The following is a 119,712-nucleotide window of genomic DNA, read 5'->3' as shown; positions in this document are numbered from 1 at the left end:
GGTACGTGGATATTTCTGTGGGAATTTTCCCCATAGACTGGCATTAGATGCGGAAAATCCGCATGCTGAAAACGCACATGCGTTTCCACGGCAGAAACTCATGAAAAATGCATATAATCCACACTTAAAGGGATTTTCCCCATGGACAAAAGTTTATTTTAATCAATACATCTTGGAATAATAATAACTTCCACAATTGGATGTGTGTGAATAAAATGTTCCTGTGCTGAGATAATCTTATAAATGTGCCCCTGCTGTGTACTGTGTAATGGCTGTGTCTGACCGCGCAGGAACATGGTCTGATCATACCACAGCTCCTGGGCAGGGGAGGACGCAAAAGAGTATACAGACATTACAGCCGGGAATTACAGGATTTTTTCTGTGAGGTAAAACATTACACTGCCTATTTTTAACAATGTTTTACTTCAAAGAAAGGATAGCAGGGATCACAAATGATTCTATCAGTATACTCTTTTCCTTCCTCCCCTGCCCAGGAGCTGTGGTATGATCAGACCATGTCCCTGTACGGTCAGACACGGCCATAACACAGTACACAGCAGGGACACCTTTATGAGATTAAAGGGGTATTCCCATCTCCAAGATCTTATCCCAATATGTAGTAGGTGTAATAATATTAGCAAATACCTACAAATAGAAATGTATAGTATTTTTGATTCGCTATGTCTTTTCTTATGTGCAGGCATTGCAGGACCTTAGGTATCCATGGTTACGTCCACTGATAGTCAGTTAGCTAGCTGCTAGTGGTTATAACCATGAATACCTAAGGTCTTGCGATGCCTGTGTCGTGCTGCGTTGCGCACGCGGGAGCTTACCCGGAGCCGGATCTCTTGAGGGTTGTAGTCTCGTGGCGGCGACCCGGTCCGCGCCCAGGGAGTCAAACTGAGCTGCGATGTACTAGCAGTAGATGGTTGGTGACTACGCCACCCGTTGAATGCAGCTATGGAGCTGCCGCTGCAGGGCAGACCACTGAGGCCGGTGGAAGGATGGTGCAGCGTGGATGGTATAACCCCCAACGGGAGGGGTATGGCCTCAGGGCAGCCGACGTGGATGATGGGGGTAGCAGGAACCACTCAGAGACGGTGCGGTGTAGTTCAGGGTCTTTACTGGTGACAAAGATAGACCCTCCCGGAGTACTTGCTAGTGATAGGGGCCTGGTCAGTCCTTGAGCAGATGGGATCTCCCCTGGCCAGGCGGAGTTGTAGGCCTTCCCAACTAACTGTACTCTTCTGGCTACCTTGCTAGAGGCGGGAATAAGTAGCCCACGTCCCTGAGTGTACCGTGTGGTGCTCACCCGTATGGCCGGTGACTCGGGGCCTTCTAATGGCTTCCGCTCCACGATGGCGGTGCTGGTCCCACGCGTGTGACCGTGCCTTCGGGCTTCTGGGCCAGAGGACCTGAAATCCTCTGCCGGACGGTTTCTGCTGCTGGGTAGGAGTTAGTCCCCACAGCCTCGGACTCCGGGTCCGGTAAGAAATCTTCTCAGTCAGGGCGAGCTCTGTAGCTGCCAGCCCCTGACTCGTTGTAACACTGCTCCCCACAGAGCTCCTGATGTTTCTTGCTATGCTGCTTCTCTTCTCTACTCTTGTTCTGTCTTCTTTCTCCCTAACTCTGCCTCAGCCCCGGGTTTATATAGGGGAAGTCCTTCCCCTCCCAAGACTGGGCAGGAGGTGTCGCATGCACAGGATCCCTGACCAAAGGACCTCCCACCTGCTCTCAGATGTAATATCTCTATCACTGTGGCAACCAGACCCCTGGGGTGTCACATTCCCCCCTAGTGAAATTTAGTACTCTGGGACTAAACATATTTTTTTAGAAAAACATAACAAGGTATAACAATACAATAAGAAAAACACATAAGATGGTTACGGCGTGTCCGCAACCGGGTGCAGTTTTGAAAAGCAAGGTGTCCATTTCACCAAAACAGGGAGACGTAACCAGGTAGGGGCCTGTCCTGCCCCGAGTCCTTAACAGTCTTTAGTCCATCCTGGGTTACGCTCCAACTATGTACAAGGATTCCCGGTAAATCCACCAAGGACTCCTAAAAAGAACTAGAAACACAAAATTATACACAAGCAACTATAAACAAGTAAACATTATAAGATAGCTTAAACATTTAGATCCTCCAACGTGCGGGTAGCTGGCCTCTAGTGGCCCTAGTGGACCTACGGAGCTGACTGTCTGGCCCTGAACTACAGGGTGTAGGAGCTGCCAAGGGTAAACTGGGCAGCTGTCCATGGGCCCTCTGGCTCACTAGGGGTATGGCATGCTCACTATAAGCAGAGGGTTGATTTTCCTGGTCTGCTTGTGTAGAGTCTTCTGCCTCCTGGACCGGCTGTTCTTCCAGCTCTACCGGTTGCTCCGTAGGTTCTTGGGATGATGGTTGGAGGAAGGTGAGTACGGGTACCACAACTGCACCATTGACTTGAGTCCAAGACCGAGGGAAGTCCCCGAGCACGGTACTAACCATATCTTCCCTTTCCTCTACGGGTCGATGGTCTTCTTGTTCCTCTTCAGGGTTCCTCAGTTGTTCGGGACACTTCTTCAGGTGGTCCCGGGATACAATGGCTGTGGTTTCCCCTCCGTCTTTACTGATGGTACAGACCTTCGGGTTTTCGTGGCTTGAGGGCAGTACGGTGTACGGGTCCTTCTCCCACTGGTCGTCCAACTTGTGGAGCCGTCTCTTCCTCTTCAAGACCTGCTCTCCGGGTACCAGGGGAACAGCGGGAGCATACTGGTTGTAAGTTTTCTCTTGTCTTTCCCTAGCCTGACAGAGACTTCGCTCCACGCTCTCCTGTACTCTCCGGTACTGCTGCTGCCTCTCCGTGTCCCAGTCTGTTTCTGGTGAAGTGTCCTCGGGTGTCAGGACTCCCATTTCCAGGTCAACAGGTAACTTACCAGGTCTTGCCCTCATTAGGTAAGCCGGGGTACAGTTGGTGGAACCTACCGGGATGTGGTTGTATAGGTCCACCAGATCGGGCAACTTTTCAGGCCACAGACTGCGTTCTTCCAGGGGCAATGTTTTTAGAAGATCCATTACCACCTGGTTCATTTTTTCACAAAGTCCATTAGTCTGCGGATGGTAGGGTGTCGTCCTTATCTTCCGGCAGCCATACAGATTGCAGAATTCCTGGAAGACCTCCGCTTCAAAGGCAGGTCCCTGGTCCGTCAGCACTTGGTCCGGGTACCCGTGTGGACGGCAAAAGTGCTGCTGGAAGGCTCTAGCTGCTGTTTGAGCCGTTAAGTCCTTGACGGGGACGACAACCAGAAACCGGGAGTAATGATCCACGATGGTTAACGCGTAGACGTAGCCACTTCTGCTTGGGGTCAGTTTTACATGATCCAAGGCTACCAGTTCCAACGGTTGCCGGGTGACGATGGACTGCAGGGGAGTCTTCTGGCTGGCGCGGTCCTTCCTTCTCAGGTTGCACGGGCCACAGTCTCTGCACCACTTCTCAATGGTTCCCCTCATGCCTACCCAGTGGAATCGCTCGCGCAGCAGGAACTCCAGCTTCTTCCACCCGAAGTGTCCAGCTCCGTCGTGGTATGCCTCCATCACCATGGCTGCGTCTCTTCGTGGCACCACTACTTGCCAGAGTAATTCATGCGTCCGGAAGTTAACCATTCTGCGGCACAACTTCCCTTTGTAAAGGAACAGTCGACTCTTCTCTGCCCATAGTTGTTTGGCTTCCTCCGGAGCGTCTGGTTCAAGGCGAGCCTCCGGCCGAGTCAGCATCTCCTTCACCAGTCGGACGGCAGGGTCGCTGTCTTGCGTTTCCGCCCAGTTGTAGTGAGGTAAGGGGTTCAACGTAGCAGCCTGCTTACTCCTTACCCGGTGGGAATACTGGATAGTCCCATGACGGTGGAACGCAGGGAGTTCAATTTCTTCCAGTCCCTCCGGATCTTCTCCTTCGTCTGGCAGGTTGGGCATCCTGGACAGGGCGTCCGCGTTAGTATTGGAGCGCCCTGCCCGGTATTTGATTATGAACTCGTAGTTGGACAGACGGGCCATCCACCTCTGCTCCAGGGCACCGAGTCTTGCCGTGTCCAGGTGTGTCAACGGGTTGTTATCCGTGTACACGGTGAACCGGGAAGAAGCAAGGTAATGCTTAAAGCGCTCAGTGACTGCCCATACTACGGCCAGGAACTCTAGCTTAAATGAGCTATAATTCTCGGGGTTCCTTTCGGTGGGTCGCAGTTTTCGGCTGGCGTAGGCGATTACTCGTTCTTTCCCCTGCTGGATCTGGGACAGTACGGCTCCTAGCCCGATGTTACTGGCGTCGGTGTAGAGGATGAAGGGCTGGCTATAATCCGGGTACGCCAAGATTTCATCCCCCGTGAGGGCCATCTTCAGCTGGCGGAAGGACTCTTCTTCTAGCTCTTCCCATTTGAAGGGCGGCTTCTGGTTCTTGGCCTTCCGGGACTGGCCTATCAGGAGGTCCTGCATAGGCGCTGCCTTTTTGGTGAAACCGGGAATAAACCTTCGGTAGTAGCCTACCAACCCGAGGAACTGCCGCACTTCTTTTACGCTGGAGGGGCTTGGCCATCCCTTAATTGCGGTGATCTTATCGGGGTCGGGAGCCACTCCGTCAGCGCTCACCACGTGTCCCAGGTACTGCACCTTTGGTTTCAGGAGGTGACACTTGGAGGGTTTCACCTTTAGGCCGTAACTCGCCAGAGCTTCGAACACCTCCGCCAGGTGTTTCAGGTGGTCCTCATAAGTTTTGGAGTATACGATGACATCGTCCAGGTACAACAGGACCGTCTCGAAGTTTCTGTGGCCCAGACAGCACTCCATTAATCGTTGGAAGGTTCCTGGGGCGTTGCAGAGTCCGAACGGCATGCAGGTGAACTCACTAAGTCCCATCGGGGTGGTGAATGCGGTCTTCTCCCGGTCCGCCTCTGCTACAGGAACCTGCCAGTACCCGCTAGTGAGATCCAAGGTAGAGAAGAAGTTAGCAGATCTTAAAGCAGCCAATGACTCCTCTATCCTTGGTAAGGGGTACGCATCCTTGTGTGTGATACGGTTGATTTTCCGGTAATCTACACACATCCTCATGGTGTTGTCTTTCTTTTTGACTAAAACTAGCGGGGCTGCCCAGGGGCTACAGCTATCCCGGATTACCCCAGCCTCCTTCATGTCTCTAAGCATCCCCTTGGCGTGTTGGTAATGTGCAGGGGGTACGGGTCGATACCTCTCTTTTATGGGAGGATGATCTCCCGTGGGGATGCGGTGTTCTACCCCCTTGACTCGCCTGAAGTCTAACGGGTGTTTACTAAACACTCTCTCATACTCTTGAACCACCCGGTAGACTCCCTGTTTCTGGTGGGAGGGAGTGGAGTCAGTTCCCAAGTGTAGTTGCTGACACCAATCCTCCATTACTTTCTTAGAGCCGTTACCTTCCTCCGGGTGAGATGGAGGCAAGGGTTCCACAGACTGTATAGAGTTTTGGTTGATGGTATATAATTTTGCTAGCGTGGCATACCGGGGCAGGTACACTTCCCTCTCCCCGATATTGATTATGCGAACGGGCACCCTCCCATGGCGTACATTGACCACCCCCCGTGCTGTCAAAATGGTGGGCCTACTGTCTGAGTAAACTGGTTCTACCATTGCCTGGTAATCTCTACCTCTCAGACCAATAGCTGCCCGGCACCAAATCATCATTTCGCTTTTTGGGGGCATGGCAATAGGAAAAGGGTCACACATTCTTACGCTACCAATCTCACCGCCGGAGAGTTCCACCTGTTGCCGTCGCATCAGTGCCCGGATCTCTTTCTGGAGCACTCGCTGCTCGCCGGAGCTGGCGTTCTTGGCAACCTGCTGTAGAAGGAAAATCACCTCTGCAAGACAATTCTCAATTACATTAGTTCCTAGAGTTATTTTTGGGTGGCTCTCATGTTTGTCAATGTCTACAATGATCAGTCCCTGTGCTGCCAGTTCGACTCTACCGATTTTGATGGTCACCTCTTTAAATCCGATCTGTGGCACGGGCTGGCCATTGCTGGCGATGATACTCAAGTCGTCGTCAGGGTAGCGGGTAATATCCGAGTCATTCCAGTACTGCTTAAAGAGCACGTACGGGATAGTGGTGACCTGTGACCCGGTGTCCAGTAGGGCACTCATGGGAATGCCATCCAGTACCACAGGCAAGACTGGACGTCCTCCCACATATCTGTCGCGCCAGTTCGATGGGCCTGGTGATCTTTTTCCTGGGGGTTGGCCCTCTACCCCAGGTTGTGCCCGTTTAAAGAACAGTACCTTTCCATATGTCCGGGTTGATTGCAGCGGCGGCAGATGGGTCGTCCGTCCTCGCTGTATCGGTCACTGGGTCTTCCTCTGGCCGGTGGGGTCCTCCTTGGTCGACGCCACGGGATGTCCTCCGGTCCGGATGCCAGCTGGATCTTCCCTGGGGTGGAAACCTGTAAAGACTGCACAGTTCGGGTTAGCGCAGCAACGCTCTTAGCTAGCTCTTGGACCTGATGGCGTAGGTCTGGAGCCGGGTCATTGTCCAAAGCCTGCGCATCAGCTCCCACAGGCCCTGCCGACAAGGGCGCCGCCTCCTGGTGGTAAGTGATAGCTGGGCGCCTGTGGGTCACAACGCCACCCGGTGCCGGTTCTCGGAGCACCCGGATGGCTCTGTCCTTGAACTGTGCAAAGTCCAGATGGGGATCCTGTAAGGCCATTGCCCGCAACTGGGTTCGGTGGGCATTGCAATATAAACCCTCTATAAATTGTTCAGTCAACAGCCTGTCCTCGTTTCCCACCCCATCAGGGTCGGTCTGCTTTATGGCCCTCAGGGCCTCTTGTAGGTTTAGTGCATAGTCCCTTATACTCTCATGCGCTCGCTGCTTGCACCCATAGAATCTAAGCTTAATCTCGGCTGAGGTGCGGGTATCAAAGGTGTCCTTCAGCCGGGTTAGTATCCCTGCGACAGTCTTCCTCCCAGGTGGCCAGGATTTTACTTCCCTTTTGGCTGCCCCGGTTAGTTGGGCCACCAGGATGCTCACTTTTTGCTCTTCTGTGAGGGGGTACACCTGGAAGAGGCTATCCAGCTTTTCTCTAAAGTCATGCAGGGTATGTGACTCCCCTGAGTACTGGGGTAGCCAAGCTGCTCCCGGGATATAGGGCATGGTGAAGGGCATAACTGCAGCAGCGGTAGCGCTGGCGGGGGTTGAGGCAGTGAAGCTCTCCTCCGTATCCGACATCTTCCTCCCCCCTAGTGGACCGTGACCTACCTTGCGATGATCCTCTTCCGTAGGCCGCGGCTCCGCAGTGGATCGTCAGGGTTGAGGACCTTCCGTCGCGCTCCTGTGACGTCGGCGTCTGCTGGGCTCCTTCCAGGACCTTACGCAACGTCCGGACGTGAGGCGGGGCTTCAGTTCTCGCGCGCTTTCGGAGTCCACGCCCCTCTTCTTCCCGCGCGGCGTCCTCAAGATGGCGTCCAATGGCGGGAAAACTCCACGGATGGCGGGAAGAAGGCAGAAGATGGCGCCGGATGGCGGGAAACTTCACCGATGGCGGGAAGAAGGCTAAAGATGGCGCCGGATGGCGGGAATCTTCACCACAGGTAAGTTTGAAAAGTCTCTTTCAGGCACGCAGTACCCGGTGGTTGCGGGCACGAAATCCTGCCGACTACGCCAAAGTTGACGCGCCCCTGGGCCTGTGTCGCGCTGCGTTGCGCACGCGGGAGCTTACCCGGAGCCGGATCTCTTGAGGGTTGTAGTCTCGTGGCGGCGACCCGGTCCGCGCCCAGGGAGTCAAACTGAGCGGCGATGTACTAGCAGTAGATGGTTGGTGACTACGCCACCCGTTGAATGCAGCTATGGAGCTGCCGCTGCAGGGCAGACCACTGAGGCCGGTGGAAGGATGGTGCAGCGTGGATGGTATAACCCCCAACGGGAGGGGTATGGCCTCAGGGCAGCCGACGTGGATGATGGGGGTAGCAGGAACCACTCAGAAACGGTGCGGTGTAGTTCAGGGTCTTTACTGGTGACAAAGATAGACCCTCCCGGAGTACTTGCTAGTGATAGGGGCCTGGTCAGTCCTTGAGCAGATGGGATCTCCCCTGGCCAGGCGGAGTTGTAGGCCTTCCCAACTAACTGTACTCTTCTGGCTACCTTGCTAGAGGCGGGAATAAGTAGCCCACGTCCCTGAGTGTACCGTGTGGTGCTCACCCGTATGGCCGGTGACTCGGGGCCTTCTAATGGCTTCCGCTCCACGATGGCGGTGCTGGTCCCACGCGTGTGACCGTGCCTTCGGGCTTCTGGGCCAGAGGACCTGAAATCCTCTGCCGGACGGTTTCTGCTGCTGGGTAGGAGTTAGTCCCCACAGCCTCGGACTCCGGGTCCGGTAAGAAATCTTCTCAGTCAGGGCGAGCTCTGTAGCTGCCAGCCCCTGACTCCTTGTAACACTGCTCCCCACAGAGCTCCTGATGTTTCTTGCTATGCTGCTTCTCTTCTCTACTCTTGTTCTGTCTTCTTTCTCCCTAACTCTGCCTCAGCCCCGGGTTTATATAGGGGAAGTCCTTCCCCTCCCAAGACTGGGCAGGAGGTGTCGCATGCACAGGATCCCTGACCAAAGGACCTCCCACCTGCTCTCAGACGTAATATCTCTATCACTGTGGCAACCAGACCCCTGGGGTGTCACACCTGCACATAAGGAAAGAGACATAGCGAATCAGAAAAACTATACATTTCTATTTGTAGGTATTTGCTAATATTATTACACCTACTACATATTGGGATAAGATCTTGGAGATGGGAATAACCCTTTAAATAAAATGTCCCTGTGCTAAGATAAACACATCCAATTGTGGACGTTATTATACCAAGATCTATTGCTTAAACTCAACTTTTTTTTCATGGGAAAACCCCTTTAAATATCGATAAAATTGTCAAAGCCAAATACCAGGAAGATTAAAAAACAAAGCAGCTTTATTTAAATCATAGCACACCAAAAATGTGATAAACAAATGTAAAAAAAAAAATGCAATAAAAATATGCACGTAATTTAAATGATAGGTGCAGAAATTCTGCAAGATTAAAAATTTTAAAAGCACATTGTGAGACTGTAGCCTTTGGGTACTTTTACACTTCCAAATCTTCCACACAACATTCAGTCAGTCATTTGTTAGTGTGAATGTGGCCTATCAGTATTTGTTCCACTCCTGGATTTGGCTTACATATACCAGAGGTAAAATACTGACCAATCAGAGGAGAAGTATAATAGAAACACGTCGCCACTGCAGCAGTTATCACCCACTCCTGCTTTTAGCTTACAAATACTGAATGTGTGAACATGGCCTTACACAGTTGCCTTGGATTTGACCCTGTGGATTGCAAAATATAATATTGGCAGAATAATAGACATGCTCCATCTTGAAAATCCATATTGCAGGTGAATGCCAGCTGCAGACAATACCACAAGAGAATTTGTAACATTTCATCCATTTACGGCCCACAAATTCTGATGGAAAAGCCTTACAGAATCTGCCAGGTGCGGTAACATGCCTTAGAGAAACGCTCCCCATCCATTTATTTTTAAATGTTTGCTCGGATATGATGCACCGAGCGCCTGTACTGGGTTTGAACAGTCATTCCAGGCTGACAGACTCCCTTTAACTGAACGGTTCCACCTGCTGGTTTCCATCTATCTCTGTTCTTCTCTGTATCTATGAAGCCAGAGATGTCAATCAAAGAAGAGGGCAGTGGAGATAAAGGAAAAGCAAGTAGGTGGGAAGGTGCACATATATATTTGGCCCTGCCCTGATGCACCGTGCGCCTGTACTGGGTTTAAACAGTCATTCTGTGCTGACAGAGTCCCTTTACTACGTGGAGCAAAAATGTAGTCAATTAATTGTGGTTTCCGTACTACTAGTCATATCTGTATGTTTGTTAAGCAGTAAGATAAATATTTATAAATATCTATATTCATTCATTATGGAGGCTGTAAAACAAACAAACAAAAAAAAAAAATATATATATATATATATATATATATATAATTAATAGGCTATTAACAATAGCAGATGCATCACCATTCAGAACCCTTTCCTATTAGGCCTCATTTACATGGCAGTATTCTGGCCAGTATTTAAGTGGTGCGAGCTGCTGCCAGGTTCTCCCACCATTAAATGATCGCAGGGGATGGCATCAGATTAGCAGTCTAAAAAAAAAGACGAAAGTAGATAACCCCTTTAATTATATTCCTTTAGTAGATGCCAATTTGGATAAACCCTGAGGATGTAACCAGACGGCGTGGGGCCTTGGCTGCACGATCTGGGCCTACCCAATTCACTGAGAACAAGCAGAATTCCTCAAAATGGTTAAAGCTGATTGTGGTACACGGATTAAGTTTTAATTCCACAAAACTGGAAACCCCTATAAAGCAGCACTCTAGCAGGGTTTTTTTTTTTTTTTTTTTATTGCAGCACAGGAGTGGTGCTACTAGTCTAAGGTCCCTGTGTCTTATACTTACCAGCTGCTATCTTCACCTTCTATCGGCACTGCCTGCTCCCATTGGTCTTCAGCAGGATGTGACCTTCCGGATCAAGCCGGAGGTCACTTTTCAATACAAATCTATGACAGCCTCGTGGTGGCTCTCAAAGATTTGCATTGAGAGCTTGTGACCGTTACCCTCTGGTGAGTTAGAAGTTGCGATCACAAGATGGCGCCGTGGGACTGGAGCTATAGAAGGTGGGGAAGTATAAGACTATTATCAGGGACATTAATATTATTATTATTTATATAGTGCCATTGATTCCATGGTGCTGTACATAAGAAGCGGTTACATACCAAATACAGATATCACTTACAATAAATAAACTAACGATGATAGACTGGTACAGAGGGAAGAGGACCCTGCCCTTGCGGGCTTACATTCTACAGGATGTGGAGGGAGGCCGTAGGTTGGGGGGTTGCAGAGCTCCGGTGTTGTTGAGGAGGCAGCGTGGTCATGGCAGGCTGTAAGCTTGTTTGAAAAGATGGGTTTTCAGATTCCGTCTGAAGGATCCAAGTGTGGCAGATAATCGGACGTGTTGAGGCACAGAATGCCAGAGGATGGGGGATATTTGGGAGAAATCTTGGAGGCAATTGCGTGAGGAACGAATAAGTGTGGCGGAGAGAAGGAGGTTTTGGGAGGACCGGAGGTTACGTGAGGGAATACATCGGGTGATTAGTTCAGAGATGTACGGAGGAGAAAGGTTATGGATGGCTTTGTAGGTCAGTGTTAGTAGTTTGAACTGGATACGCTGGGCAATTGGGAGCCAGTGAAGGGATTTGCAAAGGGGGGAAGCAGAGGAGTAGTGAGGCGAGAGATGAACTAGTCAGGCAGCAGAGTTAAGGATGGACCTTAAATTAGAAGCACCACTCCAGCACTGAAAAAATACATGCTGGAATGGTGCTTTAATAAAAACATATCACATAGATAAGTAATGTGTGTCACTGTGGTTAGAGGGGGGAATCTTCATCCCCCAAAAATAATACTTTATTCTTATACTACATTTCCACAGAACATATTTATTGAGGACCTTCATCAGCAAAGGTCCTACAGTGTTAGGCCTCATTCAGACATCAGTTTTTCTCACATACAAGAAAAACCGACCAATTACAATATCTATCTAGATAGATTATATATATTTATATATAATCTGTGGTCCGAGTATCAACACTTTTTCTCGTATATGTGGGGGAACAAAAAAGTTTCTCCACCTTCTCTTTTCTGACAGTTTTTGAAAATCTGACCGCACTTGAATGTAATCTGACCCTTGGATTAAAATCGTATGTCTCCATGATATTCTGTGGATTGCTCGGTTCACAATAAATCATGAACATGTGAATGGCCCCATATACACTGCTCAAAAAAATAAAGGGAACACTCAAATACCACATCCTAGATCTGAATGAATGAAATATTCTCATTGAATACTTTGTTCTGTACAAAGTTGAATGTGCTGACAACAAAATCACACAAAAATCATCAATGGAAATCAAATTCATTAACCAATGGAGGCCTGGATTTGGAGTCACCCCCAAAATTAAAGTGGAAAAACACACTGCAGGCTGATCCAACTTTGATGGAATGTCCTTAAAACAAGTCAAAATGAGGCTCAGTATTGTGTGTGGCCTCCACGTGCCTGTGTAACCTCCCTACAATGCCTGGGCATGCTCCTGATGAGGTTGCGGATGGTCTCCTGTGGGGTCTCCTCCCAGACCTGGACTAAAGCATCCGCCAACTCCTGGACAGTCTGTGGTGCAACGTTGGTGGATGGAGCGAGACATGATGCCCCAGATGTGCTCAATCGGATTCAGGTCTGGGGAACGGGCGGGCCAGTCCATAGCTTCAATGCCTTCATCTTGCAGGAACTGCTGACACACTCCAGCCACATGAGGTCTGGCATTGTCCTGCATTAGGAGGAACCCAGGGCCAACTGCACCAGCATATGGTCTCACAAGGGGTCTGAGGATCTCATCTCGGTACCTAATGGCAGTCAGGCTACCTCTGGCGAGCACATGGAGGGCTGTGCGGCCCTCCAAAGAAATGCCACCCCACACCATTACTGACCCACTGCCAAACCGGTCATGCTGAAGGATGTTGCAGGCAGCAGATCGCTCTCCACGGCGTCTCCAGACTCTGCCACGTCTGTCACATGTGCTCAGTGTGAACCTGCTTTCATCTGTGAAGAGCACAGAGCGCCAGTGGCGACTTTGCCAATCCTGGTGTTCTGTGGCAAATGCCAAGCGTCCTGCACGGTGTTGGGCTGTGAGCACAACCCCCATCTGTGGACGTCGGGCCCTCATACCACCATCATGGAGTTAGTTTCTAACTGTTTGTGCAGACACGTGCACATTTGTGGCCTGCTGGAGGTCATTTTGCAGGGCTCTGGCAGTGCTCCTCCTGTTCCTCCTTGCACAAAGGCGGAGGTAGCGGTCCTGCTGCTGGGTTGTTGCCCTCCTAAGGCCCCCTCCACGTCTCCTGGTGTACTGGCCTGTCTCCTGGTAGCGCCTCCAGCCTCTGGACACTACACTGACAGACACAGCAAACCTTCTTGCCACAGCTCGCATTGATGTGCCATCCTGGATGAGCTGCACTACCTGAGCAACCTCTGTGGGTTGTAGAGTCCGTCTCATGCTACCACGAGTGTGAAAGCACAACCAACATTCAAAAGTGACCAAAACATCAGCCAGAAAGCATTGGTACTGAGATGTGGCCTGTGGTCCCCACCTGCAGAACCACTCCTTTTATTGAGTGTGTCTTGATAATTGCCAATAATTTCCATCTATTGTCTATTCCATTTGCACAACAGCATGTGGAATTGATTGTCAATCAGTGTTGCTTCCTAAGTGGACAGTTTGATTTCACAGAAGTTTGATCTATTTAGAGTTGTATTCTGTTGTTTAAGTGTTCCCTTTATTTTTTTGAGCAGTGTACTAATCACAGGATAGCACTTGTAAAGGAAAAAGGATGTGTGAACGAGGCCTTACCCACAGCAGTATTTAACGCTGTAGATATCATTGTGAATGTGTTGCACATTTCAGCATTTGCATTACAAAGGATGACATTTGCACTAACATCTGCAGCATAAATTGACGTGCTGCAGGTCTCAAATCAACAGCTCTCGGCAATTTACAAGGAGGATTTTTTTTCCACAATATGTGCACGAGATTTCAACAATCTAATGCATTGTACCTGCACTGTAAAATGCAGCGGATTTTCTGCAAGCGAATACGCAAAGGGAAAAAAAAAACACTGCATTTTCGCTAACCTTGTATTAAAGCTGCACATCTGCCAGGTGGGGGTGGGTAAAATTAGATGTACGGACTTGCATTTTGGAGCAGTTTTTAAATCAAGATCAGACACAATTTTACGAGTAAAACTGCAGTTAGTTAGCAAGACAGTCAGCACTACCAATCAATACAAACACCATGAGGTCGGTGCAGTATTTGGGCGCTCTGTGTGGTTTTGCCCTAAATAACGATACACTGAGTAATCAATAATCGTAATGTCATGTTATACTTCAATGATCTCCAATAATTCTATATATTACTCAGAAACAAGGCTTGAAGAGGCTGCCGATCCTGCAATCTGCTGCAAGCCAAATACCAGACTGAGCCCTTAAAGAAATGTAATAAAGAAAAACATTTATTGTCGAACTGATTTACACAGTATTGTCCAGAAGAATAAGTTATGTCTTCTTTTGTTTCTTCTTCTCGTTCTCTTCCTTTTCCTTTTCAATCTCTGCAACGTACCTCTCAATCTCCTCGGGGCTCAGGATCTGTCAGGAAGACAAACAGTAGAAAACTCAATACTTAGTCAATACTTTACCCATGAGCCAGGGTTTAGATACCAGAAAGAAAAAGATGATGAGCTGCAGTGCCGAGAAATGTAACTTTTTTAATACCCGTGTCATGGCCTGGGGTCCTGGAAATCTTCTACTAGGTATAAGGCAGTATCAGCCTTTCTTGAAGTGTCCTTTTTAACAGGACCTATTCTAAAGGGGAATATTTTATTTTTGTTAGTTTAGCCTATTTTTGTTTGAGCCACGGATGGGTCTTTAATCTTGTATTGAGACAGAACTGCCATTTTTTTTCATTACGTTTTATGTAGAGAGTAATGGAAATGTATCTTTTTTTTTTTCTTTATTCTTAATTTAATGGACTACACACATTTATGCCAGACAATATGCATGGTTTTCCTGTCATTGAATAAGTAAACTTTGTCCCATATACAGTACAGTACGGTGCAAAAAGGCAGGTGTAGAGGAAATAAAATGCTGCAGATTTTTAGGGTATGTTCACACGTTGCGTTTTTGCCACACAAAACCAAAATGCAGCATTTTACTGTCTCAGCAAAGAGAATGAGATTTCTGAGATCTCATGCACAGGTTGCTTATTTTTTCCTTGCATATTTGAAGCAGTTTTTCATCCATTCTAATGAATGATGGGGGAAAAAAATAAATACAAAAAGCAAAACATGCATTTTTTTTTATGCACAGTTTTTACTGCAGAAATGTCTGCAGCAAATAATATGTGCACAGACCCTAATGGTGTGAAAAGAAGAGGACTTGCACAAACTTATGTCCACAAGATCTGTGGTTAGTTCTCCAAGATGTTTTTAACAACCTCCCTGCGGAGTTCCTTCAAAAAGCTTTAAGAAACTGTATCCAAAAGAAAATATTGTGAGATTTACACTTCTATTTTGTTCATCCACTTTTTTTTAATCAATGAATAAAATGTAAACTATTAACACTTCTATTTTTGAATCTATTCTTACTTTGCAGTATTTTTTCCACATCTGCCTAAAACTTTTGCACTGTACATCACTATAAGGCCTCAGACGTTAATTTTTTTTTCCCCATACGTGAACAGAACTGACAACTTTTATCAGTATTTTGGATCACATTTTCTTCAGTGGTTCAGTTTTTACCATCAGTAATTTTGCTTTAAAAAGAAAAAAAAAATAAATAGAAAAAATTGCAAAGCTTCTCATACCCAGCAAAATGTTAAAATCGGACAACACACGTGCTGTACATGATTCCCACAGACTTTAGTAGATCGGATCAAAAACAGACATGTCTTCATTTTTTTCTATTTTCTTTAGTGCACCAAACAGTTTGCAAAAAAAAAAAAATGGACATTTTCTGTAGAACACTGATCCCACACGTACATTAAAAACGGACATCTGAATAAGGCTTCACTACAGAGATCTTTTTTTCCCAGTGCCACTCCTGCCCTTAGGTGTCATACGGTATCTGTAAATGGACACAGAGCACCCATGCCATGTACAGAAATTCTTAGGGTATGCTTACACTACGACTTTTTCCAGCGTTTCTTGGGGTAGAAAACTCCAAAAATGCTCAAAAGAATGGTCCTATTCATTTCTATGTAAAAACAGCTCACTGATCATAGAGCTTCTTTTAAATGCTTTAGGTAAGAAAAGGAAACTGGAGGAAGAAAAAGTTTGAAAAAAAATTAGGAAAAGCCCAAAAAAAAAAGTTTGTCGTTTTTGAAAACTGCAGAGAAAAGAGATCTTCGTTGAGATGGTCGTTTTTGAGCATCGGAAAAAGACACAGTGTGAACATACTCTTATTGTAGGTGTAAAAGCAGATTAGGGCAAGGTAGGGAGGAAAAAAATCCAGCGAAAGATAAAACCATATTCTGCTATATGGATGCATGAGTATTTGGTTTGATATCCATGTTAAAGATGGTCCTTGACTATGCAGGGATTGGTTGGGATGGTGTTAAAAAATAGCATGTGAATAAAAACAAATGTTAGGCTTTTATTTGTCAATTAATTTCTTTACGTTAATATTTTTTTCGCTCTGTGTGTAGGAAGCTGGGATCACCTGATCATAGTGGTTTAATGCCGGCTGTCTATTAGATCTGCTCATAGCAGATTACTGGGGAGACACAGACCTTGTCAGCATTGCACAATTCCAGGCCCGGGTGTAAAATAACATTATAACGCTTGTTTATGTCATTGTAAGGCTATGTTCACACATGTCGGGTTTTTCAGCGGTTTTTTGCTGCAGATTTTTATGCAAACGTTCAGCTTTGTCTTGCAGTACCAGCAAAGTCTATGAGAAACCAGAATTCTCTGTTCACACATCGTTAGTTTTTTTTTTGCTGAGTATTTTGTGCCTAGGTTGGGTTTTTGGAAAATAAAGCATGTCAATTGTTTCAGCGTTTTTCACCCATTGGAAGTAATGGGTAGTGGAAAAACCGCTGAAAAAAAACATGGTGTGAACACAGCCATCAGGTTTTGCTGCGTTTCTAGTGAAAATAAGCAAGTACAGCAGTATGTAAAAGTCATTTATTTTTGTGATTTTACCATCTTGTCTTGGTCACTGAGATGGTTGTTTGCATTGGGAGAGTTTAATTAAATTAGTGATGTGTAGAGTGGAAACATTAGCTGAACTATGTATGAGATTGAACAATACCTGTGGCCCAGTGAGGTGTGAAATTGAACAATACCCTGAGCAACTCAATGGCAGACCCCATAGTGTGAAAATAAATAGTGTCATACAAACTCAATGCATTGCCAGTGTCTAAACTATTCCTGAACAACTCACCTTCCCCACTATGCCAATACTAGAAGATTTTTTTTTTACTGAACTTTATGTACATGCATAAAGAGACAAAAGGACAGTTAAAAAAAAAAGCTGAAAAAAAACAAACAAACAAAAAAAAAAAGCAGCTAAACCTGCGTTTTTGACGCAGCTGCTTTCCTGCCAGAGTTGGGTTTTGCTGCAGATTTGTGACGCTGAAAAAAATCCAACGTGTGAACATAGCCTTAAACTGCAAAAGGGACAGCGATGTTTCAGCCACAATCGTCCCTTATTGAGCCAAATGACAAGACTACACTGTAGAATATACAATTTGCTTGATAACGGTTGAAACTTAGTGGTCATTTTTCAGTTCTACAATGACAAAGTCTTATTCCACTTCCAGTGCTGCGGGCTGTTGGAAACTCAGCGTTTTGATGATTGTATATGGCGTTGCACCAAGAGAACAAACAGGGATCATCAAGTCTTTAATGGCAAGACGCCGTGCGACTCAATCTGCCCAATGTATTTATCTCGTTGTAGCGACGTATATAGCCAGAATATTCAACATTAATATGCAATATTAAGGCTATGTGCCCATGATGGAGAAATGCTCCGGATTTTTTCCTGAGCGTTTCTGCATCTCCCTGGCAGAAAAAATGCATGCGGATTGTACATGCGGATTGTACATGTGGATTGTACATACGTTTTCCTGCCAGGGACAAGCGGATGTGAAGCGTTCTTCACATGCATTTCCGCATGCGGGTTGTCAAGCGCTTTCCAAGCGATTTTAGCATCACTTGGAAAGTGCTTGACAACTTGGCCACACTATATAAATCCATGCAACCAGCATGGATTTATATAGTGTGACCGTAAAAGAATGGTACCCGGGTGTGGAGGAGACTCTCCTCCGGACCCAGGTACCATAGAAACTGTAAAAAAAAAAAAAAAAAAGAATAAAATAAAAAATATACATTATTCTTACCTTCTGATGGCCCTCGGTGTCCTTAGTGATGCGTCTTGGCTTGCCGGCTACTCGTGGTGGATTAAAAGGACCTGCCATGACGTCATTTAGTCATGTGATGGGTCACGCGACCACCAACGTCAGCGGTCGCGTGACCTGTCACATGACTAAATGACGTCATGGAAGGTCCTTTTTAGACCATCGCGAGCCGCCCAACACACCGGACGCATTGCTGAGGACACCGGGGGCCATCAGAAGGTAAGTATAATGTATATTTTTTTTAATTTATTCTTTTTTTTTTTACAGGTATTATTGTACCCAGGTCTGGAGGAGAGTCTCCTCTCCTCCAAACCAGAGTACCATCCGCACATTGAAACGCATGGAATCCGCATCTGCAGATGCAGTGATGCGGATTCCATGCGTTCCAATGCAAGTCAATGGCGGTGAAAACGCCGCGATTCCGCAAAATAATTGGTAGTGCTGCGGATTTTTCCGCAATGATAATCCGCAGCGGAAATTTCCGCAGCATGTGCACAGCACATGCAGATCATCATTAGGGAACATGGCAGACCTTCTACCAAGCGTTTTTTTAAGCGTTTCTGTAGCGGAACTGCCGCTGCGGAAATGCTTAAAAAAACGCATAGTGGGCACACAGCCTAAAGGGAACCTTGATTTACCCCAAGGTGCACTTTATTAGCTTCCTATACCATTTTCAAAGATCCTTGTATTGTCCCTAAATGGCACATTTGTATGTTTAAAAAATGTCATTTCATCATCCCTAAGTGCCTGTACCCAACTAGATGTCAATCACTGCATCAGTGCACTGGTATCATGTCCACAGCGGCGTGACTGGCATCCCAGGGTGTGCAGAAAGAGCAAGATAGCACTACCTGACTAGATGTCAATCACTGCAACAGTGCGCTAGTATAATGCCCACAGCGGCGTGACTGGCATCCCAGGGTGTGCAGAAAGAGCAAGACAGCGGGAAGAAGGAGGAGAAGAAAAGGGACAATTTCTCCCAGCACACGCTGGGATGTCCGTCACCCTGCTGAGGGCACAATATGTGCACATAGCTTTTAAACACTATATTAGGAGGCTAATACAGCGCCCCTAATTCCTTCTAGGGGTAAACCCCTTTAAGTGATTATTCCTATTAAAATGACAATGGTACTGCTATGTTACACTACAATGTACCTTGGACCTATAGTGACTTTCCTGATTTATCCCATTACCTAATTATTATATCTCCTCCATCAGATAAAATCATGGTCAAATGAGGGCTCATGCCATAATACAAGCGCTGGCATCCATACCAGTCTATGGCGTCATTCTCTGCCACTGGCAGTCGGATTTGCTATGGCGGCATATTGCAACCGATGCCATATTATGGAGGCATTATCCCCTAGTATCTCAATAATCGCCTTACATACGGCCGGCCTGTGTGCATCGTCACACTTACCTTTAGAGGTTGGTCTCGTCTCATGACGGCCAGTTCTATATTTTTACCTCCAGACTGAACAACCTGGAGAGAAATAGAAGAGCAGGATTGTTATTGGATAATGGGGTAATTGGTGACAGTTCTAATAGAAGCGTCAATGTGATGGTGGTTCTTCTAGACTGGCAGGCTGAAGATCTGTAATATACAGGCCCGATGCTTACCTCCAGCAGAGCTTTGATAACCAGTTTAATGGTCAGGTCGTCTGTCTCAATGGCTTCATCAGTGTAGTGCTTCTCCAGGAACTCACGGACAGACTTGGCTCCTCTGCCGATGGCGTTTGCCTGTCAGATGATAATTAAGTCTTTACCATTTATCTTGATAGCCTTCCTCCCCAGAGACTAGCTGATGCACTTACTTTCCAAGCGTGGTAAGTCCCTGAAGGATCAGTCTGGTAGAGACGAGGAGTCCCATCAAAGTCGAATCCCACAATTAGTGCAGATATTCCAAAAGGCCGGCGGCCATTGCTCTGGGTGTAACGCTGGAGAAAACAAGTGTATACATATTTATTACACCCTATATATAGGTCTCCCAACATTAGGCCTGGCTTATGTAAGACAGACATCAGGATTACTATGATAAATCCCCAACCTGTCCCTTACCTGCTTCAGGCTGGCAATGTATCGGGTGATGTACTCGACCGTCACCGGATCCTCTACCGTCAGCCTGTGGCTCTGACACTCCACACGGGCGCGATTTATTACAATCCGAGCGTCAGCAGTGAGCCCTGCGAGAGACAAGAGGCTTGTTATCCAGCTGAATTTCAGGGGATCTGGATTTTGAACAGATTCATGTTATGTATTGTAATTCTGTACACCCTCCTGGGCACAGAGACAGCACCACCCCTGTCCACAGGTTCTGTTTGGTAACCCACACTTCTGATGCCCGCTGAAATAAAGTGCAATATGTGGTCAAGCACCAATTTTGCCACAGTCCAGAGAGAGACCAAGTATCAATATGGAGTGCTAGCCTTTGGGACCATATCACAACTGCAAATTGTGCACCACCTACGGTTCTACAGGAGCATATAGAGATCCCTAAAGAAGCCATATTCGGATTGTTTTTTATTGCGACCCTGGTAACACAATTTACCAGCAAAAGCCATGAAGACGTTCTCATCCAGAGCACAGATCTTCCGCACCGTCCTCTCATCCTGAAGTTTGGCTACAGATTTCTTCTCCACCCCTAGGACCACGATTTCCTTCCCTCGTACTCCAACCTAATGCCGAAAGAACAGAAAGTCACATTAAACTCAGGAGAACTCAAGGCAGATTTTTTCCCCAGTTTTCCTGTAGGTTTTCCAACCACTAAAAATTGTTTTTAATGGCAAGGATGATTTTAAAATTAATGCTAACTACTGTAGCCCCCATGGCCCAATGCTCCAGTGGCCTTCATCAAAACAGGAAGCAATAATGTTCAGCTCTTAGGACACCTGACCACTGCAGTCAATCATAGGCCTCAGCAGCCAGATGACTGAAGAGTGGGACATCATCCAGCACTGGGGCTACGGCTGGTGAGTCCACATCATTTTAGTGTTGTAAATCCATCCCTGTCACTGGAAAAAAATGGTTTTTTTTTTCAAAGTTGGAGAACCCCTGTAATCAGTAGATAATTAAGTCTTCTAGAACTCTGCAATATACTTTTTGTTTCAAATAATATTTTGGTGACTTTACCAAACTTTCCGTGTTTGCCCCCTCTTCTATCTAAACATGACCCCCAGCTCCACAAATCTAATCAGTGTGTGCCTCCCCAAACAGTTTAACCAATGGGTGCTCACTAATTCCACAAACCTAGCCTTAGAAAGCGCATGGGCCCCCTCCAAGCCTAGCCGTAGAAAGCGCCTGGGCCCCCTTCCATGCCTAGCCCTAGACAGCGCCTGGGCCCCCTCCATGCCTAGCCCTAGACAGCGCCTGGGCCCCCTCCATGCCTAGCCCTAGACAGCGCCTGGGCCCCCTCCATGCCTAGCCCTAGACAGCGCCTGGGCCCCCTTCATGCCTAGCCCTAGACAGCGCCTGGGCCCCCTCCATGCCTAGCCCTAGACAGCGCCTGGGCCCCCTCCATGCCTAGCCCTAGACAGCGCCTGGGCCCCCTCCATGCCTAGCCCTAGAAAGCGCCTGGGCCCCCTCCATGCCTAGCCCTAGAAAGCGCCTGGGCCCCCTCCATGCCTAGCCCTAGACAGCGCCTGGGCCCCCTCCATGCCTAGCCGTAGACAGCGCCTGGGCCCCCTCCATGCCTAGCCGTAGACAGCGCCTGGGCCCCCTCCATGCCTAGCCGTAGACAGCGCCTGGGCCCCCTCCATGCCTAGCCGTAGACAGCGCCTGGGCCCCCTCCATGCCTAGCCGTAGACAGCGCCTGGGCCCCCTCCATGCCTAGCCGTAGACAGCGCCTGGGCCCCCTCCATGCCTAGCCGTAGACAGCGCCTGGGCCCCCTCCATGCCTAGCCGTAGACAGCGCCTGGGCCCCCTCCATGCCTAGCCGTAGACAGCGCCTGGGCCCCCTCCATGCCTAGCCGTAGACAGCGCCTGGGCCCCCTCCATGCCTAGCCGTAGACAGCGCCTGGGCCCCCTCCATGCCTAGCCGTAGACAGCGCCTGGGCCCCCTCCATGCCTAGCCGTAGACAGCGCCTGGGCCCCCTCCATGCCTAGCCGTAGACAGCGCCTGGGCCCCCTCCATGCCTAGCCGTAGACAGCGCCTGGGCCCCCTCCATGCCTAGCCGTAGACAGCGCCTGGGCCCCCTCCATGCCTAGCCGTAGACAGCGCCTGGGCCCCCTCCATGCCTAGCCGTAGACAGCGCCTGGGCCCCCTCCATGCCTAGCCGTAGACAGCGCCTGGGCCCCCTCCATGCCTAGCCGTAGACAGCGCCTGGGCCCCCTCCATGCCTAGCCGTAGACAGCGCCTGGGCCCCCTCCATGCCTAGCCGTAGACAGCGCCTGGGCCCCCTCCATGCCTAGCCGTAGACAGCGCCTGGGCCCCCTCCATGCCTAGCCGTAGACAGCGCCTGGGCCCCCTCCATGCCTAGCCGTAGACAGCGCCTGGGCCCCCTCCATGCCTAGCCGTAGACAGCGCCTGGGCCCCCTCCATGCCTAGCCGTAGACAGCGCCTGGGCCCCCTCCATGCCTAGCCGTAGACAGCGCCTGGGCCCCCTCCATGCCTAGCCGTAGACAGCGCCTGGGCCCCCTCCATGCCTAGCCGTAGACAGCGCCTGGGCCCCCTCCATGCCTAGCCGTAGACAGCGCCTGGGCCCCCTCCATGCCTAGCCGTAGACAGCGCCTGGGCCCCCTCCATGCCTAGCCGTAGACAGCGCCTGGGCCCCCTCCATGCCTAGCCGTAGACAGCGCCTGGGCCCCCTCCATGCCTAGCCGTAGACAGCGCCTGGGCCCCCTCCATGCCTAGCCGTAGACAGCGCCTGGGCCCCCTCCATGCCTAGCCGTAGACAGCGCCTGGGCCCCCTCCATGCCTAGCCGTAGACAGCGCCTGGGCCCCCTCCATGCCTAGCCGTAGACAGCGCCTGGGCCCCCTCCATGCCTAGCCGTAGACAGCGCCTGGGCCCCCTCCATGCCTAGCCGTAGACAGCGCCTGGGCCCCCTCCATGCCTAGCCGTAGACAGCGCCTGGGCCCCCTCCATGCCTAGCCGTAGACAGCGCCTGGGCCCCCTCCATGCCTAGCCGTAGACAGCGCCTGGGCCCCCTCCATGCCTAGCCGTAGACAGCGCCTGGGCCCCCTCCATGCCTAGCCGTAGACAGCGCCTGGGCCCCCTCCATGCCTAGCCGTAGACAGCGCCTGGGCCCCCTCCATGCCTAGCCGTAGACAGAGCCTGGGCCCCCTCCATGCCTAGCCGTAGACAGCGCCTGGGCCCCCTCCATGCCTAGCCGTAGACAGCGCCTGGGCCCCCTCCATGCCTAGCCGTAGACAGCGCCTGGGCCCCCTCCATGCCTAGCCGTAGACAGCGCCTGGGCCCCCTCCATGCCTAGCCGTAGACAGCGCCTGGGCCCCCTCCATGCCTAGCCGTAGACAGCGCCTGGGCCCCCTCCATGCCTAGCCGTAGACAGCGCCTGGGCCCCCTCCATGCCTAGCCGTAGACAGAGCCTGGGCCCCCTCCATGCCTAGCCGTAGACAGAGCCTGGGCCCCCTCCATGCCTGGCCGTAGACAGCGCGTGGCCCCCACAACCCTGACCATGAAAAGTAAGTGCAACCCCCTCCCCCAACCAAAAAAAAAATCTTACCAGTCTGTTACCTCCCACACTCCTGAAGTGTAAGGTTCCCAATGAATGCACCTTTCCCCTGGGTGCCCCCCCACCTCTTTTTCACAGCAGTAACATATCTCAGAATGAGCACACCCCATTTTTAATGCAAACTCCAAATTCCCTGCAGGTCTCTGTGTTCCTTGTTCTGCCCATTCTGTCTCTTACAAGGGGTCCCCACAATTGCTCCCTGTTCCTGTAATACTGCACACCGCATAAATGCCGGGGTCGCCCCCAGCCCACCATACTACATATGTCTGCCGGCTAGAGGTGATCAGCGATCCTCACCGCGGTGGATCCTTTCTTCACGGCCTCCTGGGCATATTCCACCTGGAAGAGGTGCCCGTCCGGGGAGAAGACGGTGATTGCCCGGTCGTAGCTCATGTTCACAACGGGGTCTGACTGCTCACAAACTGAAACCTCCTGAAAACAGCGCACTCATCCACCTCCTATTCCAGAAACGTACTTGCGCTCCAATCTAACGTAAAACCGGTGTCACTCCGTTGCCCTACGCTACGTAAACAGCGTACCTAAACTCCACCCCCGGGAACCTACGCTACCCGGTGCTTTAGACAGGAAACACGGCTTGTGGAATGTACCACTTTTTACCAGGGGGAGTCTTACTTTAATTTTCCCCATGCCTAGTTCCTGTATAGACTAATATTGCAAATAATATTTTATTAGTATTATTAAATATAGATCTATAGAAAAAAGCAAAAAATTACTGTATATATTTTATAGAATTTAACACGGGTCATTCTATTGGTAATCGCTCTCCCCCTGTCTGCTGCATAGAATAAGAATCCTCTGGCTAGTAATAGGGTGCAGATATTAAGAATATCTGTAATAAATTATACTGCTGTCAGCAAGGATCAGGCACACACAGGGGCGCAGGGGGATCATGTCTGTGGCCTTTGCTTCTGCCAGACCCAGAGGGAAAGGAGAGGTCACCCAGCAAACTATCCAGAAGGTAAATGATCTGCAAGGGTGTCTGATGGCACCAGGCTTATTCTAAGGAGGGAGGAGGGAGGTAAATTCCTCATGTGTCATGCATAGTATGAGGATGCATGGGTGCTAACTCCCAAAATATGGCTGACAGGTGCAGTAAAAAAAAAAAAAAAAAATATATATATATATATATATATATATATATATATATATATATAATATATATTATTGCATCCAAATTGCAGGGAGATTTGGAGATTTGCAGGTGGTGCTAATCTGCTGTCCTCTAACATGTCATTTGCCTCCATGATGACAGAAGAGCAGGATGCATCCCTGAGTGCCTTCATCCTTATCTGTGGATTAGGGAGGAGGGGTGTGAAGAAGAGCCTATAAATCACCATTGTCTACCACCTCCTCACAGTTCCCTCTTGCTGCTGTGTAACCATCTGATACATGTGTTGGACATTGATGCATAGATTGGGGATGAGAAACTGCCTGCATCAGTTCTGCAGACATGAGCTGAATATATATATATATATATATATTATAATTATTGGATTAGATTTGGGAATAATTTAGGGATTTATTTTTTTACTGGTATATTGTATTTCCTGCAGGGCAAAAAAAGAATCTAAATTTATTATGATTACTGATGTAGCGCCATTAATTCCACAGTACCTTTCCTATATGACCTGTCATCTGCAACATGTGCCTCTCCTGCTTAGAACTACACTTCCAAGCGTGGAAGCGTACGCTGGGAGATGTAGTTTCAGGATGGCTGGTATAGAATAACACATTGATAAGTGAGATCACCTGTAGAAAACCTGCCGCTGATCCTGGACGAGCTGGGAGGGATCTCTCTTCCTTGGGACCATATTTCGGTCCCAGTGCTGTCCGTCAAATAATCAGGTAGCGCTCGGACCAATGTTATTCAATGGGCTAGTGCAGATGAACAGATTTTTTTTTTCACTGACTGAATCTGCATGTGCAAAAAAAAATCACAGCATTCACGATTTCCCTCCAAAAATCAAAGGAGACTCACCCATTCAAGTCTATGGGTGCAAGGAAAAAATTGGATGCCATATGGAGCAACTGTGTAGCATTTTTACAGACACGTTGCAATTCTTTAACATAGGAAACTGTATATGGTCTTGTAAATGATTAATAGCAGCGAAAAATAAATAATAAAAAATATATATATATATATAATTAGTACAGACCAAAAGTTTGGACACACCTCATTTAAAGATTTTTCTGTATTTTCATGACTTTGAAAATTGTACATTCACACTGAAGGCATCAAAACTATGAATTAACACATGTGGAATTATATACTTTACAAAAAAGTGTGAAACAACTGAAAATATGTCTTATATTCTAGGTTCTTCAAAGTAGCCACCTTTTGCTTTGATGACTGCTTTGCACAATCTTGGCATTCTCTTGATGAGCTTCAAGAGGTAGTCACCGGAAATGGTTTTCACTTCACAGGTTTGCCCTGTCAGGTTTAATAAGTGGGATTTCTTGCCTTATAAATGGGGTTGTGACCATCAGTTGTGTTGTGCAGAAGTCAGGTGGATACACAGCTGATAGTCCTACTGAATAGACCGTTAGAATTTGTATCACAGCAAGAAAAAAGCAGCTAAGTAAAGAAAAACGAGTGGCCATCATTCCTTTAAGAAATGAAGGTCAGTCAGTCCGAAAAATTGGGCAAACTTTGAAAGTGTCCCCAAGTGCAGTTACAAAAACCATCAAGCGCTACAAAGAAACTGGCTCACATGAGGACCGCCCCAGGAAAGGAAGACCAAGAGTCACCTCTGCTTCTGAGGATAAGTTTATCCGAGTCACCAGCCTCAGAAATCGCAGGTTAACAGCAGCTCAGATTAGAGACCAGGTCAATGCTACACAGAGTTCTAGCAGCAGACACATCTCTACAACAACTGTTAAGAGGAGACTTTGTGCAGCAGGCCTTCATGGTAAAATAGCTGCTAGGAAACCACTGCTAAGGACAGGCAACAAGCAGAAGAGACTTGTTTGGGCTAAAGAACACAAGGAATGGACATTAGACCAGTGGAAATCTGTGCTTTGGTCTGATGAGTCCAAATTTGAGATCTTTGGTTTTAACCACCGTGTCTTTGTGTGACAAAGAAAAGGTGAACGGATGGACTCTACATGCCTGGTTCCCACCGTGAAGCATGGAGGAGGAGGTGTGATGGTGTGGGGATGCTTTGCTGGTGACACTGTTGGGGATTTATTCAAAATTGAAGGCATACTGAACCAGCGTGGCTACCACAGCATCTTGCAGCGGCATGCTATTCCATCCGGTTTGCGTTTAGTTGGACCATCATTTATTTTTCAACAGGACAATGACCCCAAACACACCTCCAGGCTGTGTAAGGGCTATTTGACCAAGAAGGAGAGTGATGAGGTGCTACGCCAGATGACCTTGCCTCCACAGTCACCAGACCTGAACCCAATCGAGATGGTTTGGGGTGAGCTGGACCGCAGAGTGAAGGCAAAAGGGCCAACAAGTGCTAAGAATCTCTGGGAACTCCTTCAAGATTGTTGGAAGACCATTTCGGTGACTACCTCTTGAAGCTCATCAAGAGAACGGCAAGAGTGTGCAAAGCAGTCATCAAAGCAAAAGGTGGCTACTTTGAAGAACCTAGAATATAAGACATATTTTCAGTTGTTTCACACTTTTTTGTTAAGTATATAATTCCACATGTGTTAATTCATAGTTTTGATGCCTTCAGTGGGAATGTACAATTATCATAGTCATGAAAATACAGAAAAATCTTTAAATGAGGTGTGTCCAAACTTATATATATATATAAATATAGTAAAATCTGTGACCACCATTCACTGGAAATTGTTTACTCCGTTGTTACTGATTAGTTGGCTATTGCAGAATACCTATCATGTAGCAGCAAGAGTGGGGGTGCCAAAATGATGATTAAAAGGCTCAACAATTCTCAGGAGTAAGACACCCCCAAAATATATCCGCAGACTATATTGGTTAGTTGCTAAAATAGCAATCCCTTAAATAACAGGTATTATGTGTATACTGTCACTTTATGTCTTATTTATGTGGGCGAAGGATGGCGCTCTCTGAGGACTGGTTGACAGTATTTTGAGACTTCACATCCCTATATGGATACTGATTTGGCGCTATATGGGCACATTATGGAACGGTGAGGGTTCAAGGCTCCCTTCAGTCTCTCCAGTAATGACATGAGTGTTGGTGGGTAAATTCGTGTCACCCAGAGTAATGGTTGTCATATATACAACAATAACGGTTAAATAGATCATTGTCTGAAAATCACCTCTTATTTAATTAATTTTTTATGATAAACGTATTTTCAGTGATTTTTTCTTTTTCCATATCTATAGTTTAGTTTAAAAACAATAAAATAATTCAGAAATTGATTTTTATTTAGTCTGGCCAATGAGCCCCATAAAAATCTTGTTATGTGGAGATCACTTCTCAGCTCATTATCAACACGGGATGGATTACTATGACTGGTAACACCTCAATATAAATAACAGGGGATCCACCATTCAGGATTTGTTACAGCTCACTTCCTCCCCCTCCCTGTATCATGATCTCTGCACAGGTTACTTAGCATGACGAAGACCTTCTCCTACTGAACCCTATGGATATCTGCAAAATTCAGGTTCCCATGGTCCATGTCACTGCTGGAAATGCTTGAGCTCGAGATGATTGTATAGAAAACAATGAAAAAAATCCATATCCGGTCTTAAAGAGAACTTGTCGCCATGTTTTTCCATTCTAAACTGCTGCCACCAGGATGAAGAGTTTTTTTCTATGTGACTATTTTATCTTGCCAGCCTGGCGTGTCTCATAAAAGTAATGTAGGGCTGTGTTCACACTAGGCTTTTTTTTTTTTTTTTCAGCGTTTTTTATGCAAATTTTCAGCTGCGTTTTACAGTACCAGCAAAGTCTATGAGATTTCAGAAATCTCATGTACACACATTGGTTTTTGTGTCATCAGTATTTTGTACTTTTGCATTTTTTTTTTTTGCACAATACAGCATGTCACTTCTTTCAGCGTTTTTTCAAACACTGCAAAAACACAGGTGTCAGGTTTTGCTGCATTTTTTTTTTCTTTTGTGCCAAAACCTGATGAAGTTGAATAGATAATTTTTTTACTGAACTTTATCAGCATGCATGAAGAGACAAATGGACAGTGAAAAAAACACAGCAAAAAAACAAGCAAAACCTGCTTTTTGAAGGCAGAAACTTTCCTGTCAAGAGATCAGGTTTTACTGTAGAAAAAAAAAACACCTAGTGTGAACATACCCTTATAGTTGTTCTGCACATTAGCACTTAAGCAGTCCAAGGAACGGGCCTTTACCTCTGATTGATATGCATGATGTGTCCTATGTCATCCATACTGAGCTGTCACATCCAATCACCACTAAGCTGAAATCAGATAGGACAATTTATTTCACTGTCCTGAAAAGGGATGTGCAAAATGCGCATGTGCCGGATTTTTGCTTGACTGCAGTAGTGACATGTAATGCCAAAAAGTGCCCTACTTCATACATACTGTGCCTACCTAGAGACATATTGTATCATCAATAGGCAGAATTCTATACATTGCCATATTGTGCCATACGTGTGTACATTGTTATACTGCGCCCACACCGAGTACCATACGTACATTGTCTTACTGTGTCCACAATGAGTGCCATACGTGTGTACAATGTCATGTTGTGCCCACATTGTGTGCCATACATGTACATTGTGATGATATGCCGACACTCTGTGCCATACGTGTGTACCTTGTCATACTCTGTGCCATACTGTGCCCACACGCATGTACATTGTGATCATATGCCGACACTGTGTGCCATACGTGTGTACCTTGTCATACTCTGTGCCATACGTGTGTGCCTTGTCATACTCTGTGCCATACGTGTGTACCTTGTCATACTCTGTGCCATACGTGTGTACCTTGTCATACTCTGTGCCATACGTGTGTACCTTGTCATACTCTGTGCCATACGTGTGTGCCTTGTCATACTCTGTGCCATACGTGTGTACCTTGTCATACTCTGTGCCATACGTGTGTACCTTGTCATACTCTGTGCCATACGTGTGTACATTGTCATACTCTGTGCCATACGTGTGTACATTGTCATACTCTCTGCCATACGTGTGTACCTTGTCATACTCTGTGCCATACGTGTGTACCTTGTCATACTCTGTGCCATACGTGTATACCTTGTCATACTGTGCCCACACGCATGTACATTGTGATCATATGCCTACACTGTGCGCCATACGTGTGTACCTTGTCATACTCTGTGCCATACGTGTGTACTTTGTCATACTGTGCCCACACGCGTGTACATTGTGATGATATGCCCACACTGTATGTCATACTCAGAGCACACAATGCCAAAAAGTGTAGTACCTAAGAAAGTGACATCTTTTAATCCAGAGCTCTTTTAGATCACACTTGTGTATGTTAATATGGTGGTAAGAGAAACAGATTGGGGCTTTTGGTACTGCCCTCCTCTTTGGCTGCTCATACGTTATACTTATGTATTGTGTAGGGGACAGCCCAGATGTCGGGGGTTAACCTTCTCTGATACGTATTAGATTGTCTGCAGACCCCAGGGACCTTTCGGTAATGTATATGAGCAGTTAATGTGCCTGGTGGCCTTCAGTTGAAGCCCTGTATAATGGTCACTGGGGGCTGACTGCCCAACAGCCCCCATGTGAAATACTGTGGTTGTTAGGCAGTGTACCCTAGCAACCAGGCTGTCAGACATGAATCATCTGTTCCCCCTAAAACTGTACTGACAGCAGAGAATGGAGAAATCGGTCACCCGCCTCAGCCAGCGTGATCATACATTGTAATTAGGCCGTAAACCCTTTAAGAGTACCTGTCATCAGATCAAAAGTGGGTTTTATTCCCGCTGCCCCTCCCCCCGAGTATATGTATGTGTGTGTGTGTGTGTGTGTGTGTGTGTGTATGTATACAGTTATATGAAAAAGTTTGGGCACCCCTATTAATCTTAAGCTTAATGTTTTATAAAAATTGGTGTTTTTGCAACAGCTATTTCAGTTTGATATATGTAATAACTGTTGGACACAGTAATGTTTCTGCCTTGAAATGAGGTTTATTGTACTAACAGAAAATGTGCAATCTGCATTCAAATAAAATTTGACAGGTGCATAAGTATGGGCACCCTTATCATTTTCTTGTTTTAAATACTCCTACCTAGTTTTTACTGACTTACTAAAGCACTTTTTTTGGTTTTGTAACCTCATTGAGCTTTGAACTTCATAGCCAGGTGTATGCAATCATGAGAAAAGCTACTTAAAGTGGCCACTTGCAAGTTGTTCTCCTGTTTGAATCTCCTCTGAAGAGTTGCATCATGGGCTCCTCAAAACAACTGTCAAATGATCTGAAAACAAAGATTATTCAACATAGTTGTTCAGGGGAAGGATACAAAAAGCTGTCTCAGAGATTTAACCTGTCAGTTTCCACTGTGAGGAACATAGTAAGGGAATGGAAGAACACAGGGACAGTTCTTGTTAAGGCCAGAAGTGGCAGGCCAAGAAAAACATCAGAAAGGCAGAGAAGAAGAATGGTGAGATCAGTCAAGGACAATCCTCAGACCACCTCCAGAGAGCTGCAGCATCAACTTGCTGCAGATGGTGTCACTGTGCATCGGTCAACTATACAACGCACTTTGCACAAGGAGAAGCTGTATGGGAGAGTGATGCGAAAGAAGCCGTTTCTGCAAGCACGCCACAAACAGAGTAGGCTGAGGTATGCAAAGGCACACTTGGAGAAGCCAATTTCTTTTTGGAAGAAGGTCCTGTGGACTGATGAAACCAAGATTAAGTCTTTTGGTCATACAAAAAGGCGTTATGCATGGCGGCAAAAAAACACAGCATTACCAAGAAAAACACTTGCTACCCACAGTAAAATTTGGTGGAGGTTCCATCATGCTTTGGGGCTGTGTGGCAAATGCCGGCACCGGGAATCTTGTTAAAGTTGAGGGACGCATGGATTCCACTCAGTATCAGCAGATTCTTGACAATAATGTTCGAGAATCAGTGATAAAGTTGAAGTTACGCAGGGGATGGATCTTTCAGCAAGACAATGATCCAAAACACCGCTCCAAATCTACTCAGGCATTCATACAGAGGAACAATTACAATGTTCTGGAATGGCCATCCCAGTCCCCAGACCTGAATATCATTGAACATCTGTGGGATCATTTGAAGAGGGCTGTCCATGCTCGGCAACCATCAAACTTAACTGAACTGGAATTGTTTTGTAAAGAGGAATGGTCAAAAATACCTTCATCCAGGATCCAGGAACTCATTAAAAGCTACAGGAAGCGACTAGAGGCTGTTATTTTTGCAAAAGGAGGATCTACTAAATATTAATGTCACTTTTCTGGTGGGGTGCCCATACTTATGCACCTGTCAAATTTTGTTTGAATGCAGATTGCACATTTTCTGTTAGTACAATAAGGCTATGTGCCCACGTTGCATTTATGAAGCAGAAAATTTCTGCTGCATAAATGCAAGTCCTCTCCCGGAAAAACGCATGCGGAATTCCGCACGCGTTTATCGCGCGTTTATCGCGCGTTTTTCGCGCGTTTATCACGCGTTTTCCACATGCGGAATTGCCTTGCGTTTTTTATGCATTGAACAAAGGCAATTCTGCTTGCGGAAACGCAAAATTAAATGACATGCTGCGGATTTTTGAACGCAGCATAAACGCTGCGGAAAAATCCGCAGCATGTGCATAGAACTTGCGGAATCCCATTGGGGACCATGGGGTGCGTGTTACCAAGCGTTTTTCAAGCGTTTACGCTGCGGAAATTCCGCATCAAAAACGCTTGAAAAATGCTACGTGGGCACACAGCCTAAACCTCATTTCAAGGCAGAAACATTACTGTGTCCAACAGTTATTACATATATCAAACTGAAATAGCTGTTGCAAAAACACCATTTTTTATAAAACATTAAGCTTAAGATTAATAGGGGTGCCCAAACTTTTTCATATAACTGTATATATTTTTTATTTTATAAAGCTGTCATACAGCTTCAGAGATATGGGGCTTTTTATTTAGTGGTCATTTTTATGGTTTTGTTTTACAATGGAGTGTGGCTCACAGGATTATATGGGGCTAGTCTTTAGACTGCTCTGCATTATTACCCTATGAGCCACGCCCCCTTGTTGAAGATCATAAAAAGTAAGTAAAAAAAGGCCCATATCTCTAGAACCATATGGCGTATTTTAGACAAACAAAAAAAACGAATACTCAGGGGAGCAGCCAGAATAAAATAAGTGCAAAAACTAGTCATTTTTGACCGGGTGACAGAGAGACCTGATCACTGGCGGACATGGACATAAAAGGGCTCCTGTGCAAGAACAGTATATGGGCCCTTTGCAATTCAATACCTCATCATAATGCACAATTCCACATGTTTTACTGGTAAGAATGGGCCCCCTTACCTCTTGGGCCCCTGTGCTGCTTCACAGGTTGCACGAATGACATGTCCGCCCCTAGACCTGATTGGTTCCTGCAATGAATGAGGACGGGGATTGCACAAATCTATTTGTCTACTTGATGCAGAACAATTACAAACCATGATTTTGTGACTTTTTCTTAGATGCTGGATGAGAACCACCACCTGATCCAGTGTATAATGGACTATCAGAGCAAGGGGAAGACGGCAGAGTGCACACAGTGAGTACAGACGGCTCGCGGAAAGGAACACTGACTTGCATCAGTAATAAAACCGATGAAAAGTTGTTTGGATTTTCTGCAGTTACTGAAATTGGCCGTCTTTTGGAAATCTTGTAGAGACCCCAGATGGCACAGGGGCTTTGGGATTTTTATTTGTGGGGTGTTATGGTAATCTCATGAAACTTAAAGAGAAATTGTCGTTTTAATTATTTCATAAATCAATAGTACACTTGAAAATAAGCAACTTTGCAATGTATCTTATCAGAGAAATGCATGAGTAAAATCTGTAATCAATGAAGATAGATTTTCTGGTCACTGAGAATAGAGATGACAGTTGGTGCGCTTAAAATTCTATGTAGGGGGAGGAGCTAGAGGCAGAGACGGTCATTCTGCTGTAAATTCTCCTGAAACAGTTAGTTCTCCATAGAACTTTATGAGCACTAACTGGCATCTCTTATTTCAGTATTAGAAATGTCTGTATTCGCTGAAGACAGAATTTTGAAAATGAGAAGTCAATCCAAGAGGAGAAAGTGGATTTCACAGAAAATATTATATTAGAGTTTTTTATTTTCACATGTATTACTGATTTATAAAACATAAAAAAAAAACTAAGGAAACATTTTAAAGGGCGTCGAGAGGCTCTAACTTGTAGGGGCAGTGTGGCTTTCACTGTTTTGGGGGTACTCCTGCTGCCACTGCTTAGGGCCTCTTACATTTTCATTGTCATGGGGATCTGTCAGTGTATAAGAGCTGTGTCTGGCACTGATACCGGAGCGCTGTGGCTATCATTATAGAGGCACTACTATGAAGCACTGATACTGTCACAGTTCTGGAGGCATAGGGTTGTCACTCTTATGCAACTGATTGCATAATGTGGATATTCCTTATCTTGTGATGTAAGATGTGTTGAAATATAAGATTAATGATTTACTCTACTCCTTGGTCAGACCTCATCTGGAATACTGTGTCCAGTTCTAGGCACCACATTTTAAAAATGACATAGAAAAACTGGAGCAAGTTCAGAGAAGAGCGACCAGAATGGTGACCGGTCTGCAAACCATGTCCTACAAGGAATGATTAAAGCACACGTGTCAAACTACGGCCCTTGGGCCAAATCTGTCCTGCAGGGTGGTTATATTTGGCCCCCAACACCAGAATCGCCACACCTATGTGGGCCCACTATTCTGTATGGAGGACTATGTAAGGCCCAATCTACTGTATACTGGTTGGCCTGCGACTTTGTCCAAGTTTTTCGCTTTTGCCCTCTGTTTGTTAAAGTTTGACATCCCTGGGTTAAAAGATCTTAGAATGTTTAGCTTGCAAAAAAGAAGGCTAAGAGGAGACTTAATAGCTGTCTAGAAATATCTGAAGGGATGTCAGTGTAGAGGGATCATCCTTATTCTCATTTGCACATGGAAACACGAGAAGCAATGGAATGAAACTGAATGGGAGAAGATACAGATTAGATATTAGAAAAAACTTTTTGACAGTGAAGGTGATTAACAAGTGGAACAGGCTGCCACGAGAGGTGGTGAGTTCTCCTTCAATGGAAGTCTTCACACAGGCTGGACAGATATCTGTCTGAGATGGTTCAATGAATCCTGCATTGAGCAGGGGGTTGGACCAGATGACCCCGGAGGTCCCTTCCAACACTAACATTCTATGATTTCTATTGAAGTACTTATATTGAGGTTCTCCCTTCATTGGGAGCAGTTTATTAATACTGGGGTCAGTCTTAATATGAAGTTAACAGCAGTAAGATGCACGCCATCTATTAAGACGTATACACAAGCAATTGGACCAAACACCATGGTACATAGTAATCAATAAACAGGATACTCCTTAATCAAACATAGAACCTAGAGAAAATGGAGTGGGACACCCAGCAAATCAAAATATAGAACAAGAAAATGTTATATTTAAAAACACTTTTATTAAGTAGAAAAATTAAAAAAATATATATGTATAGCAATAATAGAAAAGGTCATACAGGGTAGGAAATACACAAACAGCAGATACGGCGATCTATATGTGGGTCTCCCGGGAGCAAGGTACAATAATCCCATCAAAAGATAAGTAATTCATGGAGCAATTGGAATAATATATACAAAATGTATACCATTGTAGGGCATTTGTGCAAGCTCAAAATCTAATGGCAAGGGAAAGATGGCCACTGCTCAAGATAGAGAAAAAAAATGGCCAAAATAGAAAAACAGTTCGAAGTGTGAAACTCACCCATGGGGACTGAGGTAACCACGTCGCCGTACTGCAGCCCCGACGCGCGTTTCGCGTTTGAGCTTGCACAAATGCCCTACAATGGTATACATTTTGTATATATTATTCCAATTGCTCCATGAATTACTTATCTTTTGATAGGATTATTGTACCTTGCTCCCGGGGGACCCACATATAGATCGCCGTATCTGCTGTTTGTGTATTTCCTACCCTGTATGACCTTTTCTATTATTGCTATACATATATATTTTTTTAATTTTTCTACTTAATAAAAGTGTTTTTGAATATAACATTTTCTTGTTCTATATTTTGATTTGCTGGGTGTCCCACTCCATTTTCTCTAGGTTCTAAGACTTATACACGTCTGAATAATGCATCTCCGGCTGTCTGTGCACCAGAAAGACAAATCTGCGCCAGCTCTGTGGTGGTATAGATCTGTGGGATACTATAAACTATGTAAGAAAACTGCTTTAAATTGTTTTCCTACTGTAAAGTTGCGGTTTTTCATTGAATATTTTCTGCAGTGTTCCATGTCAGATTACACCCCTTTTAGTATTCTGTATAGTGCTGCATGTAATTTCTTTGGCTATTTCTTGTAGATATCAGCAGATCCTGCACAGAAATCTGGTGTATCTGGCAACCATAGCCGACTCCAACCAGAATATGCAATCTCTGCTCCCTGCGGTGAGTATGGGTATCCTTGTCACTGGAGTGTTGAGCTTCACCCTTCCCTTTTGTGATCAATGTTCAGGAATATACTTATATTTTGTAAATATTGCCCCCTAGAGGTAAATTTATTGATGGGATATGCCATAAATGTTCAGTATTGTGTGTCCCGTTTCCTTAATACATTTGAATACCATTGGTTGGAGCCGCACCTATTAATATACTATAAATATCCCAGATAGGAACGACTCTAGGAACTATTCTCAGTTGTCTAATCCTTAAATTTAGATTTTTGCAGAGTATTGCATTTCACTGTCGCGATCGGGCTGCAGTATGACGTGCAGGTGTCTGATCCTAAGGCTTTTCTAGTGCCATACAAGTAAAATGAAATAGTTTCATGCAAAGTTTTGCCGCTTTCTAACATTCTACCCTCCCAATTCATCAATGAGTCATAAAGCTCTAAGAAATATTGCAAGATTTTGCATTTTTTGGCATTTTCATGCCAGTTCTACCAAAGCGGAGCTGGGACGTGGCAAAGCCAACCTATCAAATTCATTGTAATTTGATCCACAAAAGTCGTGTACATTGCTCTAGTTACTCCTGGATGGAGTAACATTTATGGCGAAGCCGCATTCTAGTTATAAGATGTGCCAAGTTCATTAAGAGGCCTGCTCTTCATAATGAATTTGGCGCATCTTTCTCCACTGCACCTTTTAATTAAGACTGACGGACAAAACATCCACTGTTACTGAGAAATCAGCGTTTGAACTGATATGCAAATAAGGCTGAAGAGCTATGGTAGATCTTAAGCCTCTGTCACTCCAGCTCTATTCCCTGTACAGTGCTGCTGCCGCCTCCTCCTCCTTCTTGACTGACTGCTCCTTTGCTAGAAGTCACACAGGATAGAAGCTGTCCGACAAGAAAGAGGAGGTGGTGCTGGGCAGTAGATAGAGCTGGAGTGACAGAGGCTTCAGATCTACCATAGCTCTTAAGTTTCATTTGCATATCAATTCAAACGCTGATTTCTCAGTAATGGAGGAATGGACTGGCCATGTAAAGGTATCATTGGACTTGTCTTTGGTGGAAGGCTGCTGACAGATTCCCTTTTAAAGTTGGTGTTCTTGTGATCTTTTTAAAGTATTCCTGATCAGATCAAGGGTGAGGCTTGGAATTGCCCTGAAGATAGGGATGCAAATGTTAGTAACTATGTTGTAGGTCCTAGTGTTTACTTAGTAAGTATCATATAGCAACCTGATCCAAATAATTTGTGTTTGTGCCCTCTCTCTTCTGCCTGTAGCATTTGCCTATGAAATGACATCAGTTCTTTGTTTTTTTTTTTGCAGCCACCAACACAGAGCATGAACCTGGGCCCAGGAGGGATGAGCCAAACCGGTCCCAGCCAGAGCCTTCATTCCCAAGGCAATCTGAGTGATGCCCTGGGTGCCAGCCTGCCACCCTCCTCCCTCATGCAGAGTCAGATCAGTAACGGTGAGACCTGTCTCTGATGCCTTACACTTGTGTGTGTGAGACCATGTCTGACGGATGGCTGGTGAGGATCCTGAGGACATTTTCGTACCTTTTTAATTGAATAATAACTGCCATAATGTATAAAAGATGCGTGCTTAATTATTTCCTTCACTGTTTATAATAATTTGATCCCTTGCTGTTTTTGTAAGTTTGCCCACTGACAAAGACATGAACAGTCTATACTTTTAAGGGTAGGTTAAGTTTAACATTGAGAGATAGAATATCCCCAAAAAAATCAAGAAAATCACATTGCAAAAACATTTATCTAATTTATACATTTTGCAGTGAGAAATAAGTATTTGATCCCCTACAAACCATTATGACTTCTGGCTCCTACAGACCAGTTAGACGCTCCTAATCAACTCGTTACCTGCATTAAAGACAGCTGTCTTACATAGTCACCTGTATAAAAGACTCCTGTCCACAGACTCAATTAATCAGTCAGACTCTAACCTCTACAACATGGGCAAGACCAAAGAGCTTTCTAAGGATGTCAGGGACAAGATCATAGACCTGCACAAAGCTGGAATGTGCTACAAAACCATAAATAAGACGCTGGGTGAGAAAGAGACAACTGTTGGTGCAATAGTAAGAAAATGGAAGAAATACAAAATGACTGTGAATCGACATTGATCTGGGGCACCATGCAAAATCTCACCTCGTGGGGTATACTTGATGATGAGGAAGGTGAGAGATCAGCCTAAAACTACATGGAGAGAACTTGGTAATGATCTCAAGGCAGCTGGGACCACAGTCACCAAGAAAACCATTGGTAACACATTACGCCTTAAAAGTTTAAAATCCTGCCGTGCCCACAAGGTCCCCCTGCTCAAGAAGGCACATGTGCAGGTCCATCTGAAGTTTGCCAATGAACACCTGGATGATTCTGTGAGTTATTGGGAGAAGGTGCTGTGGTGAGATGAGACAAATATTGAGCTCTTTAGCATTAACGCAACTCGCCGTGTTTGGAGGAAGAGAAATGCTGCCTATGACCCAAAGAACACCATCCCCACTGTCAAGCATGGAGGTGGAAACATTATGTTTTGAGGGTGTTTCTCTGCTAAGGGCACAGGACTACTTCACCACATCAATGAGAGAATGGATGAAGCCATGTACCGTAAAATCCTGAGTGACTACCTCCTTCCCTCTGCCAGGACATTAAAAATGGGTCGTGACTGGGTCTTCCAGCAAGACAATGACGCAAAACATACAGCCAAGGCAACAAAGGAGTGGCTCAAAAAGAAGCCCATTAAGGTCATGGAGTGGCCTAGCCAGTCTACAGACCTTAATCCCATAGAAAACTTATGGAGGGAGTTGAAGCTCCGAGTTGCCAAGCGACAGCCTCAAAATCTGAATGATTTAGAGATGATCTGCAAAGAGGAGTGGACCAAAATTCCTCCTGACATGTGCGCAACCCTCATCATCCACTACAAAAAACATCTGACTGCTGTGCTTGCCACAAGGGTTTTGCCACCAAGTATTAAGTGTTGTTAGTCAGAGGGATCAAATACTTATTTCTCACTGCAAAATGCATATAAATTTATCTAATTTCTACAATATGATTTTCTAGATTTTTTTTTTTTTTGGGGGGGGGGGGATATTCTATCTTTCAATGTTAAAATGAATCTACCTTTAAAATTATAGACTGTTCATGTCTTTGTCAATGGGCAAACTTACAAAAACAGCAATGGATCAAATACTTATTTCCTTCACTGTATATATAAATTTACACTGATCACTGGGTCCGAACATCTCCAAAACAGGAGGTATTGTATCTTATCCCCGGTATGCTGTGGTTAGTGAAAAAAAGGGGAGGAAAATATTGGCTCACTAAGAGCAGGAAAATGCCTCAATGAAGGTGCGGTGTACGGAGACTCCAGAACAGCTCCTGGGCAGTAGATGCAGCAGAATAAAGGAAAAATCCAGCATCCGCAGCGAATGGGTAAGTATATTAAACATGACTTTTATTGCGACATTTAAAATCAAAAATCAAAATGAAATGACATGAACACAAAGGGGGGGAACAAGTTTACGCATTTCAAGCTCAACCGCTCTTAGTCCTGACTGAAACTGAGTTCGAAACGCATAGACTTGTGTGTCCCCTCCCCCCCCTTATGTTAATGCCACTTTATTTTTTATTTTAAATGTCGCAATAAAAGTCATGTTTTAATATATTTGTCCATTTGCTGCGGATGCTGGATTTTTTTTTCTTTTTCTCTGATGCTGTGATTAGTACCTACCTAATGGTACCAACACCCAGTAAGCAGACAGCAGGGTAATGGGCATCCAGTGATTATTGCTGCATGTGAGGAGTGAAGACTAGTCTGGTCCGATCCTACAGAAGAACTACTATAAACTATATCACTGAAGAAGGTCCTGCTGGCTATGATGGGAAGGTGTCGGATCACATAAAACATGGCAGCTTGCTATGTAGATATAGACCAGTCAGTGGCCATACAGCCAAAATCACCTACAATGGGCACATGAGTTACATTTTCTTTTGCACCCTCTGGACAGCCAGTGGTGCCTCCTCACTTATCTGGGAAGAGGCCAGCAAGCGATGTGATGCTCGGGGCAATCGTCTGCTAGCCTACATTGGCTCCCGGCGTTCATGTGGATGTTACTCTGATATAACTCCTACATGGGTGTTTTTTTCCCATTGGCTGGACTTCTCTGTAAGACTGTTTTGAGTAACATGATCAGGGTGATGACTTGTCTCTAAATTTCCCTGGATCTCAGTCCAGTTGAGGAAACAAATCCGACCCATGGAGGCCGCACCTCACAACTTCCAGGAATGATCTGTGCAAGATGCCACAGGACACCTGCGGGGGTCGCTCTAGACTTCATTCCTAAAGGGGTCCAGATGTTTTAGCACAAAGGGAACCTGGTGCTACACAAGATTTAAGTTTTAATGTACTAGCTGAGTACTATAAAATTTATATTATTTATGTATTTCCTTTTCTGCTTACTTTATAATCCTTTTAGTCTTTTTCTGTGTAGTGATTTTTTTTTATTTTTTTTTTTAATAAACTTATCTTAATATATATATATTTTTTGGAATAGGCCCCAACCATGTAACCATGCAGCAGTCTGGTCAAACCACCATGCCTACCACTAGTATGAGCATGGCGGTCAGCTCCCATGGCACAGCCCCTGGCTATAGTCATACTGTGCCCAGCTCCCAGAATATGCCAATGCAGAGTCAAAGCAGCATCGGCAACTATGTGTCACGGACCAATATAAACATGCCCACCAACCCAGGTGAGTGGAATAATGGCTTCATATTCTAGGTTATGACCCAACGTTACATATCCAAGATTCGTTATCCCATCTGGACAACCCATGTGTATATACCCCTACACGTGGTATGGATGGTATAGAGGGGGTCCCTTGCTCGGTAAGAGACACTGGGCTATGTGTACTTATTATAACTGATCCATATCTCCACCTACCAACTTACTGAATGTCCTCTCCAATTGAGATGGATAGATAAATGAGCGCTCCTGTAGGGGAGAGATGGCCAGCTGAACAGTCGGCCAAGCCATCATTTGGCTGATAGCCATCTAGTGTGAATGGCAGCCCTTCGTTGTATAGATGCTATTAACACTATGCTTTCCTATCTGTTCTTGATTTGCTATTGTGTATTCCAGTTTCCATGATGCATCAGCAAGCTGCCAGCTCTCATTACACCACGGCACAGGGAGGAGGTCAGCATTACCAGGGACAATCTTCAATCTCCATTATGAGCCAGAGCAACCAAGGAAGCAGTATGATGGGCCAGAGACCCCTGGGACCATACCGATCATCTCAACAAGGTGAGCGGAAATGAATCACATGGTGCATTGTCCACTTCATTCCAAATATCACCACTAGGGGGTATAGGCATAGTGTTGTTTTGAATCTAGGCTATAATGTAACTAAACATTTTTAACATTTTTTTTTATTATTATTTATTTTATTTTTTTTAAATCATTTTGTCCACTATGGAAAGCTATGAAATTTTGCACGTCACTTTATTAGGGGATTTGTCTTAATTCCTGTAATAAAAATTAAAAGAAATTGCATGTAAGTGGCTTCCTGACTCTGCTTTTTCTCAGTCTATTTGCCTGCCTTCAGCTGATATCAGAATGTACTCATTTGGAGTACAGATGTTGGCAGTGATGGGTCTGTGTCTCAGTTAGGCCACGTTCAGTATTTGGTCAGTATGCCAAAACCAGGAGTGGGTGATAAATACAGAAGTGGTGATGTGTTTCTATTATACTTTTCCTCTGATTGTTCCACTCCTGGTTTTGGCTTACAAATACTGATGTAAAATACTGACCAAATACTGAACGTGTGAATGTGGCCTAACTCTGAGGATTAGCTGCTGTAGAAGATTCTTCTGAGGAGTCCAACACTCAGAGGAGAACACAGGTGCTGACCCATCACTGCCATCATCTGTGCTCCAAATGTGTACATTCTGACATCAGTGCAGCTGAAGGCAGACAAATAGACTGGGGAAAAGTTTGTTTGGAAACCACTTATATTATAATAATAATAATAATAATAATAATATTTTTTTTATAGATATGAAGACAAACTCCCTAATAAAGTGATTTTGCAAAGTTTCCGTACTTGACAAAATTATACAAAACTTAGTTACCCCGATGCCGGGAACTGCTGATCGGCAGGGGTGCTGGGTGTCGCATCCCCATTGATCAGACATTGATGACCTACCCTAAGGATAGACCATCAATGTTAAAGTCCCGGACAACTCCTTTTTAAGGAGAATATTTTATTTTACAAGCCAGTGATTTCAGTTTAAGATGTGGTTTTCATTTCATCATGTAGGTTCTGCTCAGCAGTATCTGGGTCAGGAGGAGTACTACAGCGAGCAGTACGCACACAGTCAGAGCTCCTCTGAGTCTATGAGCCAGCAGTATTACACAGACGGTATGTGTCAGATCGCTCCATAGTTACACAAGGCAGCACATGGTAATTAAATTTGGGGAGGTCCATGACTTTGCCTTTCAGTTCCATTTATCGTACAGCTGTCAGTTGCTATTACTTTATGGTATCAAGCGTTTATCCTAATGCAGGCTGCCCTATTTTCATGATTTCGTGGTGTAAATGGGTCTGATTGCTTGATTAACACTTAAAGGGGTTGTTCATTATTACAACGAAGCATCTGGATTCCCAAAAGAGTGCCCCACCTGTTCATAGGCTGCATATGGTATTACACCTGCATTCATTTCTATGTAGCAAAGCTGTGATACCAGACACAACCCATGACCAGGTGGGCTCAGTGGTCATTCTTTTGTAATTCTGGACAACCCTTATAATAGACTCCACTCTGCTACAACTCCTTTATAGAAAGCTTATCCTTTAATAGTTTTAGATCTTCGCTTCTTTTAATACCATAGATGGCGCTGTTCACCCTTTCACTGCTGTTCTCTAATCTAGGACATAGCGACTATTCGTATCAACAGTCCTCGTACGGTGAGCAGAGCTACGACAGGACGTTCGATGACTCGTCGCAGCACTACTATGAAGGAGGTCAGGAAAAAACAGCAATGCATTTAATGGCAAAGTGATGTTAGAAAATGTTTAAATTGAATTTTTAAAAAAAAATAATAATTTAGCAATGTTTTTTTTGCACATCCCAATCTAGATTGGAAATAAAAATATATAAAAACGTTCAATTTTCATACTGGTGATTAGAAGCAATTCTAAAATGTTCCTGTTGTTTCAGTGAATGCACATGTACATTAGCCACAATGAACAGACTTAGACCCTGTTGATTGTGTTGTAGCTTCTAATGAGCGTGTGCAAAGGCCATTGTGAAGGGAGGGGCAGGAGGTGAGCTGTGACTAAATCTACTGTGGATCTTGTGTTGTCAGATATTGAGTAGTTGGGTTGTCAAATCTCATTGTATGTTTATTCACATCAGTGTACACCACCAGGAAATTGTAGATAAGTGGGAAAAGGAAGAGGGAGGGAGGGTGGGGGTGATCTGTGAATAAAATATAACTTTTATTACTTTGATTAAATAACAATGATAATATATTAAAAACAATTAAATCCACATACACCCAAATAAGGATGTATATTGGGTCACTGATTAATAAGTTGTTTTGTGATTATCACAGCTGTGACCCACTGAGATCCCGATTATAGTGCTGGGATGTAGAGATATTTTTAGTATAAGTAATGAGATCCCTGACGATTATCCGTTATTAATTGAAGGACAAGTTTAAATAACCTCCATTTTTATTGTATGTTGGGTCACAGAATTCTAGAAGCACATAGGAGTTATCAGGTAGACCGTATCTGCTTGTACCAAAATTAGCTGTATAATAGTCACCAATTCGCATCCTATTGTGAGGGTTAAGATGTCTATAAGCGCTGCTTTATGTTACCAGCCAAAACAAAGCTTATATCATCCAAAGATGTCAGGTCTGTGTGCGGCTGGTGTAGGATGTATAATTGCTATGAGGCAATGGGACTCTGCTCCTGCAAACACGCCGCCGAGTGTGCGGGTAGCGTGAGAGACCACATGTAAGTATAGCAGTTGTAGGCGCGGTCTCCCTTGGTCAGTGATCCCACCGGTGTTCAGAAGAAGTTGGCGCATACTTATGGATAAACTGTCAGATTATCTGCAGCTTGTCATGCCATGCCATTGTGGTAGCACATGTTGGTATCTAAAATTCGTCATCCTTATCTCGGTTGCTTTATTCCGGACCCTATCTACTATCCAGCATATAACCGGGACATGTGTCCCTGACGCGAGTTTCGCTGGGTTACCGGCTCTTTTGAAGGGCCAGATATTGCAATCCTGCCTTCGATGATAACGAGCCTCCAGAAAACTCTTCCACATATATAATATATTACTGAATTAAAAAATATATATATACATACATAATATATTACAGAATTTAAAAATAAAATATAATTATATTATATTATATTATTATATTTTTTTTAAATTCTGTAAATCTTTCTCTCTCTCTTTCTATTTCTCTTTTCTCGCTTTCCTTTCTCTCTCAAAAAAATAAAGGGAACACTTAAACAACAGAATATAACTCCAAGTAAATCAAACTTCTGTGAAATCAAACTGTCCACTTAGGAAGCAACACTGATTGACAATCAATTTCACATGCTGTTGTGCAAATGGAATAGACAATAGATAGAAATGATTGGCAATTATCAAGACACCCTCAATAAAGGAGTGGTTCTGCAGGTGGGGACCACAGACCATATCTCAGTACCAATGCTTTCTGGCTGATGTTTTGGTTACTTTTGAATGTTGGTTGTGCTTTCACACTCATGGTAGCATGAGACGGACTCTACAACCCACAGAAGTTGCTCAGGTAGTGCAGCTCATCCAAGATGACACATCAATGCGAGCTGTGGCAAGAAGGTTTGCTGTGTCTGTCAGTGTAGTGTCCAGAGGCTGGAGGCGCTACCAGGAGACAGGACAGTACACCAGGAGACGTGGAGGGGGCCGTAGGAGGGCAACAACCCAGCAGCAGGGCCGCTACCTCCGCCTTTGTGCAAGGAGGAACAGGAAGAGCACTGCCAGAGCTCTGGAAAATGACCTCCAGCAGGCCACAAATGTGCATGTGTCTGCACAAACTGTTAGAAACCGACTCCATGAGGGTGGTATGAGGGCCCGACATCCACAGATGGGGGTTGTGCTCACAGCCCAACACCGTGCAGGATGCTTGGCATTTGCCACAGAACACCAGGATTGGCAAAGTCGCACTGGCACCCTGTGCTCTTCACAGATGAAAGCTGGTTCACACTGAGCACATGTGACAGACGTGACAGAGTCTGGAGACGCCGTGGAGAGCGATCTGCTGCCTGCAACATCCTTCAGCATCACCGGTTTGGCAGTGGGTCAGTAATGGTGTGGGGTGGCATTTCGTTGGAGGGCCGCACAGCCCTCCATGTGCTCGCCAGAGGTAGCCTGACTGCCTTTAGGTACCGAGATGAGATCCTCAGACCCCTTGTGAGACCATATGCTGGTGCGGTTGGCCCTGGGTTCCTCCTAATGCAGGACAATGCCAGACCACATGTGGCTGGAGTGTGTCAGCAGTTCCTGCAAGATGAAGGCATTGTAGCTATGAACTGGCCCGCCTGTTCCATTGACCTGAATCCGATTGAGCACATCTGGGACATCATGTCTCGCTCCATCCACCAACGTCATGTTGCACCACAGACTGTCCAGGAGTTGGCGGATGCTTTAGTCCAGGTCTGGGATGAGATCCCACAGGAGATCATCCGCAACCTCATCAGGAGCATGCCCAGGCGTTGTAGGGACGTCATACGGGCACGTGGAGGCCACACACAATACTGAACCTCATTTTGACTTGTTTTAAGGACATTACATCAAAGTTGGATCAGCCTGTAGTGTGTTTTTCCACTTTAATTTTGGGGGTGACTCCAAATCCAGACCTCCATTGGTTAATAAATTTGATTTCCATTGATGATTTTTGTGTGATTTTGTTGTCAGCACATTCAGCTTTGTACAGAACAAAGTATTCAATGAGAATATTTCATTCATTCAGATCTAGGATGTGTCATTTGAGTGTTCCCCTTATTTTTTTGAGCAGTGTATGTATATATGTAATATATATATATATATATATATATATATATATATATATATATATATATATAGATATATATATATATATAGATATATATAATTTATATCTCTCTCTCAGGATCAGTAATTTTGCAAATTACTAGGAGGCTCTTTAGCAACGAAGGCTGGATCGCAATATCTGGCCCTTCAAAAGAGCCTGTAACCCAGCGAAACTCGCGTCAGGGACACGTGTATATTTTACAAAAATACATGTATCATAAAAATCTAATTTCAACAATAGGTCATTTTCTGAGGACCCATTCTCATTTAAGGTACGTTCCCACGATGAGCTTTTGGTCAGTTTTCGACGCTTCGTATTTTTGCTGCATCAAAAACACAGAATCTTACAGTTACAGCAAAATGGATGGGATTTATAGACATCTCCTGTCCACTGTGTGGTTTTTTTTCACTCCGCCTAAACTGAGTTTTCTGTTCGTTTTTTAGTGTGTTTTCATGGTTGAGACGCATGCAATCTGCACCTAAGTATGTCAATAAAGCTTTGTCCAAGCAAAATGCTGGGAAGTGTAAAAAAACAAAGCAGCTTTATTTAATGCATTACTTACCAAAAAGACAAAAACTGCAGCGTCAAAAATGCATGTTAAAAAAAACGCACACAAAAATTCAATGAAAAACCACAAGTAACTTAATTTAAATAATAGATGCAGAAATTCTGCAGCATCAAAAATCTCATTGTTTGAATGTAGCCTAACACCACTGTGATTGACACCCGCCCATTCATTTATTGATCATTTAGCAGGAAACACCCAGTACACCCAGCAGCAGAGCGGATATCAGCAGGGAACAGGCCAGCAACAGGCGTACACCCAGCAACAGCAGTACTCCAATCAACAAAACTATCCCGGACAGCAGCAGCAGGGATATGGTAAGAGGGGCAATGCAAATAGCGATTTATTTTGGATATTTGGGCCTTCTGGAACCAGTTTATTGCCAAGCCACAACTCCCAACACCCCAAAATGGTGATAATAACCCTTGTTCCTCATTTCAGTCCCAGCACAGGGCTCATCCTCACAGTATTCAACTTTCCAGCAAGGCCAGACCCAACCGTACTCCAGCTACCGGGCCCCACAGACCGCGTCATCAGCCCAGCAACAGAGGCCCTACGGCTACGAGCAGGTAGTACACCCGTGCTGATCAATCACGCCACACACTTCCTACTTACCGAATCTTCATTTTATATCCCAGCTAACATATTTGAGGACTTTTTAAGGCACTTTCCTGAAAGAAAAAAAGTTTTCTAGAAATCTGTCAAAGGGATAAAACTTCAAGTTGTCCTAATCCTCTACATCAGAGTTTCTCAATCCCTGATTTAAAAAAAATCCCGTGCCCCCTGTATATGCAATTAATGTACGGTGCCCCATGAGTAATTAAATGAATATGGTATGCCTGGTATGACTCTGCAGCCTGAGTATAGCAATAAACTGTATGTTGTTACCCCTGAATATTAACAACATAAGTACAATGTGCCATTTTAACCCATTAACACACAATGGCATACAGGTACATAATTGTTGGGGTTCCCATGTGTGGGGGTCTCTCTCCACACCCGGTAGATTACATAGCCAGCATCTGTCAGAGCTGAGCACCAACTGCGTCATTCACCGATGCCCTCTCATACCAAGTTACGAAGCCAATAGGGCTAAGCGCCACTAAATGACCCGTCTCGAACAGGTCAATAAAACATAACTTTTATTAATAAATTAATAGCACCCCATGGTACCATCTATGTACAATGGACAAATAATGATTATATAAAACTTAAACATGCAACACATGTCCCCCTAATACGTTTCACCAATAGAATGGCGTCATCAGGGGATTGAACATAAGTGTGAACTGTCCATTATACATTGATGGTACCCCAGGGTGTTATCCTATTGTGAAGAGATAATATTCAGAAATTAGGGCAAATATGATTTCATTTGAACCTTTTTTGCTTCACTTTTAATTGATTAATAAAAGTAATATTTTAATGACCTGTTAGAGAGGGGTCATTTAGTGGGGCATTGCCCTATTGGTTTATTAAATTAGATTGTACCCTCACAGGCCACCTTATCTCCAATAGTGCCTGTGTATATCACTTGCATACCAAATTCTATCTGCCTCCTGTGACGCAATCACAGGGCACTAATGGCTTACTATGTCAGCCGGAGGTCCCCGTCACTGCCATCTTGGTACTTCTGCTCAGACATAGGCCGGGGTCACACCACCGTATTTTCTTTGATTTGAGAGAATCGGGCCAATTATGCTAATCACACTGGTCAGAGTATGATCCGATTTTTCTTGGATGAGAAGATGGGGGGGGGGGGGGGGAGGGATCTCCATCTTCTCCATTTTGTCAGTTTGTGAAAATCGGTCCACGCTCAGATGTCATCCAAGTGCAGTCCAATATTTCTGCATGTCTGGAAATATATTCTTCTCTAAGTTTCTCATAGTTGGTGGTCGTGTAGTCCTTAGGGGGAAGTCTCTTACATTCCTTAAAGGGGTTGTCCAGCACTTTTATATTGATGGCCTATCCTTGGAAGAAGTCATCTACACCAAATCGTTGGGGGTACAACACCCAATACCCATTTTCCCCCAGATCAGCTGTTGGTGGTGCCTTCGGTGGCCAGGAGTGGTCTGTTGTGGAGCAGAACACTACAGCTCTGTCAACTACATAGTGGCTGCAGAAGAGTGCTGCAGACCACACTATTCATTGGAACAGGGGCAGATGTGCAGTACCCATCCGCGGCCACTATGTAGATTGTGGAGCTGTGCTGCTTCACAACTGAGCACATCCTGTAGCAGCTTATCGGCGGGGGTATCCGGTGTCGTACCCACACCGGTCTGATATTGATGACCTATCCTAAGTATAGGCCATCAATATAAAAGCGCCAGACAGCCTTTTTAAAAAGAATTTGGAAAACATGTTGTAAGGTCACCGTGTGACGCCATGCAATTTTTATTTTTTTTTTACTTTTTTATTAGCACGAGCACCAGTTATTACAGCTAATTCCTGCTCAACCTTTAGGTTAGACCTTACCCAACCCTTACTTACAAGCTTTCTTTCTAGCCCCATGATACTAACCCTTGTGCCTATATTTCTTTCCCAACAGGGTCAGTATGGAAACTACCAACAATAAGTAAATGTTGTGACAATTGTCCCCCTGCTCTTTGGTTGGGAGAACTTTTGTATAATACCTGACTTGGCTCCTTGCCACCATTACTGATTCCACGATAGAAGATCAGCGATGGAGCTACCAAGGCTTTCTCCAAGAAGAGGATAAGACACCGAGCAAGAACCCAAGTTTTGTGACTGTCCATCTGCATCTGTGATGTCACTCAGACTTAAAGGGAAGTGTTACCAGAAAAGGACCTACTTTTTACATCAGGTTTTGTGTATACAGTACACATCATGATCTTTATTATAAAACAAAACTTTTTCCTACTGGCCACTGGGGCTATTTCAGGCTCAGACTTCCTGTATTATCAGGAAGAGTTTTCAGCAGGCTCATTATCATCCCTGGCAGAATTGCAATGACAGGTAACACCTCTATGCACAGCTGATAACACAGGATCAACCAATCACAATAGACAATGTCACAGCTAACCTGCTCCTCCTCCCTTCATAATGAGCTTTGCACATGCTCATTAGATACTTGAATACAAATGATAGGGTAGGAGTCTGTTCATTGCTGCTAATCTACCTGTGAATTCCCTGAAACAAGAAGTTAGTCTAAAAAAGCCTCAGTGACCGGTGTTAAAACTACAGGATTTCTTTTTTTTTTTTTTTTTTTAATACAGATTGTGATATGAAAAAAAAAAATATTGCCAAAAATTAAAAAAACTGATTGAAACCATAGGTCATTTTCTAATGACCCATTCCCTTTAAAAATGTATAGGTGATTGTCCAGCCTCCATATATCTTAGCATCCTAGACGAATATTTGGTTTTCTCAGACCTAAACTTTGATGGCTTGTCAATTCATAATCAGGGAGGGTCTGATCATCGGGATCCCTGCTAATCGGCAGAATGAAGAGATGCCGGCACAGCCGCTCAATATTACATGCGGATGTGCCCCCTTCAAGGGCAAGGGACTGAGCTGTAGTACCAGGCCCAGCCATACAGAGGTGCTACAACTGCTTCAGTTGTTTCATTGTTGCATCTCTTCATTATGCTGAATGATGGGAATCTTGAAGATCACCAGGAGCTATCAAGGTTTGGGTATGACAAAACCTAATAATGGTCTAGGATGCTAAGACATATGGTGCTGTTACCTGGGTCCTCACAATTGGCTACCCCATGTGACTTGGAGGGGCAGTGCCTACTCACCAAATATTTGTTTCCCTGTCTATATAGTACAAAATCTTCACTCCAGTCTTATAGAGAAGCAACCATTAAAGGGGGTGTCCTCTTCTTTCATACACTGATATAGTTATAAAATAACCAATCGGAGCATTACCTACCCACCCCAGGAACAGAGCCGCACTCTGTTTTTTGGCTGCATCGGTGATGAAATATCTGCAGCCAGTCATTGAGCTCAACGACTAGTGTTTCCTACACGAGCGGAGCTGCTAAGCTCAGTGATTGGCTGCAGCGCTGTCCACGTGACATCACTGCTGCAGCCAAACAGAGACCAGAGGAGTGGCAGAGAGCCAGCTGTAGACCTGGGGAGGGTAAGTAATCAGTTTTTCGGCTGCAGCGGTGATGTTACATCTATAGTTCTGCAGCAATTATTTAGCTCAGTGGCTGTGGCCATCTACCACTAAGCTCAGTGATTGGCTGCAGCGCTGTTAAAGTAACATCACAGTTGCAGCCGAACAACAGAGACCAGTGCAGCAGTTCTTGACCTGGGGAGGGTAAGTAATCAGTTTATTTATTTATTTATTTTCAGGATTGCCCCTTTAATGCCCTCTCTCTGGTACCGGACAGGAAGTAGTGCCGGCACATAACATGGTACGGCGCCCCCTGCAGGATAAATTATAAACATTTACCAGGTTGATGGTGCTCCATTGCAAGGCTTTGACACTGGTCTGAAGATGGGGGTGGTAAATCTATTCACAAGGGGTCTCTTGCTGGGAAATCAGATGGGAGAACGCTTTGTGTGCTTATTGGCAGAAGAGTAGGCTCATTCCTTGTCTCCACGCTGATCTTGAAGTAATGGCTGTATTTATATGAGTGACGATTCCTGGGGTACGATTGTGTAGATTTCATGTTTGGAGTATATTTTGACAGAGCACCTTTGGAGAAGCAGGATCCTTTTTCTCTTAAATGTATATTATTTAGCGTTGCTTTAAGAACTGTACAGTCCGTATGTTGTATGTTTTACTTTCTAAATGGTTGTAGAAGACAAGCAGGACAGGCCGGTAAAGCAGAGACAGCAATATATGTATATTAGACTTTATTTTGTTGTTAATTGGTTGATTATTTTATTTATTTTTTGTATTTAATACATTGAATGTTCTTCTTATACTGATCGCTCATCAGTCATGGGATATTGAAGAAAAAAATAATGGGTGGGTGAAAGAACCGCACCCCATAAACCCAATTTTTCAGTTGCATATAATGCTGATCCTGAATGAGAGCCTGCATTACACTCCAGAGCTGCACTCGCTATTCTGCTAGTGGAGTCACTGTGTACATATATTACAGTACTGATCTTGAGTTACATCCTGTATTATACTCCAGAGCTGCACTCACTATTCTGCTGGTGGAGTCACTGTGTACATACATTACATTACTTATCCTGTACTGAACCTGAGTTACATCCTGTATTATATTCCAGAGCTGCACTCACTATTCTGCTGGTGCAGTCACTCTGTACATACATTACATTACTTATCCTGTACTGAACCTGAGTTACATCCTGTATTAGACTCCAGAGCTGCACTCACTATTCTGCTGGTGCAATCACTGTGTACATACATTACTTATCCTGTACTGAACCTGAGTTACATCCTGTATTATATTCCAGAGCTGCACTCACTATTCTGCTGGTGGAGTCACTGTATACGTACATTACTTATCCTGTATTATACTCCAGAGCTGTGCTATTCTGCCAGTGGAGTCACTGTATACATTCATTACATTGTTTATCCTAAACTGATCCTGTATTATACTCCAGAGCTGTACTCACTATTCTGCTGGTGGAGTCACTGTGTGGATACATTACATTACTTATCCTGTACTGATCCTGAGTTACACCCTTTATTATACTCCAGAGCTGCACTCACTATTCCGCTGGTGGAGTCACTGTGTACATACATTACATTACTTATCATGTACTGATCCTGAGTTACATCCTGTATTATACTCCAGAGCTGCACTCACTATTCTGCTGGTGCAGTCACTGTGTACATACATTACATTACTTATCCTGTACTGATGCGGAGTTACATCCTGTATTATACTCCAGAGCTGCACTCTGCACTAATCCTGCATTGATTGTTAGTTAAAGCATGTTTTATACTCAAGAGCTGCATGTAGCTGAAATCTTGCAAGTATCCTCTGCTTGCTCAATGTCTGGGAAGTGTTGTCTGAACATAAAACTGTTATCTTTTGTAGGAAAAAACAGCTGTTCCTCCTGAAATATAGGAGTTCTGCTAAGTTTTTATGAGGGTGTCTGACGATAAGCTTGTTGACTGAGTGTAGCTCTGATGTATAATAATATTAATAATAATCTTTATTTTTATATAGCGCTAACCTATTCCGCAGCGCTTTACATACATTATCACAGCTGTCCCCATCGGGGCTCACCGTCTAAATTCCCTATGAGTATGTCTTTGGAGTAATACAATAATACAGGATATAACTCTGACCCAGAAAAAGATAAGTAATTTAATGTATTTACACATTATGCTTGTGGAGTCAGTGAGTGCAGCTTTGGAGCATAATACAAATGTAACAATAAATCCTTGCGGGATAAGTATTTACACAGTGACATCAAAGGCAGAACTCTGAATGCAGCTCTGCAGCATAATACAAGATGTAACTCTGAATCCATATGAAAGAATTAATGTGATTGTATGTATATGGTGACTCTGCCAGCAGAATACTGAGTGCTGCTCTGGCGTTAAATACAGGATGTAACTCTCAAGCAGTATAAGTAACGTCGTGTGCACAGAGTGACTCTACTTTTTATATGCATTGTATCTATAAAATGCAAAATGGTGTTTAATGATAGACAAATGCTTTAAAGGGGTTAACCCATAAAAATGTTTAACGTCTATGCATAGGTGCTCAACCTATGGGACCCCCCCACGGATCACAAAAATGTGGTCCTATATGCTGAAAGTGAATATAACATTTGTGTGCGCGTCCGACCACCTCTCCATTAACTGTCTATAGTGGTCATGTGTGCACCCTATGACTTTCATAGACCCACGGAAATTATTGGACTAATGGTCACATAGGGACACGGACACCCTGTTCTCATGATTGGACCCCATACATTTAGTGGACTGGCGATAAATGTTGTTGGTGGGATAACCCTTTTGAAGACTGTCTTAAAGGAGTATTTCACCCTTACGTATTGTATGTCTAATAACTTCTGAGTTATGGACATCTCAGACCAGACATCCGGGGTTTTAGTCCCTTTATAAAGCCCTTGGGCCCCTTCATTTAGTAGGAGTCTAAGGACACTGACTCCTATCATTGTCATTGCTTGAGTAGTCTTACTGACATGTCAGAGGGGATAAATGAAGGTGGAATACCCCTTTTACATATAATGCTATTTTATGAATACTTATATGTAGGCAATTTACAACCTTGTATATGGGCTGGGCTGGACTGGACAAACTGGGTTCATCCGAGGTTGTACTCGCGCATAAACCATGACCATCGCATTACAGCATGACTACCAAAAGTCTAAATATGGCCGGGGTAGTCATTATTGGTGGTGGATCAAGGGAAAAGGTAATTGTCCAAGCTAGACACCAATAAAATAAATAGGGTTGGGCTGCAATACCACACACAACCTGTGGACTGGTGTGGCGCAGTTTTTGAGAAGAAGCAGCTGTGTTTATTTTTGTAAAAATTGGGTGACAACCACTAAAGAGTTTACGTGTTCTCCTGTATGGCAAATCTGCCTAGTTATGGCAGCAGGGGTGCTGAGTGTTAGAGTAGCCAACAAAATAGCTTCCTTCACTGTTAAAGGGGCACTGACCATGTGTCTCTTTTTCCCATGACCTCTCATGCATCGATTCGTCGTTGTCTGCATTCGTTATAACTTTTTGCAATTGTAGTATAGCAGTGGCTCTGGGGCAGGAGGACAGATTGTAAATGTCATTCTTTTCTGTACTGCTGTAGGGTTTAAAGAATTGTCCTAAAGTTTGCTTTTTATGAAGGATATAAAAAAAATTATTTCAAAGAAATGCCGCTGTGTGTCCTGTGTCTTTATTGCAAGCAAGAGCTGGAATCCGCTGAGGCTGCATGTGGCCCCCTGATCTATGTTTTATCTATCTTTAGTCAATTTTTTCCTCTATAAATCTGGTTATCTATTACCTAATTACCTAACCTGACTATTCCATATATATTTATCTTCTATCTATTTATCTTGTAAATGCTAACATTTCTCACTCTGTTGAGGTGCTTAATGGGATTGTCTACCTTTTGGAGACTATTTTTTTATTTTTTATTTGTATGCATATTTTATGGCCTAAAACTTATTTTTTGCAATTGGGTTTCTGTTAAAAATGTTGCACCGTTTTGCATTTACAGGCTCTTTATTTCCCTGCACTTTCTAAATCAGCTGAGAGGAGCTCAGAAATAAGCAGCTACAAGAGTTACAAACTCCCAATCAGACTGTAATAGCGGGCTCACTGACAGATTCTTAGAGAACTCATTCTGCAGCAGTGTAACACAGAATCTATAGAATGCAAACAGTGCAATTTTTTTAATGAAACCATTAAAAAGATCATTTTTAACTTTGATTTATATGCACTAAAGAAACATACACAGGTTTAGCCTATAAATATTCTAATGTGAAAGTGTATATGTAGTGTAGTGTACGTGTATTAATATACTCTCCTACCGCTGACACCTCCTGGGTCCAGTGCTGCTCCGCTCCTCTTCTGGGTCACGTCACAGCTATTACAACTTGCCGGAAGTCGCTTTTAGGCCACGTTGAGTATTTGGTCAGTATTTTACCTCAGTGTTTGGAAGCCAAAACCAAGAGTGGAACAATCAGAGGAAAAGTATAATAGAAACACGTCACCACTTCTGTATTTATCACCCACTCCTGGTTTTGGCTTACAAATACTGATGTAAAAAACTGACCAAATACTGAACGTGGCCTTACAATGTAAGTCTATGGAGCATCAGAAGGAGGGTGCATCGACTTACATTGTACAAGTGACTACTGGCTCACACATGGGTGAGCCGACAAGTCAGAATAATCGACACGTGACCCAAACCAGTATCGGAGCGGCGCTGCACCCAGGAGCAGATGGCGATTGGGGAATATGTTATTACACTACTACATATACATTCACACAGCTTTAGACCATACAACATTTTAATGGCACTGTTTCTTTAAATTTTTGTAAAAAAAAAAAAAAAAAAGACCCCATAAAGCTTTTTAATGTTTGTGCACATTTATGTAGATAAGTGTATTCATTCTTTTACTAATTGATCCAATTAATAATACAATATCTTTATATCCTCTACACAATTATCTGCGCCTGCGCACACAAAACACTCAAACTACATAACATGGCATTCTGGGAAGTTCTAATGATGACGTACTTCCTGTTTACCTTGCATCCACTAGAGGTAGATTTGCTTCCACTGCTGGGCTGCGCGGCCATGTTTGCGGAGTGTAAATTTGCTCCAAGAAAATGGCGGCGGCCGCGGCGACAGGCAAGGTTGCAGATTAGTAAAGTGTGTGTGTGTGTGTGTGTGTGTGTGTGTGTGTGGTTGGGAGGGAGGGATGGGACGGGCAGGAAGGTGAGCAGCAATGGCGCAGCTGTGAGATACCATCAGTGCGTCCTTGTAATTGTCACTGGCGATGTGCTCTGTCTGGAATGCAGTCGTAATGAGATGAACAAGTCCAACATGGCTGTGTTCACCCCAGGTATACCTATGAAGCCAGTGCCTGTCCTGCTGCAGTGGTCCAGGCATGCTGGTACTTATAGTTCCCTGCAATGTTATGTGGTGCATGCATTATCTACACGTATTTAACTACCTCCTCCTGGAATATTAGTTTATTTCCCATAATTATAACAAAAAAAAAATCTCTGCTGGGAGTGAATGAGGGATTTCAACCCAGGACCCCAGCGCTGCAAAGTGACAGAGCTTACCACTGAGCCACCATACAGTGCTAACCACTGAGCCGCCATACAGTGCTAACCACTGAGCCGCCATACAGTGCTAACCACTGAGCCGCCATACAGTGCTAACCACTGAGCTGCTGTATAGTGGTAACCACTGAGCCGCCATACAGTGCTAACCACTGAGCCGCCATACAGTGCTAACCACTGAGCCGCCATACAGTGCTAACCACTGAGCTGCCGTATAGTGGTAACCACTGAGCCAGTGTGCTGCCGGAAAAGCAACAAAGGCACCAAAAGGGTTAAAGAGTAACTAAAGAGTCATTTTCTTCCAATAATGTCCATCATCAGTGCAGCTGAAGGCAGGTAAACCATGAGGGGAAATGCAGAGGTTTGGAAGCCACTTACATGCTATTTTTTTTTTTGTTACATGAATAAAGACAAATTCCCTAATAATAAAGTTTTTATTTTTGCAGAGTTTCATAACTTTCCATGCTGGTAAAATTATAAAAAAAAAAAAAAAAAAAAAAAAAAAGTTTATTCACTGTTTAAATACAAAAATAAATAGCGTTTTAACTTTTGAATACAATTTATAAATGTCATGCGCTTTTTTTTTTGAAGAAGAAGAAATATCATTGAATACCGACAAGACTGAAAAAAGAAGTGGTTAAAAGAAATGTAAATAATGAATGGGGCCCGATGTGTCTTTAAAGAAAACCTGTCATCAGGATTATGCAGGTAAAAATAAAGGTCTGGCTGTAATGGCGCTCTTATGCTGATTCGATAGATCCCTTCCGTGAAGAAATCCACGCCCTGGTTGTTGTTTAATCATCATTAGACGTTTCGGTTTCCTAAGCTTTTGGTGCATTGTGGAGGTAATGTGGGTTGGGTCTTCAGCTCAGCTCTGTTTTGAATCTCATGCCGGTGCTGTCCTAACTGTGAGCGGTGCATGCTTGGATTGATCTCGCGGCGGTCTTTAGTAAAGTGGAGGTACATGAGCAGATATAGATCTCGGCTCAGCTAGGACGGCGCTGGTGCGAAATTTAAAACAGGAATAAGATTCAGACACTAGAGGCAGCGGAGGGGCCGGGGCAGAGCCGAAGACCCTGCCCAAAGTACCACCCAGATGCACGGAGAGCTTAGGAAACTGAAACTTGGTAATGATTGAACAACAACCAGGCTGTGAATTTCTTAATTGAAAAGATCTATTAAATCAATAAAACTGCACCATTATGGCCATACCTTTTAGGATAATCCTGATTTAAGGTCTGTTTAAAAAAAATCTAAACAAAAAATATATATATATACCTATACGATGTCACTATCCCAGCTTTACTAACATCAGGACTGGTCCGGCAGCTCCACTTCCACGTTGGGTATCACACAAGAGGGAGCCTCCTTTCTGTGCCAGCACGTATCAAATAGAATATGAAGGTGGTGGGCTCAGGTCATTAGCTAAGCCAGCCCCCTTCTCTGAATTCTGACTGGTGCTTTTTGTGTCATTTTATGTTACAGGTAGCCATGCAGAACATGCAGTCATTGGCCCGATACTTGGGGCTGATTTATCCGTTACCGCTGTTCAGAGCTGTTACTTCCCATACTACATCTTCTTGCAGTTTGTTCTTGGCCTCCCTGGCGTCACATCACCGTCTTCTCTCTACTGGATCCTCCCTTTGTTCCAAGTCCCGGAACTTAGTCAGTCGCAAGAAAGATGTGTCTGAGAAGAAGCTGGTGAGTCCTCCACCCAACTCTGAAACCCAAATATCCTGACAAGTTCATATGTGGTGCATTTTCCTACATAGAACTAGTTTTTGATTTCTTTTTTTTTTTTTATTCCAGACCCGTTATTTTGTCGATCATCGTAAAGTCCGTGTGGTGGGAGGCACTGGTGGAGACGGGGCTTCCTGCTTCCACAGTGAACCAAGGAAGGAGTTTGGAGGACCAGATGGGGGAGATGGTGGAAACGGAGGACATGTGATATTTAAAGGTAACAGGCCATCAATGTTGTGGACTAATTGTAACATCAACCACAGAAAATAACTGACCAATATGTGAACTTTTGCTGCCATCATTTTTTTGTTTCAAATAAATTCAAGAAATGAAGCGCATAGTCTTGATAAAAAATCTCCTATTGTTTTGTATATACAGCTTCATAGCATACCTATAGGTCTCCATGGTAACACACTACAAACAAGCATTTTGTAGTCTGAGATGTCTGTCATGCGTGTTACCTCTATACATGAATTCATCAATTCCTATCTATTATGGGCACTAGCAGAATAGCGGTCAGTGACATTTTGTAGATTGTCACGTTGTCGCCTGTTTTTTCCCTAGTGGACCATTGTGTAAAGTCGCTCTCCTCCATTGCTGGGGTGTACCAAGGATATCAAGGGGAACGTGGGCGTAGCAAGAATTGTTTTGGAAAGAGTGGTGAGACCCTATACATTAAGGTGAGCCGGGTGGATACATACATATGAGCTGGGTATCGTGGGATTATCTGCCCTTACAAACGGCATATCTTCGCTGATTAGCGGGATGAGTTATAACTTCTTCCATAGTCATCTCGTTGTTGTCTCTGTACATTATCAGGTCCCTGTTGGCACGCTGGTGAAGGAGGATGGCGTGACCCTCGCTGATCTCTCCACACCCGGGGAGGAGTTTGTTGCTGCTTATGGAGGAGTCGGAGGCAAAGGTAACAGATTCTTCCTCAGCAATGAGAACCGAGCTCCAGTGATGGCCACACCGGGTGATCCAGGAGAAGAGCGGTGCCTGCATCTGGAATTGAAAACCATGGCTCATGCTGGCATGGTGAGGGTTAATACCGTCTGCCCAGCTTTCTTCTTTTTTCCTGTTTTCTCTGTTTAGTGTCGTAACTTGAAGTTTTCATAGCCCCAATGCAGAGTCTCCAACAGGGCCCCCAACTAACTCCGATCTCTAATAGTATTGGTCTTCTCATTTGGGCCAAAGGGATCTCTTGGGGCACCTGAGGCTCCATGGCCCTAATATGACTGCAAGCGCTGCACCCACCATAATTACACCTCTTGTATTTCTACCCAAATTGACCTCTACTGAGATCATTATATATAACAGCACAAAGTTCCAGTGTGCAGATCTATGGGTGGTCTAACGTATGGCCATTGCCATTTATATACGCACAAAATTTTTGTACAAGTTTTGCAACATTTTAGTGAAATGAGTGACTTTTGGCACTAAAAAGTCCCAAAACAGGTTGGAAACCAAAGTGAAGCGCGTTTTTTGATTTTGCGCAAAATAATGAACCTTGTGTACTATTTTGATGAATTTGGCACAAAAAAACACCTGCAAATACAAGACATGAAACGTGACTTAATTGGGTGGGCCTGATTCATCAAAGCTTTTACGCCAGTATTCTGGCCTAAAAAGCTGTGAAAAGTCACATAATTTTTGACGCAACTGTCGCCTGTGCTAAAATTATGAGACTCTTTTTGTGGTCTGACGCCATTTTTGCACACCTCTTAACAAGTGGGTGGGATGGGGGCGTGGCGACCGCCGCTCATCAAATTCATGACAAGTGGCAGCGTTCACTACACCACAAATTTTACTCCAGCAGGGACTGGAGTAGTATTTGTGGCGAGGCGAGCACAGAGGCGCACGCCACTCGTCCAGCACTACTGATTCATGAGTCAGGAGTGTCTGACTCCAGCAAATCTCCTCGCCAAGATAGGCATGAGCAACACAGTTGGTCCATACTAGAGGCAGATCCACGGCCCCCCTATAAATAGTGCAAGCCGTTGTGACTCCATAGTAGACATGTCGCCATAAGAGAGGCCACTACAGTGCCCCCCATAACAGTAACAGACATATGTGACCTTGACAAATACCAGAGACAGCCACAGTGCCCCAGTCGCTGTAACAGCAGCATTCACAGTGCCTCCATTACAAAGCTGATAAGATATATTACAAAGTTTCTTATTTTCATATGTACTAGTGATTCATGAAGTAAAAATGAAAACGACGGTTACACTTTAACTTTCCATGTCTATTGAGAGAGAACTATTTTTTGTACAAAATTTGGATGTGACCTGGTCCCTTTAATTTCTCAGCATTTCTTCCTATGAGCTAATGTCATTTTTGTTCAGTCTTATAGTAAGAAGTAAAGTTATATGTAACACATTTTTCTGCTTTTAGGTGGGATTTCCTAATGCCGGCAAGTCGTCTTTGTTACGCCTTCTTACAAATGCCCGTCCCGCTGTGGCTGCCTATCCATTCACCACCCTCAATCCTCACGTTGGGGTGATCAATTACCAAGATTATGAGCAGATAGCGGGTGAGTGACCCTAATAAAGCGCTTCATTCTTTGCTTTTAGGTTAGGAGCTCTCTGCTGATCTGTGATCATCCCTCCTTCTCTGAGATAAGTGGCGCCAGATGCTCCACTTACTGTGTACAATTTTTGCTATCAGTCCTCCCCATTTAATAAAACAAGTAGTATACATGTATAAAATGCATCAAGATTCCCGCTCCACGTAAAATATTATCAATCTATTAATTCTGACAAGTAAATTCAAACACTCCTTTTACAATGCCAAAATCAGCCACTTGGTGGCGCTGTAATTCTGTCTTTATTTTTGAGGTGTAAAGAGATAAAATTGCCCTCCTTACTAAATGTGTAACTACTCTTTCTTTCTGGCATCTTAGTGGCTGACGTTCCAGGCATCATAGAAGGAGCCCACCAGAACCGGGGTCTGGGACTTTCTTTTCTCAGGCACATTGAGAGGTGTCGGATTCTGCTGTATGTGCTGGACCTCACACACCTGGAGCCGTGGACTCAGCTGAGCTCTTTACAGTATGAACTGCGCCAATTTGACGAGAGCCTTCTACTCCGTCCCCATGTCATTGTAGCCAACAAATTGGACCTTCCTAATGCTAGAAAGACCCTGGAGGTTCTACGGCAGAAGTTAAAAGGCAGGATCGTCGCGGTGTCTGCCTTGACTGGGGAAAATACTGAAGAGCTTATACTTCACCTACGAGAGTTATATGATGGGCACAAGCCAGAAGGAAAGAGAGATGAGCCCTACAGGGACTGGTGAAGGAAACTTGTAAAAAATCTCCTAGAACCTCCAGAACAAATGTGCCTGATGTGGGCCTTGGCTACAGGTGGCCCTGGACTTTTACTTGCCTCCAGCATGGATTGGCCGTGTCTGTTCTGTCTATTCTTCATCCAGTCTAATTTACTGTGTTCTAATGGCTTAGTCCTTTTCTTCCTGTAATACAGGAGAATTTATATTTCGTGCCTGATTCAATCTGCATCTATACTGCAATATATAAATAAACCACTGTGTGGAGATGTGAGCAAAGTGAGATGCGAGCACCAGGTGAACCACTAGGTGGCGATATGTACAAAATACCGTATTTTTTGGACTATAAGATGCACCAGACCATAAGACACACCCCAAGTTTAGAGAAGAAAAATAGGGAAAAAAAAAATTTTTTAACCTATCATCAGGATCAGGCATGTCAGGGGTCACTGGTGCGTTACAATCTGAATGTAGCTTACTGGGGAGGGGGCGTCAGAGTTGGTGTGGGGCCGCAGGATCAGGGTTACACATACATCATGTGACTGCAGGAGTGGGGTGATGCTGCGAGCCCTGGGTTAGGAGGAGGGGGCGTCCCAGAGGTGCGAGTGCATGTGCCGACGGCATTTTCCTGAAGCCCACCGTGACTTCGCTTCTGCCTCACACCGCCATGACACCCCTTCTCCCAGTCCAGGGCCCACAGCATCACCCCACTCCTGCCACTGCTAGCTTCTTGCAGCGGCGACCCTGCCTCCCCCCCCCTCCCTGGTAAGCTACTTTCGGACTATACTGCTCAAAAAAATAAAGGGAACAGTCAAATACCACATCCTAGATCTGAATGAATGAAATATTCTCATTGAATACTTTGTTCTGTACAAAGTTGAATGTGCTGACAACAAAATCACACAAAAATCAACAATGGAAATCAAATTTATTAACCAATGGAGGTCTGGATTTGGAGTCACCCCCAAAATTAAAGTGGAAAAACACAATACACGCTGATCCAACTTTGATGTAATGTCCTTAAAACAAGTCAAAATGAGGCTCAGTATTGTGTGTGGCCTCCACGTGCCTGTATGACCTCCCTACAACGCCTGGGCATGCTCCTGATGAGGTTGCGGATGGTCTCCTGTGGGATCTCCTCCCAGACCTGGACTAAAGCATCCGCCAACTCCTGTGCATCCGTCCTGCTGAAGGATGTTGCAGGCAGCATATCGCTCTCCATGACGTCTCCAGACTCTGTCACGTCTGTCACATGTGCTCAGTGTGACCCTGCTTTCATCTGTGAAGAACACGGCGCCAGTGGCGACTTTGCCAATCCTGGTGTTCTGTGAGAAATGCCAAGCGTCCTGTGAGCACAACCCCCTTCTGTGGACGTCGGGCCCTCATACCACCCTCGTGGAATCGGTTTCTAACAGTTTGTGCAGACACATGCACATTTGTGGCCTGCTGGAGGTCATTTTGCAGGGCTCTGGCAGTGCTCCTCCTGTTCCTCCTTGCACAAAGGCGGAGGTAGCGGTCCTGCTGCTGGGTTGTTGCCCTCCTACGGCCCCCTCCACGTCTCCTGGTGTACTGGCCTGTCTCCTGGTAGCGCCTCCAGCCTCTGGACACTACACTGACAGACACAGCAAACCTTCTTGCCACAGCTCGCATTGATGTGCCATCCTGGATGAGCTGCACTACCTGAGCAACTTCTGTGGGTTGTAGAGTCCGTCTCATGCTACCACAAGTGTGAAAGCACAACCAACATTTAAAAGTGACCAAAACATCAGCCAGAAAGCATTGGTACTGAGATGTGGTCTGTGGTCCCCACCTGCAGAACCACTCCTTTATTGAGGGTGTCTTGATAATTGCCAATAATTTCCATCTATTGTCTATTCCATTTGCACAACAGCATGTGAAATTGATTGTCAATCAGTGTTGCTTCCTAAGTGGACAGTTTGATTTCACAGAAGTTTGATTTACTTGGAGTTATATTCTGTTGTTTAAGTGTTCCCTTTATTTTTTTGAGCAGTGTATAAGACACACTCATATTTTCCTCCCAAATTTCGGGGGGAAAAAAGTGCGTCTTTGGCCTCTTTCAGACGTCCATGTTTCGAGTACGTGTGGTGTCCATTTCCACGCATCTCGGAGACACTGACACTGGGTCTGTGCACATGTCTGTGTGTTTCCACGGACTGTGTGTCTGTGTGCAAAACACGCTGACATGTCCTTTTTTTTTTACCTGCTGCACAGGCCGCTAAACATCCCACACTGATGATACACGGATGTCATTCGTGTGACACATACCGGCGGTTCAGTTAGCAATCAGCACCAGCAGGGGACATTGTTGCTGCAGGAATCATTCTCCCCGTCGTGAGCGGTTGCATGGATTACAGCGGGGGACACTTAGGATAGGTGAGTATATGGATTTTTTTATTATATTATTTTTACAGGTGGAGACAGAGGGAAGAGAATACTACTCTCATCATGGTTCCCTGCTGATGATGATCGCAACCCAAGCAAGGGACAATGATGAGGGCAGCGTTCAGCACCCAGCGCTTGGGAACAGCCCTAACTCTACCGCTGATTCCCAAACGCTTGTACGTGTGCTGCTGATGCGACGCACGGTTGCCACACAGGGGCACACGGACACGGATATCTCCGGTATGGGTTTTTCCAGTACCGGAAATATCCGGACGTGTGAAACGCGCCTTGTAGTCCGAAAAATTTGGTACATTTAAAACAATTGTGTTATAAATGAATAACAGCGAAGCAATCCTCCTTATCTCCCCCAATATATTTTGTATTTACAGCAATTTTCACAATAGTAGCATTTTTGGAAAAACTATTTGGAGCACATAAAAGTACAACATTATGGACATTTTTGCTTTCCTTCCTGTTGAAGCATTTCTCCTCTTCCATCAAAGTTTTTATTCTCTTAATATATTGCAATCATAATATTATATAGCACCATGTACTTACAATTTTTCATTTTGCTCTTCGACCCAGGTAATTATCTTTTCCATTAGGTCCATGATATCACATGATTAAAAATGAATGGATGAATTCTTCTAAGATCTATGTTAAAACAGAAGGTCAATTTTCCCTGTATGAATAATGAGTCACTGAAAAAGTCCCTGGCAGGTGGATGGAGGGGGATGTAGAGGGTGATGACTCATGCAGGGAAGAGAGATTTCCTGTTTCTACATAGAGCAGAGAAAAGAGAAGAAATAACTGGGTAGAAAGGCAAAATGAGCAATTGTATATACATAGATTATGGGTCCCATTACTGTGCTCTGCTGCTCCTCTGGGTCATGGGGAGGCTCTTCCCCTTTCCTCACATAGTTCTCCCTGGCAGACAATCACAATGAGGGAAGTTTCTCATTGTGCAGACACTTATCCGAGCCTACACCTGTGAAATATGATCTAGTTTAGATGAGCAAAGTTGTAGTTGGTCATCAAAAATGTCTGTCTGGTGTTTCTTCATTCCATTTAAGAGCCCATAAAATTATATTCTTTTAGCCTGTAGCTAAAAACCTGTAGCTGACTAGTGAGAAAGTAGCTAGCTTCTTCTTCTATTTAAACAGACGCTATCAGAACATGATTTATTATATCAGGTTATTTTTATAGTTTAACATGTTTTTTTTTTTTTGTATATTATGATCTTTTATTAAAAAATTAATAATGTTGCAATTTTCACCCTGGCCGCGGGGGCTTTTTTAGACTAGTACTTCCTGTCCTTTGAGGAAGAGTTTTCAACAGGCTCCTTATCAGCAGAGGCAGGATTACAATGACTGATAACATCTCTATACACAGCAGATGACACAGGACACACCAATCACAATAGGCGATGTCACAGCTGATCTTGCTCCCACTCCCTTCACAATATCCTTTGCACACGCACATTAGATGCTTCATCACAAAACATAGGGTCAGGGTCTGACCATTGCAGCTAATGTATATGTATTGTTTCCTGAAACAATAGGAAGTATGAATCTAAAAAATCCTCAAATTACCAGTGTGAAAATTGCAAGTTTTTTTTTTTTTTTTATTGAGATTGTATTATGGCAAAGTACACATTCCCACCCTCCCTTGTTATTATCCCACACCTTTCCCCCGCTTCCTTTTTCTTACTTTCCCTTTCTCTTCCCAATCATTATAAAATATTGTTTCAGTCAGCAGTTTATGCTTAATAATATAAAACGTAAACTAATAAAAAGTTTGAAAAAAAGACATTTCTAAAAATTGAATAAAAAAACAAACCCCCTGTATAAATAATATAATTAGAAAATTAATTTACCCTTTAAAGGGGTTTTACAGTTGCATATTCACAGGATGCAAACCCCATATTGTGCAACCCAATCTGGATATCAGTCTTAAAATAGGGCAAAATTCAGAAGCGTTGGAGGTACATATGTGCTGCTGCTCTCCACTGAAGTCTATTTGTATTAAAGCGGTTTGCCGTTTCCTATAAGGAATAAAAATGTAAAGGGATCTGAATACTTTCCGTACTCACTGTACCCAGAAAACTTGACTGAATTGATAATAAAAAAAAAACAAGCTAAAAACATTATAAGCAAATACCCTGCAGTAAATTAATAAATAAACAGCAATAGCGCACATGAAAATAACATAGGGTCACCTTGACATGGTGGGATGGCTTTTGCATTATTTTGATCAAACTTATATTAACTAAACACCCTATATTATTTTCATGCACTGTTGTTGTTTATTCATTCAATGCAGGGTATTTGCTTATAATGTTTTTATCTTGGATGTTTGTTTGTTTAGTGGCCAGTGTGAACATGTGCTTTCATGCTGCATGCACACCAACTTGTAGGCCAGTTCATCTCTTTGGGTCTTTCTGTTTCAGTCTGTTTGCAGTCAGTGCATATAAAGGTGTGACATGCCTTTTTTTGAGCTGGACATCATATTCATGCAGTTCCCCATAGCTGCGTGTCCACTAGCCCGCTTTCAGTCCTTCTCTGCCCTTATTCACATGCATGTCACTTGACAAATGGTAAGGTTTTAATATTAGAGGTTAGGACTGTTCTGAATAGGGTCACCTTGATGTGTTGGGGTGGCTTTTGCATTTTTTTTCATCAAAATTATGTTAACTAAGTACCCTATGTTATTTTCATGCACTATTGCTATTTATTTACTGCAGGGTATTTACTTATAATGTTTTTGTCTGCTCAGAGGCCAGTGTGAACAAGCGCTTACATGCTGCATGTACACCAACTTATATTCTAGTTCATCTTTTTGGGGTTTTCTGAATTGATAATAAAGTAAAATCATCGTTATTTTCCGATGCTCCAGTGCTGCTTCTCCGCGGCTCCCTTCCAGTCTTTGTGGACATGAGTGCAGCATGTGTATATCATGTTCTGCAGCACGTGACCACTGCAGCAGATCAGTGGTCTTATGACATCAACCTGAGCATGAGCTCTGAGACCACTGATTGACTGCAGCAGTCACATACTCTAGGATGATTGTGTGCAGCACAGAAGCACTTTTTCAGTGAAAAATGAAAATGGACAACACCTTTTAGTAAGTGCACTTTATAGAGGAAGGACCCCACTCAGGACCTCAGCCAGAGTGGACTGCACCCATGTATGATATAGTGGCCTGGTGGGCAACCTGTCAAACTACATACGGTGCTATTTCAGTCACATTATGATCTTCCCCAAAAGTACATCACGCGCTCCTCTAATTTGCAGATGGGTCTTCAATCTTCCAGCACACGCAGGGTTAACCCTTTCCCTTTTCTATATTTCCAAGTAATTAACTCTCCCGGACAGCAAAATGTCTCAATTGAGACTGATGAATTAATCGTGAGCCTTCCCTTGCCGCCCCCGGCGTCTGTACCAAACAGTTAAATGGCTCAAATTGTATTTGTCAGCATTTGGAATTAAGTTCATTTCAAGAAACATTCATCATAATTAAGAAGCACAGGGCCAAGTAGAAGTCACGAATGCAAGACGGGACCTCAGCGGGAGGCTGACCCGCGTGCGGTGGCCTCTCACTGGAGCTTGCCGTGGCGGTAGACAGTTCCTGTCATTAGTGGGGTGATGTTATATGGGATTGCTTTCCTGCTTAGCGTCTTGTTTTCTAGATATGAATTGCAAGAATTTTTGTCCACATGATGATGATAAAAAAAACAAAAAAAACGCTTATTGTCTTGTGCAGTCCCTTAGTAAGAAGATGTTTTATAGCGCCACCCATCCTTTTGGCTGAACACTGGATATATATATATATATATATATATATATGTGACGTCTTTAGCAGTAGATTCCACAGTAATGAGTGTCTTAGGTCAAATCTCTGTGTATGAGGCCAGCTTTACGTGCACTATTTCCCTAGAACTTGTCCATCAGTAATTGTCAGTGTAAAATTTGATTGTCTAGCCTCAGGCAGTATAAATCAAGCGTAATGATGTCACCTGTCCCCAAATAAATTATTATAAACTGATCACATTAATTTTGGCAGCAAGCTGTAAAGCAAATTTTACCAGTCTGCAGCACAGCTGGTCCTAGTGACATCTAGTGACCAAGGTGATAAGTGCAGTTTGCATATCTAGGTTAAAAAAAAATTAACCTCTTTAGGACCATGGGTTTTTGCATTTCTGTTTTTTGCTCCCCTTCTTCCCTGTACCATAACTTTTTTATTTTTTTCGCCAATATGTCCTTATGAGGGCTTGTTTATTGCAGGACGAGTTGTACTTTTGAGTGACACCATTACTTTTGCAATACTGTGTAATGGAAAACAGGAGAAAAAATCCAAGTGCGGTGAAATTGCAAAAAAAGTTCAATTCCACAATTGTTTTTTTTTTTTTTTTTTTTCCATGTTCACTAAATGTTAAAACTGACCTGTCATTATTATTCTCCAGGTCATTACGAGTTCGTAGATACCAAACATGTATAGGTTCTTTTTTTATTTACGTGGTGAAAAAAAATCCAAAGCTTGTAAAATAGAAAAAAATGGCACGATTTTCCGAGCCCTGTAACGTCTCCATTTTTCGTGATCTGGGGCCGGGTGAGGGCTTATTTTTTGTGCGCCAAGCTAACATTTTTATTCATATCATTTTGGGATAGATACGAAGTTTTGATCGCCCTTTATTGCATTTTATTGCAGCGAACAAAAAAACGAAATTCTGGCGTTTTTGACTTTTTTTTTCCGTTCTGCCGTTTACTGATCAGATTAATTATTTTTATATATTGATATTTCCGGCGATTCTGAACGTGGTGATACCAAATATGTGTAATTTTTAATTGTTTTATTTTGAATGGGGCAAAAGGGGGGGTGATTTAAACTTTTATATTTTTTTAATTTTTAAAATATTTTTAAAAATATATATTTTTTACTTTTTACATGCTTCAATAATCTTCATGGGAGACTTGAAGCTACGATCTTCTGATCGCTTGTGTTACACATAACAAGGCTGTAGACCTGCTATGTGTAACAAAAATGCTCATCTGCTATGAACATCGACCGCTGGGCGGCGCTCATAGCAGTCCGGCAATGACAGCCACAGGGGTCTCCTGCAGACTCCGGGTTGTCATGCTAACCCATCGGCACCCCGCGTTCATGTGACAGGGACGCCGATGGGCGGAGCTAATACACTCATCCGGTTTTCGCGAGTTAAGTGCTGCTGTCAGTGATTAACTAGTTAACAGCCGATTCTGATCGCAGTCGCTGATCAGATCAGCTGTCATGTGCTGGAAAAGGTGCGGGCTCATCACCGGAGCCCGCACCAAAGAGGGGGCGGCGACCTATGACGTGTATACATGTCATTGGTCTTTAAGGGGTTGTATAAGATTAGATACACCTGGCTCCTTTCTTCCAAGAACAGCTTTAGCCCTGTGCACAGGTCGTGTGTAGTATTGCAGCTCAGTTCCTCCCACTTGTATGGCTTAGCATCTGTTCTTTTGGGTCACTGTGCAGAGACTGAACGCTGTAGAACTACCTTAGGCTCTGCTTCTATCACATTTGAGCCTTTTCCGACAGAAGACTCTGATGTATATGTGGTACCCCTGGAGTCCGGTTGCCACAGTGGCATTGCCTCCCTCACAAGAGGTGATGCCATGCCTGGAAGCAAGGAGGGGTCCCCTGATCAGGTATACTAGCATACAACACTTCCTGGCTCCAGACCAGCAAGGGGAGCTCCTCCCCTTAGCAACTGGAATCTGGAGGCGGGGTTAGTTAGAGTGAGCGGAGAGGAGTTGAAGACTGGACAGCGACAAGGAAGGACCTGGGGAAGGGAGCTGTGGACAAGCTCGCCCCAGAGGGGAGAAGCGCAGAAGAACCGGACACCGGAGTCCGAGGTTATGGGGCACTGAAGGCCCAGCAGCAGAATCCGGAGGGCAGGAGACTGCACGTCTCCTGGCCCCATCAGACGCCCGGAGGCTCAGCAGCACCACAGGGCCCAGCACCGCCACAAGGGAGCGATGCACCAGCAAGGCCCGAGCTGCCTGCCATACGGGTGAGCACAAAGGCGTTGTACTCAAGGACGAGGGCCACCGCACCGCTACAAGCAGCAGGGCCAAAGAGATTAGTGGAAAGGGAAGGCCTCCAACTTCACCTGGTGAGGTGGATTCCTTACTTGTTTCCAGGCTGCCCGGACTTCCACTTCTAGCCAGCACCCGTGTCCCGGTCTGCCTAATCACCGCAAGTAAACATAAGAGGAAACTGCCATTGAGTTGTGGACTGATTATTACCTGCGCCATCAACTGCATTACACCTCCCAGCATCATCTACTTCACTACAACATCTACACTGCCCTGGAGCTAAGCTCTACCTGTGGAGAGCCACACCAACTCTGCTGCATTAAACATCAGCTTCAGAGGACCTGCTCCGCAGCGGCGGCTATCTATAGCCGCATACCACAGGTGGCGTCACGAATTGCATACATAAAAGACTATAAAATTCCCCTTTTCACTGACCGCCCTGGGTCACGGACCGGGTCACTGTGACATCTCCCCTAGCAACGACCGGCCCGGCACCGAGTACCCCACAGCCCAGGGGGCGCGTCATATACACCTGTATGAGCCGGACAGGCTCGTGTACATGACCATAATAATCGTCATTTTGACGGCTAGCTCTCATCCCCATGTTATTTTATGGGGCCATTCATATGTCCAATTTTTTTACCTTGGAGCGATTTGGTCCCAGTAAAAAGTTGCAGCATGCATGAGTTGCCTCATAATCGGATGGCATACGGCCATTCATGTCTATGGGTCCATGGGACACATCAGAGTGCTTAAATGACATCCAAGTGTGGTCTGATTTTCACAGATACACTGCATATTGAAGATGGAAATATTTTTTTTTCTTTTTCTCCTCATCCGAGAAAATCAGATCACAAAATGATCCTACTCTCATCAGAGTGTGATTAGCATAATCGGACCAATTTTCTTAGATGAAATCGGTTGTGTGACCTTAGCCATACAGTAGGATGTGCCAGCCATACAGTGGGATGTGTCGCTCATAGGATGCAATGTTAAGGTTGAATAATGCATCGAATATTGGCCTCGGCAGAAAAATGTAAACAGAAACTTTATATAAATCTCCAGATTAGGAGGGCAACAGTAAATTTGTTATTATGCGTTATACCTTACCCTCACCTCTAGATGGCACTGTTGTCGCTGTCTATAGAACGATTCTGTCCAGAAAACTGAACATCTCCCAGATATCTTCCCAGCAATAGTAGAAATAAATGGATCACTCTATTATGTATATCTTTTTCTCCTAGGACAGCGTGATCTAGCAAACAATTTACTAGCACACAAAGTCGGTTTTTAGATCATTTGCCAAGAGAATGAAAATGAACGAGAAATTGACTTCTCTGGGTTTTACAATGGAGGCCATTAAATAATGTATTCAGGCAAAGGAAATCTTAAATCATAAGCGATTCCAGAACTTGCAAAGCATTTAACTTTGTACGACTCCGACCTCCCTCTTTATGATGAGCTTCATCTCTCTATTGCGGAGTTACAGATCCTACAAAATGTGGGTTCGGCTTCAACCAAGTAGTGTGGCCAAATACCGCACCTGTGCCACACAGTGCAAAAATACTGCCATACAGTGGCCCATTACCTGCAATATTGTGTGAAAATAAGAGTCATACGATGCTCACATTATACCTCTATAACGTGCTAAAATAATGCTACCATCATGATGCAAAACCAAAGAAATGAGCTGGAGCATAAGCTGTTATACGTGTAATGTGTAAGAGCACGTTCACATTGTGGCCATTTCACAGACAAAACCCAAGAAAAACAAAACAAAGTGAGTATATACCCTGCAGTAAGTAAACGAATAAATAGTAACAGTACATGTAAATAACATACGGTACTTGATTAACATTATTTTGATCAAAAAATCATAAAGGCCATCCCACCACAACAAGGTGTACCCCATTCGGTACAGTCCTATCCTGTCCTAACCTGGTGTCAGCCGACGTCAATGTGGATAAGGGTAGAGCATCACAGGGGCCGACAGTTCAGCCACCTATCCATAGGAAGCCATATAAATGAAATGCATAGCTCAGAAATGGGGCCCCTGTTTCTACAAAGTACAAGAAACTGCAGCAAAACCAAAGAAATGAGCCGGAGCACAAGTTGGTATATGTGCAGTGAGTAAGAGCATGTTCATTTCAACAGAAGGTACACCTTCGTGGTGGGATGGCTTTTATGCTTTTTTGTTCAAAATAATGTTAACTAAGTACCCTATATTATTTTCCTCTACTATTACTATTTACTTACTACAGGGTATATGCTCATTTTGTTTGTTTTTTCTTGGGTTTTAGCTAATGGAGCACAGATGCATTTACCCAGGAGTCTATGGAAGGACCCAGGTGAATGTTTCTGATGGATCTGATAAATGTGCAGGTTAGGAGGTCAAAAAACTGATGACTTCTGGGAAAACTAAGCTCGGCCTGTTATGCTGATTTGCAAATACAAATGTGAAGAGATGCAGGTAGGAAGTGGGACAGGACTGTTGCCCAGGCAACAGTATGATGGTCCAAGAGTCTCTTGCATGGGACTTGCTAAATACATTTTACATACAGTAAGTAGTAGTATGTCTGTATAGAAAGAATCTGGCACTTGTAGAGTTGCAGAAAAAAAATATCAGACTTATTAGCAAAGCAATCCAAAATCAGTGACATTTTGGTCTAAAAGGACCTTCTTCAGACAGATTGCATATGGTACACTGCATATAATGGCGCAGATCCTATGGGCATGAACCCCTATTCCCCACAGCACTGTTACATGCAGTGAACCATATACAATCTGTCTGAAGAAGGTCCTTTTAGACCGAAACGTCACTGTTTTTGGATTGCTTCGCTAATAAATCTGATATTATTTTTCTGCAACTCTACGAGTGCCGGATTCTTTCTTCACTGAGTTTATGAAGTGGTATCCTATCCTGGCTCTATTTTATACAAAGTGGAGTACATCCTATCTATATCGGTATGTCTGTAAAAGTGTCTGTCTCTCAATAAAAAAGGATACTTTTTTTTATAGAAATCCGATGTGCCAGTCATGAAAAATCTATATGCAAATCAGAATGGAAGTGCATTAGGGGCATGTCAGTGCACTTGGGTTGCTTCTTCCAGATGACTTTGACACGCCCCAATACAGGTTCCCTTTAAAATGAAACCCTTGCAAGACTCCTTGGGTTTGATATGGTTGTACATAATGGAAGTTTCCAAAGTGTTAGGCTTTGTTCACACTGAGTTTTTTTAAGGTGTTCAAAAACTATGAGTACTTCAAGTATTAACCCCCAGGAAAAGCACCTTTTTGGGGAAGTTTGGGGCAGATTAGATCCAGAATCTGTTTCAAAGAAGTAACATGCACTTTCTATTTTTTTCCTACCAGACGTTTTTCAAAATATATGAACAAGAAGAGTTTTTAAAATCGGTTTTGAAGTACTTTTTGAGGAGTATGTAGGAGTAGATCAGCAGCAAAATAGCAAATTTGAAGATATAATAGAGCTTTCACATTTGTGGGTATGATTCCCAGACTTAAAACCTGTTGGGATTGTGTCTGACTCATACAGATTCATAGATCAAGTGCTCCCATAACTGTTGGGCAACATCAAGCTGGGTTATTAGTTTCTGGATGGAAATAGGAGTAAGAACAGCAGGAAAATTCAGTTCACCCTTGGTGGAAGTTTGTATAAGTTTCAGATGTGGAGAAGCCTGGAGTCTCATCTCTGCCAGACGTTGGTTATGCTTGTGAAGGAAGTGAATCCAACTTCAATCCGTAAAATCAAAATTCTTTATTTCATGATTAAAATTGAACATGGTAACACTAAAATATGCCTAGGCATAACTGGGGATGAGGAGTGTAAGGAGGTGAAAGCAGACGCGTTTCCAGCAACTGCTGCATTCTTAACCTCAATCCCATTGAACACATCTGGGACGTTAGTTGCAATTGCAAAAGGAAGCTGCCAGAAGTGGATCTTGATGATTTGCCCAAGTGCATTCAAACATTTCTCAAACAACCATTAATAACCTCACTGATAGCAGCCAAGGCTTTAAGCTCGGTGATTTCTGCATGTGGAGCTCATACTTGATACTGAATAAATCGAGATGTTTTGAAAATTTTGTTTCCATTTTTTCATCATTTGCAGACCATTAACACATCTATCCATTCTGTGATTTCCATAATTTCACTACATTTCTTCTTGATGTGGTAATTTCATTGTCGAGGAGTGTATACGGTATGTTCTAAAGTTGCAGAGCTTTAATTCTTCATCGTAGTGGCGGTGGTGCGTATGCACTTATGCCCATTAGTTATGATTCAGGAGCCATCTGCTCTGATGACAGACTCCCTGTTGCATGTGTATATCATTAAGGGAGAGTGTCAGTATGTAGCAGCAATTTCCATCAACTTTGCTAAATTAATATGGTCTCCGGCTGGCGTATAGATTTGCGTTTTGGTAGGTAGGAGACAGTAACAGACCATTGATCAGGTCATGTGTGTCTCTTCGCTGGCCGCCGTCCGATGCTGTGCTTCTACCTTTGTTACTGCCAATGTCCCTTCTCATTAGCAATTACGTGCATAGTCTTCTGTGCCCAATTGTTCTAGCGGTACTGTGTGAAATTGATCCGTGCTCGCTTTTATCAGCCGGCTTTCATCTCTTTATCTTGTGTGTGTCACTTATGCTGTCACCTGCCAAGCCTGAAATAGCATCATTATATAGAGGAAAAGGGGGGTGATATACCAGACAGTCACCATCCTCTGCCCAAGTCTTTATTGAGTTATCGGTGAATGGGAAAATCCACGTCCAGCTATGTGAGTGTGTGCGAGACATGTTTAGTATCTATTATGTCACTGCAGCAGTAATGAGTAAGGATGGCTTTTGCGCATAGCATTTTTTACTCATTTTGACAACATTCGGAACCCCAACCATAAGGAGAATGGGCATGCCGTAACCCCAGTTCATTGATTTAAGCCACCAGTCTCTCCATAGAAGTTAATGAATGGAAGCATTACTTGCATGGCTATTTTCATAGCTCTAATTGACTTCGATGTGGAGGCCTGCAGCATGTTGATCTCTACAAGGAGAGTGACTGGCCGAAATCTCGGAGGCATCTGATTGATTGGTAGCAAATTTATTCTGCAGCAGGACAATGATTGACAAGACATGGTGGGACAATGACGGACAAGACATGGTGGGACAATGACGGACAAGACATGGTGGGACAATGATGGACAGGACATGGTGGGACAATGACGGACAGGACATGGTGGGGCGTCCTTGCAAATTTGGGGCTATATTTTAGCTAATGGAGTTGAAGATTTGGTCAGGAAGGCGTCTGTTTGGATCCAAACTTATTCTGCAGCAGGACAATGATGGACATGGACAGGACATGGTAGGACAATGATGCACATGGTGGGGCAATGATGGACATGATGTGACAATAATGGATATGGAGGGACAATGACAGGATGTGATGGGGCGTCCATGCACGTTTTGGGGCTCTACTTTAGCAAATACAGTTGAGGATAATAATAAATAATAACAATAATAATAAATTGGTCAGGGAGGCGTCTGATTATCTCCAAATTTATTCTGCCGTAGAACAATGACCCCAAACATACAGCCAATGTCATTAAGAACTATCTTCAGTGTAAAGAAGAACAAGGAGTCCTGGAAGTGATGATAAGGCCCCTGCAGAGCCCTCACCTCAACATCATCAAGCCTATCTGAAATTACAGTACATGAAGAGACAGAAGGATTTGCACAAGCGACATCCACAGAAGATTTGTGGTTGGTTCTCCAAGATGTTTGGGATAACTTCCGTGCCAAGATTCTTTGAAAAATGTGATCAAGTGTACCAAGAATAATTGGTGCTGTTTTGAGGATAATGGGCGGTCACACCAAATACTGATGTAATTTTAGATTTCTCTTTTTTTTATTCAGTTTGCATTTTGTTAATTGCTAAAAATAATCTATTAACATTTCTACTTTTGGAAACATTCTTACTTTGTAGCATTTTTCCACACCTGCCTACAACTTCTGCACAGCGCTGTATACCACAAGGATTCTGGGACTTCATGAAAAATATATAAATGGGCATGTCCACTTCGCACCAGTTTATGGAATGCAATTTGGAAATTATGTTCCTTCAATGAACATCTATAATTTTTTACACAGAATATTTGCAGGGATGCAATATATATGATAATGAGAACATGCTGAAAGTGATTATTATATTCAGTTAAGGCAGCAGAATAAAAGGACATTAGATGTCTTTATCACATACTGTAAGGATCAATTATTTATAATGTAGAAGTCAAATTAAATTATGATATCTCCAGATATTTGTGAAATGCATGCTATTTAACCCTTTAGACAGGTACAGAAACATGAACTTACTATAATATAATTTTAATGTATGATGTATATTCTGTTACCTACAGGTCATTTCCCCTGTCCTATGCAGAGCTGTACTCAAATATGTGCTGGTTGCCCATGGAAACTGACAGCGGTGTAGCTCCACCCCTGTCAGACATGTGATGTAACAGCTGAGCTCTATGTAACTGTTTCCTGAGCTCCCATGATGCACTGCTCTATGCTAAGAGGAAACCTTCATTTTGAATGTTTTTTAGTCAGAAGATAAGTCGGGATTTGGGTTCCATTGTAATGTTCTTTGCTTTGATGGGAAGAATGGGAATGGAAACATCACAATCCTTCCTGTCAAGTCAACAGAGGCTCTAAACTGAATCTCTGATGCAAAAGTGAGCAGATTGCATGAGTTACATCCTGTATTATACACCAGAGCTGCACTCACTATTCTGCTGGTGCAGTCACTGTGCACATACATTACATTACTTATCCTGTACTGATCCTGAGTTACATCCTGTATTATACTCCAGAGCTGCACTCACTATTCTGCTGATGCAGTCACTGTATACATACATTACATTACTTATCCTGTACTGATCCTGAGTTACATCCTGTATTATACTCCAGAGCTGCACTCACTATTCTGATGGTGGAGTCACTGTGTACATACATTACATTACTTATCCTGTACTGATCCTGAGTTACATCCTGTATTATTCTCCAGAGCTGCACTCACTATTCTGGTGGTGCAGTCACTGTGTACATACATTACATTACTTATCCTGTACTGATCCTGAGTTACATCCTGTATTATACACCAGAGCTACACTCACTATTCTGCTGGTGGAGTCACTGTGTACATACATTACATTACTTATCCTGTACTGATCCTGAGTTACATCCTGTATTATACACCAGAGCTGCACTCACTATTCTGCTGGTGGGGTCACTATGTACATACATTACATTACTTATCCTGTACTGATCCTGAGTTGCATCCTGAATTATACACCAGAGCTACACTCACTATTCTGCTGGTGGAGTCACTGTGTACATACATTACATTACTTATCCTGTACTGATCCTGAGTTACATCCTGTATTATACACCAGAGCTGTGCTCAGTATTCTGCTGGTGTACTCACTGTGTACATACATTACATTACTTATCCTGTACTGATCCTGAGTTACATCCTGTATTATACTCCAGAGCTGCACTCACTATTCTGGTGGTGTAGTCACTGTGTACATATATTACATTACTTATCCTGTACTGATCCTGAGTTACATCCTGTATTATACTCCAGAGCTACACTCACTATTCTGCTGGTGCAGTCACTGTGTACAGACATTACATTACTTATCCTGTACTGATCCTGAGTTACATCCTGTATTATACACCAGAGCTGTGCTCAGTATTCTGCTGGTGTACTCACTGTGTACATACATTACATTACTTATCCTGTACTGATCCTGAGTTACATCCTGTATTATACTCCAGAGCTGCACTCACTATTCTGGTGGTGTAGTCACTGTGTACATACATTACATTACTTATCCTGTACTGATCCTGAGTTACATCCTGTATTATACTCCAGAGCTGCACTCACTATTCTGGTGGTGTAGTCACTGTGTACATATATTACATTACTTATCCTGTACTGATCCTGAGTTACATCCTGTATTATACTCCAGAGCTACACTCACTATTCTGCTGGTGCAGTCACTGTGTACAGACATTACATTACTTATCCTGTACTGATCCTGAGTTACATCCTGTATTATACACCAGAGCTGCACTCACTATTCTGCTGGTGCAGTCACTGTGCACATACATTACATTACTTATCCTGTACTGATCCTGAGTTACATCCTGTATTATACTCCAGAGCTGCACTCACTATTCTGATGGTGGAGTCACTGTGTACATACATTACATTACTTATCCTGTACTGATCCTGAGTTACATCCTGTATTATTCTCCAGAGCTGCACTCACTATTCTGGTGGTGCAGTCACTGTGTACATACATTACATTACTTATCCTGTACTGATCCTGAGTTACATCCTGTATTATACACCAGAGCTACACTCACTATTCTGCTGGTGGAGTCACTGTGTACATACATTACATTACTTATCCTGTACTGATCCTGAGTTACATCCTGTATTATACACCAGAGCTGCACTCACTATTCTGCTGGTGGGGTCACTATGTACATACATTACATTACTTATCCTGTACTGATCCTGAGTTGCATCCTGAATTATACACCAGAGCTACACTCACTATTCTGCTGGTGGAGTCACTGTGTACATACATTACATTACTTATCCTGTACTGATCCTGAGTTACATCCTGTATTATACACCAGAGCTGTGCTCAGTATTCTGCTGGTGTACTCACTGTGTACATACATTACATTACTTATCCTGTACTGATCCTGAGTTACATCCTGTATTATACTCCAGAGCTGCACTCACTATTCTGGTGGTGTAGTCACTGTGTACATATATTACATTACTTATCCTGTACTGATCCTGAGTTACATCCTGTATTATACTCCAGAGCTACACTCACTATTCTGCTGGTGCAGTCACTGTGTACATACATTACATTACTTATCCTGTACTGATCCTGAGTTACATCCTGTATTATACTCCAGAGCTGCACTCACTATTCTGGTGGTGCAGTCACTGTGTACATATATTACATTACTTATCCTGTACTGATCCTGAGTTACATCCTGTATTATACTCCAGAGCTGCACTCACTATTCTGCTGGTGGAGTCACTGTGTACATACATTACATTACTTATCCTGTACTGATCCTGAGCTACATCCTGTATTATACTCCAGAGCTGCACTCACTATTCTGGTGATGGAGTCACTGTGTACATACATTACATTACTTATCCTGTACTGATCCTGAGTTACATCCTGTATTATACACCAGAGCTGCACTCACTATTCTGCTGGTGGAGTCACTGTGTACATACATTACATTACTTATCCTGTACTGATCCTGAGTTACATCCTGTATTATACACCAGAGCTGTGCTCAGTATTCTGCTGGTGCAGTCACTATGTACATACATTACATTACTTATCCTGTACTGATCCAGAGTTACATCCTGAATTATACACCAGAGCTACACTCACTATTCTGCTGGTGCAGTCACTATGTACATACATTACATTACTTATCCTGTACTGATCCTGAGTTACATCCTGAATTATACACCAGAGCTACACTCACTATTCTGCTGGTGGAGTCACTGTGTACATACATTACATTACTTATCCTGTACTGATCCTGAGTTACATCCTGTATTATACACCAGAGCTACACTCACTATTCTGCTGGTGGAGTCACTGTGTACATACATTACATTACTTATCCTGTACTGATCCTGAGTTACATCCTGTATTATACACCAGAGCTGTGCTCAGTATTCTGCTGGTGTACTCACTGTGTACATACATTACATTACTTATCCTGTACTGATCCTGAGTTACATCCTGTATTATACTCCAGAGCTGCACTCACTATTCTGCTGGTGGAGTCATTGTGTACATACATTACATTACTTATCCTGTACTGATCCTGAGTTACATCCTGTATTATACACCAGAGCTGTGCTCAGTATTCTGCTGGTGTACTCACTGTGTACATACATTACATTACTTATCCTGTACTGATCCTGAGTTACATCCTGTATTATACTCCAGAGCTACACTCACTATTCTGCTGGTGCAGTCACTGTGTACATACATTACATTACTTATCCTGTACTGATCCTGAGTTACATCCTGTATTATACTCCAGAGCTGCACTCACTATTCTGGTGGTGTAGTCACTGTGTACATATATTACATTACTTATCCTGTACTGATCCTGAGTTACATCCTGTATTATACTCCAGAGCTGCACTCACTATTCTGCTGGTGGAGTCACTGTGTACATACATTACATTACTTATCCTGTACTGATCCTGAGCTACATCCTGTATTATACTCCAGAGCTGCACTCACTATTCTGGTGATGGAGTCACTGTGTACATACATTACATTACTTATCCTGTACTGATCCTGAGCTACATCCTGTATTATACTCCAGAGCTGCACTCACTATCCTGCTGGTGGAGTCACTGTGTACATACATTACATTACTTATCTTGTACTGATCCTGAGTTACATCCTGTATTATACTCCAGAGCTACACTCACTATTCTGCTGGTGGAGTCACTGTGTACATACATTACATTACTTATCCTGTACTGATCCTGAGCTACATCCTGTATTATACTCCAGAGCTGCACTCACTATCCTGCTGGTGGAGTCACTGTGTACATACATTACATTACTTATCTTGTACTGATCCTGAGTTACATCCTGTATTATACTCCAGAGCTACACTCACTATTCTGCTGGTGGAGTCACTGTGTACATACATTACATTACTTATCCTGTACTGATCCTGAGTTACATCCTGCATTATACTCCAGAGCTGCACTCACTATTCTGCTGGTGCAGTCTCTGTGTACATACATTACATTACTTATCCTGTACTGATCCTGAGTTACATCCTGTATTATACTCCAGAGCTGTACTCACTATTCTGCTGGTGCAGTCACTCTGTACATACATTACATTACTTATCCTGTACTGATCCTGAGTTATATCCTGTATTATACTCCAGAGCTGCACTCACTATTCTGCTGATGGAGTCACTGTGTACATACATTACATTACTTATCCTGTACTGATCCTGAGTTACATCCTGTATTATACACCAGAGCTGCACTCACTATTCTGCTGGTGGAGTCACTGTGTACATACATTACATTACTTATCCTGTACTGATCCTGAGTTACATCCTGTATTATACTCCAGAGCTGCACTCACTATTCTGCTGGTGATATCACTGTGTACATACATTACATGTCCTGTACTGATCCTGAGTTACATCCTGTATTATATTCCAGATCTGCACTCACTATTCTGCTGGTGCAGTCACTATGTACATACATTACATTACTTATCTTGTACTGATCCTGAGTTACATCCTGTATTATACTCCAGATCTGAACTCACTATTCTGCTGGTGGAGTCACTGTGTACATACATTACATTACTTATCCTGTACTGATCCAGAGTTACATCCTGTATTATACTCCAGAGCTGCACTCACTATTCTGCTGGTGGAGTCACTGTGTACATACATTACATTACTTATCCTGTACTGATCCTGAGTTACATCCTGCATTATACTCCAGAGCTGCACTCACTATTCTGCTGGTGCAGTCTCTGTGTACATACATTACATTACTTATCCTGTACTGATCCTGAGTTACATCCTGTATTATACTCCAGAGCTGCACTCACTATTCTGCTGGTGCAGTCACTCTGTACATACATTACATTACTTATCCTGTACTGATCCTGAGTTATATCCTGTATTATACTCCAGAGCTGCACTCACTATTCTGCTGATGGAGTCACTGTGTACATACATTACATTACTTATCCTGTACTGATCCTGAGTTACACCCTGTATTATACACCAGAGCTGCACTCACTATTCTGCTGGTGCAGTCTAATAAGTATAATATAAACTGTACCTTAGGATCAGTACAGGATAAGTAATGTAATGTATGTACACAGTGACTGCACCAGCAGAATAGTGAGTGCAGCTCTGGGTATAATACAGGATGTAACTCAGGATCAGTACAGGATAAGTAATGTATGTACACAGTGACTGCACCAGCAGAATAGTGAGTGCAGCTCTGGGTATAATACAGGATGTAACTCAGGATCAGTACAGGATAAGTAATGTAATGTATGTACACAGTGACTCCACCAGCAGAATATTGAGTGCAGCTCTGCAGTATAATACAGAATGTAACTCAGGATCAGTACAGGATAAGTAATGTAATATATGTACACATTGACTCCAACAGCAGAATAGTGAGTGCAGCTCTGGGTATAATACAGGATGTAACTCAGGATCAGTACAGGATAAGTAATGTAATATATGTACACAGTGACTCCACCAGCAGAATAGTGAGTGCAGATCTGGAGTATAATATGGGATGTAACCCAGGATCAGTACAGGATAAGTAATGTAATGTATGTACACAGTGACTGCACCAGCAGAATAGTGAGTGCAGCTCTGGAGTATAATACAGGATGTAACTCAGGATCAGTACAGGATCAGTAATGTAATGTATGTACACAGTGATATCATCAGCAGAATAGTGAGTGCAGCTCTGGAGTATAATACAGGATGTAACTCAGGATCAGTACAGGATAAGTAATGCAATGTGTGTACACAGTGACTGCACCAGCAGAATAGTGAGTGCAGCTTTGGAGTATAATACAGGAAGTAACTCAGGATCAGTACAGGATCAGTAATGTAATGTATGTACACAGTGACAGCACCAGCAGAATAGTGAGTGCAGCTCTGGAGTATAATACAGGATGTAACTCAGCATCAGTACAGGATAAGTAATCTAATGTGTGTACACAGTGACTGCACCAGCAGAAGAGTGAGTGCAGCTCTGGAGTATAATACAGGATGTAACTCAGGATCAGTACAGGATCAGTAATGTAATGTATGTATACAGTGACTCCACCAGCAAAATAGTGAGTGCAGCTCTGGAGTATAATACAGGATGCAACTCAGGATCAGTACAGGATAAGTAATGTAATGTATGTACACAGTGACTGCACCAGCAGAATAGTGAGTGCAGCTCTGGAGTATAGTACAGGATGTAACTCAGGATCAGTACAGGATAAGTAATGTAATGTATAATCACAGTGACTGCACCAGCAGAATAGTGAGTGCAGCTCTGGAGTATAATACAAGATGCAACTCAGGATCAGTACAGGATAAGTAATGTAATGTGTGTACACAGTGACTCCACCAGCAGAATAGTGAGTGCAGCTCTGGAGTATAATACAGGATGTAACTCAGGATCAGTACAGGATAAGTAATATAATGTATTTAAAAAGTGACTACACTAGCAAAATAGTGAGTGCAGCTCTGGAGTATAATACAGGAGGTAACTCAGGATCAGTACAGGATAAGTAATGTAATGTATGTACACAGTGACAGCACCAGCAGAATAGTGAGGGCAGCTCTGGAGTCTAATACAGGATGTAACTCAGCATCAGTACAGGATAAGTAATCTAATGTGTGTACACAGTGACTGCACCAGCAGAATAGTGAGTGCAGCTCTGGAGTATAATACAGGATGTAACTCAGGATCAGTACAGGATCAGTAATGTAATGTATGTATACAGTGACTCCACCAGCAAAATAGTGAGTGCAGCTCTGGAGTATAATACAGGATGCAACTCAGGATCAGTACAGGACAAGTAATGTAATGTATGTACACAGTGACTGCACCAGCAGAATAGTGAGTGCAGCTCTGGAGTATAGTACAGGATGTAACTCAGGATCAGTACAGGATAAGTAATGTAATGTATGATCACAGTGACTGCACCAGCAGAATAGTGAGTGCAGCTCTGGAGTATAATACAAGATGCAACTCAGGATCAGTACAGGATAAGTAATGTAATGTGTGTACACAGTGACTCCACCAGCAGAATAGTGAGTGCAGCTCTGGAGTATAATACAGGATGTAACTCAGGATCAGTACAGGATAAGCAATATAATGTATTTAAAAAGTGACTACACTAGCAAAATAGTGAGTGCAGCTCCAGAGTATAAATCAGGATCAGTACAAGACAAGGAATGCTATGTATTTTTGTAGTTACTCCACTTTATGTGTTGATTATATTTATATGTACAGTGTTTTCTATTTTCCAGCTCTTATATTGTGCTTTATATTGGCACTGGTTGGATACATTAATGGTTTCTAGGATTAGTGAACTATTTTTCAGATATCTAAATCCAGAAAGCTTTGGAATATATAAAAGATGAGATGGAAGAGGGCAATATGCAGCAGTTTTGGCTACCTAAAACAGAAGGCCATTTTTCCAGCCCCTTTGTTACTAACAATGTGGCCCCTCTGGAGAGACGACTGCATTGTTTGTCCCTGGAGGTCTGCACAGGTTTTCCCCAGCCAGTTGCAGAGGGGATTGCCAGACAAAAAGCCCTTCCTCCAAGACCCCCATGGCCCAATTTTTTAGACACAGCAATGTGAGACAAAGGGATTTTTTTAATTATTAGGAGGCCTGGCTAATATACTCAATCGGAATAAAAACCTAATAAAAATACTGATATTTTATTTAATTAGCAGAATCTCCTGAATACTTGGAATTTGCAGATTTAAAGGTCAGGTCCTCTGGCCTTTTTAGATCCAATTTTAAACCTCTTTGTCCGGGTGGAATACTGTCATCTGATCCTGGTTGGACATTATTAGAATCACTTTTATCATAAGAAAATATCCTTTATTGTTTCAGAGACATTGAGCACAGAGACACGACACATCACATCCCGATGCCATCACATCTCACATGCAGAGAAGACGGATATGACATAAACTTCAATACGAAACACAACATTGTTAGTTTTCAAAGCTGTTTGTTTTTGGAGGTTGCGCTGAAACTGATGGATACCAGAAACAGCGGGTATGACATTGTACGAATGGGTGTAGTAAGGGGTTCTCCAATATTCTCAGTGATGTTGACCTGTTTGTGCTCTAGTGTCATACACATTGATCTACACAGTAGAAGATTAAACCAGTTGTTAAAGGGGCCCTATAAATGACTCCTAGGGATACATATATAGGAATAAGGGCACCCCTTGCTGGCGCTTGCTTATTCTATCACCCATTCCCTCCCCTCCAAAGATTCTTCCACCTTCTCATTTCTTTTGTAAATTCTGTGCTGTGTGGTGATTTTTTTAATATATCTTTATACACATAAAGTGCATATAACCACCACTACAGCGAGCATAAAAGCCAGCTGCATACTGTTCATACAATTAACTCAATAGTACCACAGTAAGCAGTGAGCTCCCTCTAGTGGCAATTCCAGATATTCAGAATTTTAGCTTTTATACAGTAACTATATGTACCCGGGGGATTAGGTGCTCTGTATTACAAAAGCAGCTCTGTTTGCAATAAACATATATTAAAAGGGTTGTCCTTTTTCAGAAAATGCTCTGTTAGAAGCTGTGATAGTCATAAAAAAAAAAAATGAGTATAACCTGCCGCCTCTCCACCATTACCCTCGTCTGTGACATCACGTTGACAGTGCTGCAGCCAATCAGTGAGCTCAACAGCTTGTGCCACCTACACGACCATAGCTGCTGAACTCAGCGATTGACTGCAGTGCTATCAACGGGACTTCAGTGGTAGAGAACCAGTGCTGGACCCAGGGATGATAAAAAAATTCTCAAAAAGTTTTCTAAAAGGACCTCCTTTTCTCATTCTGGGGCTCCTTTTCTCATTCTGGGCCTCCTTTTCTCATTCTGGGCTGCCTTTTCTCATTCTGCACCTCCCTTTCTCATGGGCATGATACTCCTTTTGCATGCAGCCTGGCTTGGTGGTTTACTTATTGGCTTTATTGCCTTGGGCCAAGGGTGTATATTTGACCAGGAGTACTATGTGCAGGGAGCTTCTCCCTGTACCCACAGGGGGGCACCATTTGCATTGTCCTCCTCCTACGCTGCAGAAACATAGTAATTGGCCAATAACTGCATAAGCAAATTGAGCACCATGAGGACAAGGACCAATGTGAGGGCATTTTCTGTACAGTGCTGCAGTATATGGTGGCACTATATAAGGAACAAATATAAAATAATCAATAGATGGAAACACAAGTATTAAATCCATGAGGTGGGAAGATACCTCCATCTGTATGATCTTTATACCAAAAGTAGACGACACGACGTCAAGCAGCTATGAAATGAGACGTTCCTCACAAGGAACAATGCCTGCTATGGTGTTGAATGGCTCCCCCTAAATGATCTCATTGCATTCAATGGATCTAATCACCTGATCCTCGATTGTCCCTGAAATCCTTTCATCTGATTGCTCAGCTTCTTCAACCTTCATCCAAACTCCATCGTGAACTGTGCCGCTTTATTTTTTCCTCTTCTGCTTGTACTTGCATCTCTCCCCATCATATGGAAACCAATCTATCGTAACCCTGAGTTCCCTCACTTCCAGCAATGGAGGAGTTTGCTACTCTGCTTGATTTTCAATTTTTGGGGGCACAAAATCTTCCTAAAAGCCCTTCTAAAGCTGTAATGGCACAAGGGATACAACATGGGGTTCACTGCTGAGTTTACCCACAGCAGCCAAAAAGAGGCTTCATACCAATACTCTGGAATACAGTGCCCCCTGCAGGCTGCCCTTATTATCATCAGTAAGGTGTAAGGAGCCCAGCATAGCCCAAATACACAGACAATAACAGCTAATGACTTTGCAATTTTTTTGTCTCTCGATAACCGAAAACGTTGGGCTATTCCTTGAGAAACCATCCTCATACGTTTCTCTAGAGATGGAGTAGAACCGGACTCTGCAAAACTTCTCCTAGTGCTTCTAGCTTTTCCAAGGACAGTCAATGAAGTCCCATTTAGAGAGCTTCTTTTAACACCTTTGACCCTTTCCAAGATCTCATCCTCAGTTGCCTTCAAAGTGGCCTTGTTGGCATCTTTAGCTTTTGACCCTTTATGGAACAGCTTCCAACATTTTAGAGAGTTGGACATGACAGGCTCAGCCATAACCTTTGGATTGTCCGTGGTGGTTTGGCTGTGAGCTTCTTGCATCAGATCCAGCCTGGCTTTTGTCCTCTTCTGAATATTTAGGTAGATACTGACATTGAAGAAAGTCACACTGATGAAAGGTGTGAAGAACTCTATAGTGGAAGCAGTGATTAGGAAGTACCAGTTGTAGAAGAATTCAGCAAAGCATTCTCCTTCGGGAATGATAGTCTTGCCTGCAATGTATTCCCACGTGATAATGGCTGGTCCATACAGTAAGAAGGCCAGGAGCCAGACCACGGACATCTTCAACACTGCATGCTTGCTGTTACTCTGCTGAGCCCTGTAGCTAACCTAAGCAGAAAAGACAAAGAATTATCCAGTGTCCAAAAATAAACATTATGTAACACCGTATCATTGTATTAAATGGATATTGTATCACAAGTGTCCAGAAACATCCTCAGCCCTTGAAAATTACCTTCTAGTGTCAAACAGAAATTGGGAAAGGAGATGAGTGGGATGGAGCTGCAGGTTTCATTTACAGTTATAGAGAAATAGCATCATGGAAAGGGGGGAAGGGGTCCAGCAGAGAGGAAACATCTGATTTGCTCAGCAACTGCTGTAGCAACTCAATTACAGCCATATTGGCAGATACTCAGCTTTCCTACTTGATACAACTGATGAAACGGCTCAATAGAATTCAGCACAGGATGACAACACAAGTACTCAATTTTGCTAACCCTATTCGTAAAATGAGCTTCCCCGTTCGGACTTTGACAACATGATGGATGAGAGTCTGCTCACTTCTTGCACTGACATCTATCATGTCAGCGATTATCAAGTTTAAGCTTATACAACAAAATTTAAATACGTTAATGTAAATAGGAGCCGGAAAACAGGAAAGTATCTGCAAACCTATTCAGCACAATGTATGGGATGATGTTCCTCCACTACTGTAAATCATAACACTATTAGACATCAGTTTAGAAACCTCATTCTCATATACCCTATTAATGGCGGGGTCCTCTGCTCAGGATCCTAATCTTGTGGCCAGAGCAGAGAGCAATTATGTAAAGCGTCTTTTGCATTCATAGAATCATAGAATGTTAGAGTTGGAAGGGATCTCCCAGGTCATCGTGTCCAACCCCCTGCAGGAGTCACTAAACCATCTCAGACAGATGTGTAGCACCCTGAGGATTCGGCTGCTACAGGGGTATTGCACCTCAACCCAGAGGTGTGATATTCCACTCCCGGGTAAGGATGGAGTGTGGAACTGAGCTCGGTAGGCTGCATGCACTACATACATCCCATTTCCGAGGAGCAGACCGACGGTACTCCCACTTAGAAATGTGCAGGTACGACCGAGTCTGTTCCTGGCTGGAGTGGGAGGGGGGTGGAACATCCCAAGTAGTGTAGGGGCAGATAGGGGGAGCAGCCTGGGTAAAGATAGGAGCTCATTGGGTGCTGGTCACCTGAGCTCACACATAGAGGGTGTATATAAGGTGGGCACCAACTAAGAACAGGGTCAGTTGCAGAGAGAAAGTCAGCGAGCGGAGGAGAAGAGAGACCCAGAGTGAGAGAGGAGAGAGAGAGACCCAGAGGGGGAACCAGAAGAAAAGGACTCCAAGAACCCAACTTAAATCCCCGGGTGAAGAGTCGGCACAGGGTACCGGAACCCAAGCTGGTGGGGGCAAAAACACTCCCCAGCCAGAGACCGGAGACCGTGGGCAGCGTTTGTCACGGTCACCCACCACATCCACCACGAAGGCATACCACGAGGAGGGTCAGGGAACCCCAGGCCAAGGGTCTCCCCACAGAAGGCCCGAGGGAGCTGGACCTGGGTGGATCAATAGTGGGGACGGCCAGAGAAAGGACAGAAGGAGAGCTCAGGGTCACGCTCCGGACTTATTTGGGAGTTGGCTGGATCCAGAACCTGGTGGACGCAGCACGGCTCGGGAGGTCACTCGAAGCTGGAGTGACCAGAACATCAGCAGTGAGTAAACATCCTAAACTGCATAACCCGACTCTGTCTCTGATTGCCGTCTACACTGCATCACCACAACTCCCATCCTCTGCACCTGATCCCCCTGAGGCTATACCCCACCCGTTGGGGGTTATACCATCACAAGCTGCACCTACACCATCAGCCTCAGCGGACCCTGCTGCAGCGGCGGCTATAGTGACCGCAACACAACGGGTGGCGTAGTCGACAATAAAGAACTTATAACATCTGTAGGACTGCCACATACAACTGAGTTTGACACCCTGGGCACGGACCGGGTCACAGCCACTCGGAAGACTACAACCCCCATCTGATCCGGCTCCGGATATTCCCACTAAAGAATATGGCCCAGGGGGCGCGTCAACTTTGGCGTAGTCGGCAGGATTACGTGCCCGCAACACCCGGGTACTGCGTGCCTGAAGAAAAGTGCAAGTTTACCTCAGGGGGAAGTCTCCTGCCGGTTCCGGGGGGTCCCCGTCGTCGGACCCCATCGCCAGTCGATTCCCGCCGGTTGTCCGCCATTGGGAGCGTTTTCCCGCCGTCTGCGGAGTTTCCCGCCGCTGGGAAGCGATTCCCGCCATTTCCAAAGGTTTCCCGCCTTGGAAGAGCGGACGCCATTATGGGCGTACCAGAGGGTGGCGAGAGGCCACCTCCCATCGTGGGCCAGGACCGAAAATGGCGCCAAAAGTGGAAACCGCCCCCACCAACAGAGACTGTGATGCTAGAGGTGTCTGTCAGCGTGAAAGAACAGCCCCTGGAGCTGACAATCACCAAGTGGCCCCGGGACCGCCCTCGAAGTGGGAGGAGACGAAAGGAGAGAGAAAAGATGGGTGTCGCTTGGAGCAGTCTGGAGCGAGCGCACCCGGAGGCAAGAAGCCTGGAGAGGAGTAGCAGAGAAGCTCACCCGGAGATGGCCAGAGAGCAGAGCAGCACCGGCCCGCTGGCCAGGAGCCTGCTGGAGACAACTGAAGAAGAGCAGAGCAGCACCGACCCGTTGGTCAGGAGCCTGCTGGAAACCACGACCCCACTAGGCCTAGTGGAGGTCCTCGCACAGCTCCCCCGAGACCGGGAGTGTGCACAGACTGCCCTGGAGGGCCTCGCACGGAGGATGGCCCGGGTACAGCGAGAGACATTGGCGGAGTGGAGCCGAGAGATGGCCCAGCAAACCAAGACCCGGAGCACGCCAGCCAAGATGAGGAGACAGACCGCCTCTGAGGATGGCGCGGGAGGACCCAAGGCCGGAGACGGCGCCGAGAAGGGAGCCGAACGCATGGAGGCAGGTAAAGGGGACGTCTATACCCCAAACCGGGACACCGCTTACCTGCCCCAGCTCCCCGTCGCAGAGCCCGAAAGTCCCCCTGCTGTGCCCGAAAACGCCATGTCACCGACGCAGACTAGGCCCCAACCGGAAGCCGCCGCCGCGACCCCTGTGACGCCATGCGCACCGACCCCGAGCGTGGCAAAACAGGAAGTAACACCAGCCTGGTCGCAGGGCCTAGAATTCCCGGGCGTCGCATCACCAACAGCGCCCCCTACCTCCGCGGAGCCTCCGGCCTGGCCGCAAGGCCAGGTAGCCCAGGGCGCCGCCGTCCTAACGGTGCCCTTCACCTTCCAGGTGCCCCAGGCCTGGCCGCAAGGCCTGGGCAACCCGGGCGCCACCACCACCGCGCCCGCACCCGTAAAACCAAGGGTGCCGCGTCTGGGAGAGGACTTGTTTGCCCAGCACACGTGGCCGGACGGGCAGCCTTTCATCTGGCCCCAGAGATATTATGAACTGGAGCACCAGAGGAGAGTTGGGGCCATGTGTGCACCCCTGATTCCGGCTCCGAAGCCCGTGATAAGGATCTCGCCCCCGCTTGAAGAGACCCAATTTGAGTGGGACCCCACCGGAGAAGACCTAATGGGGTTCACTCAAGAAACCAGGGCAGCTGCAGCGGAGCGTGCTGAGTGCTGCCGACAGCAGCTCGAGGAGTTTGCGAGGGAGCGGAGAGAGAGGCGGGTCCGGGAACAACAGGCCCAAATAAGGAGCGCCGAGCAGAAGAGCCGAACCAGGAGGGACCCCCGTGCAGCGCACAGTCCCCGCACCACCGGGACTGTAATTAAGTTCAACATGCAGCATGGGTGGGGCTTCATCAGAGACCACAACACCCCCGGCAACGTCTTTGTCACGCGCAGAGATGTGGAGTCCCATCTGCCGGAGGGGCACAGAGGTCGTGACCTTTATATCGGGGATGAGGTCACCTTTACCCGGCACAAGTGTGCCAAAGGACCTTACGCCCTCCATGTGCATCGCCTGACAGAGGAGGAGCTGCGATGTGAGGAGGAAGAGCAAGAGGATCCGGACGGGTCTGAAGCTGAGATCCCCAAAGAAGGAGCAGGAGGAAGACGTTGTTGAGTACAGCGGAGTAGGTGCTGTAAATAGTTACCCGATCGGGGTATAAAGAAACTGTTACTGCAAATATAGTCCCCGTTGGGACCAGCTGAGTGAACTGTTTACCCGTTTACCCTTAATCCCACAGGCTGAGGACTGTGAGCAGCCATTCCCTTTCCCTCCTTAACTGGCCGAGGACTGAGAGCGGCCATATCCCTGTATATAGTTGCGCGTCCTAAAGCGCCCCCTACCGGTTTTATAGGAAAACCAGTTTTCTAGAAAGACTGTCGCACTTTGCCCGGTCAACAGTTGCACAGTGACCGGAGGAGAAACAAGAGGCGACGAGAATGTTTTATGCTAATATATGTTGTTTTATATGTTTTATATGTTATGCAAAAATTTGTATGTTTTGGTGTTATGTCTTACAGCCCGAGGGCGTGCTGTGATTTACCAGGGGGGAATGTAGCACCCTGAGGATTCGGCTGCTACAGGGGTATTGCACCTCAACCCAGAGGTGTGATATTCCACTCCCGGGTAAGGATGGAGTGTGGAACTGAGCTCGGTAGGCTGCATGCACTACATACATCCCATTTCCGAGGAGCAGACCGACGGTACTCCCACTTAGAAATGTGCAGGTACGACCGAGTCTGTTCCTGGCTGGAGTGGGAGGGGGGTGGAACATCCCAAGTAGTGTAGGGGCAGATAGGGGGAGCAGCCTGGGTAAAGATAGGAGCTCATTGGGTGCTGGTCACCTGAGCTCACACATAGAGGGTGTATATAAGGTGGGCACCAACTAAGAACAGGGTCAGTTGCAGAGAGAAAGTCAGCGAGCGGAGGAGAAGAGAGACCCAGAGTGAGAGAGGAGAGAGAGAGACCCAGAGGGGGAACCAGAAGAAAAGGACTCCAAGAACCCAACTTAAATCCCCGGGTGAAGAGTCGGCACAGGGTACCGGAACCCAAGCTGGTGGGGGCAAAAACACTCCCCAGCCAGAGACCGGAGACCGTGGGCAGCGTTTGTCACGGTCACCCACCACATCCACCACGAAGGCATACCACGAGGAGGGTCAGGGAACCCCAGGCCAAGGGTCTCCCCACAGAAGGCCCGAGGGAGCTGGACCTGGGTGGATCAATAGTGGGGACGGCCAGAGAAAGGACAGAAGGAGAGCTCAGGGTCACGCTCCGGACTTATTTGGGAGTTGGCTGGATCCAGAACCTGGTGGACGCAGCACGGCTCGGGAGGTCACTCGAAGCTGGAGTGACCAGAACATCAGCAGTGAGTAAACATCCTAAACTGCATAACCCGACTCTGTCTCTGATTGCCGTCTACACTGCATCACCACAACTCCCATCCTCTGCACCTGATCCCCCTGAGGCTATACCCCACCCGTTGGGGGTTATACCATCACAAGCTGCACCTACACCATCAGCCTCAGCGGACCCTGCTGCAGCGGCGGCTATAGTGACCGCAACACAACGGGTGGCGTAGTCGACAATAAAGAACTTATAACATCTGTAGGACTGCCACATACAACTGAGTTTGACACCCTGGGCACGGACCGGGTCACAGCCACTCGGAAGACTACAACCCCCATCTGATCCGGCTCCGGATATTCCCACTAAAGAATATGGCCCAGGGGGCGCGTCAGATGTCTGTCCAGCCTCTGTTTGAAGACGTCCATTGAAGGAGAACTCACCACCTCTCGTGGCAGCCTGTTCCACTCATTCATCACCCTCACTGTCAAAAAGTTTTTTCTAATATCTAATCTGTATCTTCTCCCATTCAGTTTCATCCCATTGCTTCTAGTCTTTCTTTGTGCAAATGAGAATAAAGCTGACCCCTCTACAATGTGACAGCCCTTGAGATATTTGTAGACAGCTATTAAGTCTCCTCTCAGTCTTCTCTTTTGCAAGCTAAACATTCCCAGATCCTCTAACCGTTCCTCATAGGACATTGTTTGCAGACAGGTCACCATTCTAGTCACTCTTCTCTGAACTTGGTCCCGTTTCTTCGGACGACCCATCCTGTTCCTCGTTACACAATCATCCCATTGAGTTGAACGGGTGCTGTGTAATGCTTATTTTTTTTCCTATGGTGGCGATACAGGAAAATTGAACAATCTCTGCCAGGTTTCCCTACAGAATACAGTTGATCTCTGCAGTCTCAATAGGGGGAGATCTTGTAATGAACCCTTCAGATAAATGGGGATCAAGGAGTTCATGCAAGAGGCTGCAGACAAAGTGCTTGATACAAATCCCAAAACTCTAAAGGGACTCTGAATATTTTCCATCATTTACAGTAGGAATACAGCATTACCTATAAAACAGTGCTGCAGCTGCCACAGAACCTCTTTTTTGAAGTTTAAAGGAGAGCTGTATTTAAAGAGGAAAAAATGTGTGTATTAGCTAAGGGTCGTTTTATGATTCTCTGGAGTATCCAACATGTGTATAGTGAGGTTCTGCAGCAGCTGATGTGTGTAGTATGATAATGGTCGTTTTATGATTCTCTGGAGTATCCAACATGTGTATAGTGAGGTTCTGCAGCAGCTGATGCGTGTAGTATGATAATCTAAAGCAGCTGTGGTGTGCATAATGTCCTGCAGCGGCTGCTATTTTTTTATGAGGTTCTATAGCTGCAGAGTTGTGTATTTTGGTGTTGTCCAGCATTTTGAGGTGTTTATTGAGGTTCTGAAGCAGCTGCATAAACACAGGTTGCAGAACCTCTTTAAAGGGAATCTGTCACCAGATTTTTCCTACCCCATCTGAGTGCAGCATAATGTAGGAAAGAGACCCTGATTCTAGCGATGTAACACTTAGTTTACTGGGTGCAGCAGTTGTGACACAATCAGAATTTTTAGATGTAGCGTGTAGCAGAGCTGAAAAGCTGCCCCCACCCACACCACAGCTGACCCACCCACACCACAGCTCTCTGTGTACATTGTCTATTGACTGCTTATCAGAGGAGTGGGTGTGGTCAGACCAGGGTTCATGTGCCCTGTAGTCCAGGCAGTGATAATCTCCTGCTGATAAAACACTCATTAAATGGAAACAACAGCACATAACCTAATAAGTGAAACCTCCCTGAAATCAGTGTCCCAGCAGCGACCTCATGGTGTCCTCAAATTACATAGCAAAAACTTGTTGACAGATTCCTTTTAAACTGGAAACAGTACTACTTGTCTATCAGCAGTTGGCATAGGTGAAAGAACGTCCTACAAAGGTGATCTGTGAAAAACCTATTCTGCAGGAAGAGATAAGTTGTGCCTGTGTGCCGCTCCTCATCTCTGTATAATTGGCAGGTTGTGACATCAGAATATGATGATTATACCAATATTATATACAGGCTTATAAAGACTAATGATACTGGCGTCTGTTTTATTACTGCACATCTATATTTTACTGGTGATCATTAGTGACTGGGTTTAGCGAGGTCCTGACCTTCTGTAATGGGTCATTCTGTGTCTCGTTAACTTTTTATCTGACAGACAGTGAAGGACATTTTAAATTAAAGAGTTTTCTGTTGTGTCTGCAGGTGTAATTATTCTGGTTTGCTTGCTTTGCCAAGCATTTCATTTGATGTGCAGAAATCCATTAAGAATTCCCCAGAGTCTAAGGATTACCTGCCTCAGCACAGCCCTGATCACCGCTCTGCCCGACAGTGACCATTTCCCAGGAGGATATATAACCATCCGTGACCCATGAGACACAAGCAGAGATCTGGGACCAGAAAGACAGAGAGATCTATCACTGTGTGTATAGAGAGGGTCTCTAGAATACAGCAAAAGCATTTCAAGGAATTGTCTACTCTTATGGAAATAAAGCTTACAATGAATGTTTATCTCTAGTTGTTCCGCTGATTCTAACTGTTCTTGCATCGTTTGGAATCTACAGCTGTTAATGTACGAAATGTCTCCATGGTAACAGACTACAAACAAACTCAGCGTTGTCAGATCTCGCTTCCTATTTGCGCTTTACCTCCTGATAACCTTCTGATTGTATTAAAACAGATGGAGGAATAAATAAAAGGCGACAGATGGAGTGTGGACTGTATCATCGGGCTACCCAGGGCTTGTTTATAGTCACTATGGAGATTCATAGGTCTGCATAAGAGCTGTAGAGGGAAAAAAAGGAATTATTTCTAAATTAGTATTCTCAAACTCTCTTCATTTTTCATTTAAGATCTATTGCTTTAGAAGGTGGACCTTCCCTTTAATCACATTCTGCAACTTTCCAATATACTTTGGGGCAGATTTATTAATACTGTCCTAGATTTCGACAGCTTAGAACGAGACTAGATGCATCAGATTTATCACAGTGGCTCATGCTGGATCATAAATTTGATGTAGCTTTAACCCCTTTCTGCTGTGGGCAATTTTATTTTTTCCCTGCCTTTCAAGAGCCATAACGTTTATTTTTTCAGATGATGGCGCAACGTGAGGGTTTGGTTTTTGGCGGAACAAGCTGCAGTTTTTATTGATTGTATGGGTACTTAACTCTTTTTGATAGATTTTTTTACTTTATTTGTTTCCAGTAGTGCCGATTCATCAAGTCTGGCAAAGCGTACAATCACGCTTCACCAGTCTTGCTGTAATAAAAGGAGCCGAATTCATTAAGACGCGCACACCACATGATGAATTCGGTGTCTTTTCTAAGTGGTGTGCGCATCTGTGCGCTGCACCAAAAATATTGCTCCAGTTATGGACTAGAGTAGCATTTCTGGAATACAAAGCATCAGCATTTTTGATGAATCTGACAGGGAGTGTGGCCATGTCCTTTTCTGGCTCCACCCATTTTTGCAGACTTGGGTCAAACTGCCGAAAAATAGTCAAAAGTTGCAAACTTTTTGAACAAATTACCATTGTTCAAAAATGTTGCAACTCTTCTGGAGTAAAAGCTTTTATGAATCTGCCCCCAAATTTTGAAAATTTGTTTGGGCTTTTTCTCTGGATGTGGTGAAACTCTCGCTACCACCCTATTCCATCCCTCCCTTAAGTATCTAACCAGTTAGATGCTGCAGTCGCAATTGACAACATCATCTAAGAGGTTATAAGGAATCTGTCAATAGGATCAACCCTCCTAAGCAGTCTATATGGTCATATAGGTCATAGGAAGCTGAATAAAATGATACTTTGATATCTGCGATCCGTTGCCTTATTCCTGAGAAATCAGCATTTTTCTTTATATATGTAAATGAGCTATTAAGAGCTATAGCCGAACATAGATCTCCCTGAGAATTTGTCTACAGATCTTATTTTAAATGAAAGGCGGCATTACCAGTGTGAGACATGTACTGTAGATCAGACTGTCAGTCATTACATGTCTCACAATCGTTACACCCCCTTTCATGTAAAATAAGCTCAGGAGGTAAGACATCGAATCGCAGATATCAATGTATAATTTTATTCAGCTTCCTATGACCTACATGCACATATATCAGTCAGTGCCGGGGTGGGGTTACAGCGGCCCGACGCGCGTTTCGCCAAGGCTTTTTTTTCAATAGGACGATCATTGGTGAAGCCTCAGCGAAACGCGCATCGGGCGTTTATGGTGAAACCTATAGGTTATCTTGCACTCACTATGAGGTGATGACAATCTTGTAAACTTATGTGAGATTATTATCCTTTCTATATTACCTGTGATTGTTGTCCTATATTGAACCACATTATGTTTTTTTCTGATGCTTTCACTTATTTTGGCCTTACACTTATTTATCCAGACCTATTAAAGTTATTTGTTTACCTGACTGACACTCTGTCACGGATGTACATTATTACTATATTTGAATATTTTTTACTTTCAACACACTTAAAAAGATATATTGCTGTTTGTCATTTATACTAACGTATAATAATGTGTATTATTTTCGATTGTCATGTTACGCTGTCCTTTATTGCGTATACATCATTAGTTATATCCTGTACCTTCTTTGGACCCTTTCATGATGTTTTCACACATCACCACATACTTGTCATTCTATGGACTTTTTAATCATGGATTTTGATTTAATAAAGTTTATTTCATACTAGTACAGTCTTTTGGTGTAGGTTTATAGTTATATCCTGTATATTGGCTGTATTATATTTCCCCCCATTCCCTTTATTTGCATACATTGGTCCTTTGTCTAGTTGCCAAGTTTTGTAGGTTTTCGTATTTTTTCGTGCATGTTTGATGCGCTATTACATGCGCATTTTCCCATGCAAAAGCACTGATAGGATTGACATGCTGAAGATTTGAAAAAACACTTTGATGGTTCAAGTTGGCAAGGAAAAATGAAGCAACGTGTGCATGAGATTTCAGAAATCTCATTCACTTCGGAGGTACTGCAAACTACTGCTTTTTTCTGATGTAAAAACGCGTGGGAAAAAGACACAGCAAAAACTCAGTGTGTGAACAAGCCCTAAGGATTTATACAAGAATACTCCAATTCACTTACCAGGAGCAGGCACAATGCAAATAGTGAGGACCTAACAGTATAAAACTGGATTTCTATAAACCTGGAACTCCACTTTAATATACAGAAGTTCAGGTCTACATCTGCAGCATTGGTATCTAATGATGTTGGTGATTGCTTTCTCCTCCAGATCTCTCGGCTTCTGGCTTACGCTCAGTATCTCATGCTGCTACAATGCTCGATCAGTACATGTAACCATTAGCACTGGAAAACCTCATTTCGCCATATATACCTGTGTGTTGTGTACTGTACTGTGCAGGGAGATCCCATATCAGCAGGATACAAGCACATACTGTCTGTAAAAATAATGGTTTATCATGCTGCTGCATGTGCCCAGCGACCTCCCAATATTGGACGTGCAAAATCAGTTGTTAGTCACATGGCCTGAATTGCACACTGGGTGTCAGGGCTTCTCAGCAGTGTAAACTATGGGGGTAACAGTAGTGACCCACGCAATTATGGGGGTAGCAGCAGTGGTCCACACAGAATGCAGTGTAAGCTTTGGGGGTAACAGCAGTGATCCACGCAGAATGCAATGTAAACTATGGGGGTAACAGCAGTGACCTGAGAAAAATGCAGTGTAAACTATGGGGGTAACAGCAGTGACCTGAGCAGAATGCAGTGTAAACTATGGGGGTAACAGCAGTGACCTGAGCAGAATGCAATGTAAACTATGGGTATAACAGCAGTGACCCAGGCAGAATGCAATGTAAACTATGGGGGTAACAGCAGTGATCCACACAGAATGCAGTGTAAACTATGGGGGTACCAGCAGTGACCAACGCAGAATGCTGTGTAAACTATGGGGGCAACTACAGTGACCCATGCAGAATGCAGTGTAAACTATGGGGTAACAGCAGTGACCCGTGCAGAAAGCAGTGTAAACTATGGGGTAACAGCAGTGACCCGTGCAGAAAGCAGTGTAAACTATGGGGGTAACAGCATTGACCCACACAGAATGCAGTGTAAACTATGTGGGTAACAGCATTGACCCACGCTGACTGCAATGTAAACTATGGGGGTAACAGCAGTGACCCACGCAGAATGCAGTGTATACTATGGGGGTAACAGCAGTGACCCACGCAGAATGCAATGTAAACTATGGAGGTGACAGCACTAACCCACGCAGAATGCAGTGTAAACTATGGGGGTAACAGCAGTGACCCACGCAGAATGCAGTGTATACTATGGGGGTAACAGCGGTGACCCACGCAGAATGCAATGTAAACTATGGAGGTGACAGCACTAACCCACGCAGAATGCAGTGTAAACTATGGGGGTAACAGCAGTGACCCACGCAGAATGCAGTGTATACTATGGGGGTAACAGCGGTGACCCACACAGAATGCAGTGTAAACTATGGGGGTAACAGCAGTGACCCACGCAGAATGCAATGTAAACTATGGAGGTGACAGCACTAACCCACGCAGAATGCAGTGTAAACTATGGGGGTAACAGCGGGTGACCCACAGAGAATGGCGAGTAAACTATGGGGGTAACAGCGGTGACCCGTGTGGAATATCTATCCTGTTATATTTGTAGAGGTCAGTGCTTGGTTTTACTCCCCAGAGCAGAAATGTTAAAGATGATCTATCACCAGGTCAAAAGTTGCCTGCTTATTCTTTTATTTTACTCCCGCTGCTCCCGAGTAATCATTTTTTATATCTATAGTTATATAAATCTGCCATATGTTTCCAGAGGTTTGGGCCTTTTTCCTTTTTATGGTTGTTACCAAGGGGGTGTGGCTCACAGTAATAATGCAGAGTACAATAAAAAATAAAAAGACACAATTACACCAACCTCTGCAGATTCACAGCTTTATAAAAAAAAATAATTGTTTTTTATCGCCATTTTCCAAGACCAGTAATGATTATTTTTCCTTCTATGGAGCCCTGTGATCTCTTTGCTTAGTGAGCTGACATTTTTATGGATAACAATTTGAGGAACATATGATCTTTTGATTGCTTTTAATTGCATTTTTTTAGGGGAAATGCGGCTAAAAAAAGTGCAGTTCTGGCGTTATAATTTTTTCTCATTTTGGCATTTACTGATTTACTGTACGGTTTAATTGTATCTTTCAATGATTGTGATAGAATGGATGCAGTGATGCCGAATATATGTAATGTTTTTTTTATTTTGTTATTTTTAATGGGGGAAAAAGTGGGGTAATTTGAATTGTTAGATTTTTACAAACTTTATTTAGTTAATTTTTTTTACCTTATTCTTTTTAGTCCCCTTAGAGGACTTGAACCTGCAATTGTCCGATACCACAATAATGCAGTATTTAAGGATAAATCATGGCCTCTATGAAGCTTAGTCTGTGGCTCTGGAGAGCCAATATTGCAGTGACAAGAGCCCTCAGTGGACTTCTGGCTGCCATCATAAACCATTGACAGCCTTTGATCGTGTCACCGGTGACTACTCCTTTTAAGTGTCGTTATAAATGATTGATAGCAGCATGTAAACGGTTGACAGCAGCAAACGGAACTAAGCTCTGGCCACTGCTGTCGAAAACAAATGCGGTTGTGTAACACAGCCGGCATTTACCATTTGTGGAAAGAGCTGAGCTCCTGAGCCTGCTCCACGCCCCCAATCCATTCTGCAGAGTTTCAAATACTGAGTTTTAGGCCATGTTCACACATTCAGTATTTTTTTACCTCAGTATTTGTAAGCCAAAATAAGGATCAGAGGAAAAGTATAATAGAAACACGTCACCACTTCTGTATTTATCACCCACTCCTGGTTTTGGCTTACAAATACTGAGGTAAAAAACTGACCAAATACTGAATGTGTGAATGTGACCTTAGGCATCTTCCCGCCACTTGAGGCGAGATGCTCCACAGCAGAAGTGGCTCTGGATATGCGTGGCTTCCAACAGAAATCTAATAACAACAAGGTCAGACAATTTGGGATCACGTTTTTTTAGGGGGGGGGGGGGTGTTAGTTAATGAATCAATAAAATCTGAAAAAACAGCTTTTTCCAGAAACAGCACCATTCTTGTCTATGGTCAGTGTTTGGTGTTGTTGCTTTGCCCATTTGAGTAAATAAGGCTGGGTTGCAATACTAGACACAGCCACATGTGCAAAAGAGCGCTATTTTTGAAAAATAAAAAGTGTATACAGGGCTGTAGAATATGTTTGCGTTATTTAACTGTTATTATAAATGTCGATCTATTAACACATTATATAGTTTGGCAAACAGATTGTTTGTACAAACCAATTTTGATCTAATTGCATGTATGGTTTAAAGCTAAAGTATAAGCTTAGAAAAATTGTTCTTTTTTTTTTTCTCCAGAAACAGCGCCACCCTTCTTACTAGGCTGTGTCTGGTATCGCAGCTAGGAAAATGATAATGAGTTGCAATATTTGTCACAGCCTGTGGAAAAAAAGTGGTGCTGTTTCTAATTTTTGTGACTACCACAACTCGCTGACTAATTCTCTGAATTCATCCTAGAAATGAATGTTCTTTTCACGGCTTCTCTTCTGACTGACGCACTTTCTGAACCATCACCCTGTTGGCGCTGTCAGCTGCCAATGTGAAGTTTTTCTTAATGCTATTCATACATAGTAATTGCATATGCCCCTGTACAGATTGGTGTGAAATTCATGCTCAAGTCATTCAATCATCTCTATGGGAATATCATCTCCTCTATAACCTGAGCTGAATAGTTCCTACACATTTCCTATAATTAATATTGCGGATAATAATAATAAAAAAAAATGAACGGATCTCTGTTTCTCTCTACGTTCTGGTAGCAAAGGAGTTAAGCGCAGGCGATGTCGGACACTAGGGATACGTGCGTTCGCCTATTGCCTGTAAAATGATGGATTGTACATTATTGTCCCCTTCGCGTCATTTGCATCCAAACGCATAGATTTGCATCCAAAGCGGCGGACGCATATAATATTAACCCGTTCAGCCCCGGTCGCAGGGAGGGCGAGTTTACTTACAGCTCTGGTCACTGAAATGAACCTGTCGTAGCTGATGAGGACGATGTTGAATACCGACGAGGTGCACAGTAAGTAGTCGAGTACCAGCCACAGTTTGCAGACACTTCTGCCAAAGCTCCATCTTCCAGTCAGCACGTAGGGCACATAGAGAGGGATGCACAGAGCTCCTGTAAGAAGCAACAGATAAATCCTATTACTGCCTGATACAAGAAGATCAGCAACTGGCATGTATATTTAATGCTGAAATCTGGATCTTCCGCGCCTTACAAAACTCTTGTATTTCCCCAATGACATATATCCATTGCACAGACTTGGGTGGAATGTTGCACTGCTGTGAGTCTGAATGGCATTACCCAACAGCTCCTACTCACATGAACAGAGCAGAGGAAGAAGATGGAGAGTTGGATACTTTACCTACTAGAAAGTCAGAGATAGCCAGGTTGAGTAGGAAGTAGTTGTTCTGCGTCCTAAGACTGGAGTCCACCACAAATGCCAACATGACCAACGCATTGCCCAAAACAGTGGTCACTATCAAAATCCCCATGAGTACAGCCAAGACCACCGTCCAGACGAAGGCAAAGTTGCCTGGTAAGGCTGCGGTACCTCCATTGCTCTTCCAGGAGTCATTCAGATGCCAGGTCTGCTGGGTGCTGGCCATTTCAGCACCCACAGCGGTCCTCTAGGCTAACAGCATAGTATCCAATGGTACAGTCAGTAGATTGGGCATCTTTCTATAAAAAAGGGCGACCAATCTAATACGATATCCAGAGGCATCCATTTACCCCATAGTCCATGCAAGTCAACTTTACAATATGCAGAAACTGCATCGCCCTCCCCCAGCGCCTGCGTCTGTGCACCTAGTTATTATCTGTCTGAACCCATCTACTTCCTTCGCCACCTGAATCGCTACCCCACTTCAGTAATAAAGAAACACCACCTCCCAATATCTCTAGTGCTGGACTGCACCTCCTCCATGCCTCGCCCCATCCACCCCCAGCTAAAGAGCCTCGCACACAATTCACACACTCTACAGCCTCCCTGGCAGAGAGAGAGGAGCTCGGTTATAAATATCAGACACAATCAGCTGGAAATCAGCTTTAGAAGAAAAAAAAATCTGTTTAACCCTATCTTCTCTGGCGCCAAGGGTAGGGGTCAGACAAAAAGGGGGCAATTCTTAAACAGGAGCCAATCTTTCCTGTTAAACAAAATTGATACAATTTTGTTTATATTTTCATGTAATATTATAATATTGTCATATCCACTATTTCAATATCACCAGTGCAAATATACAATATGACTTAAACAATCCATACAATATGATTTATTGCTCATATGTCTGGTTTTATTCAATAGTATATCATGTTCTTGCATTAGACCCCATAAAGCATGGTCTATTATACCACAGCCCCCCATGCCACCTCCTGGAAACTCATTAACATAACAATTACCCTATGATTTTGCAGATCATATTTGATTTGTTTTAATGAGGCAGCAGACAGCCGGGCTCTTGTAGAAGGTCCAATCCATTCCTTGGCAGATATACATCAGCCTGCTGTTCATTAAGTCTGGGATTAGCTCCCTTGCTGTTCCTTCAAGGAACGGCGATATTGGCCAGGGCTATAGACAGACATTCATGAGTTAATAGGGACACAGAGGCCGCTGCTGGGATGTATGAACGTCTTGTATTATTTATTTATTGCATTGGCTTTATATTATCAAGGACTGTGGATGTAGAAGCACACAAGGATGTACACAACATAGAGACTGCCAAGGTGGCTGCTATGAGAGCCATGAAAAAGGGGGCATTCGTGATCAGCATAAACCTGTTGCAGATTTCATCTGTCAGCAGAATCATTCAGCACTCTGACATGGTGTCCATGTGTGCAGAGTCTCACCTGTTCATTCACTGTGTTGAGAAGATAACGATTGCTGTATGTTCCAAATAAAACAGTTCATTCTCCCATAATGTATGAGAGCTGATGATTCTGCTGAAAGCTGAAATCTGCAGCAGCATATGAGCTCAGAACCCAGAAAGAGATTAATATCATTATCATCATCCATCATCATCACCATCATCATCTCTATCATTCATCATTATTATCATCTCCATCATGCATCATCATCTCCATCATTATCTACATCATCATCTTTTCCGTTATCCATCATCCCCATCATCCATAATCATCTTCAACTCCATCTTCCATCATCATCTCCAACATCTTCATCATCTCCATCATCATCACCATCATCATCTCCATCATTCATCATCGTCCCAGGTAACAACAGGTGAGACTCTGCACACAGACACAATGAGCCCAATTCATCATTTTGCAATTTATTGAAATTACTTTTCTTTTTTTGCCTTGTGTTATTTGCTGATGTTTTTGCACGAAATTTCTCACACTCAGTTCACAAATTTGACGCAAAATTAAAGAAGCTTTTGATCCATTTTTGTGACTTTTTAAGCACCAAATCCTTTGAGAAGTTGTAAAATTGCACCAAATTGAAAACTCCTTCAAGAACCTTACTCTAGGCAGGGACTGGAGTGAGATGCAACAACAACAACAAAAAAAGCGACATATGGTAAAAGTTACATTTCAAGAATTTGTCTAAAACATCTGGATAAGCAAAGTTGTCAAAGAAAATAAAAAAAAAAAAGACGTAAAAAAGAAAGACAACTTGAAAAGTAGTACAAAATGTATAGAGAAGAAGGTACAAATACTAAAGCCACAAAGAAGAGAGCAAATTACTCCAGAAAAGTGGAGAAACAGAAATGATGAATCGGGGGAAATGTCTTTTATGAGTGTTGAATGATTCTGCTGAAAGCTGAAATCTGCAACAAGACCTACACCAGGCTCCCTCTCCACAGTGACCTCCACATTAGCAAATAAGGGAAGGAGAAAATACCACCAGACTCACTGCCAGGAGGGTGCCCAAATTCCTTCTAGCTGTAGGGAACGTGGCTCAGTTTCATCATATCACCTTGAATGATAGCAAATAGCATTATAGAAAGAAATCAGCCATCACTCTGCACCCCCTCCCCCCATAAGATATGAATTTTGACATTCTTGTCTATTGTTCCATCTAATAATACTGCATAGCCACATTACAATACCTGACATAGTATATGTACAAGGATGGCGCTGTTTCTTGAAAACCAATTTTTTTGCTGATTCTGTACAGCATCCCTATCTCAGTTATGCAAGTTTTAAGCAAGACAAGAAACTAGAAAAACCCTCTTGTACTGTAAGGTTACAGTAAAATCCAATTTGCTGTGTATGATCGCAGACATTTCAGAATCGCTTACTGACGCCAAGCTAGACTTGGGCCATTTTCCATTATAATTTGGCCATCGTCTCCAAAGATGTTAAAGAAGTTGTCCAGTACTTTATATTACCCCCCCCCCCATGTCTCCCCCCGTGGGCCCCTAAGACTTTTTGTAAATACCTTCTGTTGCAGATACTGCCTGTGAGTGGCGCTATCTTTGGCCGCTCACAGGCATCACGTGACCCTGCACTGACGTCACGATAAGTGAGGCGTGACTTAGCGCTGGGGTCCCCGCGGTGGCTGCTCGGTTGTGGGCGGGGTTACCCTGCGCGTCACACCCAGCATCCACCGCACGCTTTCCCAATGAATGGGGAGAGGCAGAGCACGCGGTGGATGCTGGGTGTGACGCGTGGGGTAACCCTGCCACAGCCTGGCATCCATCTGGTATGCGGAAGACAAAGACCCCCGGCTGCGGCCAGCACTTGTCGTGACGTCAGCGGATGTCAGAGTCGGCTGCAGCCGGGGGTCACGTGATGCCTGTGAGCGGCCAGTAATAGTGCCACTCACAGGCATTATCAGCAACGTAAGGTATTTACAAAAAGTCTTAAGGGCCCTGGGGGGATACATTGGTGGGGTAATATAAAGTAGTGTACAACCCCTTTAACATTGTCCATGCAAAGAAACTCCAACCTGTGCATCTAAGTCCACATTTACATGTTCACTATTTGGTCAGCATTGTATGTGTAAGCCAAAACCAGGGGTGGGTGATAAATACAGAAGTGGTGACATGTTTTTATTATACTTTTCCTCTGACTGTTCCGCGCCTGAATTTGGCTTACAAATACTGATGTAAAATACTGACCAAATACTGAACATGAGAACATGGCCTTAGGCTACATCCACGCTTTGTGTAATTTGTGCAGAATGATCTGCTACAAATCCACGTCAATATTCCCGAAAATGACACCCGGATTTGTACATCATTACTTAATACTTATAATGACTCCTTAGGTCACTTTACTCATTTTGTGAGTTACGTTCATGTCTGCCTGGAATCGATCGGAAATAACAGGAGCTGTTTGTGGTTGATCGCCTATTAGTTCCAGGCAGCTGCTTGCCATGGTTTCTCTGCAGGGGGAGCGGCTGCACGTTGGGAGATTGCAATGTTCTCAAGACATACTGCCCTCTTCTGAAAGGATAGGGTTTTATTTCATTTATTTTCTTTACAAAAAAAAACCTTCTGATCATGGGGACCAACTTGTGTAAGGGACGAACAGATAGCAATTTTAGCTGGCTCTCAACACCTCATTAATCTTGTCTCCCTAGTTAAAATACACAGATCATATGATATCAAGTTGTGATGCTGTAGTTTATAGACATGGTATTGACACCAGAGCAATGCAAATCATCAGGCAAAGTGGGCCAATTTTTTTTTCTAATGCCCTTTGGCTCAATCTCGAGCCATAGTGACTTGATGGATCAATGAAGTGTAGAAAGATCGATCTTTTGCAAGCCCAGATGGGTCCACTAAGGTCTTCTCCACCATTATCTTGATAGTATCAAGCCATCGAGTTGCTCATTTTCTTTCTTCACCTTGTTCCTTCTATTCTTACAACCATGATGTCCTTCTCCAGTGATTGCTCTCTTCGTATGATGTGTCAAAAGTAGGCAAGTCATAGCTTGGTGATCCTTGCTTCAAGTAACATGTCTGGCTTGATTTGTTCCAGAACTGATTTATTTGTTCTTCTTGCCATCCACCACAAATAAGGTCATATAATTAATATCATCTGTGTTCTTGCAGCACATCCACAGTCAATAAGAGCGGCACAGTCCATAGGTGTCCAAGCAATCTGCTTGGTGCAAATCACCACAATATACAGTAAAGACAACGCTCTTCCAGGACATTGCAAAAATACAAAAAATTCTTACAAGTAGATAATAACAATGCTTCGAAATAGCTGGTCTTTATCGACCTTGATAAAGACCAGCTAGGGCGAAAACCTTGATATTAGCTACTTGTATGGAGCAATAAAGATTTTTTTTCTGTATTTTTGGAATCTCCTGGAAGGTATCTCCCTCTAGAAAGCACATTGTGGTATTATGTCTATTGCGGTAATGTACTGTGGGGACACGAGGGTCAGTGGGTGCTCTCTTCCGCTGCCTTGGCTGTCTTTAGAAACATAGCATAGATCAGGACTCACCTCATTGAATGCCTACACTCCTTCCCCGTGGGCAGAATACTACTCAGACAACACAGGGTGAGGGTAACAAACTACGGCAATAATTTATTGGATCACCAACAGTCAACAACATATAGTACAGTCCCAGCAAGTACATAAGGTGGTGCAAATAACAGAGTCTCACTCTTCCGCTGGCTCACCGGGAATTAGAACATCTACATCTTTGGGGCTTTCAGGGCCATTTACCCCAACCAGTGGCTCCCCGATTTTGGTGGGGACCCACAGAGAGAAGGTAGCGGCAAGATTAGGAAGCTGACAGTACATTGAGGTATGTGACCAGGTGACCTGATTGTCCCAACCTGGGTGTCACACTGTCACAGAATACTGGAGGTAGGGGGCCTAAGCTGACCCTAAGCTGGGGCCCTGACTAATCCCTCAACCTGGAGGTACTGTTAAAGGTACAGAGGTCCAGGCCGCCAGCGTAACCCCTACCTCCTGAGGATCCCTGCACCTCAGTAATCTAGTCCTGAGAAGGACCCCGATCACAACAATTGGGAACCAGAAATAATATGCCCACACACAGTATTTAGACGAACGAGACAGTACAAGGGAAAAACCAAAACCACCTTGCATACAACTTCTACACAGCTACAACAGAGGGAACACCAACGGGAAAGGAGATAAATGATAAAGCGAGGAAAGGGAAAAAACACTTCCAAATACACTTATCTCAGCAACTCCAAACACCACGATCCGCTCTGTAAGTCTGAATGAAAAGCTTTCACCGACACCTCCCAAACAGACCTGCAGGGATATGAAGGAGTCTCACTAAAGAAGCATTGATTGCAGCTGGGCGAGGCTGGACCTCAGCTAGCCCAGAGAGAGAGAGAATTAACTCCTTCACTGCCGAAAAAACACAAAGCACCAACAAGTCAGCTGCGAGAAGTCAGGCTGTGTACTCGTGACGATCTTCGTGGCAACACACCCGTGACAGTACCCCCCCTTCTACGAGGGGCCTCCGGACCCTCAGGGCCAGGTTTATTCGGGTGAGTCGTGTGGAAGGCCCGAACTAATCGGTCTGCGTTAATATCCGACGCAGGAACCCACATCCTCTCCTCAGGACCATACCCCTTCCAATGAACCAAGTACTGAAGGGACCGGCGATTAAAGCGTGAATCAATGACCCTCGATACCTGGAACTCCAAGTTACCATTGACAACCACAGGAGGGGGAGGTAAAGGTGACGGTACCACCGGCGCCACATACCTCTTAAGCAATGATCTGTGAAACACGTTGTGAATTTTAAACGTAGGGGGGAGGTCAAGACGGAATGCCACCGGATTAATAACAGAACTGATTCTGTACGGCCCGATGAACCTGGGACCCAGTTTCCAGGAGGGAACCTTAAGTTTAATATTCCTGGTAGACAACCATACCTGATCGTTCACACTTAGGTCCGGACCAGACACTCTCCTCCTATCAGCCATACGTTTGTATCGGTTCCCCATAGTATTCAGATTCTTCAGCACCCCTCTCCATACTGAAGCGAGAGATGAGGAAAATCGTTCCTCCTCCGGAACCCCCGAAGAGCCCCCCCTACTGAAAGTACAAAACTGGGGGTGAAAACCATATGCCCCAAAAAACGGGGACTTACCAGTGGACTCGCTCCGCCTATTATTGAGAGCAAACTCTGCCAGAGGTAGGAAAGAAGCCCAGTCCTCCTGGTTCTCTGACACAAAACACCGAAGATATGTCTCCAAGCTCTGGTTCATACGTTCCGTCTGACCATTGGTCTGAGGATGAAAAGCCGACGAGAATGACAAATGCATCCCCCGCCGTGCACAAAACGCCTTCCAGAACTTGGACACAAACTGAGACCCCCGATCAGACACCACCTCGGAGGGTACCCCGTGAAGCCTCACAATCTCCCCAATGAACACCTGCGCAAGAGTTTTAGCATTAGGGAGAGCCGGAAGAGCGATAAAATGTGCCATCTTGCTGAACCTGTCCACTACAACGAGTATGACCGTTTTACCCGAAGACGGAGGGAGGTCCGTAATAAAGTCCATAGACAGATGAGTCCAAGGACGCTCCGGGATCTTCAAAGGTAAAAGGGCCCCAGACAGACGGGTATGTGAGGTCTTAGAGCGCGCACAAACCCCACAGGACGCGACAAAAGTTACCACCTCTTTATGTAAGTTAGGCCACCAAAACCGACGCGAGAGGAGATCCACAGTTGCTTTACTCCCCGGGTGTCCTGCAAAAACTGAGTTATGGTGTGCCTCGATCACCTTTTGTCGCAACTGATCTGGAACGAACAGTCTCCCCGGAGGTCCAACAGGGGCGTCCCCCTGAGCCTCCAATATCTCCTCCTCCAGCTCAGAGCATACTGCCGAAACCACCACCCCCTCCTGAAGAATAGGAATCGGGTCGTCCGTATTCCCGGCCCCAGGGAAACTACGAGATAAGGCATCCGCCTTTACGTTTTTAGACCCAGGACGATATGTAACGACGAAATTAAACCTGGTAAAAAACAATGACCACCTAGCTTGTCTGGGATTCAGACGTTTAGCGGACTCCAGATATAGCAGGTTCTTGTGATCGGTGATGACGGTGACCGGATGAACTGCCCCCTCCAAAAAATGGCGCCACTCCTCAAAAGCTAACTTAATGGCCAAGAGTTCCCTATTGCCGACATCGTAATTCCTCTCAGCGGACGACAATTTTTTAGAGAAAAAGGCGCACGGATGCCACTTACCAGGGGACGAACCCTGTGACAATACTGCTCCCACCCCTACCTCGGAAGCGTCTACCTCTACAAAGAATGGCTGAGACGCATCAGGTTGAATGAGTATGGGTGCCGAGGCAAAACATTTTTTCAAGGAGGAGAATGCTTGACAAGCCTTGTCAGACCACCTAGAAAAATCCGTCCCCTTTTTAGTCATGTCTGTGAGAGGCTTAACCATGGACGAGAAATTACGAATGAACTTCCGGTAATAGTTAGCAAACCCCAGGAAACGTTGTAGTGCCTTAAGATTCTCCGGCCGATCCCACTCAAGAACTGCCCGCACTTTCCCAGGGTCCATACGAAAACCGGACGCTGAAACCAGGAAGCCTAAAAACTGGAGTTCCTGTACGGCGAACACACACTTTTCCCACTTGGCATACAGTTTATTATCCCGCAAGATCTGTAACACCTGTCTAACGTGCTCCTGATGAGACACCAGATCCGGCGAGTAAATTAAGATATCATCCAGATAAATGACAACAAACTGTCCCACCAGGTGGCGAAAAATATCATTAACAAAGTGTTGAAACACCGCCGGGGCATTAGTCAGACCGAATGGCATGACAAGGTTCTCATAATGCCCCTCCGGAGTGTTAAAAGCCGTCTTCCACTCATCCCCCTCCTTCATCCTAATCAGATTGTACGCCCCCCTGAGATCCAACTTAGAGAACCATTTGGCGCCCACGATCTGATTAAAGAGATCGGGAATAAGTGGGAGCGGATACGGATCTCGGACCGTAATCCGATTAAGTTCACGGAAATCCAGGCAAGGGCGTAGGCCTCCATCTTTCTTCTTAACAAAGAAGAACCCCGCGGCCACCGGTGAAGATGAAGGTCTAATATGCCCCTTAGCCAGACTTTCAGAAATATAATCCTTCATGGCCTGCCTCTCAGGACCAGAAAGGTTATACAACCTAGCTTTAGGTAACTTGGCCTCAGGGAGCAGTTTTACAGAACAGTCATACTCGCGATGAGGAGGTAGTTCCTGACACCCATTCTCCGAGAATACATCCTCAAAGTCCGCCAGAAATGGAGGTAAGACCCAAGGAGTAACCGCACCGATGACCGTGTTCATGCAGTTTTTATTACAGAATTTACTCCATTGGCTTATCTCTCTGGTTTGCCAATTAATAACCGGGTTATGCTTAGCTAACCAAGGAAGGCCCAACACTATAGGAGTGGGAAGACCCTCCAACACGTAGCAAGACAACAGTTCTTTATGTATTGCCCCCACTTGAAGTTTTACGCCATGCACAGCTTGCAAAAAACTTCCCTGACCGAGAGGCCTGGCATCGATCGAGAATATGGGGATGGGTTTAGCCAACTCACTCAATCGCATACCTTGAACCCGGGCAAACCGAGCATCAACCAGATTAGCCCCGGCCCCACTATCCAGAAGAACAGATATCCTCTCAGTTCTCGCACCCACCACCACCTCCGCCGGTACGAGAAACTGAGACGAACCTAGGGACGAAATACCTACTCCCAGATTGCCGTCCACCACACAACCTGGGATCAACAGTTTTTTCGACGACTCTTTACTCTGCAAGGGACGGGATGGACACCCCCCAATAAAATGTCCCTTTTTCCCGCAGAGGAAACACCTTCCTGTCTTATGGCGCTCCACCGGTCCCCTTCCCCGAAATGATGTCCCTCCTAATTGCATAGGCTCCTCCGGACTGACCAGGGGAACCACCATATGAGGGGACCTTGTAGGAGGTGGAGACATTACAGGGGGTAGAGTTATCCCGCACCTCTCCCGAAGCCGTCTGTCAACGCGAATGGCAAGGGCCATAGCGGCTTCCAGTGACGCGGGAGAGTCATACTGTGCCAACACATCCTGTAATTTGTCGGATAAACCATGACAAAACTGGCTCCTAAGAGCCGGGTCATTCCACTGGGTGTCCGTGGCCCACCTACGGAACTCCGAACAGAATTCCTCCGCCGGACGATCTCCCTGCTGAATCCTACGTAACTTAGACTCAGCAAGGGAGATCCGATCTGGGTCATCATATACGAGTCCCAGAGCAGCGAAAAACCTATCCACTGACTGGAGAACCGGGGAGCTTGGGGGAAGAGAGAACGCCCAAGATTGTGGGTCCCCTTGTAGGAGCGAGATGACAATTCCCACCCTTTGTTCTTCGCTGCCCAATAACCGAGGCCGCAACCGAAAGTACAATTTGCATGCCTCCCGGAAAACAAAAAACTTGTCCCGCCCCCCAGTGAACCTGTCAGGGAGAGCTACTTTAGGTTCTGGTCCGGCTTGCTCCAGAGGATGCAAAACCTTGGACCTAACGTCCGCCAGCCCCATGGACAAACTCTGCAACTGCCGAGCTAGACCGGCTACTGGATCCATGGTAGCTGGAGAAAAACTAAGTTGGTCGGTGAAAATGTCACACTGTCACAGAATACTGGAGGTAGGGGGCCTAAGCTGACCCTAAGCTGGGGCCCTGACTAATCCCTCAACCTGGAGGTACTGTTAAAGGTACAGAGGTCCAGGCCGCCAGCGTAACCCCTACCTCCTGAGGATCCCTGCACCTCAGTAATCTAGTCCTGAGAAGGACCCCGATCACAACAATTGGGAACCAGAAATAATATGCCCACGCACAGTATTTAGACGAACGAGACAGTACAAGGGAAAAACCAAAACCACCTTGCATACAACTTCTACACAACTACAACAGAGGGAACACCAACGGGAAAGGAGATAAATGATAAAGCGAGGAAAGGGAAAAAACACTTCCAAATACACTTATCTCAGCAACTCCAAACACCACGATCCGCTCTGTAAGTCTGAATGAAAAGCTTTCACCGACACCTCCCAAACAGACCTGCAGGGATATGAAGGAGTCTCACTAAAGAAGCATTGATTGCAGCTGGGCGAGGCTGGACCTCAGCTAGCCCAGAGAGAGAGAGAATTAACTCCTTCACTGCCGAAAAAACACAAAGCACCAACAAGTCAGCTGCGAGAAGTCAGGCTGTGTACTCGTGACGATCTTCGTGGCAACACACCCGTGACACTGGGTTCCCCAAACGTCTCCATGGGTTCAGTGATGGGCAGTGAATCTGTCCTCTAGAGTCTCTCTGTAGAAGGAGAGAGGTCCCTTTTATACCCACAGCTGTCATTCAGTGCATTATCCACGAGTTTGGGAGGAGGTGGGAGTAGATAATCCCTCATAGTTTGAGTGTTCAATTAACCTGCATATTTTTTCCTTATTAATTGAAATCCCTGGTGCTTCAATACGTGAGTCCAGTGGGAGGTGCTATTCAGTGTTTGACAGTCTTCCTGTATGACTGTGCATGCAGAGACAGCTGTCAATCACTAGTAGGACCGCCCATTGGACTCATATGCATACAAACATTAGGGATTTCAATGAATAAAATACAAGTTATATGAAATCTTTTCCAGCAAATCTATATATCATTCTGCTCAGCTTCTCCTCTATACCACACTGTCTACAGATCGGACTACATGTACAACGTGGCAGGTTCCCTTTAAGACACAATAGTACACAACTATACTGTAGGTATAACAGACTGTAGGTCTGAAGAGTCTTGATATCCTGTCAGACACATCTTTAAAAAAAAAATTAAAGATGTGTCTGACAGGATATCAAGACTCTTCAGACCTACAGATCACTACCCATTCCTGCTAATACATGTGGGGACAAATGACACCGCAAGAAAGGACCTGGAAACCATCTGCAGTGACTTTGAAGACTTAGGCAAGAAAGTGAAAGAATTGGGAGCGCAGGTGGTCTTCTCATCCATCCTCCCAGTGGATGGCCATGGAACAATGAGGTGGAATAAGATTCTACAGGTGAACAACTGGCTACGTCGATGGTGCCGTCAACAAGGATTTGGATTTCTGGATCACGGAATGAATTACCTATATGATGGACTACTTGCTAGAGATGGGGTGCACCTTACGAAGACTGGAAAACGTGTATTTGGAAGCCGCCTTGCTACACTTATCAGGAGAGTTTTAAACTAGAACAATGTGGGAAGGGAAGCAAAAGGCCAGAAAAAGCCATACAGCTGACAAATACTATTGAGATCTCTGCTATTGGAAGTGGAAAGGAATTACAAAGACAAAAAAATCTAAATAATAAAAATATGGGAGGAAGAGAAACCAATCACAAACTAAAATGTTTTTATACAAATGCACAAAGCATGGGCAACAAACAAGGAGAATTGGAACTACTAATGCAGGAAAAGAAATATGATGTCATTGGAATCACTGAAACTTGGTGGGACGATACACATGATTGGAATAAAAGGCTAAAAGGATACAACTTATTTGCAAGAAACAGACTTGATAAACGAGGAGGAGGTGTCGCATTGTATGTTAGAAAAGCGTATATCTGCACAGAGATTGAAGCTTCAGAGACTGAAGGTTCTGTGGAAACTGTTTGGGTAAGAATACAAGGAGAGAACAACGGAAAGGACACCATTGTAGGCATTTACTACAGGCCACCTGGGCAAGCTGAAGATATGGATGAACTCTTTATGTATCAAATGACCAAGTTCTCCAAAAAATATGACGTAGTGGTCATGGGAGATTTCAACTATCCAGACATTTGTTGGGAATCTCTCTCAAGTAAAACTAACAGGTCAAGCAAATTCTTATCCTCTCTTGCTGACAACTTTATCTACCAAAAGGTAGGGGAGAAAACAAGGGGATCTGCTACTTTGGATCTAATCCTTATAAACAGGGAGGAAATGGTTGAGGAGGTAAAGGTGGCTGGGACCCTAGGAGGCAGCGATCATGCTATTATAGAATTTTGGATAACTAGAGGAGGAAGACATGTGAAGACTCAAACTTCAAGGTTAGATTTTAGAAAGGCAGATTTTAAGAGACTCAGAAAGAGAATAGGAGGGATCCAATGGCTGGATGTCCTTAAGGACAAAAATGTCCAGGAAGGATGGGAAATTTTTAAAAATGAGATTCTCAAAGCACAATCGTTAACAATCCCGAAAAGTAGGAAGAATGGGAAGCATTTAAGGAAACCAGGATGGATGAACACAGAACTTAAACACATGCTAAAAAGAAAGAAAGAAATGTTTATTAAATGGAAAGAGGGAGGCATATCTAAAGAAGATTATAATGCAGTCTGCAGATCCTGTAGGGCACGTATCAGGTTAGCTAAAGCTGACAATGAATTAAGGCTTGCAAGAGATGTCAAAAGCAATAAAAAAGGATTTTGGGGGTATGTCAAAAGTAAAAGAAAAGTCAAAGATGCTATAGGATTTTTACAGGATGAAAATGGAGAAATGGTAAGAGATGATGTTGAGAAGGCCGAACTTTTTAGCTCCTATTTTGCATCTGTTTTCTCTCAGAAAGAAAATGTAACATCAACTGATCTTCACTGTCCTTTTAAAGGAATAGAGGAATCCAAGTTATCTGTAAACAGAAAGATTGTGAGGGAATATTTAGCTAACATAAATGAGTTCAAGTCTCCAGGTCCAGATGAATTACACCCCAGAGTACTGAAGGAGATCGTAGAAGAAATTTTAGAACCACTCTCCATAATCTTTGAAAATTCTTGGAGAACAGGAGAAGTCCCAGAAGACTGGAGAAGAGCAAATGTTGTTCCTATCTTCAAAAAGGGGAAGAAGGTGGACCCAGGGAACTATAGGCCGGTGAGTCTGACTTCTATACCAGGAAAGATCTTTGAGCAAATTATTAAACAACATGTATGTAAGTACATGGATAAGAATGAAGTGATTAACCAGAGTCAGCATGGGTTTGTAACTAACAAGTCATGTCAGACTAACTTAATTTCCTTCTATGACAGAATCACTGACTGGGTGGATCAGGGAAATGCTGTAGATATAGTATATCTTGACTTCAGCAAAGCATTTGACAAAGTATCTCACACCATCCTTATTGAAAAAATTACCAAGTATGCAATGGACCAGGCAACTGTTAGGTGGATTCATAACTGGCTTAGTGATCGGACTCAAAGGGTGTTTGTAAATGGCTTCACATCCAGCTGGATGAATGTCTCAAGTGGGGTACCACAGGGCTCTGTCCTGGGACCTGTATTGTTCAACATCTTTATCAATGATTTAGATGAAGGAATTGAGGGTAAACTGATTAAATTTGCTGATGACACAAAGCTAGGAGGGATAGCTAATACTAGAGAAGAGAGAGAGAGGATTCAAAAAGACCTAAATAAACTGGAGCAGTGGGCAGCAACCAACAGAATGGTTTTTAACAGGGAAAAATGCAAAGTACTACATCTGGGCAATAAAAATGAAAAAAGCATATACAGAATGGGAGGAATAGAGCTAAGCAACAGTACATGTGAAAAAGACTTAGGTATACTAATAGATCATAGACTGAACATGAGTCAACAGTGTGATGCAGCAGCAAAAAAGGCAAATACAATTCTGGGATGTATTAACAGAAGCATACAGTCTAGATCACGTGAAGTCATTATCGGTCTTTACTCCTCTTTGGTCAGACCTCATCTGGAATACTGTGTACAGTTTTGGGCACCACATTTTAAAAAAGACATAGACAAACTGGAGCAAGTTCAGAGAAGAGCGACCAGAATGGTGACTGGTCTGCAAACCATGTCCTATGAGGAACGGTTGCAGGATTTGGGAATGTTTAGCTTGCAAAAAAGAAGACTGAGAGGAGACTTAATAGCTGTCTACAAATATGTCAATGGCTGTCACATTGTAGAAGGATCATCTTTATTCTCATTTGCACAAGGAAAGACTAGAAGCAATGGGATGAAACTAAATGGGAGGAGACACAGATTAGATATTAGAAAAAACTTTTTGACAGTTAGGGTGATTAATGAGTGGAACAGGCTGCCACGAGAGGTGGTGAGTTCCCCTTCAATGGACGTCTTCAAACAGAGGCTGGACAGACATCTGTCTGAGATGATTTAGTGAATCCTGCTTTGAGCAGGGGGTTGGACCAGATGACCCAGGAGGTCCCTTCCAACTCTACCATTCTATGATTCTATGACAACAATCTAATGTTGACCTGGCCATCTAAACTTGGGCCCAAAAGTGATTTTATAGTCCCCTGTTGTGCCAGTCTTACCCTATTAGAAAGTATCAATATGCCACTAAGCAAATATACCTTTTAGGACTCTAAAAAGTTTGGTGACAGTCCCTGTGAGAACTGTAATGCAGTCATATTACTTGTTGCCCAACGTTCCCAGAGTCAAATAAAACCAACACCCATATTTTCTCCATCTCCATCTATGACTACAGTCGTGCTGCACATTTGGCTTTGTTTTTACTATTATGTTCCAGAATATAATCCAATAACCAGCTGAACAGCTTGAAGCTGTTGGAAAATTGTGGTTCCACCCTGCATAGCTCTGTGCGGCAGCATGTTCATGACCAGCGCTGGGTGCCGTCACACTGTGCTGGTCCATCCACCAGCTGGTGACTGTGTATGAAGCTGCAGATTCACATTAGCCTCCATCCACTCCTGTTCTGTAGTATATACAGACTGTGGCTGTGATCTGTGAGTAGCTGCATCAGTGGCGGTCACCTCCACAGTAACAGCTGCTTCTCTGAACGTTAAGGACTGGAGATTGGTGTATAAGGAATTCCTAATACACTATTTATATATCTATGTATAGTAGGCACATACAGGGGGCAGTATTATAGTTTTTATATTTTTGTACATAGGGAGCAGTATTATAGTAGTTATTTTCTTGTACATAGGGACAGTATTATAGTAGTTATATTCTTGTACATACTGTAGGAGGCAGTATTATAGTAGTTATATTCTTATACATAGGGGCAGAATTATAGTAGCTATATTCTTGTACATAGGAGGCGGCCTTATAGTAGTTATATTCTTGTACATAGGAGGCAGTATTATAGTAGTTATATTCTTATACATAGGGGGCAGTATTATAGCAGTTATATTCTTGTACATAGGGGGCAGTATTATAGTAGTTATATTCTTGTACATAGGGGGCAGTATTATAGTAGTTATATTCTTATACATAGGGGGCAGTATTATAGCAGTTATATTCTTGTACATAGGGGGCAGTATTATAGTAGTTATATTCTTGTACACAGGGGCAGTATTATAGTAGTTATTTTCTTGTACAAAGGGACAGTATTATAGTAGTTATATTCTTGTACATACTGTAGGATGCATTAGTTATATTCTTATACATAGGGGCAGAATTATAGTAGCTAATATTCTTGTACATAGGAGGCGGTATTATAGTAGTTATATTCTTGTACATAGGAGGCAGTATTATAGTAGTTATATTCTTGTACATAGGGAGCAGTATTATAGTAGTTATATTATTGTACATAGGAGGGTAGTATTATAGTAGTTATATTCTTGTATATAGGGGCAGTATTATAGTAGTTATATTCTTGTACATAGGGGCAGTATTATAGTAGTTATTTTCTTGTACACAGAGGCAGTATTATAGTAGTTATATTCTTGTACATAGTGGGCAGTATTATAGTAGTTATATTCTTGTACATAGGGGCAGTATTATAGTAGTTATATTCTTGTACATAGGGGGCAGTATTATAGTAGTTATTTTCTTGTACATAGGAGCAGTATTATAGTAGCTATACTCTTGTACATAGGAGCAGTATTATAGTAGTTATTTTCTTGTTCATAGGGGCAGTATTATAGTAGTTATACTCTTGTATATAGAGGGCAGTATTATATTAGTTATATTCTGTTACATAGGAGCAGTATTATAGTAGTTATATTCTTGTACATAGGGGCAGTATTATAGTAGTTATATTCTTGTACATAGGGGGCAGTATTATAGTAGTTATTTTCTTGTACATAGGAGTATTATTATAGTAGTTATATTCTTGTACATAGGAGCAGTATTATAGTAGTTATATTCTTGTACATAGGGGCAGTATTATAGTAGTGATATTCTTGTATATAGGGACAGTATTATAGTAGTTATATTCTTGTACATAGGAGTCAGTATTATAGTAGTTATTTTCTTGTACATAGGAACAGCATTATAGTAGTTATATTCTTGTACATAGGGGCAGTATTATAGTAGTTATATTCTTGTACATAGGAGGAAATATTATAGTAGTTATATTCTTGTACATAGGGGGCAGTATTATAGTAGTTATATTCTTGTACATAGGAGCAGTATTATAGTAGTTATATTCTTGTACATAGGAGGCAGTATTATAGTAGTTATATTTTCTTGTACATAGGAGCAGTATTATAGTAGTTATATTCTTGTACATAGGGGGCAGTATTATAGTAGTTATATTCTTGTACATATAAGGTAGTATTATAGAAGCTACAGTATTGTGCATAGGAGCAGTATTATAGTAGTAATATTATTTTACATAGGAACAGTATTACTGTA

At 44.2% G+C, this 119,712-nt stretch overlaps 4 protein-coding genes across 18 annotated transcripts; 2 read left to right on the top strand and 2 right to left on the bottom strand.

Moving 5' to 3' along the window:
- Window positions 1-14,143: 14,143 nt before the first annotated feature.
- Window positions 14,144-24,247, bottom strand: PSMA7 (proteasome 20S subunit alpha 7). Its single transcript, XM_073681048.1, has 7 exons — window positions 24,052-24,247; window positions 20,615-20,741; window positions 20,125-20,249; window positions 19,881-20,003; window positions 19,687-19,806; window positions 19,487-19,549; window positions 14,144-14,294 (listed from the first exon to the last, which is right to left on the bottom strand). Exons 1-7 carry the CDS (start codon window positions 24,145-24,147, stop codon window positions 14,205-14,207), a joined length of 744 nt encoding a protein of 247 aa, XP_073537149.1. The 5' UTR covers window positions 24,148-24,247; the 3' UTR covers window positions 14,144-14,204.
- Window positions 24,248-24,534: 287 nt separating this feature from the next.
- SS18L1 (SS18L1 subunit of BAF chromatin remodeling complex) lies at window positions 24,535-53,681 on the top strand. Of its 2 annotated transcripts, none has more exons than XM_073683012.1 (11): window positions 24,535-24,733; window positions 33,383-33,459; window positions 36,294-36,378; window positions 37,704-37,848; window positions 40,951-41,148; window positions 41,538-41,702; window positions 42,718-42,819; window positions 43,330-43,422; window positions 47,274-47,399; window positions 47,524-47,651; window positions 49,631-53,681. In XM_073683012.1, exons 1-11 carry the CDS (start codon window positions 24,665-24,667, stop codon window positions 49,655-49,657), a joined length of 1,215 nt encoding a protein of 404 aa, XP_073539113.1. In that variant the 5' UTR covers window positions 24,535-24,664; the 3' UTR covers window positions 49,658-53,681. The 2 variants fall into 2 exon arrangements, with proteins under 2 accessions (XP_073539113.1, XP_073539112.1); XM_073683011.1 differs by having other exon boundaries at window positions 24,536-24,733; window positions 47,271-47,399.
- A 2,583-nt stretch (window positions 53,682-56,264) lies between these two features.
- On the top strand, window positions 56,265-62,128 carry MTG2 (mitochondrial ribosome associated GTPase 2). Of its 14 annotated transcripts, XM_073683003.1 has the most exons (9): window positions 56,313-56,405; window positions 56,441-56,459; window positions 57,404-57,520; window positions 58,399-58,513; window positions 58,622-58,769; window positions 59,117-59,232; window positions 59,372-59,590; window positions 60,950-61,088; window positions 61,458-62,126. In XM_073683003.1, the coding sequence occupies exons 3-9, from the start codon at window positions 57,468-57,470 to the stop codon at window positions 61,847-61,849; spliced, it is 1,182 nt and encodes a 393-aa protein (XP_073539104.1). In that variant the 5' UTR covers window positions 56,313-56,405; window positions 56,441-56,459; window positions 57,404-57,467; the 3' UTR covers window positions 61,850-62,126. The 14 variants fall into 14 exon arrangements, with proteins under 14 accessions (XP_073539097.1, XP_073539105.1, XP_073539106.1 ...); XM_073683004.1 differs by lacking the exon at window positions 56,441-56,459 and having other exon boundaries at window positions 56,282-56,377; XM_073683005.1 differs by lacking the exon at window positions 56,441-56,459 and having other exon boundaries at window positions 56,288-56,372.
- Window positions 62,129-85,012: 22,884 nt separating this feature from the next.
- HRH3 (histamine receptor H3) lies at window positions 85,013-103,173 on the bottom strand. Its single transcript, XM_073681047.1, has 3 exons — window positions 102,539-103,173; window positions 102,125-102,291; window positions 85,013-87,706 (listed from the first exon to the last, which is right to left on the bottom strand). The coding sequence occupies exons 1-3, from the start codon at window positions 102,780-102,782 to the stop codon at window positions 86,807-86,809; spliced, it is 1,311 nt and encodes a 436-aa protein (XP_073537148.1). The 5' UTR covers window positions 102,783-103,173; the 3' UTR covers window positions 85,013-86,806.
- Between the last annotated feature and the right edge of the window lie 16,539 nt (window positions 103,174-119,712).

Source organism: Phyllobates terribilis, unplaced genomic scaffold, assembly GCF_046119375.1.
Source record: "Phyllobates terribilis strain yellow unplaced genomic scaffold, ASM4611937v1 Scaffold_5__5_contigs__length_657084704, whole genome shotgun sequence".
NCBI lineage: Eukaryota > Metazoa > Chordata > Amphibia > Anura > Dendrobatidae > Phyllobates > Phyllobates terribilis.
Note: the sequence above shows the minus strand (reverse complement) of the source record. Positions and strands in the feature narration are given on the sequence as shown.

Bases quoted from the DNA above. Each gene is read 5' to 3' on its own strand.
- PSMA7 (XM_073681048.1), bottom strand. From the start codon at position 24,147: ATGAGCTACGACCGGGCAATCACCGTCTTCTCCCCGGACGGGCACCTC. The intron at 19,807-19,880 runs GTAAGTGCATCA...ATCATCTGACAG, and splicing joins GGACTTACCACGCTTGGAAA to GCAAACGCCATCGGCAGAGG. The intron at 14,295-19,486 runs GTAAGTGTGACG...TCTTCCTGACAG, and splicing joins GACGAGACCAACCTCTAAAG to ATCCTGAGCCCCGAGGAGAT.
- HRH3 (XM_073681047.1), bottom strand. From the start codon at position 102,782: ATGGCCAGCACCCAGCAGACCTGGCATCTGAATGACTCCTGGAAGAGC. The intron at 102,292-102,538 runs GTAAAGTATCCA...TGCTTCTTACAG, and splicing joins TATCTCTGACTTTCTAGTAG to GAGCTCTGTGCATCCCTCTC. The intron at 87,707-102,124 runs GTAAGTAAACTC...TTTTCTGCTTAG, and splicing joins TCATTTCAGTGACCAGAGCT to GTTAGCTACAGGGCTCAGCA.
- SS18L1 (XM_073683011.1), top strand. From the start codon at position 24,665: ATGTCTGTGGCCTTTGCTTCTGCCAGACCCAGAGGGAAAGGAGAGGTC. The intron at 33,460-36,293 runs GTGAGTACAGAC...TATTTCTTGTAG, and splicing joins AAGACGGCAGAGTGCACACA to ATATCAGCAGATCCTGCACA. The intron at 41,703-42,717 runs GTGAGCGGAAAT...TTCATCATGTAG, and splicing joins ATACCGATCATCTCAACAAG to GTTCTGCTCAGCAGTATCTG.
- MTG2 (XM_073683010.1), top strand. From the start codon at position 56,553: ATGAACAAGTCCAACATGGCTGTGTTCACCCCAGGTATACCTATGAAG. The intron at 58,514-58,621 runs GTGAGTCCTCCA...TTTTTATTCCAG, and splicing joins ATGTGTCTGAGAAGAAGCTG to ACCCGTTATTTTGTCGATCA. The intron at 59,591-60,949 runs GTGAGGGTTAAT...TTCTGCTTTTAG, and splicing joins CCATGGCTCATGCTGGCATG to GTGGGATTTCCTAATGCCGG.